Source organism: Rhinoderma darwinii, chromosome 2, assembly GCF_050947455.1.
Source record: "Rhinoderma darwinii isolate aRhiDar2 chromosome 2, aRhiDar2.hap1, whole genome shotgun sequence".
Classification (NCBI taxonomy): Eukaryota; Metazoa; Chordata; class Amphibia; order Anura; family Rhinodermatidae; genus Rhinoderma; species Rhinoderma darwinii.
This window is the reverse complement of record NC_134688.1, coordinates 357,364,326-357,508,504: the sequence shown is the minus strand read 5'-3', so window position 1 is coordinate 357,508,504 and position 144,179 is coordinate 357,364,326. Positions and strand designations below refer to the sequence as shown.

The window sequence follows — 144,179 nt, the reverse complement described above, 5'->3', positions numbered from 1 at the left end:
ATATTTTCTAAATGATGGAAATCTTTTCCATACGTTGCAATGGGCCTGATGTAGATAGTGTGATCCCATTGTATCAGCAAGGGATTTAACGTAGGGCTAAATCAGATAGACCCCAGGTATTTCCCCCTTTAAGGCCTCATGCACACGGCCGTGCCCATAATCACGGCCCGCAATTGCGGTCACAACTGGCCGCCGACAGCCACGGGCCGCATTTCCAGGCCTTGCTCCCACAAAGTAAGGAAGCACAGCCAATAAAACGCAAAAGATAGAACAAGTTCTATCTTTTGCAGTACAGGTCTACGGCACTGACACCTATCCGTAGCGATAGGACACGTGTCCGTGGCCAATAGAACCGGGTGGGTCCGTAATTGCGCACCATATTACGGTCCCGCAATTACGGAGATTTTTTACGGTCGTGTGCATGGGGCCTAACCCCTATAAAGAGATCTGGACTTCACTGTTGGGGAGCCCCAAGTTTCTACTCACAGAGTAGTCTCCCTTGGCCAACATAAACAGGTGTAGTATTAAATCAGACAGTATAAAAGGGTCAGGTATAGCAAAGATCAGGGCAGGTGGAAAACAGCCAATCATGGTTGGTCAAACCCTTTATACCAAGGAAAAGCTGGATGGATAACTTTGCACCAATCAGTATCATACACTTCCCTTCATTCATGATTAGCTGTACTCACAGCACAGCATGATCTAGCAAAAGCACACAGGGCATCTTGCTGGGGGAGAGCTCAATCAGGTTGTGTTACACTCAAACTCTGCAGGGGGAGGGGGAGGAGAAAGAGAAGAGGGGGAGGAGAAGAAGAGAAGAGGGGGAGGAAATCACACACTCATCATCAATGTATGTCAATACAAGGGAAATTAACACCTTCCCGACATTTGCCGTACATGTACGTGATGGAAAGCATTGACTTCCCGCAAAATGCCGTACATGTACGTCAAATGTTTGGCACCGGCTCAGAAGCTGAGTCGGTGCCATCATCACCGGATCTCAGCTGTATCTTACAGCTGACATCCGACTGTAACGGCGGGGACCGAAATTACCTTAGATCCCCGCCATTAACCCCTTAAGTGCAGCGCTCAAACGCGATCGCTGCACTTAAGGTGTTTGCAGCTCATCGGAGCCCCAGCAATGAAATTGACGGGGTTCCGGTGGCTGCAATGGCAACCGGAGGCCTAATACTGGCCTCCCGGTCTGCCTAGCACCGAAGCCGGTCAAGATCCGCCCGGCGGCGGAGCCTGATCGGCTTCCGTAGCTGCCGGCAAGATGGCGCCGGGTCAGGAGCTGATCCGGCGTCATCAGCGGTGGAAGTCAGCTGTACTGTACAGCTGACATCCACCTGTAACGGCAGGAACCGGAGCTAGCTCCGATCCCTGCCATTAACCCCTTCGATGCAGCAATCGAAAGCGATTGCTGCATCGTAGCGGTTACTAGCAGATCGCCAGCCCTGACAGGCAATTGGGACTGGCGACTGCTGTTATGGCAACAGGAGACACAATGGTCTCCTGCTCTGCCATTACGGAAGCCGATTTAGGCCCCCGCCGGGAGGCGAAGCCTAATCGGCTTGCTGTCAGTGAATGACTGACAGATCTAATACATTGCACTACATAGGTAGTGCAATGTATTAGAAAAAAATAAATCTGACCGTTGGACCTTCAAGTCCCCTAGTGGGACTTGAAGAAAAGTGTAAAAAAAGTGTAAAAAAGTGTAAAAAAAAGTGCAAAAAATAAAAGTTTGAAAACAATAAAAGTTTCAAGTAATCAAATAAAACACAATCCCCCTTTTACTCTTATCAAGTCCTTTATTATTGAAAAATAATAATAAACCATATGTATTTGGTATCGCCACGACCGTAAAGACCTGAGGTATCAAAATATTGTATTATTTATTGCACGCGGTGAACAGCGTAAAAAGAAACGTCAAAAACGTTACCAGAGTTTCTGTTTTTTAGTCACTTTGCCCTACAAATATTAGAATAAAAAGTGATCAAAAAGTTGCACGTATCCAAAAATGGTACCTATAAAAACTATAGCTCGTCCCGCAAAAAACAAGCCCTCATACACCTCCGTCGACAAAAAAATTAAAACGTTATGGTTCTCACAACTTGGCGACAGAAAAAAAATACATTCTTTTTACAAAAGTAATTTTATTGTGCAAAAAGTTGTAAAACATAAAAAAGTGCTATAAATTAGGTATCGCCGGAATCATACTGACCCACAGAATAAAGTTAACATGTAATTTATAACGCATGGTGAACACTGTATAAAAAAAAAACGAAAAAAGCTGTGCCAGAATTGCATTTTTTTGTTTACCTGGCATCCCAAAAAATAGGGTAAAAGGTGATCAAAAAGTCACATGTACCCCAAAATGGTACCAATAATAACTACAGCTCATCCCGCAACAAACCAGCCCTCATACCGCTACGTCTATGAAAAATAAAATTAGTTATGGCTCCAATAAGTCAGGAAATAAAAAAATATGCAGTTGTGCCCGAGGGGAACATTTCTTCAGTTTGAAGAGGCGATTTATCAAGGACCTAAAATTAGGGAACCAGGAAAGGGAGGGCCCAAACATATCCGCTGGAAGCGACGGTGCCCGTATTATACCAGGACAACACTTCCTAGCAAAATTCCCCAAACTACAAAAGGTGCGGAGTGTGGACCAAAAGGGGGATAAGAAATTACACCATTTATCAGTGCGACACTGGCCTGTGCGGAAAGGATTGCTTTACAGCGTAACTCGCATCAATGGATTATTTTTTTTTTTTCATACCACCTGACTATGCCCCTTATATACTCCGCCCCGCTTACATGTACCCCCACATTATAAAACACCAGCAATACTCAAACAAATTTAGTACCAAGCAAAATCCGCTCTCCAAAAGCCAAATGGTGCTCCCTCGGCTCTGAACCCTACAGCGTGCCCAAACAGCAGTTTCCTTCAACATATATGGCATCGTCATACCCGGGAGAACCCTTTTAACAATTTTGTGTGTGTCTCCAGTGTCATAAGCTTGGCATGACACATTTGCCACTGAATGGCATATCTAGGGAAAAATATAAATTTTTAATTTGCACCATCCGCAGCGCATTCATTTATGGAAAAGACCTGTGGGGTGAAAATGCTCACTACACCTCTTAATAAATGCCTTGAGGGGAGCAGTTTCCATAATGGGGTCACTTCTCAGGGTTTTTTTTATTATTTCACATCTGAGCCTCTGCAGTTGTGAACCAATACTTTGTAAATCGCCAAATTAGGCCTCCACTCCGCATGGTACTCTTCACTCCTGAGCCCTGTCATATGTCCAGGCAAAAGATTAGGGCCACATGTAGGGTGTTTCTAAAACCGGGAAACACCGCATAATAATTAGAGGGCTGTCTTGTTATGGTGGCACAAGCCGGGCACCACATATTGGCATATCTATGGAAGAAAATCCCATTTTCACTCTGCAACATCGAGTGAACACTAATTTCTACAAAACACCTGCAGGGTTAAAATGCTTACTACACCCCTTGGTAAATGCATTGAGGGGTGTAGTTTCCAAAATGGGGTCACTTCTGGGGGGTTTCCACTGTTTTGGGCCCACAGGCGCCCAGAAACCAATCCAGCAACATCTGCACTCCAAATGGCGGTCCTTTCCTTCTGAGCCCTGCCGTTTGCCCAAACAGCAGTTTATGACCACATATGGGGTATTGCCGTACTCGGGAGAAATTGCTTTACAAATTTTGGGTTCTTTTTTTCCTTTATTTGTTGAGAAAATGAAAAAATTTGCGCTAAAGCTACGTCTTATTGAAGAAAAAGGACTGTTTTTATTTTCACTGCCTAATTCTAATAAATTCTATGAAACATCTGTGGGGTCAAAATGCTTACTACACCCCTAGATGAATTCCTCAAGAGGTGTAGTTTCCTAAATGGAGTCCCTTTTGGGCGTTTTCATTGTTTTGTCCCCTCAGGGGCTTTGCAAATGTGACCTGGCCTCCGCAAACCATTCCTGCTAAATGTGGACTCCAAAAGCAAAATGGCGCTCTTTCCCTTCTAAGCCCTGCCGTGTGTCCAAACAGCCGTTTATTACCACATGTGGGGTATTGTTTTCCTCGGGAGAAATTGCTTTACAAATTTTACGGTGCTTTTTCTCCTTCAGTCCTTGTGGAAATGAGAATAAATTAGCTAAACCTACATTTTCTTTGAAAAAATTTAGATTATCATTTTCACAGCCTACTTCCAATAATTTATGCAAAAAACCTGTGGGGTCAAAACGCTCACTATACCCCTAGATAATTTCCTCAATGGGTGTAGTTTCTGAAATGGGGTCACTTGTGGGGGGTTTCCACTGTTTTGTCCCCTCAGGGGCTTTGTAAATGTGACATGGCCTCTCAAACCATTCCTGCTAAATTTGAGCTCCAAAAGCCAAACGGCGCTCTTTCCCTTCTAAGCCCTGCCGTGTGTCCAAATATCCATTTATTACCACATGTGGGGTAGTGTTTTACTCGGGAGAAATTGCTTTACAAATTTTGCGGTGCTTTTTCTCCTTTAGTCCTTGTGGAAATGAGAAAAAAAATCGCTAAACCTACATTTTCTTTGAAGAAATGTTGATTTTAATTTTCACGGCCTACTTCCAATAATTTCTGTAAAAAACCTGTGCGGTCAAAATGCTCACTACACCCCTAGATAATTTCCTTGAGGTGTCTAGTTTCCCAGATGGGGTCACTTTTGGGGGATTTTCCCTGTTTTGGCACCGCAAGAGCCCTTCAAACCTGACATGGTGCCTAAAATATATTCTAACAAAAATAAGGCCCCAAAATCCACTAGGTGTTCCTTTGCTTCTGAGGCCGGTGCTTCAGTCCAGTAGCACGCTACGGCCACATGTGGGATATTTCCTAAAACTGCAGAAACTGGGCAACAAATATTGAGTTGCATTTCTCTTGTAAAACCTTCTGTGTTATAAAAAAAATTGTATTCAAAATTTATTTCTGCAAAAAAATATGACATTTGTAAATTTCACCTCTACTTTGCTTTAATTCCTGTGAAATGTGTAAAGGGTTAAGACATTTTCTAAATGCTGTTTTGAATACTTTGAGGGGTGAAGTTTTTAAAATGGGGTAATTTTTTGGGGGTTTCTAATATATAAGGCCCTCAAAACCACTTCACAACTGAACTGGCCCCTGCAAAAATAGCCTTTTGAAATTTTCTTGAAAATGTGAGAAATTGCTGCTAAAGTTCTAAGCCTTGTGAGGTCATAGAAAAATAAAAGGACGTTCAAAAAACGATGCCAATCTAAAGTAGACATATGGGTGATGTTAATTAGCAACAATTTTGTGTGGTATAACTGCCTGTCTTACAAGCAGATACATTTAAATTGAGAAAAATTATAATTTTTGCAATTTTTCACTATATTTTCGTGTTTTTCACAATTAAATACTGAATGTATCGACCAAATTTTACCACTATCTTAAAGTCCAATGTGTCACGAGAAAACAATCTCAGAATCGCCCGGATAGGTGAAAGCATTTCGACGTTATTACCACATAAAGTGAAACATGTCAGATTTGAAAAATGAGGCTCTGTCAGGAAGGTCAAAAGTGGCTAAAGAGGGAAGGGGTTAAAGAGATCTCTCATAGGCTGTATTTGAAGGCGCAAACAGTACAGAAAAGGAGCTGTGCTAGCACATGAGAGCTAGTGAAGGCAGAGCTAGTTTTTTTTTTTTTTGCTTTACTTTAACTCTAGGTGGCCACTATCATGTGTAAAAATATTTTTTTTTTACAATGTCAAGGTGTCCCCATCCTTTCATTTTCCAAAATAATGTGCTATGATTTTATTTTAATCTACTAATTTTTTTAACACTTTAATTTTGCACGGTGTTTCGCAAATGTTTTACCACTAGGGGAGCTGTAACGACTCCATGAGTCTAAGGCTGGATTCACACGACCATGTTACGTCCGTAATGTACGGAACGTATTTCGGCCGGAAGACCCGGACCGAAGTAAACTGCAGGAAGCCGGGCTCCTAGCATCATAGTTATGTACGATGCCAGGAGTCCCTGCCTCGCTGCAGGACAACTGTCCCGTACTGAAAACATGATTACAGTACGGGACAGTTGTCCTGCAGCTTGGCAGGGACTCCTAGCATCGTACAAAACTATGATGCTAGGAGTCCGGCTCCCTGCAGTGTGTTCGGTCCGGGTTTTCCGGCCGAAATATGTTCCGTCCATTACGGACGTAACATGGTCGTGTGAACCCAGCCTAAAGCTTGACCACTTTAGACTTAAAAGTGATGCCCCACCATAAAATATCATATTCATTGTATAGATCATAAAGAATGAAGAATGTTTGCCATTTACATGCGGTTAAAAAAAAAAAAATGGTCCAGTGAAGAGCTGGGACATTTACTTATGGCTCCACCTGCCATTTAAAGCTTATAGCATTGTTCACATCCACCTAATAACTGGAGCACTAATGGAAACACATGCTCAGTCACTCTACCCACAGTCTGTTTGCTGCATGTCAGCCAATAGAAATAGCCTTTTTCCTGCTCGTCAGGAAAGGAGCCTCTGCAGCAGAGAATACTCCTATTAAGCGACTAGATCATCTGCTGCCACAGGGGGAAGGAGACGGATTCTGCTGAGCCCCTCCCCCAGCAGCAACACATGGAAGCAAAAGATGAAAAAGGTAAAACCGCTGCAAATTACTTTAAAATACCTATTAACTGCATTTCAGAACTTTTAGTATCAAAATAATTAATAGGATCTCTTCAACATTGGGGCCACAATTAACAAACCAACTGACCATCAACATAAACAGACTGAACTAGAAGATTATGAACAGAATTGGAAAAATATCTTAAACCCCCCCCCCCCCCACAAAAAACATCCAAAGTGCTTGTGCAAAGTGCCGAGAAATCAGCCAGAGTTGGTTAAACATATCACAAACACTTTTTCCGTAGACAGCGGTCAGTTGTCCTCTACTGAATAAAACAATTTCAGCTTTTATTTTAGGCAAATGGCAAACTTTAGACCTTCTGCACGCAGCTGTATTACCGATGGGAGCCATAATTTGGCATCCATAGTATTGCATGGGGCTTCTACTATGTCCTTCCACTATGTCCTTCCAATACCTCCAATTTCATAAAGAAACATACAAAGTTTCTCATTCTGAAAAAAAAAAACAAAAAACAAAAAAAACTTGTAATGCTTCATTGCAAACTTATGTACAGAGATATTTAACTAGAAGCATTGCGTCAGGTGGAGAATAGTTTCCTACATACCGCACCTTATGGAACCCTGTATGAGGTGTGCAAATGTATTGCGTTTTTTTTTTTTTTATTAAACACATAACTGGACCATAATTTACTGTTATTTTTTTAATATGATTATGGAGCAGCCGTTTTACCTAAGTTAGCAACAGAAACCGCAGATATTTACTTAACAGCAGACACTTGGACATAAGAAAACAACCCATCGAAGTGTTGTGGGCATGCTCTGTGACATGTGCAGTAGTCATTGCGCGAGAGGTGTGACAAGTGTGATTCTGTATCATCTTCCTCCAGATAGACGTAATTTCACTAACTCTGTCTTCTAAGGGTATGTTCACACGATAGCAGGCATTTACGGCTGAAATGACAGCCTGTTTTCAGAAGAAAACAGCTGCCTCGTTTCAGCCGTAAATGCTCCTCCTCGTAATATACGAGGCGTCTGTGACGCTCGTATGTCTTGAGCTGCTCTTCATTGAGTTCAATGAAGAACAGCTCAAATTACGTGGCAAAGAAGTGTCCTGCACTTCTTTGCCGAGGCAATCCATTTACGCGTCGTCGTTTGACAGCTGTCAAACGACGACGAGTAAATTACAGGTCGTCTGCACAATACGTCGGCAAACCCATTCAAATGAATGGGCAGATGTTTGCCGACGTATTGGAGCCCTATTTTCAGACGTAAAACGAGGCATAATACGCCTCGTTTACGTCTGAAAATAGGTCGTGTGAACCCAGCCTAAATGACAATGCTGACTCTACTGCCAGTGTGCACAGCAAAAGCTGAAAAGTGATCTCTACAAAAAAAATAAAAATAATTGTGGGGGCTCAGAGGCCAGAGAAAATAAACGTAATACTTAGATTTTTTGCATATTACTAAGCATTAAAATACTAAAGAACCGCGTAAAACTGCTATCGTTAAGGAAATCACAGTAGGATCTTTTTTTCTCTGTGTGTGGTGATTGGGCGTGGTGCTCGACACCTTATCGCATTTGCAGTCAGCCAGGTTTCTGTGACTCAGATTGTAGTTAGCCTGTTTAATGCCAGGATTTAACAATTATGTGCTAGGAGGTGAAGGTGTTAAGGAAAAATAAATTGAAGGCTTTGTTCACATTGGAGATGGAAGACTCCAGCATATGCCACTGTATATTGATACGTCACCCATGGGACCCCACACTCTACTGCACTATTCCATACAGCAAAACATAAAAATAATGAGACCCATACCAGCCCAGCATATTCAAAAGGATACTGCTGTGGCACATGCCGGATTAACACCTTGCTGCATTTTCACGTACATGCACACATTCGGCCATGCACGTACGTGATGGTGATCGCGTGGGCACAGACACTGTGCCTGCATGGTCATCGTGGGAGCCCCGCTGAGGTTAGAGAAACCCTTAATCTTAGCCATTTAACCCCTTAAATGCCGTGATCAATAGCGACCGCAGCATTTCAATGTTTTGACAGTAGGGGGCTCCCTCTGTCATCCATCAGCTGCTTGCGAACGCCGGCCACCGACGGGTTGCCATGGCAGCCGGTGGCCCAACAAAGGCCCCCAAGCCTGCCCTGGCTATATGCCTAGGCATATATTAGTATACCAAAGTATTATTGCCTGTCAGTGTAAAACTAAGTATGCCAAAGCATTATATCTGCGATCAGAAGATCGCATAGTGAAGTCTTCTAGTTGGACATAAAAATTTTTTAAAAAAAGTACACAAAAATAAAACCAAACCATTTTTCCCATAAAAAGTGAATTTCATTAAAGTGTTTAAAAAAAAAAAAAAAAAAAAAAAAACAACTTGAAAAATACACACGGTATTGCCAAAATTGTAACGACATAAAAAGTTAGAGGCGCGGTCACCAGTTACATACTTCCCTATCGCCTACCTAATCGAATAGGTGCTGTGTTTTAGATAACTACGGTGTTTGTTTGTTTTGTTTTTTTAAATACATTTGTGACAATGTTATGAGCATTTTAACATTTATGCTGTCCAGCTTTAGTCACAGCACAGCGTGATCAAGCTGTGCCGTAACTTCATCCCGCGGGTTCTTCACCGGAGTGACGGGAGAATGACCAGACATAGCCTCCAGCTGCCGCTTTCTTTACAACACCCATTTGGATTTGCATAAATGTTAAAATGCTCATAACTGTCACTAATAAAGTTTTTTTTTTTAAAAAACACTGTAGTTCTCTACAACTCAGCGCCTATTAGATTAGGTAGGCGATCGGGAAGTATGAAACTGGTGACAGAGCCTCTAACATTTCAATTTAACCGCATGGTGAATGCCGTTCAAAAATAAAATTAAAATTCCCAAATTCTCCACCAACCCCCCCCCCCCCCCAAAAAATATAATAAGTTAATCAATAAGCCCCATGTAACCCAAATGAGTAGTGATGAAAACTACACCTTGTCCCACAAAAAACAAGCCCTCATGGCTACATCAACAAAAAAATAAAACTTACGGCTCCTGGAGTGAGGTGATGCAAAAATATATTTTTGTTTAAAAGGTATTTTTTGTGCAAACTTCGTAAAAAGAAATGTAAAAAAAAACCTATACATATGTAATATCTTAATCGTACCATAACCATAGAATAAAGGTAACGTATTATGCCGCATAGTGAACGCCATAAATTTAAACTGCGAAAAACAATGCTGGAATTGCAGTTTTTTCAATTCCCTCCCCCAAAAACAGTTAATAAATGTAATATATGCACCAAAAATGGTGCCATTGAAAAATACGACTCATCCCGCAAGAAAAAAGCCCTCAAACAGCTACGTCGACAAAAAAAAAAAAAAAGTTCTAACTCTTTGAATGCGAAGATGAAAAAACAATGCTTAGTCATTAAAGCCAAAATAGGTATATTTGTTGCATATGCCAAAACATGGAGTTAAAATATAATGTGAATACACTAAGAATACATACATAGGTCTATTGCCATAATACCAGACGCTCTTGTGAGAATAAAAAGTTGTAATATCTTTCTAAACCACAAATCCTTTTTTTTTGTAAGGAGTTCTATAACTTAATGGCGACCATATTACATAAAGCAAAATAATTTTATTCAAATTACATAAAAAACAATCATATACACGATGACACTATTGCGGCACGTCAAAGCTGAACCACATAGCACATATTTGCATCACAACTGCAAATGGAGATTTTCAGAAGTTTCTAAAGGTGACATCAGGCTATCACTAGAAACACGAGGCAAGAATAGGTGGACTTCCAACTTGCCCGGAGCCATAGCATAGATAGAAGCACACGGAGACGCAAAGTCATTAGTCTACGGTGGGGTTAAATCTTTTGGGTGAACAGATGGACTGGAGGAATAAAAAGTGGAAAAGCTGCATCACTTATCCATACACCTAATAGTTCTCAATATTTTCTTTGTTCTCTCCGTCCCTTTGTTTCAGCTGATTGATTTCATTCTCCAGCTGCACAATTGCACGTTCAATCTCATAGTTCTTACTCACAAGGGACACCCACCTAAATGGAGGAAAACAAGAGAAGTAAAACATTGCAACCTGGATTTCCACCAGCAGAGGACTCGTATACCCGTAGCTCCAGCGGCCTTTTATCAGAATGCTCCCGCTTAAGGCCTCGTGCACACTTCCTTCACCGTTTTAGCGGCCGTTTTTGACGGATCCGTACGCCCATTTTGTTGGCCGTGTGGTTTCCGTTTCTGAGCGCCGAGCATGGTACTATCCAGGGTGCCGAAATAGAAGGGTTGTTCAGCGCTAGTCACTGTACAGGGTGCTGAGAGTTAATGGGCTGCACTGATCGGCGGTAACTTTCAGCACCCTGGTCAGTGACTAGCGCGGAAGAATGACCATGCTCTGCACTCGCAAAATACAATTGTAATGACAAAAAAAAAAAAAAAAAAAAACTGTTCATACTTACCCAGAACTCCCTGCATTTTCCTCCTGTCCAGCCTCTTGGGATGACGTTTCATCCCATGTCACCGCTGCAACCAATCACAGGCTGTAGTGGCGGTCACACCGGACTGGATGACGTCAGAAGGCCGGCCTCCAGGGATGACGCTTCATCCCACGTGACCGCCACTGCAGCCAATCACAGGCTGCAGCGGCCACATGGATTGCCGCATCATACAGAAAGGTCAGACTGGAGGAAGAAGAGGGACTCGTCACCAAGACAACGACCGGGGTACGTATGAACTGCTTTTTATTTTATTTTTATCAGCAGCCTCTTCTCTCTATAAGTGCTGGATAGAGATAAGTGGCTGCCGATTAGTCTAATATCTCTAATGTACTACTGCCCGCCTGGCCGTTGCTAGACAGTTTTTTTGACGGCCCCATTGACTTGCATGGGCCTCACGGTCACGGAATCTCGGACCAAAGTAGGACATGCTCTACTTTTGTCGGAACGGAATAGTCAAAAAAAACTGAAGTGTGCATGGCCCCATTGAAATGAATGGGTCAGGGCGCTAGCCGTCAGAAAAACGGCTAGCACCCTGAAGAAAGAGACTGAAGTGGGTATGAAGCCTTAGGGAAAGTCAGATATTTGGGTTGACATGGCAAGGAGCGTTTGGCTGAAAGGAGCAGTGCGTACACATCTATCCGCAGCTCCACCTACAGTACTGCACGCTACTGCTCTGCTAGCCGCCATTTCAGACAGAAAAAAGGCCAACTATATAACGATAATCAATGGTATTATTGATTGGAAGTTGAGAAACATCTGCTCCCACAACCGCATGTGTGTTATATTAGTGGCTTGTCTTATAGGCTGCCAACTACTGGTTTAATAACCCTTTAAAGGTCAAGGTTCATTTTCATTACCTTAGGAATAGGCCATCGATGTGTGACCAGGAAGGAGATGTTTCAACCCTTGATCAGCACAATGAAGTGGCGCTTGTAATGTTTATCCAGGCACAGTGGCTCGGCTGCACGTGCCTGGGACTGTAGCGGACACCTATTTACTTGAGTGGGGCTAAGATACAGTAGCAGGCACAGCTACTTTATGCTATGTTCACAGGGCAGAATTTTCATGTAGCTAGAGGTGTCATTTGATGCGCAAGCCGCGGCAGGTAGCCACACGAGGATTAGCTTCATTGAATGGGTCTAATCTGCATGCATATCAAACTGCAAATTCATGGCAGAAATCAGAGCGTCAGCCTCAGATTTTCTTGCAAAACCACTTGAGTGAACATAGCCTTACATGCCAGCCACGTTGAGTCCACCAGAGCAGGAGCTCTCAGTTCTGGCACATAGAGGGAGGGCCTAATAGGGACAGGGGTTTTTATCATGTACGATCCCTTTAATACTAGAACCCTGTTCAGACTCAATCCTTATATACTGGAGACATTCCACACGGTTGTCTACATCATGTTTAATTACTGTATCTATTAAGATACGGAATACATCCATTTCTTCCATTTTGTGAGCCACATAAAATGCAGATTTAGTGAAATAATGTAGTTGGGATATATGGGAACAGTAAAGCCATTACGTGATATATTTTATTTTCACAGTAACATAGCTCTCATGACAATACATGCACAGTAATAACTTACGTTGACTCCATTTCTCTCAGCTTGGCACCAGATGTAAGTTGCGAGTTTTTCCTCTGCCAATTCAAGTCCTGAATACGTTTCCTGAACGAGACAAGACAATATGGAAATTAATGATGTAAGGGGGCTGTAGAAAGAAGACGCACAGAATAAAAACAAAAATTCCTTTATGGAGAATGATTAATTTAATTTTTTTTTCTAGAAGGCAAGTACCTCAGAAGCAATTGCCATGGGAAAAAAAGACAACTGGCATCTTATAGGTTGGTATAGGTGAAAAACCAACTGTCAGTACTAGCGGTGCTTCCCAGCACATGTGTATGTTACCAAACAGAATTGACAGATGATCCTGTAGCAGGATCCTTCCTTGTTCGGAGGACGGATCAGGGTCTTATCTCGCCTTATACACAGCAGTAAGAGGTTTTCTGGTATTCAAAAGGAGAATATTAAGTTCTCTACTCAATGGGTCAGATATACTCAGAGGTCACTATGATTTTTACTCTGCTTGAAAATATGAACAGCTCGCATTCTTGAAGTATTTTTAGTCAAGGAGGACGTCATTTGTGGTAATTCTAATTAATAAAACGTAGGTATACGTGGTGTTTAAAGCTCAATATTTATGCAGGGAAACATCACAATGACTTACACCAAGGCTTTCATACATAAATAGCGAGTTTAGGTAATTCTAAACCTATTTTATATTACACACTGAACATAAGAGTTGCGGGACACTACCTGCCTTGAAGCACGAAAGCTGTCACTCATGGACAATGCAGAAGACCACGCGATTAGACTAAGTCAAAGCAAAAATAGTGGAACTTGTCAAATAAGGCGTGCGTCCCGTCAGTCGCCTCCAGACATTTCTTTGGGACTGCGCAAATCTGTGGTTCAGGGGGCGTGGTATATAACTGCTTATAATAAACAGTAGTATACTGCGACTCTTCAAAACATAGTGCGCAGTCTAAATAAAATGGATTTCTTATACGCACACATTTTTGTTAATCTCCATTAGAAACTAATGTGCAGCAGAGTCAGGTGGGATTTGCACAGATCCCATTCCAGTCAAGCCGAGTTTACACATCACGGTGAAAATGCCAATTTTTGGCTTGAACGGTGGTAAAACCACATGTTCACTGCAACATGTGGACCCAGATAAGAACATATGAGCAAATGGGTGAGATAGAGAAAGAGACCTCCTGTATGGAGGTGATTGTGTCAGCAGCAGACGAGGAGTTGCAAATGACCCTGGGGGGGGGGGGGGGGGATGGAGAATCACCCTCTTGGACAATACACAGGGGCACAAACACAGGGGATAGGAGGGGGGGGGGGGGGAAGCAATAGAGGATAGGGAATGATGGTGCAGAAATAGGACCCTGGTCACATGGGAGCAGACAGCAGAGGCTTGTCTCCCTCCTCATCCACCATGCCTATAGAGGATTAGCCCTCTGTCCTTAGCAGCACTTCTAAGTTCCAGGTGGTTCCAGCATGGGACCACCGGGCGGCTCCTAATGGTGCTAAGCAAGCGCACAAAGAGCCTTAATGACTCAATGTGCTAGCGCCTGACTTACGTCATTAAGAGCCTCCCAGGAGTGCCGCACTAGGGGCACAGTACGAGAATTTAAAGTAGATAAAGAAAGGTTCTGAGAACCTCTTCTTCTGTACTTCTATTACCTGTAGTACTGTGCCGCCAGTGCCATCCACCCACTTAAAACGAACTCCGTCCCATGCATAATACGCATGAGAAGGATTTCAAAACATTCAGGAGCCTTTACAGGTGTCAATGACGCCTGTAGAGGCAGCATTGCGAACCTCTGGATATACTAATATGATTGTGCCTAGACCTTGCAAAAATTTGCCAAAATTGTGTATTTCTGGAGCATAATGTTGCATAAAGATTTAGACCTAAGTATGAAGCAAAAGCTCCAAAAAAAAAAAACAGATGTTTGTACCGCTCTAGACACTTTTTAAAAGGGTCTCGAAAAAGGGTGTGGCATAAAACTATTATATATATATATATATATATATATATATACACACACACACACACACACACACACACACACATATACAGTATCCCCATCTATAATACAAGTCCTCAGCTCTTCCAAGTCTGTTATTAGGAGTTGGACAGGATAATGTAATATACACTCACCTTAACTTCTGAAGATCTTTCTGTGCAGACTCAATCATACGAACTAGATTTCTAAAACAGAAGAGAGGAATTTATTGAGCTTCAATCTTAAACCCTCACACTTTACGGGTCACAGTGAAGCGATTTCCTTTACCAGCGCCACTCACTCATTATAGACTCTCCAGGCATTGCAGCCATGCTGGGACATGATTTCCAGATTCTCTATACGAATAGCCTGATGCTCCAGCTGAGCCATCGAGTTGTTGACACACTCCTGCCATGCAGTAATATCGTTCCGCTGACCAGATGTAGGAGCAGGTAATTCATATCTGAAAAAGAAAAAAAAAATGATTCAATGAAATTATTTATACATAAGTGTACGACTGCACTACGAGAGGCCATTTATTCAGAATCAACAAAATGTAAGTTTCCACCCAAAATACAATAAAAAAGGGCCTATTTTAGAAAGGATCCAAATAACTTGCCAATAGGTCCACGGACAGTAGTAAAAAGCAAAACTGCACAATGGGAAAATGAAGCATGGACTTACTAATTACAAGTATTAGATCTTTATGGGTTTTCAGAATCTGGATGTAAACAAGAATGGTTAATCTTGAAAACTGGGTGGTAGGAAGAGTTAGCCATGGCTAAATGATTAGTCTGTGAATTGGGTTTTGTAAAACCATTTGCTTGCCACGTGGGCAAATAAAGCCCACTGATGTATTCATACAAAGACACCGACCACAGCATCAACGTATCCTTTAAAGTTAAAAAATATTTAATGGTAGAAAAGCGTAGCTGTGCTTACACAAGCTTCAAGTTTGAAAGGAAATGTTAATAAAAAAAATTAAAAAGTCTGAAAGAAAAAACACATAGGACTCACCTCTTCATGCTGAGAAGCTCCAGTGGTTGGCGAGCAGATAGTCTCTCAAACTCATTCTTCATTATTTCTGTCTAAAAAGACAAAAATAATAATAATTTAAAACCAGATATTGCACCGAACACCCAGATATAAACACCCACGGGGCTTTACCTAGAAACACAGCGGCTTTATTTTAGTATTGAAAGCAACAAGCGACAGACCTGTAACCTCTCCTAGATAACCGTCTGCCTGAGATGTAAACAAAAAAAGTACAGGTAGGTGTACGGGTCAGTTCACACAGATTTTTGGCACCGATTTTGGTGCGGGAACTGCGTCGGAGTTTTCTTTCCAAGCGCCTTTTGGCTGCTCACGGGAGAAAAAAAAAAAAAAAAAAAAAAAAGACATGCCGCAGTTTACACCTCTGACTACCTATTGAATAAACAAAAAAAAAAAGTGTAGGCAGTTAAAAATCGGCCTCAAAACTCCTGAAGGAATTCCAAGACAGATTTTTTTTCTGCCTGCAAAAAAACCTCAGTGTGAACAGAGCCTTAGAATAACAATAGAACGGACACCCCATATAGTTGTAATGATTTCTATTAAAAACAAGCAGATGCTGCCAAAAAGTGCCCCTCTGCCCTGCGAGATGTTACCCATGAACTACTTCTCTCATACTCCCTGTCAGCACAACTCCTTCGGAGGGACATAATACACATTTCTATCAGGATGGAACGGATATATCTATTGCAGTCATAGGGGTGACACATTTTACCAATAGAGAACAAAGTCGCATGTATAAAGTCTGTTTAATACAGAGGTACTTTTTGAAGCCATCGGTTGCAGTGTGACTGGAGATTTACATCACTGGGCTAGCGTGTTCCTTTCTGGTTAAACTCTGTCTGACTTGGACTTGGTTACCATTTGTACAAAGGCGCGCCCTACTAGCGCAGTCCAATCCCCTTATATGGGGAGCACAAACTCCGTTACTTACGAGAAATATTAATGTGTGGATAATTAATCAAAAAACAAAAAGGAGATAAAATTTATCTATTTCAACACTCCCAAACCATCTAAAAACACAGTCCCCTACACAAGGTTTGCCTCCTGACGCAGGTACAACCTATCACCCGGGGCCAAGTATGCAAAAAAAATACATATATAAATATCAAGAAAAACAGTGAGTCTGGTGATGTTTTGCCCATTGACATGATGACTGGTTACAGGCCACTTTACTTGTTGGAGATAATGATGTGATTAGAAATAATATCCTGAGTGCGGTGTCACGTACAGCGTTCCGGCACTGCCGGGCGTCAGTATGTTTTTAGGAGCCGCAGCATGCTGGGGGCGCATGAGGAAAGTAGTGGTGTGCATACATAGTTATTTTTTAATTGTCTGATGGGTGAGAGTAGTCTGAATGGAGTTGAGCATTTCAGCGATGGCGAGGGTCTCTCTATCCGGACCTCCGCAGATCAAAACTACTGATATATCTTTGACATATCAAATGTTTTAAAGAGTTAATGTCTTGCACGTTCAGATTGTTTTCTTAAAGGAATCGCCAGGCATTAAAAAATGTTTTTCATGCGGTATTGATGCGTTTTCTGGGTGCATTTTTTTCCTCCCCGCATCATTTCTGCTCCCTCTCCTTCATTTACTAGACCCATAATTACCACATTATAATTGATCACTGGTTTTAATTGCAGTTTCGCCATAGAAGACTATAGGAGGAAAAACGCTAAGGTTGACGGATGCCACTATATGGCATTTGTCACCAGCAACCAATAAACGTATATATCATGAGCTTTTCATTAAGTATCCGTTAAACGATTGCCATTATAGCCTATGGGGACTGATGCGTTAAACCGATGCCCAACAGCGGCATCCGTCAACCATATAATGGTATCCATTCATCGGATAGGTCATGAAAAGGGGCATTCATGACATATCCATTAACAGGATACCATCAGTCTATAGCTAAAGCCTGCTACTCTATGGCATTCGTCACAGCCTACCCTTAACGTATAAGTCGAGAGCTAATCCGGCAAACACGTCAATTTTGGGGAAAAAAATGTGAAGCAAACATATCTTGTGGACAACTGCGGTCTTTGGTTGCCCTTTTTTTCCCCCATACGACTGCCACAATTTGCTGCAGTAGTGGAAAGGATTTTACAGCCAACTCCATATAGATATGATGTTCACATCGCAAACAGACAGAGCCACTGAAAATACATAGAGCGGATGGTGATCCATACCTCAAACACAGTGTAGTCTGGAGTAGGTAAGTAACTCAGGTAATTTTTGGTTGGGCGGTATCTTCTGGTTTCCTCTTCCACCAGTGCGGCTGCCTAAATACGGAAGGAAATAAGATCAGATTGTAGGACTACAATAAATAAAATGTTTGCACCTCATTAGACACTTTTCAAAATAGTCTAGAAAAAGGGGCACGGTTTAGAAGAAAGGGGCGAATTTAAAATTCTCTGATGCGCGGCAAAATTGCAACAAAACACGGGCACAAAAACTGGTGTAAACTAAGCCAACCAAGAGGTGGTATAAGGAAACGTGTCTAACATGTCTAGCAAGAGATGACAAATTTAAGATGACGATTGCCTGGTCTAAGCTAGACAGCATTAGTAAATCTGCCCCTATTGTATTTCAATTCCTCACCATTTGTAAGATCTCTGATTGCGGTCAGTGAACAGAAATCTTCTTCTTTACATTCTGAAACCTATACAGAGCTACTACTGAGAATTTGCTACAATTGTAGCCAGTTCAGGCAGCGCTGCGTTTGCTACAATGTATCAGCGTAGGTAACATGTAGTCCAGCCCCATAAAATGTTTTCAAATCAGCTGAATATGGTATAAAATAATAAAAATAGCATGTGTTTTTCACACACTCGCAAAGCACTTTTTCAATGGAATTGATGCGCAAATCACACGGATGCGCACCCATTGACTTTAATGGTAGGGGCACGAAAACGCACCAATATAGGACACGTAGTGAGTGTCACGCAACTGACTCTCGCTGCGTGAAAACTCCTGCATGTGTGAATGGCCCCATTGAAATCAATGGGTCCGTGTGCCGTGAGTGATTTCCATGCACAGCACACGCACGAGTTTTCAGCTCGTCTGAATAAGGCCTTAGGGTATGTATAGGTTTTCAGCATTTGGATCATGCAAACAAGAATGTTCCTATTCACAGAGATCATGCAAACGGGGAGGAACTGAAACAAAGTATATTAGACACTGTTCACATCTGCGTCAGGTCATTTCATTCTACTCGGTCAGAGCAGCAGAACAAGGAAAAGCCGGACACCACCGGCGGTCGACGGAACAGATTGACTTTAATGGGTTCTGTCAGGGTGTCCGTGGTTTTGTCGGAAACATTAGAGCATGCTGAGCTATGGTTTCCGGTAATTTCTGCGACGGGGGTCCCTAATGGAGCCTCCAATGCAGATGTGAACAGGCCCTTAGAAAGTTGCAAAAATGTTTTTCATGCAACGTGCAGGACTGACAAATCAAATTGTAATGCCCCCAGAGCTGCGCTCGCAAGTGTCCCTGATGTTCAAGTACTCCAGGCTCTCCTCACTGAACGCTGCCCTTGGAAGTAGTACAATCCGATAATGGGGCCCTCACAAAAAAAATAAAATAAAAAGCTTGTGCACCCCTTCTATAGATGGAATATACAGGTCATAATAAGAGACATGGGTTGAGTAATAAGAGTATTAGAATGTCATAGTCAAGTTATTATATCTTTTCCACAGGTCCCCACAAGTCCCGTCATTATTACAGTATTACTAGACCACGTGTAGGAACACAGTTGTAGGACTGCCAGGACACAGAATATTAATTTATTTATACACGAAGTTCCAATCGCTATACAGGGAGAGTAGCTGTGATGGGACAGATCCACGTGTAACTGATATTACAACAGCGTTTACCACACGACTGCACATAGCGACTTCTACAGATGTGACCCGCACTTACCGCCTCTCGCACTCCCGCCGCATCGTATCCCTGATCAAAATAAGGTAATGCATCTACAACCACATCTCCTGCCACTAGACTGGTCCCCGCCATCTTGAAGCCTGGCAAAATAGCTAGTAGCGCATGCGCGATCCTGATGACGCAGCCACTTGTACTGAGTGTCGTTTACCATACCTCTCGCAGTATAGAACGCTGTTGTTGTAGTTGTTTTCTGATTGGTCAGCGGCGTGCTATTAAATCACGTGACCGACTGTGCACAGAGACTGCATCTGCGCATGAGAAGCATGTGCCTTATTTCCCATAGCAACCAAAAATAATTTACATGTAATTCTCTTGTTAAGTCTAGTTATATTTTAATAATAGTAAAAAAAAAAAAAAAACAATAACGTTTACTGGAGATTTAAATGGCTATTACCATCCCCGTCATTTATGCATACCTCCCAACTCTTCAGTTTCTTGAAGGGGGACAACTGAAGCTGGGCATGTAGCAAATTTTTCCCCTGTTAAGCCACGCCTCTACTTCTTCCTCTTGACAATACCCTATAGATTGTCTATGGGGTTTAGGTTAGGCGAGTTTGCTGGCCAATCAAGCGTAGTGATACTGTGGTTAATAAACCAGGTATTGGTACTTTTGGCAGTGTGGGCAGGTGCCAAGTCCTGCTGGAAAATGAAATCAGCATCTCCATAAAGCTTGTCAGCAGAGTGAAGCATGAAGTGTTCTAAAATTACCTGGTAGACTGCTGCGTTGACTCTGTACTTGATATAACACAGTGGACCAACACTAGCAGAAGACATGCATACTTGTCAACAGTCCCAAATTTGCCGGGACTGTCTTGAATTTACAGAGACATTCCGGGCAACAGCTACATTCAATTGTATCTGCGTCCTCAGTACACAGATACAATTGAATACTATGGCAGAGCAGGAAACTATTCGCTTCCTGCCCTGCCATTCACTCATCCTGGAGCACCGGAATCCTCGGCCAAAGCGCTGCCGATGCCCTGACCCGGGATTCCGCTCATAGACGGAGCCCCTGACTTCACTGTCCATATAAGGGCAGTCAGGGCTGGGCACCTCCTGCAGCGGAATCCCTGACCAGAGCATTGCCGATGCTCTGCCTAGGATTTCGATCATAGACGGAACCCATGACTTCACTGTCCATATATGGACAGTGATGTCAGGGGCTTCCCCCCTTCCCCAGAGAAGGAGTCCCAGCGCAAATACTATACTAGTGCTCTGCTCCGAGACTCCTACTCTGGAGAAGGCCCTGACATCACTGTCCATATATGGACAGTATGTCAGAAGCAGAGCAGGAGTCCCAGGCAGAGTGCTAATAGCGCTCTGTCCGGGACTCCTGCACTGGGGTTGCCCCTGACATTACATTCCAGTCCAGGAGGATCCCCTGACGTCACTGTCTATGGACAGTGACGTCAAGGGCTCCTCCAGCAGAGGAATCCCCGGCCAAATCGTGGCATCTACAGGGTGGCTGTGTGGCATCATCTACAGGATGGCTGTGTGGCATCGAGTACAGAGGGACTGCGTGGCATCAAGTACAAGGGGACTGTGTGGCATCTACAGGGAGGCTTTGTAGCATCATCTACGGGGTGCTGTGTGACATCATCTACAAGGAGGGCTGTGTGGTTCTATCTACAGGGGGCTGTGTGGCTCTATCTACAGGTGGGACGTATGGCTCTATCTGCAGGGGGCTGTGTGGCTCTATATACAGGGGGCGGTGTGGCACTATCTACAGGGGGGCTGTGTGGCGCTATCTACAGGGGGGCTGTCTGACATCATCTACAGGGGGGACTGTGTGGCTCTATCTACAGGGTGGCTGTGTGGCTCTATCTACAGGGTGGCTGTGTGGCTCTATCTACAGGGTGGCTGTGTGCACTATCTGCAGGGGGCTGCGTGGCACTATCTACAAGGGGGCTGCGTGGCACTATCTACAAGGGGGCTGCGTGGCACTATCTACAAGGGGGCTGTGTGGCACTATCTACAAGGGGGCTGTGTGGCACTATCTACAAGGGGGCTGTGTGGCACTATCTACAAGGTGGGCTGTGTGGCACTATCTACAGGGGGCTGTGTCGCATTATCTACAGGGGACTGTGTGGCACTATCTACAGGGGGCTGTGTGGCCCTATCTACAGGAGGGCCATGTGGCACTATCTACAGGGGGCACTGTGGAATTATCTACAGGAAGCAGTGCATGGCAATAACTACAAGGAGCAGTGTGTGGCAATATCTACAGGGAACAGTCTGTGGAATTATCTACAGGGAGCAGTGTGTGGCACTATCTACTGGGGGCAGTGCGGAGCACCATCTATAAGGGGCACTGAGTGTGGCACTATCTACGCTGGTTTTTACACTACCAGTAGTTGTCAGCACATATCGCCTATCCCTAGTGATAAAGTGAGAAATCACCTGCCTGTATACAAACGGAAAACCAGAGTGCGATACTGGCCACCAAAATAGTTGTTAGCCAAATTAGTGCAGACATTTTTGTTTGTTTATTTGTATGCAGAAATTCTGGAAAGCCACGCCCCATCAGGTAAGCCACGCCCCCATAAGACCCACCCACCAAAGACGCCAAACCCTAAGTGTCCCTGGAAAAAAAATTCAAATGTTGCCAACTATGGACATGGCTCCCCAAACCATCACTGATTGTGGAAACTTCACACTGGACCGCAAGCAACTTGGATTGAGTACCTCTCCACTCTTCCTCCAGACTCTGGAACCTTGATTTCCAATTTAAATGCAAAATTTACTTTCATCTGTGTGAAAGCGATTAGAATATGTTTAAAACATGACATGATGTTTACTATAAGGGAGGGAGTCAGTCCGACTCTTAGCCTTGGAGAAGATCTTTGCATACTATAAGGGAGGGGGTAGTCTGACTCCTAGCATCTATGACGTGGTATATTTTGGGAACCTATGGTTTACATTCGAAACGCCTCCTGAGCCTATGATTGGTTCAGGACGAAACATATTGTTATTATATGCTATTGGTTAACCCCTTCAGGACTGAGCCTGTTTTGGCCTTGGGGAGGAAGACGATTTTTTCAAATCTGACATGTGTTACCTTATGTAGTAATAACTTGGGAGTGCTTTTACCTATCCAAGTGATTCTGGGTTTGTTTTCTCGTGACATATTGTACTTTATGTTAGTAAAAAAATTTGGACGATAAATTCAATATTTATGTATGAAAAACACCAATTTTTTTTGAAAATGTGCAAAAATTAGCATTTTTCTAAAATTAAATGTATCTGCTTGTAAGACAGACAGTAATACCACACAAAATAGTTACTAATTCATATATCTCATATGTGTACTTTATGTTGGCATCGTTTTTTGAACATTCTTTTATATTTCCAGGACATTACAAGGTTTTTTTTAGGGACCAGTTCAGTTCTGAAGTGGCTTTGAGGGACTTATATATTAGAAAGTCCCTATAAATCACCCCATTTTAAAAACTGCACTCCTCAAAGTATCCAAAACAGCATTCAAAAATGTTTTAACCCAATAGGCGTTTCTCAGGAATTAAAGATGAAAATCTACTTTTTTTTCTGAAAAAAACATAGAAATTTTTAATTTTTACAAGGAATAAAGAAGAAATAACACCCCAGCATTTGTAAAGAAATTTCTCCCGATTACGACAATACCCCATATGTGGTAATAAACGGCTGTTTGGACCCACAGCAGGGCTCAGAAGAGAAGGAGCGTCATTTGGATTTTGGAGCGCTGATTTAACTGGATTAGTTTTTAATGCAATGTCGCATTTGCAATGAACTGGAGGGACCAAAACCGTGGAAACCCCCCAAATATGACCCCATTTTAGAAACTACACCCCTCACGGAATTTATCTAGGGGTATAGTTAGCATTTTGACCCCACAGTTTTTTTACTAAATGTATTTGAATTCGTCTGTGAAGATGAAAATCTACTTTTTTTCTGAAAAAAAACATAGAAATTTTAAATTTTTACAAGGAATAAAGGAAAAAAATCACCCCAGCATTTGTAAAACAATTTCTCCTGATTACGGAAATACGCCATTTGTGGTAATAAACGGCTGTTTGGACCCACAGCAGGGCTTAGAAGGGAAGGAGCGCTATTTGGCTTTTGGAGCTCAAATTTAGCTGAAATGGTTTTCGGGTGCCATGTCGTATTTGCAAAGCCCCTGAGGTACCCAAACAGTGGAAACACCCCAAAAGTGACCCCACTACACCACTTAAGGAATCTATCTAGGGGTATAGTGAGCATTTTTGACCCCACAGGTCTTTTGCAGAATTTATTAGAATTAGGCCGTGAAAATGAATATCAACATTATTTCCACTAAAATGTTGAATTTTTTAATTTTCACAAAAAATAAAGGAGGAAAAAGCACCCCAAAATTTGTAAGTAGTACGGCTATCCCCCACTTGTGGTCATAAATGTTTTTTTTATTAGTAATTAATTAACCCTTTCTTGACTGATCAATAATTTTTTCACTCCCCTTCTTCCATTAGCCATAACGTTTTATTTTTCCGTCAATAGAGTCGTGTGAGGGCTTATTTCTTGCGGGAGGAGTTGTATTTTCTATTGACACCATTTAATGTACTGGGAAACTGAAATAAAAGTCTTTGCAGGCTGAAACTGGAAAAAACTGTGTTTCCTCCATTGTTTTTCGGGCTTTGTTTTTACGGCTTTCACCTTAAAGTAAAAACGACAACTTAATTTTTTTCGGAGACTTAATACGATTAAGGTGATACCAAATCTATACAGTTTTTTTTATATTTTACTACTTTTACAAAGTAAAAACTATTTGTTAAAAAAAAAACAACGTTTTGTGTCACCATATTTTTTGGTCGATTGAGCGGTGTGAGGGCTTATTTTTTGCGGGATGAGCTGTAGTTTTTATTGGTAGCAATTTTTTGGTAAATACAACTTTTTTGTATTAACATTTGTTTTAAAGCTGAGGTGACCAAAAAACAGCGATTTTGTAATTTTAATTTCTTTATTATTTACGGCGTTCAACGTGCGAGTTAAATAATGGTATATTGTAATAGTTCTGACTTTTACGGACGCAGCGATACCAATTTTGTGTATTTTTAAAAAATGTTTACATTGCTTTAGCGCAAAAAATGGGAAAAGGGTTTTCTTTTGGACTTTAAATATTTATTTAATTGTTTTCACTGCTAACTTTTTTTTTTAACACATTTTATTAGTCCCCCTAGGGGACTTGAACCAGCGATCATTAGATCGCTTGTACAATACACTGCAATACTAATGTATTGCAGTATATTGTCATTTTTACAGGCTCCTGTAGCAGCGCTATCGCTGTTTCTGTCTGTTAGTCCCGGGTGTCAGCTGTAATACACAGCTGACACCCGCAACGTATGGCACGGGCTCAGTGTGTGAGCTCGCTCCATACATCCCGCCACACACCACGACATGCTATTAAGTTGTGGTGCATTAAGGGGTTAATGGGCAACGGGTGGTGCGGAGTGAAGATTACAATTTTCCACACATATGCCATATTAATGCACAATATGTTGTGCCCAGTTTGTGCCACTGAAGACAAATACCTCATAAAATATTAATCGCGTTCTCCAGGGTATGTCGATGCCAGATCTGTGGACGTAAACTGCTGTTTGGGCACGCTGTAGGGCTCATAAAATAGGGAGCGCCATTTGGCTTTTGGAGCGCAGATATTGCTTGGTGGTTATTCTGTTTGGGGTTTTGGTGGTATTTCAGTTTATAATGTGGGGGCATATGTAAGCTGTGCAGAGTACATCAGGGCATAATAAGAGGGTACAATAATGGGGTAAATAAATAATAATTCATAGATATGTGGCCGGTGTCGTACTGATAAATCGTGTCCAATCTTATCCGGTTTTAGAACATTCTGAGAGCCAGAATTTTTTGTATTTTTTTCTCCATCGGAGCTGTGTGAGGGCTTATTTGTTGCGGCACAATCTGTCGTTTTCATTGGTACCATTTTGGTGTACATGCGTTTTTTTTAATTACTTTTTATTCCATTTTTTGGCAAGGAAGGTGACACAGAACCAACAATTCTGACAATGTTTTTTATTCATTTTTTTACGGTGTTCACCCTGGGCTATAAATGAAAATTTAACTTTATGCTGCAGGTCGATACAATTACAGCGATACCATATGTATGTAGTTGTTTTTTACGTTTTGCAGCGTTTGCGCAATAAAATCACTTTTTTTATAAAATAATTAATTTTTTGTTTCCCCATATTCTGAGAGTCATAACTTTTTTATTTTTCAGTCAAATAAGCGGTGTAAGAGCTTGTTTTTTGCGGGACGGGTTGTAGTTTTTATTGGTACTATTTTGGGGTACATGCGAGTTTTTTAGGAGTGGGGTTGACCAAAAAATAGTAATTCTGGCATTGTTTCTTATTTATGTTTTTTGCGGTGTTCACCGTGCGGGAAAAATAACATTATAGTTTCATAGATTGGGTCGTTAAGAACGCGGTGATACCAAATATGTGTACTTTTTTAACGTGTTTATTTTTTACCTATAACAAAATACTTATTATAGGAAAAAGAGCATTTTTATGTAACTTATAACTTTTATTTTTAAACTTTTATAAAACATTTTTCTTATATTTTTTTACTTGTCCCACTAGGGGACATTTAGACTTGCAGCTCTGATTGCTGCTAGAATACATTACACTACTTTCGTAGTGTAATGTGTTCTTACTGTCATCGTGACGTGACAGTCACTCTGATAGGAAGCCTATGAGGACCAGCCTGTGGCTGGTCCTCATAGGCTTCTGTACGTGACAGCCCGGAAGCCATTGTCTGGCGTCTGGCTGCCATGGGTACCATCTCCAGCCCCCGTGATTTTATGTGGGTCTGGCGATCTGCGATGGGCTTCAGATCGGCAACAGGGAATGCAGGGCAGACGCCCTGCACAGTTAACCGCCACTGCGGTGTAGCGCCGCGCGGCGGTTAACTGTCAAAGTACAGACGTAACTGCACGTCACGGTGCGCGAAGTTACTGCTCACCTTGACGTGCAGTTACGTCAAGGTGCGGGAAGGGGTTAAATCAAACCCAAATTAACATCATATTGTAAACATTGTGAATGATTGGCTGGAATCAAGCTGCTCCTACTTCAAAAGATATTATTGTAATGGTTTGATGAATAAACGCCAGAGAAGGATTTTGAACATACAAAGCATGGTCTCGTGTCATCTTTTTTCTCAGATATATATATATATATATATATATATATATATATATATAGATATATATAGATATATATATATATATCTCGATATGATTTGAAACTGGATAAATCACTGAAGGGCGGGTATCGGTTGAAATACCCAATACAAATTTCAGTCTAATATATTTTGGCCCATGATTGTGTCAACAATCTGAAAACAGGACTTTGGACCACTGAGCAACAGACCAGTCCTTTTTCTTCTTAGCCCAGGTAAGACATTTCTGACGTTGTCTCAAGGAATGCGACAGTTGTAGCCCATGTCCTGGATATGTCTGTGTTTTGTGGCTCTTGAAGCACTGACTCCAGCCACAGTCCACTCCTTGTGAATTTCCCCCAGATTCTTGAATGGCCTTTTCTTGACAATCCTTTCAAGGCTGCGATTATCCCTGTTGCTTGTGCACCTTTTTCTACCACACATTTTTCCTTCCTCTCAACTTTCCATTAATATGCTAGGATACAGCACTCTGTGAACAGTCAGCTTCTTTAGAAATGTCCTTTAGTGGCTTACCCTCCTTGTGGAGGGTGTCAATGACTGTCTTCTGGACAACTGTCAAGTCAGCAGTCTTCCCCATGATTGTGTAGCCTACTGAACCAGACTGTTGGACCATTTAAAGGCTTAGGAAGCTTTTGCAGGTGTTTTGTGTTGATTAGCTGATTAGAGTGACACCACGAGTCTACAATCTTCAACTTTTACCAAATATTCTAATTTACTGAGAGACAAAATTTTGGGTTTTCATTAACTATTGGCCATAATCTTCAACATTAAAAGAAAAAAATGCTGGAAATAGATCACTCTGTGTGCAATGAATCTATACAATATATGAGTTTCACTTTTTGAATTAAATTACTGAAATAAATTAACTTTTTGATGATATTCTAATTCATTGAGAAAGACTGATGTGTGTGGGTCCCAAAGGTGGGACCTACATCCATCCTGTGGATATGCCATAAATGCGTGAATTGGGAATACCCCTTTAATGTTCTAAAGTGCACTGGAAAAATGAAAAGTGAATTCTAACTGGTTGCTGTGAGCAACAAAGCCACTTTTTTACTGAGACAGAGGGCCACTTTTCTTAAAAAAATTATGCAAAACTTTACCAAATGAGTCTCGCTCTTGCTGTATCAGATAAACTTGGGGTAGGGCCTTTATAAATTATGGAGCATGAGCGTTCGGCTGTAACCAGCTGAACGTGTGTCAAATTGGCCGTGAAAAACGGCAGTTTTTCACGACCGATTTGGGCCCGTGCGGGACCCGTTTTCATAGATTCCCTCATAGACTTGAGTCTATTGAGGGATCCGTAAAAACAGACAAAAATAGGACATGTCCTATTTTTACGGGCCTTTCACGCAGACCATTAAAACAACAGCCGCATGAACAGCCCCATAGAAATACATGCAGCCGTGTGACAGCCGTTAAAGAAACGTCCGTCACACAGGCGATTTCAATGTTCATCTGAATAAGGCCTCAAGAATATGGCCAAATATTTCAATGCATGTATGCCAGAAAACTTGATAAATATTGATAAATCTTTCATGTTTTCCCAGTATTCATCCACTACAGACACTGGCCCACATTTACTAAGACTCGCATTTTTTTAAGTAAAATAAATAGTCGGAATGATACAGGCCAAGTTTATAAAAAGGCACACTCCTTTAATAATAACATTTGGCAATTTTTTAACTGTCTGACAGTAAGGAAATTAAATCCATGTCTGCTATATTTGTGCCATTTCCTCCTGTGTCACATAATAAAAGTGGCCTAATCTACATTCCCTTGCAAATTTTACTGCTAACATGTCGCACGTCATCACTAGCGACATCTTAGCAGTGCAGTGTATGCTAAAACCTGGCGTACATTGCTTAACAATCGTGGGCCATCGAGTTTTATAAAAGTCGTGCAACTCATGCAAAAACACATCAAGCAGTGAAAAAAGTTTAGTGCCACTAGATGGCGATAGCTGACAAGTTACCACTGCCGAGCAGTACCATGTGGTCATATCGACTACAGTTTTATGAAACTTTTGATATGTTATAGAGAATTACCAAAAGTTTAGATCGGTGGGGGTCTGGGTGCTGAAGGGGTAGAAGCGCTCAGCTGAGCGTTTAGCTCCTTCGGCTGTGATCAGCGCTCATCATCAGGCTGAAAACGACTTCCATCAGTGGCGTAACTACCGCCGTAGCAGCCGTAGCGACTGCTACGGGGCCCGCGGCATGAGGGGGCCCGTGTCGCCCGCCGGCACGGGCCTCCACCATGGCCGGAGGTTCCGCTAGCAGCAGCTATGGCTGCTACAGCGGAACGCCACTGAACACTACGGCAGAGCAGGGAGGTATCTCCCCGCTCTGCCATTAAACAAAAGACATGTATCCCCTATCCACAGGATAGGGGATACATGTGTGATCGCTGGCATTGATAGGGAGAACGGGGGACTGAAAGTCCCCTGAAGTTCTCCATCACAAACCTCGGACTTCCGGGGTCTGTGTCGGCAGCTCCGTAGAAATGAATGGAGCGCCGGTCGCGCTTGTGCGCATGCGTGACCAGCGCTCCTTTCACTTTTATTGAGCTGCCGACACAGACGCCGGAAGTCAGAGGTTAGTCATGGAGAACTTCAGGGGACTTTCAGTCCCCCGTTCTCCCTATCGCTGCCAGGGATCACACATATATCCCCTATCCTGTGGATAGGGGATGCATGTTATTTGTAGGACACACTATAGGTCGCATTTTTTTTTGGGGGGGGGCGCTGTATGGCGTTCCCTGCAAGGGGGGGGGCGCTGTATGGCATTTCCTGCAGGGGGGGCGCTGTATGGCGTTCCCTGCAAGGGGGGGCGCTGTATGGCTTTCCCTGCAGGGTGGGGCGCTGTATGGCGTTCCCTGCTGGGGGGGGGCGCTGTATGGCGTTCCCTGCAGGGGGGGCGCTGTATGGCGTTCCCTACAGGGGGGGCTGTATGGTGTTCCCTACAGGGGGGGCTGTATGGCGTTCTCTACAGGGGGGGCTGTATGGTGTTCCCTACAGGGGGGCTGTATGGCGTTCTCTACAGGGGGGGCTGTATGGCGTTCTCTACAGGGGGGGCTGTATGGCGTTCTCTACAGTGGGGGCTGTATGGCGTTAGCGCCATACAGCCCCCTCTGTAGATAACGCCATACAGTCCCCCTGTAGATAACGCCACACAGTCCCCCCTGTAGATAACGCCACACAGTCCCCCCTGTAGATAACGCCACACAGTCCCCCCTGTAGATAACGCCACACAGTCCCCCCTGTAGATAACGCCACACAGTCCCCCCTGTAGATAACGCCATACAGTCCCCCTCTGTAGATAACGCCATACAGTCCCCCTGTAGATAACGCCATACAGTCTACAGGGGGGGCTGTATGGCGTTATCTACCGGGGGGCCGCTGTATGGCGTTATCTACAGGGGGGACTGTATGGCGTTATCTACAGGGGGGGCTGTAAAAAAGGCACTATCTACAAGGGGATTGTGTGACACCCAGGGGAGGGGGGGCCCCAGTCAAAAGTTTGCTATGGGGCCCAGTCTTTCCTAGTTACGCCCCTGGCTTACATAGAAGTTTATGTAAGCCGTCTTCAGCTTGACAGGGAGCGCCGATCACAGCCGAAGCTATATATTTTTTTGCTCTAGTCTGTGGTCTGTATTTTATTTAGGGGTCTGGTGTAAGGTCTCCATTTATTTAGGGGTCTTGTCTGGGGTCTAAATTTAATTTTGGGGTTTGTATTTATTTAGGGGTTTGGTCTCGGGTCTTATTTATTTAGGGGTCTGAGTTCTGTATTAGTTTTGGGGTCTGATCTGGGGTTTGAGGCCTCTCCTGCATCCCCATCTTACATTTTATATTTATGTGGATGAGGGGGAGCCAGTCAGCAGAGCCTAAAGAGGAGAAGAGCACACCAGCATGGACCACGGTACAGAGAAAGCCTGACAAGAGTGAGTGCGGCCGGCTTTGTCGCTGTACACCGGTGTAGTTTCTCCTTAGCCTCCAAAATATATTAGATAAGAGGAGGAGGACAGACCGTGACTACCAGCGAATCTGCTGGTTGGCGGAGGAGGGTGGCTGGGTTAGGCAACTCTGAGAAACCCCCCATCCTCTCCTCAAGTAAAATTTTTGGGTCCACCCCTGGGTGTAAATACAACACTTCTCAGAATCCAAATCCCTAAAAGAAGTTCTCTGCATATACTAAATCAACAAGGAATTGTGGGAGATTTGTGCTCTGAAAGCTGCAAAAATGTGAATGCAATTCTAGACTATAAGGCCCCATGCACACGGCCGTGCCCGTAATCACAGCCCGCAATGGCAAAGCAATGTATTTACCATGTTTAAAGCAGATCTGTCAAGTATTAGGGTATGTTCACACGGCGGGGGTCCGTAACGGCTGAAATTACGGGGATGTTTCAGCCTGAAAACATCCCCGTAATTTCAGCCGTACCGGCATGTGCAGGCGCTTGAACGCCGCGTCAATTACGGCCGTAATTAGCGCTGCTATTCATTGGAGTCAATGAATAGCGGCTCCAATTACGGCCAAAGAAGTGACAGGTCACTTCTTTGACGCGGGCGTCTAGTTACGCGCCGTCATTTGACAGCGGCGCGTAAATATACGCCTCGTGTGAACAGACAAACGTCTGCCCATTGCTTTCAATGGGCAGATGTTTGTCAGCGCTATTGAGGCGCTATTTTCAGACGTAATTCGGGGCCAAAACGCCCGAATTACGTCCGTAAATAGGCCGTGTGAACATACCCTTAGAAAGCAACATTATAGCTTTGGGTCTGCTGTGCTGTGTGGTGAAGTTTTTATTTTAAGGCCGGGTTCACACGGGGCGGATACGCTGCGTAAAGGTACTCAGCATATCCGCCCTGGTGGCCACGGGAAATTCCACACCAAATTGTGGTAGAATTTTTCACCCGGAATGTCTGCTGCGGAAAACTGCAGAATTAGCCGACGATTCATCCCAGAAGAGCGCTGCAGCGGCGATCACATGGGATAAAATGTCATCCCAGGAGGCCGGCCCTCTGACGTCATTCCAGGCAGGCCTCCTGCGATGACGTTTCATCCCATGTGACCGCCGCTACAGCATGTGATTGGCTTCAGCGGTCACATGGGATGAAACATCATCCCTGGAGGTCGGCCTGAGGAACGTCAGAGGTAAGTATAAGGTGTTTTTTCTAAGTTGCGATTTTTGTGGTGTAATCGCTGTGGTTCCACCGCAAAAGTCGCAACACTTGACTGCTTGTTGCAGGTTTTAGATTCCCATTGAATTTAATGGGGAATACCCGCAAAAAATTACCGGCGATTCCGCAACCACGATTGACATGCTGTGGCTTAAAAAAAAACACACCGCAGGTCAATTTGTGTGCGGAATCTCCGCATATCACGCACGCAGCGTGTGGATGAGATTTCTTGAAATTCCATCCACTACACTGCTAGGCTGAGCTCCCACAGGGCACATACGCTGTAAAAGCACGCAGCTTATCCGCCCTGTGTGCAGTTTTTCACTCGGAATGTCCACTGCGGAAAACTGCAGCATTTAGGCAGCCTGCTATCAGGCAAGCTTCCTGGGATGATGTTTCAGCCTGTGACTGGCTGCAGCTGCGGTCACATGGGATGAAACGCCATCCCAGGAGGCCGGTCCTCTGAGGTCATCCAGGCCGGCCTCCTGGGATGATGTTTCATCCCTTGTGACCGCCGCTACAGCCTGCGATTGGCTGCAGCGGTCACATGGAATGAAACGTCATCCCAGGAGGCCGGCCTGGAGGAAGAAACATGTACATACTGTAGAGGCAGGCCACCTGATTGCTAACGGGCCCACCCAGGGCATGCATTAAAAATAAGCAAGTGATAAGTGCTCTTTAATAGCAATTTGTTAACCCAAAACAACTGAATCATGGCTCTAGTGGGCAGTATGGGGCTCATTGTTAGAGATGAGCGAACCGGGACAGCGGAACCCGGTTTCGGTCCGAACATCGTGAAAAGTTCGGTTCGCAGCGAATCCGAACTTCACCGGGTTCGGCCGAACCCGTTTTGACCGAATCCGGCTACATTTTGGCGCCTGCCACATGTTAGATGTAAAATGGAGGATTTCAAAATATCACCTGACATCAGGCTACCCCATAATGCCTTGCAAACGGCTCTCCCAGCCAATCGGGAGGCAGCATAGGGGCGGGCTCAAGCCTGCAATAAAAGTCTATGCACGCAGCTCAGCGGCCATTTTAGAGACAGGAGCTGTAGGGATAGCATCTCTGTGCAGTTAGGGAAAGCTTTAGGAATCTAAAAGCCAGCAATCCAGCAATCGAAGGGGCTCATCCACTACAGCGGGAGTCTACTCTACTCTCAACAATCAACATCCAAATTGCAATACAAATTCTCCATTTGCAAAGCCAGTGTGTGAATAAGCTTTTATAAGGGGCTCATCCCCGTTGCATGGGTTAACATAACAATCCAACTTGCAATACAGGCAGCCTTTGTAGTACTACAACGCCCAGCATTCCCTGAGTGCACAGTGGCTGATAGAAATTCTCATTCATTGCCATTTGCCAAGCCAGTGTGTGAATAAGCTTTTAGAAGGGGCTCATCCCCGTTGCATGGGTTAACATAACAATCCAACTTGCAATACAGGCAGCCTTTGTAGTACTACAATGCCCAGCATTCCCTGAGTGCACCGCGGCGTGGCTGATAGAAATTCTCATTCATTGCCATTTGCCAAGCCAGTGTGTGAATAAGCTTTTAGAAGGGGCTCATCCCCATTGCATGGGTTAACATAACAATCCAACTTGCAATACAGGCAGCCTTTGTAGTACTACAACGCCCAGCATTCCCTGAGTGCACCGTGGCTGATAGAAATTCTCATTCATTGCTATTTGCCAAGCCAGTGTGTGAATAAGCTTTTAGAAGGGGCTCATCCCCATTGCATGGGTTAACATAACAATCCAACTTGCAATACAGGCAGCCCTTGTAGTACTACAACGCCCAGCATTCCCTGAGTGCACCGCGGTGTGGCTGATAGAAATTCTCATTCATTTCCATTTGCCAAGCCAGTGTGTGAATAAGCTTTTAGAAGGGGCTCATCCCCGTTGCATCGGTTAACATAACAATCCAACTTGCAATACAGGCAGCCTTTGTAGTACTACAACGCCCAGCATTCCCTGAGTGCACCGTGGCTGATAGAAATTCTCATTCATTGCCATTTGCCAAGACAGTGTGTGAATAAGCTTTTAGAAGGGGCTCATCCCCGTTGCATGGGTTAACATAACAATCCAACTTGCAATACAGGCAGCCTTTGTAGTACTACAACGCCCAGCATTCCCTGAGTGCACCGTGGCTGATAGAAATTCTCATTCATTACCATTTGCCAAGCCAGTGTGTGAATAAGCTTTTAGAAGGGGCTCATCCCCGTTGCATGGGTTAACATAACAATCCAACTTGCAATACAGGCAGCCTTTGTAGTACTACAATGCCCAGCATTCCCTGAGTGCACCGCGGCATGGCTGATAGAAATTCTCATTCATTGACATTTGCCAAGCCAGTGTGTGAATAAGCTTTTAGAAGGGGCTCATCCCCATTGCATGGGTTAACACAACAATCCAACTTGCAAAACAGGCAGCCTTTGTAGTACTACAACGCCCAGCATTCCCTGAGTGCACCGTGGCTGATAGAAATTCTCATTCATTGCCATTTGCCAAGCCAGTGTGTGAATAAGCTTTTAGGAGGGGCTCATCCCCGTTGCATGGGTTAACATAACAATCTAACTTGCAATACAGGCAGCCTTTGTAGTACTACAACGCCCAGCATTCCCTGAGTGCACCGCGGCCTGGCTGTTAGAAATTCTCATTCATTGCCATTTGCCAAGCCAGTGTGTGAATAAGCTTTTAGAAGGGGCTCATCCCCGTTGCATGGGTTAACATAACAATCCAACTTGCAATACAGGCACCCTTTGTAGTACTACAACGCCCAGCATTCCCTGAGTGCACCGTGGCTGATAGAAATTCTCATTCATTGCCATTTGCCAAGCCAGTGTGTGAATAAGCTTTTAGAAGGGGCTCATCCCCGTTGCATGGGTTAACATAACAATCCAACTTGCAATACAGGCAGCCTTTGTAGTACTACAATGCCCAGCATTCCCTGAGTGCAACGCGGTGTGGCTGATAGAAATTCTCATTCATTGCCATTTGCCAAGCCAGTGTGTGAATAAGCTTTTAGAAGGGGCTCATCCCCGTTGCATGGGTTAACATAACAATCCAACTTGCAATACAGGCAGCCTTTTTAGTACAACAACGTCCAGCATTCCCTGAGTGCACCGTGGCTGATAGAAATTCTCATTCATTGCCATTTGCCAAGCCAGTGTGTGAATAAGCTTTTAGGAGGGGCTCATCCCCGTTGCATGGGTTAACATAACAATCTAACTTGCAATACAGGCAGCCTTTGTAGTACTACAACGCCCAGCATTCCCTGAGTGCACCGCGGCCTGGCTGTTAGAAATTCTCATTCATTGCCATTTGCCAAGCCAGTGTGTGAATAAGCTTTTAGAAGGGGCTCATCCCCGTTGCATGGGTTAACATAACAATCCAACTTGCAATACAGGCACCCTTTGTAGTACTACAACGCCCAGCATTCCCTGAGTGCACTGCGGCGTGGCTGATAGAAATTCTCATTCATTGCCATTTGCCAAGCCAGTGTGTGAATAAGCTTTTAGAAGGGGCTCATCCCCGTTGCATGGGTTAACATAACAATCCAACTTGCAATACAGGCAGCCTTTGTAGTACTACAACGCCCAGCATTCCCTGAGTGCACTGCGGCGTGGCTGATAGAAATTCTCATTCATTGCCATTTGCCAAGCCAGTGTGAATAAGCTTTTAGAAGGGGCTCATCCCCGTTGCATGGGTTAACATAACAATCCAACTTGCAATACAGGCAGCCTTTTTAGTACAACAACGTCCAGCATTCCCTGAGTGCACCGTGGCTGATAGAAATTCTCATTCATTGCCATTTGCCAAGCCAGTGTGTGAATAAGCTTTTAGAAGGGGCTCATCCCCATTGCATGGGTTAACATAACAATCCAACTTGCAAAACAGGCAGCCTTTGTAGTACTACAACGCCCAGCATTCCCTGAGTGCACCGTGGCTGATAGAAATTCTCATTCATTGCCATTTGCCAAGCCAGTGTGTGAATAAGCTTTTAGGAGGGGCTCATCCCCGTTGCATGGGTTAACATAACAATCTAACTTGCAATACAGGCAGCCTTTGTAGTACTAGAACGCCCAGCATTCCCTGAGTGCACCGCGGCCTGGCTGTTAGAAATTCTCATTCATTGCCATTTGCCAAGCCAGTGTGTGAATAAGCTTTTAGAAGGGGCTCATCCCCGTTGCATGGGTTAACATAACAATCCAACTTGCAATACAGGCACCCTTTGTAGTACTACAACGCCCAGCATTCCCTGAGTGCACCGTGGCTGATAGAAATTCTCATTCATTGCCATTTGCCAAGCCAGTGTGTGAATAAGCTTTTAGAAGGGGCTCATCCCCGTTGCATGGGTTAACATAACAATCCAACTTGCAATACAGGCAGCCTTTGTAGTACTACAACGCCCAGCATTCCCTGAGTGCAACGCGGTGTGGCTGATAGAAATTCTCATTCATTGCCATTTGCCAAGCCAGTGTGTGAATAAGCTTTTAGAAGGGGCTCATCCCCGTTGCATGGGTTAACATAACAATCCAACTTGCAATACAGGCAGCCTTTGTAGTACTACAACGCCCAGCATTCCCTGAGTTCACCGTGGCTGATAGAAATTCTCATTCATTGCCATTTGCCAAGCCAGTGTGTGAATAAGCTTTTAGAAGGGGCTCATCCCCGTTGCATGGGTTAACATAACAATCCAACTTGCAATACAGGCAGCCTTTGTAGTACTACAACGCCCAGCATTCCCTGAGTGCACCGTGGCTGATAGAAATTCTCATTCATTGCCATTTGCCAAGCCAGTGTGTGAATAAGCTTTTAGAAGGGGATCATCCCAGTTGCATGGGTTAACATAACAATCCAACTTGCAATACAGGCAGCCTTTGTAGTACTACAACACCCAGCATTCCCTGAGTGCACCGCGGTGTGGCTGATAGAAATTCTCATTCATTGCCATTTGCCAAGCCAGTGTGTGAATAAGCTTTTAGAAGGGGCTCATCCCCGTTGCATGGGTTAACATAACAATCCAACTTGCAATACAGGCAGCCTTTGTAGTACTACAACGCCCAGCATTCCCTGAGTGCACCGTGGCTGATAGAAATTCTCATTCATTGCCATTTGCCAAGCCAGTGTGTGAATAAGCTTTTAGAAGGGGCTCATCCCCGTTGCATGGGTTAACATAACAATCCAACTTGCAATACAGGCAGCCTTTGTAGTACTACAACGCCCAGCATTCCCTGAGTGCACTGCGGCGTGGCTGATAGAAATTCTCATTCATTGCCATTTGCCAAGCCAGTGTGAATAAGCTTTTAGAAGGGGCTCATCCCCGTTGCATGGGTTAACATAACAATCCAACTTGCAATACAGGCAGCCTTTTTAGTACAACAACGTCCAGCATTCCCTGAGTGCACCGCGGCGTGGCTGATAGAAATTCTCATTCATTGCCATTTGCCAAGCCAGTGTGTGAATAAGCTTTTAGAAGGGGCTCATCCCCGTTGCATGGGTTAACATAACAATCCAACTTGCAATACAGGCAGCCTTTGTAGTACTACAACGCCCAGCATTCCCTGAGTGCACAGTGGCTGATAGAAATTCTCATTCATTGCCATTTGCCAAGCCAGTGTGTGAATAAGCTTTTAGAAGGGGCTCATCCCCGTTGCATGGGTTAACATAACAGTCCAACTTGCAATACAGGCAGCCTTTGTATTACTACAACGCCCAGCATTCCCTGAGTGCACCGTGGCTGATAGAAATTCTCATTCATTGCCGTTTGCCAAGCCAGTGTGTGAGTAAGCTTTTAGAAGGGGCTCATCCCCGTTGCATCCAACTTGCAATACAGGCAGCTGAGGCAGCCTTTGTAGTACTACAACGCCCAGGGACAGCATTCCCTGAGTCAGTGCACAGTGGCTGATAGAAATTATCATTGCCATTTGCCAAGCCAGTGTGTGAATACGCTTTTAGAAGGGGCTCATCCCAGGGGTTTTGATTCAACTTGCTGCACTCCGGCACAGCAGTGAAATGTCTGGTAAAAAAAAGGTTGTGAAAGGACGGGGTAGAGGAAAAAACACCCATGCCATGTCCTCTTCCAGTCCAAATGTTGGATCTGTTGGTGCCAGACCCAGTACCAGCATTTGTGGCACAAGACATGTGCCCAGTTCCACTAGTAGCAGCAGCCATGTGCCTGCTGGTAGTAGTAGCAGTATCAGCAAGCCAGACTTGTCCATCTCCTCCGGTGGGCGGGTTACTTTAGACAATACGGCCATTGTGAACTGGTTGGCTGGCTCGCAGTCATCTCAGCAGGAAGACTCTGACGATCTGGCTTCAAGCCAGGTTTCGTTGGATTCCAGAACCTCTACAGTTCCTTGGCACAGTGACAGTAGTAATATGGGTATTTCTAGCGTTTCCATTCCATCATCTATGTCTTCACTCCCCCTTCCTAGCGGGAAGCCATCTTTCCTGAAAGTCCTAAGAGACATCTCCTCGGGTGCGAAGGAAGATACTGAACAACATAGTGATGATGATTTGTTTTCCGCGAGTCAGCCAACGGAGTGTGGTACGGAGGTGGTGGAGGTGGAAGCGGTGTCCGAGACGCATAGCTGTGGTATTGGGGGTGTTGGTGGTAGCCGTGGTGGCAGACGCAGTAATGAGGGGGGGCATGGAGCCCGCCATGATGTCACATCACATTCACAACACAGCGACAGAAGTGGCGGGGATGATGAGGAGGGCTATGATGATGTTGTTTTAGACAGGACGTGGGAACCAGGTGACGAGGTGATGACGGCGTCAGAGGAGGAGGGTAGTAGTGGCGGCACTGGCAGTGATAAACAGCCAAGCCGAGGTAGGGGCAGAAGTCAATCTGCAAAACGTTGCAACTGTAGGGTCAGCTCAGGAACCGGTGACGGCGACACTGCTGCTACTGGTGTAGGCTCCCGAAAAAAGCCCGCCAGACAAGGGGCAAGCTCGGGTGGTGGTGGTGGTGGTGGTGGTGGTGGACGACGTGGTACTACCTCTTTACGGTACTCTGCCGTGTGGCAATTTTTCTGTACCTTCCCGGAGGACGAAAACATGGCACAGTGCCGTATCTGCAAGCAGAAAGTAAGGCGTGGGCAGGGCAGCAATGTAGGAACTACCGCTCTACGTAAACACATGGAGCGGCATCACAAGGCCATGTGGGACAATCGACATGCCCCACCATCATGTACATCTAATGAAGACCCCTCTGCCGCTGCTGCTGCTCCGAGTCCCTGTCATCTAAGTAGTAGCCAGGCCTTATCCACCATGTCGTTGTCATTATCATCATCACTGTCATCTAGTGCTCCTCCTACGTCCCGTCAGTTATCCATTATGGAATCGTTGTCCAATAAGCAACAATATATACCCAGTCATCCACTTGTCGTGCGGCTTAATTCACACCTGGCTAAGTTGTTGGTGGTGCAGTCGCTGCCGTACCACCTGGTCGACTCCGCCGGCTTCAAGCAATTGATGGCGTGCGCTCAGCCTAGGTGGCGAATACCTAGCCGCCATTACTTCTCCAAAACAGCTGTCCCTGCCTTGCACAAGCACGTGGAGGAAAAGGTGGGCCAGTCCTTGCAATTATCCGTGTGCAGCAGGGTACATGCCACCGTCGACATGTGGAGCAGAAACTATGGGCAGGGACAGTACATGTCTTTCACGGCCCACTGGGTCAATATTTTGCAGTCCGATGCACCACCGCAGCAATGCCAGGCATTACCACCTCCACGCTTGTATCTTTCTGGTTCAACTCCGGACACCAGGCGCCTACCATCCTCCTCCTCCTACTCCCCCTCCTCCTCCTTGCCCTCCTCAATGGAGGTCTTCCCATCCCCGACAGGACACAGCGTATCTTCCACTCCTCCTCCCTCCTCTTTTCATAGGTGCAAGGTGAAGCGCCACAACGCTGTCTTACACCTGCTGAGCCTGGGCGAGAAAAACCACAAAGAGCAGGAGCTGCTGCTGTGCATCAAGGAGGAAATCGCACGCTGGCTGTCTCCTCTGAAACTCACACTGGGCAATGTTGTCTCTGATAACGGGAAGAACGTTGTGGCTGCACTGCATCTAGGTCACCTGACACACGCTCCTTGCATGGCACATGTGATCAATCTGGTCATAACATGCTTCTTAAAGTCATATGTTGGTTTGAAGGGTGTGCTGGCCATGTCCAGGAGGGTTTGCGTTCGCTTTAGACGTTCGTATGCATTTAAGCACGCCCTCCTGGACTTGCAGCGTCAAAACAATCTCCCAGAACACAGCCTGAATTGCGACGTTCCAACACGCTGGAATTCCACCCTGCACATGTTGGACCGTCTGTACGAACAGCGGAAAGCCGTGAATGATTTCCTGATGCAGCAGACGGGCAGCGTTTGGAGCCAGTGTAATTTCGAGCTCAGGCACTGGCAGCTGGTTAGAGACGCATGTCGCGTTTTGAGGCCCTTTGAAGAGGCCACACGATTTGTGAGCCGTGACGCTAGCGGAATGAACAATGTTATGCCGCTGATATTCATTATGGAGCAGACGCTCACAGCGATGATTCAGCAAAGGATGATGGAAGGATCACATCTGGCTATGGATGTTGAGGAGGAGGAGGATGAGGATGAGGAAACAGGACCTGAAGAGGAGCTGGATTTGGAGATGGAATCACAGGAAGGGATAGGGGACGAGGCAGCCGCACAACATGACAGTGATGGTGATGACGAGTCTGATGACGACCTTGATGATGGACAACCATGGCAGTATGGGGCGGAGATGGAACCAACCGGGCCCTCTGAAACGCTGGCCAGGATGGCGAGCAGTATGCTTAGTTACTTGCGCGCTGACTGTCGTATTGTTAGCATGAAGCAAAGAGATGAGTACTGGATAGCCACACTTTTAGACCCTCGGTATAAAGCCAGAATGGGGGAGTTTTTTGCACCTTCCGAGAGGGAGGCAAAATTGGCTTATTATCGAGAGAAGCTATGCAGCCAGCTTGTCACGGCTTTCAAACGGCAAACACCTGCTGCAAGCATGTCTGACCGGGGGGCCACTCTCAGCTCCCCACTGTCTCATCATTCCACTGCCTCTGGCAGAGCTACCTCTGCAATAGGCGGCAGCAGCGGCAGCAGCAGCAGCAGCAACCAATTCAGTTTGGAAAATATGATGACAACATTTTTACATCCAATACCCCGACCTGACACACATCGTAGTCACCAAAGGGATGTTCACCATCACCAGGTCCAGCACCTAAACAACCAGGTTCACTCGTACCTGGACTGTGCCCTTTCTCCGTCAGAAATCCTGATCCCAGACCCCATGGACTTCTGGGTCAGCAGATTGGATCATTGGCAAGAACTGGCCCAGTTTGCCATGGGTGTACTGTCTTGTCCACCCTCCAGTGTAGCGTCAGAGAGGGTATTGAGCGCGGCAGGGGGCTTCGTCACCCCTAAGCGAACAAGATTGTCCGCCAACAGCTTGGAAAATCTCACGTTTCTGAAAATGAATCAAGCGTGGATCTGTGAGGATTTTAAAACCCCTGTACCTGATGCCACTGATTAGATCTGATATTGCTGCTGCTGCCGCTGCCGCCTGCTACTACGGGATTCTGTCCTGTCCACTCTTTTTTTAATGTGCCGTTGTTTGTGCTGCTACTACTTCTACCACCAATCCACCCCCAGTGCCGTCTGCTACAAGCAGGCCTGCCCCACCACAGGGCTTTGTCCTGTGACTGTCCAGTCTCTTTTAATGTGCTGCTACTACTACTACTACTACCACCACCCTTGCTGTCCGTTGGCTACCTCTACTACCACCAATACACCTCCACTGCCGTCTGCTACAAGCAGGCCTGGAGGGCTTGTGAAAAGCCATTGCTTGTTGCTTTTACATCCATGTATGGATGAACCCCGGCAGGCATCTGCCAATAAAAAGGGTACATTTTTTGAGGGCTTGTCAAAAGCCATTGCTTGTTGCTTTTACATCCATGTATGGATGAACCCCGGCAGGCATCTGCCACCATAAAGGGTAAACTTTTTGAGGGCTTGTCAAAAGCCATTGCTTGTTGCTTTTACATCCATGTATGCATGAACCCCGGCAGGCATCTGCCAATAAAAAGGGTACATTTTTGGAGGGCTTGTCAAAAGCCATTGCTTGTTGCTTTTACATTACATCCATGTATGGATGAACCCCGGCAGGCATCTGCCAATAAAAAGGGTACATTTTTGGAGGGCTTGTCAAAAGCCATTGCTTGTTGCTTTTACATCCATGTATGGATGAACCCCGGCAGGCATCTGCCAATAAAAAGGGTACATTTTTGGAGGGCTTGTCAAAAGCTATTGCTTGCTGCTTTTACATTACATCCATGTATGGATGAACCCCGGCAGGCATCTGCTAATAAAAAGGGTACATTTTTGGAGGGCTTGTGAAAAGCCATTGCTTGTTGCTTTTACATCCATGTATGGATGAACCCTGGCAGGCATCTGCCAATAAAAAGGGTACATTTTTGGAGGGCTTGTGAAAAGCCATTGCTTGTTGCTTTTACATCCATGTATGGATGAACCCCGGCAGGCATCTGCCAATAAAAAGGGTACATTTTTGGAGAGCTTGTGAAAAGCCATTGCTTGTTGCTTTTACATCCATGTATGGATTAACCCCGGCAGGCATCTGCCAATAAAAAGGGTACATTTTTGGAGGGCTTGTCAAAAGCCATTGCTTGTTGCTTTTACATCCATGTATGGATGAACCCCGGCAGGCATCTGCCAATAAAAAGGGTACATTTTTGGAGGGCTTGTCAAAAGCCATTGCTTGTTGCTTTTACATCCATGTATGGATGAACCCTGGCAGGCATCTGCCAATAAAAAGGGTACATTTTTGGAGGGCTTGTGAAAAGCCATTGCTTGTTGCTTTTACATCCATGTATGGATGAACCCCGGCAGGCATCTGCCAATAAAAAGGGTAAATTTTTGGAGGGCTTGTGAAAAGTCATTGCTTGTTGCTTTTACATCCATGTATGGATGAACCCCGGCTGCCAATAAAAAGGGTAACTTTTTGGAGGGCTTGTCAAAAGCCATTGCTTGTTGCTTTTACATCCATGTATGGATGAACCCCGGCAGGCATCTGACACCATAAAGGGTACATTTTTTGAGGGCTTGTCAAAAGCCATTGCTTCTTCTTTTACCACCTTATATGTATGAACCCTGTCAGGCATCTGCCGCCAAAAATGGTTAATTTTTGTACCTTTTTTAACAATGCATTAAGCATACAACATGCACAAGTGCAGTGGTTTCTGTTAGTTATCACCGTGTCCCATCCGTTTTCTTATAGCCATACATGTTGGCGTAACTTTGACACTAACTTTGCCTTAAAGACACCTCAAAAGTACTTGGATACACTCATGGGTGACCTAAGAGTGTTATACAGGGCTTCTAGGGCTTTTAAACAGTGTTATACACGATTTTTAGGGGCTTTCTTGTATTACAGGTTCGGTCAGAACTAGTTCGGTCCGAATCTAACTTTTTCATAAAATTCGGCGAACCAGCCTAACCGAACTTTTCATAAGTTCGCTCATCTCTACTCATTGTCTTTAATGCCACTCTCAGTCTATCACTAGGCCAGCACTGAATTGCTCCCAATGCTTGCTGTGACATGGTCATAGCAGCTACCTGCAGCCGCCACTAGGGGCACTCACTGCATGCACACCTATGCAGTTCCCTTTAAGTTTAAGTGTAGTTGCATAAATCCATATGCAGTTAACACAGTGGCGGATTAAGTAAACCATAGGCCCTGGGCTGTTACCCAAACTTGGGCCCCCCTTCCGCACCGCCGCCCTGCCGCGCCGTAACTATTTTTAACACTACCTTTTTGGGCAAGCATTAACAAATGGGTGTTACGATTCCCCTTGTCACAGGGCTGTGTCCCTACATACTGACAGTATCACACTGCGTAGGGACACATCCTCCTGACAAGGGGAATTGTCTATCAGTCCTGGACTGCAGAAAGACTTTTTGTGCAATACAAGGTTTTCCTATAATAAACATGTCAGGAGAGGTGACAGATTCTCTATAAATCTAGTGACTCACAGGTGACGACGTCTCAGATTCTAGTCATTTTTTTCCTCTTTTCTTCTCCATCTGGTCCAGAGCTCATGACGACTTTTCCCGGCCATGACCCATTTCTGCAGAATTTGCCACTCCGATGTCTTCGGCTCCTCACTTTTCCAACATTTCCACACCTATAAACAAAAATACAGTTATCATGGTGCCACATACTGTGCCCCTAAATATAATAGCACCAAACACTGCGCACCTGAATATAATAATACCATACACTGTAAAACACAACATACACACAGCCCCCTGTACATAGCGCCACACACAGCCCCTGTAGATATTACACACCTCCATTGATAGCACCACACACAGCCCCCTGTAGATATCACACCCCCCCTGTGGAAAGCGTTACACACAGCCCCCTATAGATAGCGCCACACAGCCCTCCCCCTCTTGTAAATAGCGCCACAGAGCCGCCCCCTGTAAAGAGCGCAACACACATACCGCTGTGGATATCGCTACACAGCCCCCCCTTGTATATAGTGCTACACAGCCCTCGCCCTTTGTACATAGTGTCACATAGTGCTCCCCCCTTGTATATAGTGTCACACAGCGCTCCCCCCTTTGTATATAGTGTCACACAGTGCTCCCCCTTTGTATATAGGGCCACACAGTGCTCCCCCATTGCATATAGGGCCACATATCGCTCCCCCCTTGTATATAGTGCACACAGAGCTCCCCCCTTTGTATATAGAGCCACACAGCGCTCCCTTCCCCCTTTGTATATAGGGTCACACAGCACTCCCCCCTTGTATATAGTGTCACAGAGCACTCCCCCCTTTGTATATAGTGTCACACAGTGCTCCCCCTTTGTATATAGGGCCACACAGTGCTCCCCCATTGCATATAGGGCCACATATCGCTCCCCCCTTGTATATAGTGCACACAGAGCTCCCCCCTTTGTATATAGAGCCACACAGCACGCCCTTCCCCCTTTGTATATAGGGTCACACAGCACTCCCCCCTTGTATATAGTGTCACAGAGCAGTCCCCTCTTTGTATATAGTGTCACACAGTGCTCCCCCTTTGTATATAGGGCCACACAGTGCTCCCCCATTGCATATAGGGCCACATATCGCTCCCCCCTTGTATATAGTGCACACAGAGCTCCCCCCTTTGTATATAGAGCCACACAGCGCTCCCTTCCCCCTTTGTATATAGGGTCACACAGCACTCCCCCCTTGTATATAGTGTCACAGAGCACTCCCCCCTTGTATATAGTGTCACAGAGCACTCCCCCATTTGTATATAGTGTCACACAGCGTTCCCCTCCCCCTTGTATATTGGCCCACACAGCGCTACCCTCCCCCTTAGTATATAGGGCCACCCAGCACTCTCCCCTTGTATATAGTGTAACGTAGAACCCCCCCCCCCTTGTATATAGTGTAACGGAGCACTCCCCCCATCCTTGAATATATACACAGCGCTTACCCACCTAAAAAAAGAAATATATTTTACTTACCTTGCCCCATTCCCGTGGCGGCCGCTCCAGCTGGACGCATGTGAATCCTCCGGACTAGACGCATGCGCAGACTGGCGTGATGAGGTACTGGAGGAGTCTTCCCAGCGCCTTATAGGCTGCAGACCTAACGTGGTCTGCAGCCTATAATATTCATTTGTATCTGAGTCATGTGGACGCAGATACAAATGAATGTGGCTGCCGCTAACATCGGGGCCCCCTCCACAGGACACAGATACAGTTGAATTCAATGCTGGAGCATGGAGCCGGCGCAGACAGGCACAATGTAGTGACGTCTTCACGTCTGTCTGCACAGAGCCACAGACTACTGTGTGGTGGCAGCTAAGGGGGTTTTATACTGGGTATGGGGGGCCACATTAGGGAATTTGACTCTATTTGGGCATCTTTAGAGGCATTATACTGTATGGGTGAGCTATGGGGGCATTATACTGTATGAGGGCAGCTATGGGGGCATTATGCTGTATGTTGGCAGCTATGGGGCAGTATACTGTGTGGGGGCAGCTATGAGGCATTATGCTGTGTGGAGGCAACTATGGGGCATTATACTGTGCGAGAGGCACTATATGGGCATTATTCTGTGTGGGGAAGCTATAAGGACATTATACTGTGTGGGAGCCACTAAGGGTTCATTATACTATGTGTCGGCAGCTATGAGAGCATTATTCTGTGTGGGACAACCATAGGGGCATTATCCTGTGTGGGGGCAGCTATAGGGGCATTACACAATGCGGGGGCCACTAAAGGGTCATTATACTTTGTGTGTGCCACTAAACGGTCATTATACTATGTAGGGGGCACTAAGGGGTCATTATACTATGTGGGGGTAGCTATGGGAGAATTATTCTGTGTGGATCAAACCATAGGGGCATTATCCTGTGTGAGGGCAGCTATAGGGACATTAAACTATGTGGTGTAGACTAAGGAGTCATTATACTGTGTGGGGGGCCCACTGGGTTGAGACCCACTCAGATGTGTTTCGCCGTGCCCCCCCCCCCTCCCGTGCTAAGCCCCTAGCTACGCCTCTGTGAAGAATGTAAAAACAATGCCATAATTGATGTTATTGTTTCTAAGCCCCCCCCCCATGTAATTTTTTGCTTATATAATGCAGCATAGGCTTCTTTTAAAGAAAGATGCAGTATGACTTTTGTTCATTGCTAAGGCTTCGGACTTATCTAAATTAATTTGTCTAGGAGAGCTGGAATTTCAGTTATTGGATAAGACATGATTTTAAGCAGGTCGTCCGCAAAAGCTGTCGACCTATGCTCCACTTCCCGCATTGTAATGTCCTTAAAGGGGTATTCCAAGTTAATCAGTGGTCAAGGGAAAGGAATGAAACAAAACGAAAAACAAAGCATTACCCACCTGACAGTTCCAGCGTAGCTGCTTCAGTCAACCCCGCCGCTTTTGCTGAAAGTTCCGCAGCAATGATGTGCCCATATGATGTGCCCAATCACTGGCTTCAGCGGTCATGTGCCGTATACCCACTGATGCCAGTAATTGGCTGCAGAGATCATGTAGGTGTACAGGCACTTCATCGCGACAGTCATGTCAACAAACAGTGGCAACGAGGACCAGAGCAGCTTCGCTGGAACGCTGGGGAATCTGACTGGTGAATTCCCCACCCTTGGCCGCTTTTTTAATTTATTCTGGAAACGCTATAAGGCCTAGTTAACACTGAGTTTTTTGGCGCTGTTTTTGACACGGAAACTGCATCGGAAAGCGCGCCAAAAAAACCCTTCTATTGAGTTCAAGGGGAGGTGGAGGCTTTTTTTATCCACGAGTGTAAAAAAACACTAGCGTGGAAAAAAAGCGACAAGGAAAGTGCAGGCAGGTCAAAATCTGCCTCAAAATTCCATCAGGAATTTTGAGGCAGATTTTTCTGCCTGCAAAAAACTCTGTGTGAACTAGGCCTAATGTGGTTTTGTACTGTTTAGAATTTGAAAGGGTAGAGAGAGGGTGTTATTTAGACAGATTTTTGCTGTGGCATGTGAAAACATCTGCATTATGGCAGAGATAAAGGGTTTTGGGGATATTGAAATGCTTCAAGGTTTCTAACATGAATGTTGGCTTTACTCCCTCGGCCTGGCAACTTTACTCCTTCTCCCTATTGAGAACGCATACTTAGGGCTTATTCAGATGAACGTATAATACGTCCGTGCTACGTGCGTGATTTTCACGCGCGTCGCACGGACCTATGTTAATGAATGGGGCCGTTCAGACTGTCAGTGAATTTCACGCAGCGTATGTACGCTGCGTGAAACTCATGACATGTCCTATATTTGGCCGTGTTTCGCTCTGCACGCATCCATTGAAGTCAATGAGTGCGTGCAAATCTCGCTCGGCACACGGAAGCACTTCCGGGTGCCGCGCGTGATTCGCGCAACAGAAGTAAAATGAATGAATGAAAATAATGATGTCGGGTGCGCGAAAATCACGCAGCCGCACACCATATGCTGATGAGACACGGAGCTTTTGCGGAACTTTTGCGTGCGCAAAACACACACGCTCGTGTGAATCCGGCCCTAGGCCGTGTCCAGCGTGCATGTGTATGAGGGGGTCAGGAGGAATAGCTGTCAGCCAAACAAGCATTTGGCCGACAGTTATCTGAAATGTATGGCCAACTTAACTCAAACTACTAGCATAGCTTTTATTTGAGGTGCGCTGCACTGCAGAATGAGACCTGTGCTGCTGACAGTAATGTTGAGTGACTCTTGCATCAGAATAAATTACTGTGACCTGGCTTCACAGAGTCAGAGACTGTGCCAAGGTACCGCTTTTACTTAATAGGTGTTGCTCTGTAAATAGAAAGATCTGCAGTCCCAAAATAAGAAATAACAATGTTGCTAGATGGATCCCAGTCAGTGGATTGAATCTGATACTGGATCACAAAAAGCAGTACTCCTGTAAAACTGCCTGCAGCGCAGACACACCGCTCTGCTGCTCACTGGACTGGCATGTGCAAGTGCATCCCACTACATCTGCAGAACAAAGCTATGTGGCAGGTGTCATTGCTATTCGCCTGAGTTCACACAGGGCGGATACGCTGCGAAAAAGCACGCAGCATATAAGCCCTGTGCGCCGCAGGGAATTCCGGATGAAAAACCGCTCCAAAATGTGGTGCATTTTTTCGCCCCAATGTCCGCTGCGGAAGACTGCAGCACTTGCCGGCCTGCTAGCAGGCCAGCCTCCTGCGATGACGTTTCATCCCAGGAGACCGCTGCAGCCAATCGCAGTCACATGGGATGAAGCGTCATTCCAGATGGCCAGCCCTCTGACGTCATCCAGGCCGGCCTCTTGGGATGACGTTTCATCCCATATGACCACCGCTACAGCCTGTGATTGGCTGCAGCGGACACATGGGATGAAACGTCATCCCAGGAGGCCGTCCTGGAGCAAGAAACACAGACTCCTGGGTAAGTATAAGATGTTTTTTTCTTTTCTGAGTTGCGTTTTTTGCGGCGGAATCTCTGCGAACTGCAACTGCTATTTGTTGCGGGTTTTACCTCCCCTTTGAACTCCATGGTAAAAACACGCAAAAAATAAGCAGCGTTTACGCAAATACAATTGACATGCTGCGGAATAAAATTCTGCACCGCAGGTCGGTTTCGGATTGTTTTTTCCACAGTATTTACACAGCGTGTGGATGAGATTTGTTTTATCTCAGCCACTCGTCTGCTACTGTATTTGCTGCGGATTTTCCGCAACTAATTCCATTGCGGAAAATCTGCAGTATTTGCGCAACGTGTGAACAATCATTAAAAACACCACTTGTCATTGGCCAGCTTGTGATTAAAAGGTTAGGTAACTCGAGCATAAAAGCAATTCTACATTTTACATGCGATATAGTTATATAAGGGAGTTAACATAAAAATAAATTAGAAGAAAATAAAAATTAAACAGGCCACACACAACCCCCTGTAGATAGCGCCACACACAGTCCCCCTTTGTAGATAGGGTCACACAGCCCCCCCTTGTAGATAGAACCACACACAGCCCCCCCTTGTAGATAGCGCCACACACAGCCCTCCTTGTAGATAGTGCCACACACAAGCCCCTTGTAAATAGCGGCACACAGCCCCCCTTGTAAATAGCGGCACACACAGCCCCCCTTGTAGATAGTGCCACACACAGCCCCCCTTGTAGATAGTGCCACACACAGCCCGCTTCCTCCCCTGTAGATAGCGGCACACTCCACCCCTTGTAAATAGCGGCACACTCCCCACTTATAGATAGTGCCACACACAACCTGCTGCCCCTTGTAAATAGCACCACACACCCCCCCCCCCTTGTAAATACAGCCACATTCCCCCATTTTAAATAGCGCCACACTGTAAACAGAGCGGTAGCCTACCGATACCACTGTCCGCTCTGCCTGACGTGACTTACCAGAGGAGCCGAGGAGGTCATGCGGCGGCAGAGTTCCTTCTGACTAGGGTTGGTGACAGCCCGGGAGTGGACCAGTCCAGTCACCTGACCTGAGTCATCTGACCTCATGTCGCTGACTCAGGTCACATGCCCCGCCTGGGAACGAGGAGGGTAAATAAACTGTTACTATATTAACAGGGGCCCGTGTAGTTTATTACATAGACCCTTGTTACTATTGTAACTTTTCATGGATGTGATGCAGAGGGCAATTGTGACCACTATAGCTACGCCACTGGAGAAATCCATTCAAGTGCTTTTACTATGTGCTATGTGCTCAGTTTTGTTTTGAGTTTAATAAGCTTTTTATTTTGCCTCCATGTTCTGATAAGAGGTGGTTTCTTAGATAGAGAGGTTTGTTGGATTACTAGTGAGTGGTCTGAGTATACAGATGGGAAAAATCATAGTATCAGCTATACCAGATGGGGAGAGAGAGAGAAAGATGTAATCCAGTCTCTAATAAGAATTATGTGGCGACGAATAATGTGTATAATCAGCAGTGGCGGATCCTCATAAGGGCGACAGTGCTGCCAGGCGGCAGGGAGCCCACTCATGTCCGGTGGCGTCTCTAGTACCGGAGGGGGCCCCCGGTGCTAGCGACAGCCACAACCACTTGTATCTCCATCCTCAGGACGCAGATACATATGAATACTATAGGCTGAAATCCACGTACGACTCCCTGCGCAGGCTGGCGTGATGACGTCACTGCATCACGCTGGTCTGCGCAAGCGTCCTGCCTGGAGGATGTGCAGCGTTCCGTCCGTCGCGGGACGGTGAAAGGTAAGTACAATTTTATTTTGTCAAGGGGGCTATATTTCAATATACAGGGCGGATTGCTGTATAGCACTATATACAAGAGAGCGGGAGCTGTATGGCACTATAAACAAGGGAGGAGCTGTGTGGCACTATGAAAAGGGCGCTGCATGGCACTATATACAAGGGGGGAGCTGTGTGGCACTGAATACAAGGAAGGGGCTGTGTCACTATATACAAGGGGGCTGCGTGGCACTATATGCAAGGGAAGAGGCTGTGTGGCACTATATATAAGGGGGCTGTGTGGCACTTCATACAAGGGGGGCTATGTGGCACTATATACAAGGTGGGGCTGTGTGGCACTGTATACAAGCGAGGGGGCTGTGTAGCACTATATACAAGGAGAGCTGTGTGGCACTATATACAAGGGGGGCTGTGTGGCACTATCTACAAGGGGGAGAGCTGTGTGGCACTGTATATAAGAGAGGGGGCTGTGTGGCACTATATACAAGGGGGCTTCGTGGCGCTATATACAAGGGAGGGGGACTGTGTGGCACTATATACAGGGGGCTGTGTAGTACTATATATAAGGGGGACTGTGGGACACTATGTCAGGGGAAGGCTGTGTGGCACTATATGCAAGGGGAGGGCTGTGTGGCACTGTATACAACGGAGGGGGCTGTGTGGCACTAAATAAAAGGGAAGGGGCTTTACGGAACTATATACAAGGGGGGTGCTGTGTGGCACTGTATTCAAGGGAGGGGGCTGTGTGGCTCTATATACAAGGGAGGGGGCTGTGTGGCACTATATACAGGGCGATGTGTGGCACTATATACAAGGGGGGCTGTGTGGCACTATAGGCAGGGGGAGGGCTGTGTGGCACTATCTTCAAGGGGGGCTGTGTGGCACCATATACAAGGGAGGAGGCTGTGTGGCACTATATACAGGGGGGCTCTGTGGCACTTCATACAAGGGGGATGTGTGGTACTAGATACAAGGGGGCTGTGTGACACTGTATATAAGATGGGGCAGTGTGGCACTATATACAAGGGGGCTGCGTGGCACTATATGCAAGGGAAGGGGCTGTGTGGCACTTCATACAAGGGGGGCTGTGTGGCACTATATACAAGGTGGGGCTGTGTGGCACTGTATACAAGCGAGGGGGCTGTGTAGCACTATATACAAGGAGGGCTGTGTGGCACTATATACAAGGGGGGCTGTGTGGCACTATTTATAAGGGGGGCTGTGTATGCAAGGGGAGGGCTGTGTGGCACTGTATACAACGGAGGGGGCTGTGTGGCACTAAATAAAAGGGAAGGGGCTTTATGGAACTATTTACAAGGGGGTGCTGTGTGGCACTGTATTCAAGGGAGGGGGCTGTGTGGCTCTATATACAAGGGAGGGGGCTGTGTGGCACTATATACAGGGCGATGTGTGGCACTATATACAAGGGGGGCTGTGTGGCACTATAGGCAGGGGGAGGGCTGTGTGGCACTATCTTCAAGGGGGGCTGTGTGGCACCATATACAAGGGAGGAGGCTGTGTGGCACTATATACAGGGGGGCTCTGTGGCACTTCATACAAGGGGGATGTGTGGTACTATATACAAGGGGGCTGTGTGACACTGTATATAAGATGGGGCAGTGTGGCACTATATATAAGGGGGCTGTGTGGCACTTCATACAAGGGGGGCTGTGTGGCACTGTATACAAGCGAGGGGGCTGTGTAGCACTATATACAAGGAGAGCTGTGTGGCACTATATACAAGGGGGGCTGTGTGGCACTATTTATAAGGGGGGCTGTGTGGTACTATATGCAGGGGGAGGGCTGTGTGGCACTATCTACAAGGGGGAGAGCTGTGTGGCACTATATATAAGAGAGGGGGCTGTGTGGCGCTATATACAAGGGGGCTGCGTGGCACTATATACAAGGGGGGCTGTGTGGCACTATTTATAAGGGGGGCTGTGTGGCACTATATGCAAGGGGAGGGCTGTGTGGCACTATCTACAAGGGGGAGAGCTGTGTGGCACTGTATATAAGAGAGGGGGCTGTGTGGCACTATATACAAGGGGGCTTCGTGGCGCTATATACAAGGGAGGGGGACTGTGTGGCACTATATACAGGGGGCTGTGTAGTACTATATATAAGGGGGACTGTGGGACACTATGTCAGGGGAAGGCTGTGTGGCACTATATGCAAGGGGAGGGCTGTGTGGCACTGTATACAATGGAGGGGGCTGTGTGGCACTAAATAAAAGGGAAGGGGCTTTATGGAACTATTTACAAGGGGGTGCTGTGTGGCACTGTATTCAAGGGAGGGGGCTGTGTGGCTCTATATACAAGGGAGGGGGCTGTGTGGCACTATATACAGGGCGATGTGTGGCACTATATACAAGGGGGCTGTGTGGCACTATAGGCAGGGGGAGGGCTGTGTGGCACTATCTTCAAGGGGGGCTGTGTGGCACCATATACAAGGGAGGAGGCTGTGTGGCACTATATGCAGGGGGGCTCTGTGGCACTTCATACAAGGGGGATGTGTGGTACTATATACAAGGGGGCTGTGTGACACTGTATATAAGATGGGGCAGTGTGGCACTATATACAGGGGAGGTGGCTGTGTGGCACTATATACAGGGGGGCTGTGTGGTACTATATATAAGGGGGGCTGTGTGGCACTGTATACAATGGAGGGGGGCTGTATGGCACTAAATAAAAGGGGGAGCTGTGTGACACTATATAAAAGGGAGGGGGCTGTATGGAACTATATACAAGAGGGGTGCTGTGTGGCACTGTATTCAAGGGAGGGGCTGTGTGGCTCTATATACAAGGGGGTTGTGTGGCACTATATACAGGGGGACTGTGTGGCACTATATACAAGGGGGGCTGTGTGGCACTCTAGGCAAGGGGAGGGCTGTGTGGCACTATCTACAAGGGGGCTGTGTGGCACCATATACAAGGGAGGAGGCTGTGTGGCACTATATACAGGGGGGCTGTGTGGCACTTCATACAAGGGGGATGTGCAGTACTATATTCATGGGGGGGCTGTGTGGCACTATATACAAGGGGGGCTGTGTGGCATTATATATAAGATGGGGCTGTGTGGCACTATATACAAGGGAGGTGGCTGTGTGGCACTATATGCAATGGGGGCTGTGTGGAACTATATACAAGGGGGGTTGTGTGGCACTATATACAAGGGGGAGCTGTGTTGGACTGTATTCAAGGGAGGGGGCTGTGTGGCACTATATACAAGGGGGTCGTCTGTGAGGCACTATATACAAGAGGGGATGTGTGGCACTATATACAAGGAGGGATGTGTGGCACTATATACAAGGGGGGCTGTGTGGCACTATATATAAAGGGGCTGTCAGGCATATATGCAATTGGAGGGCTGTGTGGCACTATCTACAATGGAAAGAGCTGTGTGGCACTGTATACAAGGGAGGGGGTGTGGCACTATATACAAGAGAGAGCTGTATGGCACTGTATACAACGGAGGGGGCCGTGTGGCACTATATACAAGGGGGAGCTGTGTGACTATATAAAAGGGAGAGGACTGTATGGAACTATATACAAGGGGGATGTGTGGCACTATATACAAGGATGGCTGTGTGGCACTATATTAAAGGGAAGGGGCTGTATGGAACTATATACAAGGGGGAGCTGTGTAAGACTGTATTCAAGGCTGTGTGGCACTATATACAAGGGGGGCTGTGAGGAACTATATACAAGGGGGGATGTGTGGCACTATATACAAGGAGGGCTGTGTGACACTGTATACAGTGGATTGGGGCTGTGTGGCACTAAATACAAGGGGGAGCTGTGTGAAACTGTATTCAAGGGAGGGGGCTGTGTGGCACTATATACAGGGGGCTGTGCGGCACTATATACAAGGGGGAAGTGTGGCACTATATACAAGGGAGGTGGCTGTGTGGCACTATATGCAATGGGGGCTGTGGGGCACTATATACAAAGGTGGTTGTGTGGCACTATATACAAGGGAGGGGGGCTGTATGGAACTATATACAAGGGGGAGCTGTGTTGGACTGTATTCAAGGGAGGGGGCTGTGTGGCACTATATACAAGGGGGGCTGTGAGGCACTATATACATGGGGGGATGTGTGGCACTATATACAAGGAGGGCTGTGTGGCACTATATACAAGGGGGGGCTGTGTGGCACTATATATATAAAAGGGCTGTCAGGCATATATGCAAGGGGAGGGCTGTATGGCACTATCTACAAGGGGAAGAGCTGTGTGGCACTGTATACAAGGGAGGGGGCATGTGGCACTATATACAAGGGGGAGCTGTGTGACTATATAAAAGGGATGGGGGCTGTATGGAACTATATACAAGGGGGAGCTGTGTTTGACTGTATTCAAGGGAGGGTGCAGTGTGACACTATATACAAGGGGGCGGGCTGTGTGGCACTATATACAAGGGAGGCTGTGTGGCACTATATATAAGGGGGGTTGTGTGGCACTATATGCCAGGGGAGGGCTGTGTGGCACTATCTACAAGAGGGGGCTGTGTGGCACTATATACAAGGGAGGGGGGTTGTCTGACACTATATACAAGGGGGACTGTGTGGCACTATATGCTAGTGGAGGGCTGTGTGGCACTATATACAAGGGAGGGGGGCTGTGTGGCACTATATACAAGGGAGGGGGCTGTATGGAACTATATACAAGGGGGGAGCTGTGTTGGACTGTATTCAAGGGATGGGGCTCTGAGGCACCATATACAAGCTGGGGCTGTGAGGCACTATATAAAAGGGGGGCTGTGTGGCACTATATATAAGGGGGGCTGTGTGGCACTATATGCCAGTGGAGGCCTGGTTGGCACTATAAGCAAGGAGAGGCCTGTGTGGCACTATTTACAAGGGGGGATGTGTGGCACTGTGGACAAGGGAGGGGGGCTGTGTGGTACTATATACAGGGGGGACTGTGTGGAACTATATACAAGTGGGGTTGTGTGGCACTATATATTACAGGGGGCTGTGTGGCACTAGTTACAAGAGGGGGAGGGCTGTGTGGCACTATCTACAGGGGGTGTGCACTATCTACAGGGGGCTGTGTCTGATGCTATATTCAGGGGTCTGTCTGATGCTATCTACAGGGGGCTGTGTCTGATGCTATCTACAGGGGGCTTTGTGTGGTGCTATCTACAGGGGGGCTGTGTGTGACACTTTCCACAGGGGCAGTGTGTGTGGCGCTATCTACAGGGAGGGCTGTGTGTGATGAAATCCAGGGCCGGCGCCAGCACCCGGTGAACCCAAGCAAGTGCCGGGACCCACTACCCTTGGGGAGCCCACTCGGCCGCCGGGTGCTGGCGCTGCCATTGTTACGGCTTCACTGTCCATATATGGACAGTGATGTCAGGAAGACAGAATGAGTCCGAGGCAGCGCGCTATCGGCTCTGCTCCAGGACTCAGTCTCTGGGAAAGCCCCTGACATCACTGTCCGTATATGGGCAGTAATGTCAGGAGGATAGTCGTCGTTCCAGGCAGAGCGTTAGAGGCGGCACTGCTCCGGGATTCCGTCCCTGGGGAATCCCCTGACTGTCAGGGGCTTCCCTAGAGACGGAGTGCCGGAAAAGAGCTGCTTCTAGCGCTCTGCCTGGGGCTCTTGGTCTCCTCCTGACATCACTGTCCATATAGGAAGCAGCTCTGCTCCGGGACTCCATCTCTGGGAAAGCACCTGACATCACTGTCCATATATGGACAGTGTTGTCAGGAGCAGAGCAGTGTCCCAGGCAGAGTGCAAGTAGCGCTCTTCCCCGGGACTTTTGCTCTGGGATTGCCTCTGACATCACTAGCCATATATCGACAGTGGTGTCAGGGTCTTCCCCAGAGCCGGAGTACCGGAGCAGAGAATTTACTAGCACTCTGCACGGGACTTCAGCTCTGCTCCGGACGTCACTATCCATTTATGGACAGTGATGTCAGGATCAGAGCAGGAGTCCCAGGAAGAGTGCTAGTACTGCTCTGCCCGGGACTATGGCTCTAGGGTTGCCCCTGACAACACTGTCCATATAGTGACAGTGAGTCAGTGATGTCAGGGGCTTCTCCTGAAGTGGAATCCCCAGCCAGAGCGTTGGCAATGCTCTGGCTAGAGGGAACCCCAAAGGCGTGGCACTACCAGGGAGGGTGCCTGTGTGGCACTACCAGTTATGGTGGCTGTCTGGCACTACCTGGGAGGAGGGGGCTGTCTGGCACTACTTGGGATGAGGGGGCTGTGTGGCACTACCTGGAAGGAGGGGGCTGTGTGGCACTACCTGGGAAGGGGCTACTTGGGAGGGGGCTGTGCGGCCCTAACGCTATCTACAGGGGCTGTTTGTGTGTGTCACTATCTACAGGTGGTGTGTGTGATGCTAGCTACAGAGGCTGTGTGTGGCACTATGTACAGGGGGCACTGTGTATGTGGTGCTTTACTTTACAGTGTTGGACCCAATTTTATTCAGGGGCGCAGTGTATGGTGATATTATATTTAAGGGCACAGTGTGTGGCACCATGATAATTTTATCTTCATTTATAGGTGGGGAAATGTTGGAGAAGTGAGGAGCTGAAGACATCTGAGTGGCAAATTCTGCAGAAATGGGTCATGGCCGGATACAGTTGTCATGAAGTCTGGACCGAGTGGAGAAAAGAGAAAAAAAATACTAGAATCTGAGACATCGTCACCTGTGAGTCACTGGATTTATAGAGAATCTGTCACCTCTCCGGACATGTTTATTATAGGAAATCATGGTATTTCACAAAAAGTCTTTGTGCAGTCCAGGACTGATAGACAAATGTGTGTTACTATTCCCCTTGTCAGGAGGATGTGTCACTACACAGTGTGATACTGTCAGTATGTAGGGACACAGCCCTTTGACAAGGTGAAACGTAACACCCATTTGTTAATACTTGCACAAAAAGGTAGTATTAACAATAGTTACAGCATGGTGGAGAAGGGGGGCCCAAGTTTGGGTAACAGCCCAGGGCCTATGGTCTATTTAATCCGCCACTGATAATCAGTATCACCAGGCTGTGTATGTCTCCATGTGTCTACGAGTGTGAGAGAATGTATGGATTTTTGAATATGCTTTAGTGCTCTACCTGACAAAGCTGATTTTTTTTTTAGTTGAAGAATCCAGCAGAGGATCAAGTGTTACGTTCAAGTCTCCTCCTAATATTAAGGGGCCGTCTATGAAGGTATGTTAATTATATTGTTAATAAATTTTGTCTGGAACAAAGCATTGGCTTTAAATTACTTTTCCTCCCACACAACAAGCTTCTTTAAAGGTAGGAGTAGCAGTTTGGGCAGAACAGTCATGTGGGTGTGCTCTGTCAATGTGAGGTCAGGCTAGTCAGTTGTCATTATGAAGAGGCAGCTGTTAAAACTATGTATTCTAAGAGGATATGGGCGGAAACCCAAATGAATATTCAGTAGTAGCTAAATAGTTCAAAATATATTTGCTAGGGTTTCTGCACATGGGAGTGCACACAACCATAATTTTGATCCGCAATTATGGATCCGTAAAAATTGATCCACTCATTTCTGTGGCCCACGGATACCTTCCCATATATTTAAAGTCCGCAAAAAAAAGGACATGTCCTATTTTTTTAATTTACGGACCGTGCTCCTATACTTTATAATGGGAGCTCAGCCCGCAGATGCGGGCAACTGTCCACAGCCATCCGTGATAGTCATCACAGACTGTGATTACGGCTACGTACGTGTGCAAGGGGGCCTCTAACAGGACAACAGAGGGACGTGTTGGAGAAGTCAGTCTAGGAATATACTATAGATACTTAAAGTGTAACAATTTAAATTTTTTCCCCCATAAATCAATAGTACAATCGAATATAAGAAACCTTAAAATATCAGCTGGACTATCATTTTGTGTGGCACTCTACAGTAGATATTGTGTGTGGCACTGTCTAAAAGTGGACAGTGTGTGGCACTATCTACAGGGAGGCACTGTATTTGGCACGCTCTACAGGAATAGTGTGTGGCAGGGTTTAAAAAGGGGCACTGTGGAAGGCACGTTTTACAAGGGCACTGTGGGTGGCACTAGCTACAGGGGGCACTTTGGGTGGCACTATAAGGGCTCTGTGTGTGGCACTTCTTTTTACAGGGGGCCAAGTGTGTGGCACTATTTTTAGAGGGCACAGTGTGTGTGTGTGTGTGTGTGTGTGTGTGTGTGTGTGTGGCTTTATTTTCATGCGTCACAGTCTGTAGCACTATTTTCGGAGGGCCCAACATGTGACAGTATTTTTTCATTGAGAACTTTGTGAGTGCTGCTTTATTTTCAGGGGCACATTGGTTGAGCCAAATGTATTTCAGGTTCACGAAATGTCCCAATTATATTCAGGGGCACAGTCTATAGTGCTATTATTTTCAGGGGCGCAGTGATTCACACATTATGCTAGACAGATTAAAGGGGTTGTCCCAACTCCCAACTGGATAACCCTTTTGCAGACTGTAGCCACTTCAGTGATCAGCTGATTGACCCGGTCAGACTGGTCCTGCCAATCAGCTGTTATCACCAGGGAAGCTGCATGTGACCACTGATTTCCCCTGCAGCAAACCATGCAGGACAAATTTATTATTACGTGACAACCCATTGAGTTGGTCGTGCCTAGCCTGCCAGAGCAGGAGCCACTGTTTGCAGCGGCTGTCGGCTCTGGCTGATAGGGGAAGTCCGGAGCGGAGGCTTCCTTCTATGATGTCTATATGCCCTAATAGGGCATATGAACCTGGGTTGTGAAGTTGGGAAACAAAAACTTTTAACTGAGACAAGACAAAAATCAAAGTTTCATGTAAACACTTTATTTATATTTCCGTACCCGTATAAAAACATGAGTTAATTATACGGGTGCTAGAAAAGTTGAACAGTATGCAATAATAATAATAGACATATACATATAAGCTCAATATGAGCCACGTTTTCAACATATGTGAAACCTACTATTACTGTATTACTGTGTACAAAGTAAATGTTTTCAAGCTTATGCACTATACTTTCAAGACATGAAAAGGGTTAAATAGTCGTAGTCTAACAGATAGCAGGTTAGTTTAACAGAGGACTGGCAGAAAAGGAGCCCAGTCTATAAACTGCATAAACAGATAAAGATATTTTAGGTAGAATACAACCTGATCTGTAAATCTATATCTCCTTTGGTAGGTTATAGTATGCAGTATATAGTAAAACCTTGCAGTCATATAACATTGTTTACATAATCCATTTTATGTGAAAGATATTTAATAATATAAAAGGTATATGGCCCTTCTTGAGAGTTCATTTTAATCCTGTCTGTAAAAAGACAACAGTATTTTATAAACGTACTGCTTTTGGGGGAAAAATAATAACTATTTGCCATTCAGGAGCCTCAATTATGGAAGCACCCTCAGCTACAGATTTTTCCGATTTGTGATTCTTCCTAACCTTGCCCCTATCATCTACCCTACACCTCCTAAACCATCCCGTGTTAGAAGCTAAAAACAATACAATGGGGAAAATATATAAGACTGGCGTTTCAAATGCTAGTCTTAAAATAATTTGCGCTGGAGGAAAATGCATCAAATTTATAAAGAAAAAAATGTCCTTAGCCCTTGTTCACACAAGGCAGGGCAAGTGCCTGAGGACAAAAGTGGTTGAGGAAATTTGCTCAAATCACAGCTAAACCACCACACAATCCACATGCGGATTGTGTGGCATTTCAGGTGCAATTTGAGCTATTAAAATTGTGAGAGTATTTTTTAATTTACTAAGCAGCTCTAGGAAATGTTTCTAGAACTCTGTATATTTAAACCTGTGTGTGTGTATGTATGTATACATATATATATACATACATACATACATACATACACACATACATATATATATATATGGCACCATTGATACTAAGGAAAAAGCCCAAGAAGAAAGTATATAACACCATACTTGTGGATCATGCAAGACTCATCCTAAGGCCTTATTCACACGAACGTGTGCATTTTGCGCGCGTTGCAGTTCCGTGTGTCGTCAGTGAATGGTGCGTGGCTGCGTGATTTTCACGCATATGCTATCCTTATGACACGCGGTTTTGATGTTTAGAAAAAGAAATGAAGGAAGTGCCATTATTTTTTCCTTCATTTCTTTATCTACAGTTGCGCGAATCACGCGCAACATACGGAAGTGCTTCCGTGTGTTGCGCGTGATTTTCACTTACCCATTGACTTCAATGGGTGCGTGATGCGCGAAAAACGGCCAAGTATAGGTCATGTCGTGAGTTTTATGCAGCGGACACACACTGCGTGAAAATCACGGAATGTCTGAACGGCCCCATTGACTAACATAGGTCCGTGCGACGTGCGTGATTTTCACGCGCGTATCACGGACGTTAAACACGTTCGTGTGAATAAGGCCAAAGAGTCCACATGTATGGATCGTATAGAGGTCACCCTCTGTGCATTTCCAAGGTCAGGGTCAATTAAAAAATTAAAAAGGACAGTAGTTATATTTTTGTATTATGTCAATATATTTATACTGTAGTTGAATTTGTTGTATGAACCCATATAAACTATCGTGATCTAAACAGAAGTATTAAGAAAAGCTAAATTTCTCAAACTTAAAAGAACAACGTAAATGTAAAACTAGCACTTGAAAAAGGCACTAAAATAAGGCCACACCTTTAAACATCAGATGTCTTTTGGTGGGGTCCATGAGTCGAGATGATGTCATGGCACAGGGGCAACATGGTGCAGCCGCAAGAATCCCCACCAGTGTAATCTCCTGACATGTCTAAACCTTCATTTTGAGGCCCCTGCACACGTAGCGGATGTATTGCGGATTTTCCGCAGGGACCCGCATGCGGAAAACCCGCATCGGAAGACTGTTGCGGGCAAGTGGATGAGTTTAAAAAAAAATGTCATCCACATGCTGCTGAACATTTTTAAATCCGCAGCAGTCTGTTCTGGATGTTTACTGCGGATTTTACCCTCTTCAAAGTAGAAGTGGTGAAATTTGCAGGCAAATCCAATCATAACATGCAACTACGTGTGCAGGAAGCCTAAAAGGGTTATCCGGGATGTACAGATGAGCCTTCATAAACAATGTAGATACTGTGGATATTCTAGCGGGTGCGCGGTCTCGCTCTGCTGACTGGCGGTGGTCCCAAGATCAAGCATTGGTTGTCTATTGTACAGATAGACCATCAAGGTTTTATTTAGTCCCAAACTATACCTACAAATCATATAACAATTTGTAATATGCTAAATAAAGTGCATTTCTATATTTTATTCATATATTCCACATACACGCCCAATGGCAGATGTGGCATCAGTAATGAGAACAGCACTGTCCTTCACGTTATACAGTAATACTACTTACAGAGCAGTGTCCATTATGGGACATTTCACAGTTATAAGTGACAACTAATTGTAGGAGCTTTACATATCTGCCACACGGAATATTGCATTTGGCAGTCCAGTGTATTACAGTATTCGTATATACAGAAGTGCGCAAAGATTTATGTACAGCGTCATTTATTCGTAGGAAAGAAAAAGTTCTGTTTCGTCCACTATTTACATATAAATTATAGGAAGTGCTTTTACAACATTTCACTGTCTTTTTCTCCTTTTTACATCTTCTGAGTCCATTCTTTATTAGTAATCTCCTCCGTAAATGTTCATGGTCATTCACTAAGCATTCTAAATTGCAAGTCGGTCCTCATGGCACATAAGTTTATCAGAGTATTCATCCATTTTGTTTGACGACAATATTTAAACTACCGTCCAACTCGATCCAATAAGAGTCTTGGTAAAATAAATTCCAGTCTCTTCATATCTTCGTTCAGGGTGTACATTTTGGTCATCCTAAATGTAATACTCCCAAAGAATGATTAGTTCATGTAAATGCTTTTTCAAACAGCCTGGAGACATCCAGCAAATTCTAAAATTTCCCTTCTTGTCTTATATGAAATAGGTCTTCAAGGAATCCAGCTATTTCTCGTGGTAATTAATGAGGATATTGTTCACATCACAGTTTTCTTTTTTTTCAAATGTTTCCTCATTCTAGTACAGGCCAAGGAATTAGAATAATCCTGATGGAAGCTGTCAAAAACCATATGGGAGAGCCAAGAAGTGACAACTCCATAGCACAGAGCAGCAATGTTTTAGGTTCCTTTATTTCTTTTGAAGAAACTTCATTTTATTACCTGCAAAAAAGAAACATTTGGTGTTATACAAAATTACATAATGTAACACAATGTTGATATTTCCCCTAATTTTTTAAACTTTCCCCTTTTCCAATGCCCTTTATAGATTGTCACAAATTGAAAAAAAGATTATAGAGCTTGAGTGATATTTTTGTGCAACGTCCAGTTTTAGAACTTTATTTGGAGATATAGAAAAACAATCACCTGGAAACTGCCACCATGCTGCTGTTGACTAATCTAAAATTCTTATGTGTCTCTATTTAGTACAGCGAGTACATAATGTTATTCTACTATGAATCGGCTCTACATGTGAATAGCTCACTAACCCCGTAATACCACCTGCAATGTGCACTAATGTCTAATAATAAGCTTAGCTAATGAGTACATAAAAACATGTAATTCAACCGTTTGCAGACTAAGGTTGATCTGGCCCCAAGGCATTAAAGCTCATGGGCCCTTAGAAACCATTATAACCATGATACACTTGGTTGGGGTTAATACATTACATTTAGGGAGTACTTATTACTTCACCTAAAGTTCAAGGAGTGTTGTAACTGATTAAAGGGGCTGTAGGTGCCCTCTTGCCATGGGCCCCCAGGCCAATGCCCAAATGGTCACTCCACCCCTTAAAGGGAACCTGTCACCAGTATTTCACATATTATACTATTACGTAACCTATAGTTATCTTCTAAGTAGGCTTTGTACCTTTAATATTCAATTTTTTAGTGTTCCCACTCTGTATGCTAATGAGCATGAAAGAGTCATATCTTCGTTCGAAAAGAGTCATATCTTCATTCCTGAAGCCTTTCCGAGTTAACCTCACCTCCTTACTTTTGATTGACAGCTCCACGCCTCCCCCATCACAACAAAATCTCGCACTCGCGCATCAACGTCCTGTTCTGGTGCATACGCACAACAGGACACCATAGCGGTACATGCACAGTAAATAGATTTAAGCCCCGGACGAAGCAGGGAAGGGTGTTGGACCATACATGACAGGTGCATGCGTGCTCTCTCAGACAAGATTTTGGCATTCAGGACGGGCCAGTTTTCGTCGGTGGGCAGGCATAAGAAGAGGAATGAACGAGACTGCCGAATTATTACCATAAAAGATGCAAAATGTTTGCAGACCATTATTTACGGTTGGAGGAAGAGTTTAGGAGAGGGGATAACGCCGATGAACTTTTGGCAGCAGCGGCCAGCGAGGGGTGAGTAGAGTTCTATAAGTGAAATGCTGGTGACAGGTTCCCTTTAAATTAACCTCCCACTTTATGACCAGTATGGATAATAGGTGCTTACCCTCCAAATTAGCACCAGGTCATCTGGCATAAATGGTTATGATGTAAGAAAGCATGACACATCTGCATGGTAGAATTCAGAAGCAAGCTTATTGCAGTTATCCTAGAAACTAGCTATAGTACTATAAAAGGATTATTTTCATGCCCAATCATTTAAAAAGACCTTATAAGGTCTCTTAATTTGAGCACAATTGACAAGAATTTACCCAAAATAAACTTTTATCAGTTACCACGAAGGTACGGTAATCACATTTCTGAATACAATAAAAGTGGCATATGTGTCTTAAAACAGACTTGTCCCTTTATTATCTTAACTAAGGAAATGCAAAAAGAGAAAAAAAAACATGGGATGGAATCAGACATACTTAGGCCTTTCAAAAACTTGTTGACTCCGCTGGGTTCTGTTTCAGGGAGAGTCTTCATATACTCACAGGCCCGCACCTCAAAAAGTCCTGAATCAGATAAAGAGAAAAATTTCCATGTAAATATTTCTGTCATAGTTACTTTACAGTATAGGAGAAAAACACTACCATCACTAATACATGTAATTGCATTTGATACATTAGTCCATAATTTAGTACTAGTGGGAAAAAAAACGTATCTAAAAAGTACTTTTGCATTTGTGTGCATATGGGAACATACAGAAATGTTTCTGGTAATGTCCCTATTAATTTCAGTGGGAGTTTTGAGCCTGCGGTGACATTCTACTCAGTAAAAAAAAGGGAAAGACCTGTTGGATCCTGTTCTATGGATGTATGTAAAGACTTTTCAGTATGTTAATATCTATGTCATTTATACATTATAATAGGTGCTGTAATTTGTGACTCCCTATGAATAGGAGTGACAATAGCATTGAAAAAATAATAATTTGTGCAACTTTTTTAAGGATCCAATTTTGGTAGATTATGACATACAGGGGAGCAGATCTACCAAAAGCGAATAATTGCTTGATTAATGAAAAAAAAAAAATATTTACCGTAGTTATTAAAAGATTAAAATTTATCCCAGATAACTTAATATTTAGCTTTTCTGAAAAATCCACAATGGATTTGCCAAAGACAAATCTGTGATGTGTGAACATAGCCTTAGTACGAAGTTAAAAAGAAACATTAATGGAGAAAGCCTTGGCTTCCATGTCAGTACCTCTTCAATGATATCAACTGCCTGTACTGCTACTAGGCCAATGAAAGACCCATCATCGCATTGAATTGCCAAGCACTGATGGAATCAATATGGGTTGTTTTCTCAATGGCCTACAACAGTATAAAGTGTTAATTTTGGTACAGTAAAAATTGTTACACTTTCCACACCTTTCACCACACTTTTCCTCAGTTCTCTGTCCTGTGTAAAACCTGCAAACATCTGAGTCTCCATGAAGAGGTCAAGGAACTGCCGTACACTCCTGGAAGTATGTGACTTGCGGAACAGTTCTCTTTGAAAAATGCGCTCTCCCTTCTCATTCACATACATGTGCAGGGAATAATGCCCAACTATCTCCACGAAGAACCATACAAAAGCTTCTGATACCAAAGAATTCAGACTAACATCTTCTGAAAAGGAAAAAAATAATTACAATTATTAAAAAGGGGTTGTCTAGTTTGGAAAAGCTTATTTTCATCTACCCTAGGGAATTCTGAGTTAATAAAGGGGGATCTTCTGTTTAAGTTCCCTATATTGGCCAGAGTTAAAAGTGATTACAAAGAGTGTCTCCCACTTTGGAGGACCTGTCTTGTCCTTCATTACACATAAAACCTATTGATATGAATGTAATTGGGCATTGTGTAATGCTTAATTTCCCCTGTGGTGGCACTGCTGCAGAACTGAACACTTATTGCCAGGTTTCTTCACAGATAACAGTTGATCGCTGGGAGTTCTAGCAGGTCGACACTTTCCGATCAGCTCATTTTTAAGAGACCCTTCCAACAAGTAGGGATTGTCCAAAGCGGGCAACCTTTTTTAAATGTAACAATAGTAATAGAAGTAGGCTTAAATGAATTGATTTTATTACATGAAGGTTTGGGAGATATAACAGCAGCTTCAATAATTATACTTAATGGTTAGTCTATATAACTTTGTAAAGAAGATCTGCATATTTGCCACTTCAGATATTTGTAGTAGCTGCAGGCTCCATAGAGACAAATAGCTCTATGACTGAAATTGAGTATATGTGCTAATGAATGTATATTAGGAAAGGACTATAAAAGGATAAAAGTTGGACCTCCAAAGTGGAGCTACACTTTCAAATTGTAAAGTAGATCCTCAATATGTCCCCTATGTCATTTATGTATAGAAACACAAGCATACAAAAATGTTAGAGGTTGTATGGTAAGAAAAGTATGGCTGCTATTATCCAAAAACAACATCACTTATCCATTGACTGTTTCTGGTATTGCAGCTCATGTTATTCTAGTCCCAAATTAATATTAATGAGGGACTTTTGTAAATGAATAGACAGAGATCAAACTCTGAAGGATCACAATTTCAGTTTTTGATCACATAAAATCTCACATGGTGCAAAAACACCACTCGCTCACCTTCTGTGAAATGTTGTTCATGATACATGATGTCATTTCTTTGCTCCAAGATCTGGACCAGAGCCGCCTGGAGCTTGTGAGGTAAAATGTCATCTTCATCCGATACCTGTGAAGAATGAATATTAATAATATTATACGTCTTATGTATTACCAAACAGAGCTTGTATAATATCTAGGATCTTAACCAATGGTACATACACACACTGTCCTTCTAGATTTCTTTTTATTCCGTTGCTCATAAATAAATGTCAATAATGCAAAAACTTGTGTCTTGTACAGTAGGATTTTATTCCCAGATTAATCATTTGTATGTATACACAAATGTATCATAGTAAGGTGGCAACTTCAAACCAAGTGTCCAAATTATAATCATCAAATGGGCAAGATGAAGCCAGACAAGTAAAACGTGCATTGTGCACTCAGCACTGTACTAAAGGGCGGAAGAGTTGGAAATAAGCCAGATGGTACATCTAGTAAACTCCCTAACTTTGGAAGAATGCCCCAGGACTAGATTGGAGCTGTCATTTTGCAACCACTCTACAAAGGCCTTGTATGTAATCACAGGGCAGGGACCTACATCCTCCTGAGCCCAAGTGAAAGAAGATGACCTAAATGCACATAATGGTTTGGTGTACAAAAGGATACACCTAAAGTGAATATCACCACCCATAACCAACAAACATACTGATGGTTTGATTTGCATGAAGTCAAATATCACGGTTGTGATCAAATATCCTCTCTACACAATTGGCTTTGTTCAAATAAATCCCATCAATTTCGTATTTCTTAGGCCTCATGCACACGACCGTAAAAACACCCGTTATTACGGGTCTAATTACGACCCGAAATAACGGGCCCATAGACTTCTGTTGGCCACGGGTACCTTCCCGTTTTCTCACGGGAAGTGCCCGTGCCGTTAAAAAGATAGAACATGTTCTATTTTTTTATTTTACGGGCCGTGCTACTATACTTTATAATGTTAGCACGGCTCGAAAAAACGGCCGGCTGCCCGTGGCCGGCCGCGCTCGTAATTATGAGTCGTAATTACGAGCACGGTCGTGTGCATGAGGCCTTAGATCCCCCATAAAAATAAACAATTACCTATAAATTGCATCTTTACGGAGTCGGAATATCTTGTATCCCACAGTTTATAAATTTATGTATGAATATAAATTAGTAAAGAGTAAAACGCAGTAATTGGCATAGACATCTAAGAGTTTTTACCTGTTTAAGAAACTTGTTTGCACACAGATCTACAATTAATACCTAAAAAATATAAAAATATACAAATAAATATCCAAATACTATATAGTAGTCAATGAATATTATGCATGTTATGAGAAACTGCTTAATAATGTCGAGGAATATATTTTTAATATACAAAAAAACTTTTCCTATTTAACCCCTTGGCGACAACTGCCAAACATTTACGGCACAGGCACTATGTATTTATCGCAAAGCACCATAAATGTATAGTGCGGGGATGATGTGTATATTACAACTGACAATCTGCTGCAACAATCGCAGATGGTTCTGATCATGGCCTTTTAAACCCCGAGATGGTTAAAAATATATATTTTTAAAACCTCAAAGAAAAAAAGGAAAAAAAACGCAGGAAAAAATGAATATTTAAAAAAGTACACATGATTGCTATTGCCGTACCCCATACTATAAAATGTTATTTATCCTGCACGTAGAGCACCATAAAGAAAATAAAAACTACCCAAATAGCTCAAACAACGGTAAAAAAAAAAAAAGCAGCGACACAAAAACAAATTATTTCTTTCAGTTTTTTATTGCGCGAAAGTAGTAAAACATAAAAAAAAAAAAAACAATATGAATTTGTTATCGCTGTAATGGTAATGATCCAAATAATAAAGTTGACATGTCATTTATGTCTTAGAAAAACTAAAAATGTATTGGCTCTTGGAACACAGTAATGAAAAAATCGTTGTGTCCTCAAGGCTCAATGGGTTTTTTCTGTACAGTTAGAAAATAAATTCCATATAGGAAATATACACATTTGCCAGGCTACATTACTACCTCCCAGAACTATAGTAGGTCTCCCAGTACCTAAGTATCAGAAGCATCTACATAATTGTATTTGACATGATGATTGCATCTACATAGTTTGTGATGACATCACATATGATTGTCCCCTAGTCGTTTACTTTTGTAGTTTGCCCTCACGATGGCATTCCACTGCCCAAAATCTCTATTAATGGACAATGATATGAAAGAGTGATCAATCGATATTATGAACTTAATGTGCCAGCCAACCACAGAGGTTTTTCTGGCCCTTGTATATCAGTAAGCCATTAATAATAGTCATTACAATGCTAAAATAGCGGTTTTGCATTAAAAATAAAAACGTTATCTGTGGCTGGTAACACAAATACAAGCTTTAGACTCACCTCTTCAATAGGAAGATCACTGAGCAGAGGTAATGAACAAGACAGGATTCCAATAAGGAATGGAGTAGGAGAGCAGACAATGTCAATCATGGAAGCTGGAAGGACAGGGATGTAGGTGTGCTGCCACGTGAAAGGATAAAGCAAGGCAACAACTGCATGAGCACACTTGGACAATGTACTAGAGAGAAACGAAGGTAAATGATTATCAGATTCGAAGCCAAACTAAATATGTAATACTCTTTTTTTTAAAAGGTTGTTCCTTAAGGAACTTGCAGCTAAAATATTTCATTATTTCTGAATTTTAACCAAAACTAATCATAGACAAAGTGACCTAAGGTAACAATAATTTGTCCCAAAATTATTGTGTAAAGGACGGATCTGAAATTTACACCAAAGGGATACTAATTCTAAAATAAGAAAACTTTAAAAAAAACTTTGCCAAGGTCAAATCACTGAGAATGACATTAGTACCAATAAATAAAGTGCCACCGTAACTTTGCACTCGATCTTAAAATGGGCTTACAATACTGGCATACAGGGCAGTACATTTGGCGTGGCAACTCTTCGACGCCTGCGTAATCTCGTGCACGCGCCTTATTAATTATATTAATGGTGCTCAGTATGCTATTATCGTCTTTATGCTCCTCATGTAAGATCGAATGGAAGAGCGAAGTTATATTGTCACGTTAAGTCTTTGTTGATCCTAAAATACTATCCTAACATCCAACAGGATTTACCTAAGTTTGTCAGCTACAAAGATAACCCGTCTCTCCAGCAGAAGCGAAGCAAAAACCTTGATGAGGTGGTGGACACTGAGGCAGCTGAATAAGCAGTCAAAGTCCACATGCTCAAGTCGAGAATCCATGGGCCTGCATAGCTCAATCACCTAGAAAAGATAAGAGAATATATTAATAATTTCAGAAGAAGTAAAACGATAAATTGGTTTTATTATACTTTGACTAAAATGATGGATGATTCGGCTAGAAAGTGTGGTCAGAACTATATTTAATAATGGAGTAACCCTCCCTGAAACATGGCATCTGATATTCAATTCATCCATATCCCACGTAAACTGATAAATATACCTCATTTCCTGACCCTGGTAGGAAACTCTTCACAGTTATGGTTTTTCCGGGTGCAGGAAATGGAGCATCCATAACACTGCGCATAAATGGAGATACTAATGCAGTAGACATCTCCCTCCTTTTCTCTACTTCATCTAGAATCTAAAAAAAAAAATACAAAATAATTTCAATAAAATTATTTATTTATAAAACTTTTCGTTTTGAGTAGGATTTGAGCTGACCATACACATTAGAGAACTGCCATGTCCTCTGGAGGATTGGTGAGTGGCTACCAAAAATCTCCATTGCCCATTATAAGTGGGGAGAAAAAAGAAAGGATCAATTTAAAACAAATCAAACATGCTCAATCCTTTTTTGTGGAGATAGATATCAGTTGGGATGTAATAAAATAAATTCAGATTAGGTTGTTAGCACATCCTACTAAAAATGACACGATATGATGACAAATCTCTAATGTGTATGTGGCAGCTATAGTTGGCAGCAGTACTGCAGATTTGTTTTCAATTACTACCTTGGAAAAGAGGTTGAAGCAACCCAGTCGGCTGACCATACAGTATACTTCAGGAAGACGTTTTCCTTTGCCTTGTGGCTACAATAGAAAAATAAAAGTTTATTGCATTAGTCCATGTTGTGCTTAATCTACTACATTTTTTTTAAATTTTATATAACACCTTTTACCTTAATGGAATTATCTTAGAAGGATTTATTTTAACATAGTATAAAACAAGTACAGGAGGTGTCACCCGCAATAACCAATCAAATTACAGGAGGAGATGAAGGAACACCGGCTGCCGCAATGCACATGTGGTGGCTTAAAAAGCCCCCAACAATGACTGACTATAATTAAATACATGCAAGGGAGGCTTCAGAAGCATTGGCATTGGGTGCATTGACCGGAATATGCAGCTACATTAAATATTATTAGTTTACCAGTACAGCTGCAAGGTCAGCTGAAAGCATGACATAGCCGACGGAGGACTCGTCTCACACACCTGCAAACTATGAAGGAGGCAGGGCATAGTGCCCTTTTCTCCGCACTGAACCACCAATGAGATCATGCCATCAGAAGAGGTGGATGTCATGACGAATTAAAGGCAAGCCAATATCTATGTCTATATTTCCAACATAACAGGTATATATATATATATATATATATATATGCAGCACTGTACTTACCAGAAGTTTTTTACAATAACCAAACCATCTACTTCCATCTTCTCCAGTTAGTACAAAAGAAAAAGTCTCACTGGAAGAGAATAAAAAAAGATTCCCAGTTACAGGGTTCTACTAAATCTGACATAAATAAAAGGTGTATTGATGCGCCTATTTGACTACTATCAGGTTTTAATATTACCTTTTGAGATTTGAAGTGGGAACCCAGTCATTTGAATCAGGGAAGCAAAACTGTGGGATGACTTTGAGCCTCTCTTCTGTATCTTTAGACTGTTTCAGTGGCTGGTCATTCTATTAAAAAGATACAAATAGACAAAATTAATACTTATATACATTATCTATGGTTCATGACAAAACAAGTCATACTGTCCATTTTAGCACAGACGATTAATGGTGTAGGTGTATAGACTTGTGCAGTGGCCATCTGTTCATGATGGCTCAAGCACAATAAATACAGATAAGGCAATTAATATTCACAATTCTTTGAAATTATGGTCCACAAATACAGGAGCAGCTGTCGACAAAATACAGAGCTACTTTTTTTTTCTCTATATTATCTTGTCATTCCTCTTTTCTATATTATTAGCTATATATGATGATTTACATACAGCATATGACATGATCAACCGCTTTATTCTGGATAAAATATATGGTCTCTGTGGAGAGCCAACTGGTTATAAACAAACACATGATACGGAGCATGTTGCATGCTCTTAATTTACAACTATTGGTGCAATACTCTTAACTAGGACTGAACAGAAAGTGAGATTTCCCAAAAAACACATGGTTAAGATGGGTTTACCTTATTGGGATATTGTTGAGTAATATAAGGGATATAGACTTCTCCAGATGGCTTCTTCTTCAAAGAAACTACAACGAATAACTCAAAAAGCTGCTGCTCCTGGAGTTCAATGAGGTCTCTCTCCAAAGTCTGGTAGTGAGGGTTCCGTTTTAATGAGCTCTGGACCTGAGTCAAACGCTTATTGTGCTCTATTGAAAGAAGTAACAATTTTAGAAAAGGTATTTTTTATTCTAGTTCTATTTATTTTAGTTCTAGTATAGATTCCAAACCATGGGGATTTATTATTATATTCTGATCATGTGTCTCACAACCTGAGGGTGCTAAAAATGTATTCTGCTCCTCACGGTTTCTTTTAAATTAAGTATTGAGAAACATTGTTATGGGCGTCATGAGATTAAGGAAGACAATCTAGGAGTCCTGCCCAAATTTCAAGTAAACACTTGCTCCTACTCATCCATGATAAATTAGCTGGTTCATCCAGCATGACCAGGTATTCTAGATTTGCAAACCATTGTCTACTTATTGTTTGAACTTTTATATGGAAAAAAAAAAAGAAGATTGGCAATTTCATCTATTACTAGTATTAAGAGTTAACTGATGGGGAGTTTGGTTGAAAGTCATCTTGTCTGGCTTTAATGGGATAGGGAGTGGTGGCAACTTCTCACAATATGTGCAGAAGGAAGATAGTTAGTTTCCTTACATGGTCCACACAACTATTCAGGTAATTCACTATGGGTCACACAAATTGAATTAAGGAGATAGATAGATAGATAGATAGATAGATAGATAGATAGATAGATAGATAGATAGATAGATAGATAGATAGATAGATACACACACAGCAGTAATGTTACCATTATCTGTTTTTTAACATGTAGTAATGAATCTAACAGTTTGAATGGCCTAACGTTTAACATAGGAAATAATTTAAATAGAATAATCTTCTTGCTCCCCCACAATACACAATAAACACAAAATTATATTGGACAGAATCCATTTGCTTACTTTTATGACGATCCTCTGCTTCACTTTCAGATTCACTTGCCTCCCCTAAAAAATATAGATAATTCAATAAAATTAGTTAACGTTGCAATACTGCACTCCTAAATAGTTTAAAATATAAAATTTATTAAATCCATTAAAAATGGATAATAAAAAACAGATCAATGTTAAACCAGTGCACATACAAGCTGTGTAACATACAGCAATAAAAATAGGTATGGAGCTGAATGTATATAGCCCAATATATTGTTAAAGGTGACTGTGTAGCTACCACTCTAAAGGGAGGTATACTTATGGGTGGCTTACTGGAAACACACTAGACCCCATAAAGAAAGTGAAGGAATGAACATTTCTCTAATGCCGGGAAAGGCAATACACTAGGGGGGAGCAAGATAACGAAAGTTCAGCCAAAACGATGATACAGCATTGAAGAACGTTACAGCGCTGTAACCACTGAAGTTACCAGTGGTTTCAGCGCTGTAAGGTTCTTCAGTGCTGTATGTTACACAGCTTGTATGTGCACTGGTTTAATGTTGATCTATTTCTTATTATATAGGCATGTGAATTTTTAATGGATTTAATGAAATATATATTTCAACCTATTTAGGTATTTATTATTATTTGTGTGTGCATGACTCCTACTAGGTCTATTATCGGTTCAATATATTTATGTGGAGTTCTAACCACATTCTAACATTTTTAGGATCATATATAAGATTATTAATGTTGCAATAATGCAGTTTCCCGACATTAACTCCCTAGGAAACTCCAAGCACAATTGGTAAAGTAGGCTTGGAAATTATTAGGAAAGAGTTGCATTAGCTGATTCCTATATACTAGACAGCCCCCCCCCCCCCCCCCCAAAAAATAAATAAATAAATAAATCATACCTTTAGATGTAGTATCATGGCCAGTAAAGGTCTGAATTTTAACCCTCTTCTTTCCACGTTTAGCATCAAAAATATCCTGTATCTTCATAACAAGCTGGAAGATAAAAGTAGAGTTGGATTTAACATGGAGTATGTACCATATTAAATCTACCAATGTACAGTAAAAAAATAATTTAAATAACATGAACAGCAAAAACCTAAATCACCAAGTACATTGAGAGAGGCAAGAAGAGACATGGGACTTGCTCCTACTCAAAGTATACATAGAAAGAACACTAGTATTGTAACAATGAGATTAGGCTGCCACGGAATTCAGACAGGAAGGATTTTGTGTGTGTGTTTCCTTGTTTGGCCCAATCATATCCTGTATAGGGACTTTTTATTTTGCTTTTGAAATAAACACAGGATGAACAATGTGTCTTATTTAAAACAGAGCAATGTGAATATATAGTCTACGTTTGATAGTATATACGTATGAACTTTGTGCTCACTAAAATTGTATGGGAGAGATACCACCAAATTGTATGGGAGAGACACATTGTGCCCACTAAAATTGTATGGGAGAGAAACACACCTATCAAATTCTAGATTCAACTTTTTTCAAAAATAAAACTTTAGGGCTTAGGGCCTGTTCACATCATCGTTGCCCTTCCGTTGAGGAGTTCCGTCTGAGGTTTCCGTCGGGTTAACCCCTCAACGGAAAGGCAAACGGAAATCTAAGCTTCTGTTTTCCTCCCCACAATGGTGACGGAAATGTTGCTAAAGGTTTCCGTTTGTCGACTGCTCTATTGAGTCCGACAAAAACAACAGAACCCTGTCCCAACGGTGACAAACGGAAACCTTTAGCAACGTTTCCGTCAACATTGATATCAATGGTGAGGAAAATGGAAGCTTAGGTTTCCGTTTGCCTTTCCGTTGAGGGGTTAACCCGACGAAAACCTCAGACGGAACCCCTCAACGGAAGGGCCACGGTCACGTGAACACAGCCTTATTCACACAGATGTTGTATACGTCTATGTGACCGCAGTTAAAACATGAACGCATATATTTCAATGGGGCCGTCCACATGGCCGTTGTTTTAACGGACCATGTAAAGGGTCCGTTGAAAAACAGAACATGTCCTATTTTCTTCCGTTTTCACGGATCCCTCGATACTCAAGTCTATGAGGAATCTGTGAAAGGGGGTCCCGCACGGGTGCAACTCGGACGTGAAAAATGGCAGTTTTTCACATCCGAGTTTCCACTCGTTCTTGTGAATAAGCCTTTACTCTCAAAGTGGTCAACATCAGCCATAAACCACCCTTCTTCTTAAGTCTTAATGATAACACTATATCACTTGTAAGTGTACCCCCAGTTACACACCCTTTTAGCTAGTCATGTACTACTAACTGACTCATGTTGCCATCACACATGTATAGGTACAACTTGAAAATGTGTAATACTTGATGTTGTGTAATGCTCAATTTTGATAATCACAACCAAAGTTAAGAGGTTAATTACTATTCGATAATACCAGAATGAATGCAACTTCTATACCATTTAAAAAATTCTAATGTGTTAACATAAAGAAACTTACCCGAGGGAACTTCTTTCTCTTTTTTGTGGTTTCTCCACTATTCCGGAACACTTTCCATTCCATTAGTGTCACTGGTAGGGTGGAGTCCTTGGGGGCCTTCTTGTGAATATATAGCTTGGTGCTTTTTAGCTCCAGTGTTTGTCTTTTTAGAAAATTTGGCTTTGAAGGAATCTGAATAAAGAGATTGACTACATTATCATACAATGTAACAATAACAATTCTTAGTAGGCATCTTAAGGTTTAGATGTAATAAAATATCACTGGACAAAACAGTTGAATGAAAAAGAAATCCGAGGCATAACCTAAGGCCCCGTTCACATCTGCGTTGGAGGCTCTGTTAGGGGCCTCCATCGCAGATTCCACCGAAAATACCGGACACAATAGCGCAGCATGCTGGGTTATTGTTTCCGGTAAAAACAAGGACACCCTGTCGGAAAGCCAACGGTACCCATTAAAGTCAATTTGTTCCGCTGACCACCAGTGGTGTCCGTGTTGCAAAGGATCCAGTACTTCTAGTGATTCCCTTGTTCTGCTTCTTTTACGGAGCAGAACAACGGATTACCCAACGCAGATGTAAACAGGGCCTATCATGTTTTAATGTAATTTAAAGTTAATTTAATGCGGTATTGTATTTGATTACCATTATCAAAACGGTCATTGACTACTGGCATTATTCCTTGCAGATGACACAGTGTGCTCCCTTGCAAGGCGTCGTTCACATCTGCGCCGGGCTTCCGTTCATGGGTTCTGTTAGACCTTTCCATCAGGGTAACCCACGAATGGAAAGCCAAACGGAAACCATAGCTTCCGTTTGCATTACCATTGATTTCAATGGTAATGCTTCCGTTGCAAATGGTTTTAGTTTTTTAGTGGAAACAATAGAGTAGTCGACTGTGCTTATGTTTCTGCCAAAAAAATGGAAACATTTGGCTTTCCATTCATGGCTTCCCCTGACGGAAAGGTCTAACGTAACCACGACACAGATGTAAACGAGGCCTTAGGCTTAGCTCTGCACTCACTGCAATGTAATATTTCTTAACCCTAGTTTCCAGTAGGATGATGTAAAAATATTATGGCAAGGTAATGTAACTCACTTGAGAAATTGGTTGACCTGTGGGCACCATGGGTTACCTAGGTATAGACCAATTCTGCAGGAGCTAGTCTTGTCCCCCCCAACTTTTGCTGCAGTTATATTTTGAGATGCATCCCATGTTAATATGTACAATGTATGCAATGGTTTTTACACTTTGAGTTCCCCTTCAAAGTAATTTATAAGGTGGTAATATATTCACTTGTCACTTAGATATTTATCTCATTTATGTGCCAAACTTTTGGCCTAATGGTTGTTTTTTTCGCTTACTGTATTATTTGCTAAAAGAATGTTTTTCTTACTTCAAATATATTCAAATAATTTTATTGTAATAGCAGTCAAATTACACCTTCGTAAAATCTTTAATAAAAGAGATTTGGTAAAGAAAAAAATATCATGGCAAGCTGATCCTATTGTATAGCCTACTTGTATAATTTGTGGAATATAAGAATAATCAACCTTAGGTGCTTTGATTGTACATCTTGGAGGAGGAATCTTCCATGACGATGGTACTCTCCAGACAGGTAAAGGAGATATTTTGATATCTTCATAAGGGTTTTCTTTCTGGGGAACTAAAGAAAATAATAGGCTTAATGCAAAAACTGGCCAAATACTAAACAAAACGTAATAAAGACTAAAGTAATTGGAAACCTACATGCAACCTCCTCATAGATATTGTCCTCTGATACTGTGTGATAGAGTGCTGATCGTGAGGGCTCACTGGGTTCTTCTGAGATCTGAGGGTGGTTTGTTTGTTGTATGAAGCGTCTAAATGTTTGAACATCTTCAAATTCAAAGGATTTCCTAAAAACAAATAGATGCCAAGAGATCAGTCACAGCATTCCATGAACGTCATGCTCGAAGGACAATAACGACAAGGATAAAAGGCCGTTTTACACAACAGTCCATATGTTTTGTCATTAACAGGTATGTTTTACCATTTTAAAGTTACAATGAAGGGCCACTGGACACCCCCTACTGCAACTAAAAACTTCACTACATATACACAGTACACAACTTCATGCTGAAGCTCCTTCTTTGTAGTTTCAATTGGCAGTATTGTATTGAAATTACATAAATCTCTAGTAAAATTTCCATATGGCTTATATTTATGCTACACCGTTTTTATGCAAGGACAATATCATTTACCATTACATTCCTGTAAAAAAAAAGTTCATTGATGGTCATAAAGTAATGCATTTTTTTCTTTACAGTTGTGTAATTGGCTATTAGATTGTACCTACAAATGCTGCATAATTCTTTGCATACTGCAAATAGTCACAGCTATGCGTGCACAGAGTAGATTACCTCTGTCTTTATTTTATGACCGACCTGAGCATTCATGTTTATAGGGAAGTTGAAGGAGACCTTTCCGTTAACAGCTATCTTGTATGTGTGCCAGCTTAAAGGGATTGTCTGGTTTGGGCAATGCATTTTTGTTAGAAGTATGCCCAAAAAATTAGATGACCAAAGGTTATCCCTTTGACTTCTAGCGATCAGCTGTGATTCATGGGGGGATTTTGATTTTTTAGTTTTTTTCTAAATTAATGTTTTTTTGTGTCCATAAACAAGTTTTAAATGTACTTTTATTTAAAAAATATTTTTAATTTTTAAGATACAGCTTCTCTTTATCCTGTATACATCGGTCTGTCAAAACCGATTCCGTCAGTTCAGCTGAACTGATGGTTTGGCTGAAAACTGGTCCTGCATGTCTGACACACAGGAACCAGCTAATAAAGATAACATTTTGGCTTTCTCTGAACCATTGCAAAATGCTCACCTTTTTTTAATGGACGTGTGTAAATATCCAATATGAGATATCGCATTCTTTTATGGAAATTTTATTATGGATCTATAGACATTCTCTTTAGTATGTCAACCTGAAGATTATTTTTATTTATAAATGGAAAAACTTGTATGGATCTAGGCGCCCTGGCTACCTGGATCTTGTACTGCTCGTTAAACTTCAATTTTAAATAGTATTAAAGAGGCTCTGTCACCAGATTTTGCAACCCCTATCTGCTATTGCAGCAGATAGGCGCTGCAATGTAGATTACAGTAACGTTTTTATTTTTAAAAAACGAGCATTTTTGGCCAAGTTATGACCATTTTTGTATTTTTGTAATCTACATTGCAGCGCTTATCTGCTGCAATAGCAGATAGGGGTTGCAAAATCTGGTGACAGAGCCTCTTTAAGATGGGCAGCATGGTGACATAGATACCACTGTTGCCCTGCAACACTAGGGTCCTGGTTTCTAAATCCGACCAAGAACAATATCTGCATTGATTTTCTCCCTATATTTGCATTGGTTTCCTCTGGAACCTTCAGTTTTCGCCCACACTCAAAATAAGATCTAAACAAGAGCCTTGCAGTGTGGAGACAGTTAGAAAAAATACATTTCTACCAAACAGGACATTAAAAAAAATGTCTTAAAACTGAATAGAAGTTTGCATTTTACCTTTTGGATCTGGGTCTGAGTTTTCTATTTCCAGATTTCCTTGGCTCAGGTGGTGGGACAGAAGGATCAGAAGATTCTGTATCACTGTCATCGACAGACTTTCTCCTCCTGTGATTGTGATAATTGTCCATACGTTCATCATGGTGGTTACAGTTAGCATAGCGAAATGTCCTTCTTGGCTTGGGCACAGGATTTATAGATGGACTGTGATCGAATGGTTCAGTATCATAATAAATGTTTTCCATACTCTGTATTGCAATTGTTTGATCCATCAGGCTTCCCAAATCTGGCTCCTTGTCTGTTGAAATGCTTTTACCCCTTCTTCTTTTAAATTCTAAAACCATCTCTGTTAAATTTTCCTGTGAAATCATACTGCTTTTCTTGAACATTCCAGCAGAGGTGTAAAAGTTCCCAGGAGGAAGTTCTATATTATGTTCTAAAAATGTCCTTGCTTTTGTGTTAAAATTTGTTGGGCTTTCAACTTGGTCCTCATAAATATTCGGTTGACTAGGAATGACCCTGTTATTTTCACGATCTAGTAAGTTGCCTCTACTGCCTTCCCTGAAATCCAGACCCAAATTCTTACCACGACTTACACCTAACTTCCTGTCGTCCAATCCATCCTCTGTAGATTTTGTTAGTCCATTTTGATCACAAAAAGGTGTTTTGGGTTTCAAGTCAAGCAGATCTCCACATGAACCACTATTGACCCTAACTTCCCACTGGGAGATTTTCTGCCTGATGTTTTTGCAGTGACTTCTTGAAAGAGTTTGCTGGGCAGACCGGGTTAAGCCACATTCTGGGCTCCCCATGGTATGCATCCCAGGCATCGCTATAGTCATAAAATCCTCATAGTTGCTTGGAAAAAATGTGGAGACCTCTATTGGATCCACTTAATGAATTTTCCTGGAGAATTGCCTAAAAGGTTTTTGTGGAAAACTTGCTTCTTAAGAAAAAACAAAGAATGAAATCTGATGTGCCTAGCAAATAAATGAAGATGAAGCAGTAATTTTGCGCTTCTATTTTTATTTCTCAAATCCTCCTCCAGCAAGGTTAGAACTTTAACTCGTTCACAGAGTTATGAAGTCATACGTAGGAACTACGCAGCAGCTTGTATATTGAGGTCTGTCGTCCGGGGCTCCAGCTAAAAAACAAATGAATCTTGTTATAATGTGTCCTATAGATAAGGACTGGAGCAGAAACAACAATAACTGCAGTGTTCCAGAGCAAGGGAAAAATGTCAAGTTTAACAGATTGTGAAGGACAAAAGTTATAAAAGAAACAAAGACATACAGAAGCCAAAAGACTGACTACAGTAAGACCGATTACTAGATCTATTCACGCTCTTCCCAATACCTTCATTGCATGAGTAATAAATAGGGATACAATCAAAGTATACAGAGCTGATAAATAAATCTATGTTTATGTATACTGTTAACACAACACACTAACATCTGTAAAGTTTATTTTAGGAAATAAAGGGATGGGTTGTGAAAGATTGGAAATGAATCAGTAAAGACCAAGGATAGACAGAAGGACGGGAAAACCCTAGATTTACTAGTCACACGTGTGGGAGATGAAGGAACAGGATAAATAATAATCATGGAAGAAATTATAGAGAAAAGTCAAAGGGCAGATTAAGTAATGAGGATACCAAGAGAATGACAAAGACATCAGAGGAAAGACTGACACACAGCCAATTGCATAGAAATAGTAACAGATATTTTTGGGCAGAATAGGGAGCAGTGTACATGAAATAGTTTGTCTCATCTTGTCAACCCCCAGAAACAGATGGTGTAAGTTCAGATTTTCTAACCTCCAGCAATCGGTAGTTATTGCTGGAGAAAGCTCTATGTGGCAGCTGCTGGAAAAATGTAGTACTACATGGCATCCATTCAAATGAATGGGCAACCAAGTGATACATGGTCGTGCGGAGTTCACTAGAACTAAAGCCATTTTGGCTCATAGAGGGGGGTCCTCGGGAGGGGCTATCAAAAGGGGTTGAAAAGGTTGTATTGAAATGTTTCTGGGGGTTTCGAAGCCTGGAGATAGGTGAAATAAAGTAGTGATCATGGGTGCAGACAGTTTTCTGGACTTCCTAATATTATTCTGATCACTACAACCACCAGTCTAAATGCTTGCTTACTACAACATAGTGCATTAAACTACACCACCAAATGAAGCAGAAATAGACTTGCGATTTAACATCCCTTGATGTGGGACAGTTATTACTGGGCCCTTAATCCTTATGGGGCTCTGCCACTTGTCCAAAATTCATCATCGCTATATCAATGATTCATTCCTTATACAGGGACCCAGACGAGTCATACAACCACTTCCCAGAACTCGAGTGTACAGGCCGCCTGTGTGTAAGGTGTGGCCTGCTACTAAACAGCAATGGATCCCCCGACTGGCAGGGACCACATAGGTGAGAATTTGGAGGTGAGCGCCTGAACTCTAAGGGTATGTTCACACGCTAGCTGTCATTTACGGCTGAAATGACAGCCTGTTTTCAGAAGAAACCAGCTGCGTCGTTTCAGCCGTAAATGCTCCTCCTCGTAATATACGAGGCGTCTGTGACGCTCGTATATCTTGAGCTGCTCTTCATTGACTTCAATGAAGAACGGCTCAAATTACGTGGCAAAGAAGTGCCTTGCACTTCTTTGCCGAGGCAGTCAATTTACGCGTCGTCGTTTGACAGCTGTCAAACGACGACGCGTAAATTACAGGTCGTCTGCACAGTACGTCGGCAAACCCATTCAAATGAATGGGCAGATGTTTGCCGACGTATTGTAGCCCTATTTTCAGGCGTAAAACGAGGCATAATACGCCTCGTTTACGTCTGAAAATAGGTAGTGTGAACCCAGCCTAAGCAAAAACTTTGTGTCACTTTAAAACTTTAAACGCAGAATATTATACAAATTAAAATGATGACAAAAGAAGTTGTTGTTTTTTTTACAAACATTTACGTCTGTATACATTTAACCTATTGTAGCCACATCCTAAATTGAAATTTGAAACTTGTATTCCAGATAAGATGATAATGTAAAGTAAGTACAAGTCAACCATTGGTTTTATAATGGTAATGATAGGACAGGGACCGATGTGAATGATTACAATAGATGTACAGATCTTCTACATAAGTTGGTGCTATATAAACAATGATATAACTGAATACATGAGATCTCACTTTACCTACAAATATACGCTATTTTATTGTATATCATAAATCTATATTATGCTTTTTGCATAGTATAGAAAGTTCTATTCCGTTTTTACCAAAAAAGGCATTTCCTATCATGTGACTTGTTACATTAAACATAATCATTACCTTTTTTTTTTTTTTATATATAACTTCATTTTATGGAAGTCCGACTGCCAGAATCTGACAGATGCTAGCAATTATCATTTTTCATTACGCAGCCACACACAGACTTTAAACCAATGTCTACGAGTAATAACAGGGTTTGTTCCCACCGGGGATGTGAGAGGCAGGAAGAAAGGTTTGAATGTGAAGAAAAGATATGTTTTTCCAGCTTCCTGCAATGTTAGCTGTGCCCACACCCAAAAATAGTTTCATAAACTGCTTTCCTGGCATTACGAGACAAAAAGGCCTGGACATGTCAGCTCAGCTTTTCTTTCCTGAAAAGCTTCTGAAAGCCAGAGAATTTCTCTGTTGCATTAGAATGTGTTAGTTAGTTGTGAATCCAAATGAGAGAGGTTAAAGAGTTGTTGTCATGAAAACTAGGCCCGAAACTGGTCGGTTGTCACAGATCGCAACTGCAAATTGTAAAGATCTCCAGACGTTATTCATAATTTATTTGTAGGTGTTTGGGAGAATTTACTAATGCAACCCTCTTTACAATGTCCCCAAACACGCAAACAAAATACTCTACCCACCGTATGTCAACTCTGTTGTCTGCCTAGTAGTCATTTAAAATGCAGTATAAAGCTCGGGGAGATGGAAGATGAAATACACCCCTTCCCGCTTCCATGCGACTAGTCCTTTCAAAAGCCAGAAATGGAACATTGCCTCCAGCTTTAGTAAACCTTGGAGTATATTTTGGGGAATTGCATTTTACAGCTATTGCCTAATATAAACCTAACACCTGAATCATTCCCTCTTGCAGGCATTTTGCAGAATTTTCACCCTCTGAAAGGAGAGGCATTACTAGAATGTGTCCTGGAGCCCATCATGACAGTCCCTCTTCTCTGTCCATTAACATAATACCATCTCTGTATACCGCGTCTTTATTCTGTTGGTTTTGCCAGGGAGAGCACTTGCTGGACATTTGTTCTCCACTGTTGGGCGAACAGCTCTGTGCGAAGAGTGATTGGTGTGCAAAATCGTATTCATTACTTGTACAGGTAAATTATTATAATATACCATATATAACATGGTGTATATCAGCAAATTGCTGTAAGTGCAGATCCCTAAGATGTAAGCAAATGTTCGCTTACACCGGTCATGTTAGCATGCTGCTCTATCTGTGGGCAGCATATTATAGAGCAGTGGGAGCGGAGTAGATGCAGTAAAAAAGATTTTGTATAACTTATTATTGTATATCCCTGCTCACTGTGGCTTATGATTCTAGTTGGCAGCTGTAGCTAGCGCTGAAACCTGTATCCATCAGGTCAGCGGCACTGACATGGGTTCAGCGACAGCGGGTCCTGCAGGATCGTGCTGTTATCAATCACATCTAACTTCATAACTTAGATGTGATCGATAACATGTGTATCCTGCGTGACCCACTGACACTGAAGCCGTCAGTGCCGATGACCTAACGGATTCAGGTCTCAGCGCAAGATACAGCTGCACTGTATACAGGATACAAAGCAGCTGTGTCTCAAAAAGCAAAAATTGTTTTTAATAAAAATTATTTTGCACCAATCACTCTGATTTACATTTAAAAAAAAAAAAAAAAAAACAATTTCAAAGATATACATAGCCTTTAAGCCCCAATTTTTTTTTTTTATTTAGTACATTTTTGTAACCAGTGGCATCAAAGTAACAGTTCCTGCAAAATAGTTTTGAACTGTTATGTAAGGGATATCTATACAATTGAATGATGATGTGAGGTGACAACCTGCAGGCTGTTTCCTGTTATGTGATGTGCATGTGTTTTCAGCAGAAAGTAATAAATCGACTACAAGTATAAACATGATCTAAACCTGCAGTTAATTCCAGAGTACAATAGACAGGTGTGGCGGCAGCTGTCTATGGATGATGTGAGTCAGGATAAGGATGGTTTTAATCATTTTTTCTACAGAAAAAAATACAAACTGCTTGAATTGTTATTTCCTTGCATTTCAAGCTTTGCACGAATTACACATAAACCGATCTACACTGCACATCAAATAGAATATGTTCATATGTATTTGTTTATACACAGAGATCGTCGGAGCAGTTTAAAGGGCTTTTACATCTTAATAAAAATAGCACAGAAAAGAAAAAAATCATGAAAAGTGGTAAAAATCAGCCCCAAGAAATAATCCAAGGGAGCACAAGGTCACTGAGGGAATCAATTATTTATAGACTGCTTGTTCATATAGGAGGCTCTATGTATAGGATACAACCATAGCTCTCCACAACACTCTATGGTCATATACCACATCTCGCCTATAGATACTGCCTGTGCAAATGAGTTGCATGTAAAATAATAATAATAATAATAATAATAGCCCCTTCCCCATACAAAAGTGGGGACCCTAAGGGCCTGTTCACATCAGCGTTGCCCTTCTGTTGAGGGGTTCCGTTGAAGGTTTCCGTCAGGTTAACCCCTCAATGGAAAGGCAAACGGGAACTTTAGTCGAAACAACGGAACCCTGTCACAACGGTGGCCAACAGAAACCATTAACAAAGTTTCTGTCACCATTGAGATCAATGGTGAGGGAAACAGAAGCTAAGGTTTCCGTTTGCCTTGAGGGGTTAACCTGACTAAAACCTCAGACGGAACCCTTCAACGGAAGGGCAACGCTGACGTGAACAGGCCCTAAAGTGTAACTGAAGCCATAAATACGCATTGCATGTGGACCAGAAATTCATAGCCTAAAGAACATTTACAGTTAAGTGACACATTCCATTACTAGCTGAATACAATTGACATGAATGACCATTTAGCAATGCTATCTGAACTTTTCAGGCTTTACGGCTACATTCACACGAGCGTGTCAGATTTGCGTGCGCAAAAAATGGGCCCTATTTCCTGCATTTCATGTCCGTCTGACATCAGCGTGCTTTGCGTGTGGCATCCATTTTTTATGTCTGTGATTATCCTCTGCAAGCACTTCTTATTTTTTTTTTTAAATTTCTCTGCATTTTTTGTAACAATTAATGCGTGAAACACGGACAACACGCGGACGTCGTCCGTGCGCTGTCCGTGTTTTTCACGCACCCACAGACTTCAATGGGCGGCAACAGCTGCAAAAACGGACCAATATAGGATATGCAGTGAGTTCCACGCAACGGACACTCGCTGCGTGAAAAATCATGCATGTCTGAATAACCCTATTGACTTGCATGGGTCCGTGTGCTGTCAGTTATTTCAACGTACAGCACATGGATAAGGAACACGCTCGCCTGAATGAGCCCCTAATCTGTGTACTAGAATCCCAAGAAAAATACTGATGTAATGAAATGTTTTTGTATCAGTTTAATCATCCCATCACACCAAATGATAAAAGGTAGAGAATAGTAGGTCTTAAAATACAAAAAAAAACACTTATGTATCAGTCACATCCTATTCATTTCTATGGGACCAAACTCGTGATCAGTTCTTTACTAGATCCGTTTGTTATCTGGAGTACACAAAAGGTACCCAAGGGAACAGTGGACCCAAGCCGGCCATACATATGAAAGCAGCAGGCCCACAACTATTTCTCTCCACCATAAACAAACAAGCTCGGCCAATTGTGCATGCTCTTGCAATGGGACGAGGGAAATAAGACACTTTCAGACACTTCTGGCGGTTTCTCTCTTAGACATCTAGTGTAGGGGCACAGTTGGGAGGCCCCCCATACACAATAGTTCGATAACCAATCCTGCCGGAATCCGTGGGTTTGCCTGACTTTTATCTCATGTGTATGGTCAGCTACAGACATCCTATTCAGACAACCCCATTTATTTCAATGGGCGATGGCTTAAAATTTTGATGCAAATGGAGCCAATCTCGCAAATGATGGTGGTTAGATTTGAGTTTTTTTAAACATGCAGTTGGGTTGACAGTGTCCATATTTATGTGAACACAGTTCTTACTGCAGACACCAAGTTTTCTCTGGCTATTGAAACAATACGGATTGATCAAGAAAATACAACTCCGCCATCACTATTTCCTCCATTAGGTCAGTCAACTGGTGTCTGATGGCACACGCAAATCACTTGATTCTAGCGAAATCATCTGCAGTGGGCATTAGGCATGTCTATCGGTCGTCCACTAGTCACATCGATCGGTGTTCGAAGAATAGTTGTGAATTTAAACAGCCCAGAGCCAAAAAGTCATGTTAAGTAAATCAGTTGATGCCCAACAGAGCAAACTTTCACTAGCAATAAAAAAAAAGTCATAATGTCATGTTATAAGCTTATAATGTAAACCTGATGACATACTTGACTTCCTTGGATCTTACAGTTGTCATGTAATCTTACAGCACCCCACTGAGTCCCTTTTGTTTCAAGTGGCAGCTATGGCGTTCGTAAAACAATTACGTGCCGGCCTCTAGGACATTGAGTAAGCTTTGAAGCTGATGACAAGAAGGAGTCAGTAACACAAGACAATTAGATGGTTTCACCGTCATGTGAAGACGTCAGAAGATTGAAATACAACATCTGCAACATTCAGTCAGTCCATTAGAGTCTCTGTACTAAAATAGCATATGGTCCTTCAGTCTTGTAAATTCTGTGAGGTCTGGATGCTACATAGTTCCATCATATTCCCTCCATATGAAGGGGAAACCTATTAGAAAAAAATAACATTATGCATGAGAAGCCGCAACAGTGGAGCCACACAACAGTCTTACTGAATGAATATCTGGATTGTAGGGCTACTATTGAAGCTTTTAGGTACTAAAAATAGTTAAAGCGACCCTCCGGTCTCAGGACAATATTATAAATGTGATGGGGTATATGGAGTAATTTTACCTGGTGCCCTCTAGTTGTTCCCCTCTACCATGGATCCGCCATTTTAGGGTCCCCTCTGTGTTGTGTCAAAATGGCCACAGCGCTTCTCAGACTAAATCTAAGACACCCCCTCTGTCCACAGATTGGACAGAACTGCTCATGTGAGCAGCTCTGGACAATCAGAGAACAGTGGGAGTGTCTCAGACTCAGTTTAACAAGCACTTCAACCATTTTCGGACAGCGCAGTGGGGACACTAAAATAGCGGATCCTTGGCAATGGGGCACAACTGGAGGGCACCAGGTAATATTACATCATATACCCCATCATATTTAAAATGTTGTCCCGGGACCGGAGACAATGTAACTTAACTTTAATGTAACTTCACAAAAATTAAATATTAGTGGCTAAATATGTACGATGAAAGAATCTTTAAAGGATCACTCTGGGTAAAACTGGAGCACTGTGTAATGCCTAGTGCACGACCTGAGGGTGCGGAGTATGACACAGGAATTCCTATGTTACATGCCGCACCTCGACTTTCCTCTTTTCTCTAACATTGCAGATACATGTGAGCGCAGATCACATATCAGAGCAGGGAAGAGAGACTGGAGCTGCCATCTAATAACAGCTATTGTTGGGGGGGCCATAAAGAATGGCAATGTGTGCTGCAGGTTGTGTACCCCTGGTCTAGATTAATTCTACACTATGAGTGAGCATAGTTTGGTCAACACCTATACCGAAGGAATCCTTTTTTAATGTCCGGATTAAATGCAGCCTTCTAAATCTAAGTCGATAATATCACGCATTCTGAGGAAAAAATAAAATTCTATGCAAATTGATAGATTTTATGCAACTGCAAAATAGCTTTCCCGTCTGTGTTTTTAAGTGAATAAGGCCTTGTCAACTCTATTCTGTTTTTGAACGCGGTCAGAGAGAATCACATACACAAGTCCATGAATAGAATACCATATTCACAGTAGTCCTGACATACAGAAAGAGCTGAGGGAGATTAAACAGAGTTAAGGACTGTACTTCTGTATAACAATGCAGATTTATATGCTATTCCGTGTCTATATAAAACCTGGATAACAACTTTAATAGATACTCTAATTTTCAGTCATAAGAGGTTGTCACCTAGAAAGGCCCATATATTTCCGGCTATTTTTTTATGTTAGGGAATAATCCTCTATGCGAGTCTGATATAAATATAAATTATATATACATGAACGTTAGTTCCTTTATACCTAAAAATAGCTGTGATGAATTCTACTATAAGGCCGGATTCACACGAGCGTGTGCGTTTTGCACGCGCAAAAAATGCTGCGTTTTGCGCGCGCAAAAGGCACTTGACAGCTTTTCGCGCAGCCGCCATCATTATGACACTCCGTTTGGATGTTTGTAAACGGAAAAGCACGTGGTGCTTTTCTGTTTTCATTCATCCTTTTCACAGCTGTTGCGCGAATCACGCTAGTCCCACGAAAGTGCTTCTGTGTGGCATGCGTGATTTTCACGCACCCATTGACTTCAATGGGTGCGTGATGCGCGAAAAATGCCCAAAGAACGGACATGTCGTGACTTTTTCGCTGCGGACTCCCAAAATCACACACTTGTCTGCACGGCCCCATAGACTAATATAGGTCCGCGCGATGCGAGTGAAAATCACGCGCGTCGCACGGACATATATCCTGTTCGTCTGAATAAGCCCTAAGGGTCAAAAGTGATCCAAAATTGCATCAAGACACAACCCTCTTCTGTCACTTCCCCAATAACTTTTTCTATTTTTGACTATTGCAAAAGTTCCTTACATAAAGTTTTCAATGAGCAAATTGTTTGCGTTCGAAAAACCGGAGACAAAAAGTAAAGCAGATGCTCATACAAACCAATCAGATTGCTCCTGTCATTTCATAACTAGAATAAGAGCAATGAAATATGGAATCTGATTGGTTACTATGAGCAACTGCTCCCCCTTCCTTGTTTTTATATATGTGGCCCAATGGCTATGATCACAATACTAAATGTGTTCGAAAACGTGAGCACTAACTTCATGAATGACTCACTTAGTAGGTTATCACTCTCTAATATAACAGGTCTGGCAGATGTAGAAGAACCCATTGTAGAACCTGTATCACACCCACTCATAATTATGGGCCAGACCCATCAAAATTGCTTCCGTGAATGGAGCAAGTGCGAAAACGTGCCATTAGTACAATTTCAAGTCAAAAGCTTTTGTGTGTGTCAAATGGGTATTCAATGAAATTAAGATGTTATTGCAGGTGGTTATCTGCCCCAAGATTTTTCCATTATCATCCAATACCATGAAGATTTATAACCTATCATTTACTCATGCTACAGAAAATTAGAATCCACCCTCAAATCTGTCATGGAGCTTGGATCAGGGAAATCAAGTTTGTGGCCCCTATAGACTGTCATGAAATGTCTGTATCTCCCAAACATTTGCAGCAAACACCACTGAAGCACAATCCATTAAAAAAAGCTTCACAGAGTATGTGGTCGGATGAGGCCTGTATTCTTATAGTTTATTACAAGTGATTGAAGGGGTTGTAGAAGATTAGAAAAACAAAGCTGCTTTCTTCCAGAAACAGCGCCACTCTTGTCCATGGACTGTGTCTAGTATTGCAACTTATCTCTATGAACTTGAATGTGGGTAAGCTGCAATACCAGACACAACACATGGATAGGAGTGGCACTGTTTCTGGAAGAATGCAGCCATGTTTTTCCGGACTCCTAAAATCTCGAATATTTTGTTTATCCCTGGTACAATTACTCTTGCTCTTTGCAGGCCTAAATGTTTCAATTCTAAGGTGTTTATGCTATGATCATAGTTGATATCAGAGAAAAAATGGCTTTGTCGTCAATAGCAATTGAGTTCAGCTTTGATTTTTTAAACTCCATTAAATTACTGAAAGATGGAGTCTCATAGGTTGCAACAAGGCAAACTCCTTTTCTTAGGCTTTGAGTTCATCACATTTTGGCCTTATCTTTACTTGTATGTCGGGAAATCTCTATGCTAAACGTGTTCATAGGGCTCCATTAGTCCGACTGAGGCCAAAAGTGTGTCCCTTTGGCCTCCGTTGGGCAGGTTTACGTGGGTTTTTGGGGGATGGAAAAGCATAGCAGACTACACTTTTCCATCTCGAGGGATCGTGTGGTATACTTTTTTTTTTTTTAACATGGGAGCCTATTGGTAACTGTATGTCATATGTCACAGGTTTTTCGTTTAAGGTATAGGTCATGGGCTTTTCAATAGCCTTAAATTACATTTAGGCTATCTGGTTGACAGATCATTTAAGAAATAATGAAACCTAGGATTAAGTCTATGACTAATCTGAGCAACCATCTACAGAGAGGTGAATATATATATATTTTCAGTTAATTCTGCATAACAAAAGACATCCATACCACGGGCCATAGTCACGAATGGGACTTTGTTCTCTCCAAAATCCCTTTGTGAACAAAAGGTGCCTGCAGACTTTACCCTGCAGATCACAACCATTAGTGCAAAGCCTTGTACAGAGATAAATGCTGAACACACACCTACTATAATAAACGCAGAACATGTATTTAGGGACGATTAAAGAAAATAAATATGCCTAATAATACATAATTGTCAAAGAATAGGGAAGCTGTTGAAAGGCAAAATGATTATCCACCTTTTGTGAACCTACTTTTCTTTATTTGTAAATTACATATACAGCAATTTTCTAATATTTTGCTGGAAATGTTCAATTTATAGCCAACTGTGATTCAATAACAGAGCAAGGTGGTTTCCATCCTTGTGAGATAGTCAGCAGTTTATGGTAGCCTGTGTACTCTATGTTTCTGCAGATACAGACTGTCAAAAAACAGCAGTTATGCTCTTCACAAGCAGCAAGTATAGTGAGTCAATTTATCAATACCCGAGGGGCAACATCCTAAGGTGGTGCGCTTTCATCACTGTATTCTATCTCTAACCGATCAGTAATAGAGTCTGATAGATTCACATGTCACTTTCTGACTTCAAAATTACTGAGACTGGAACTTCGGGAATTTTATTTAATTATCGTAATGCTAGAAGGCCTTGTTCACATTTGCTGCAGATTTTGCATGTATTTTGTAAGCCAAAACCAGGAACGGAATCTCAAGAAAAGAAATAGATGAAGGAAGGCCTTAGGGCATGCCCAGACGTGGCAGAATTCTTCCGCAACTGTCCGCATCAATGCCGCACAGAATCTGCGTTGCAGATTCTGTTGCGGATCTGCCCAAAATGGGCAATAAATTGATGCGGACTAGCCGCTGCGTATTGAGGTGAAAGTACTGCCCTTCTCTCTATCAGTGCAGGATAGAGAGAAGGGACAGCACTTTCCCTAGTGAAAGTAAAAGAAATTCATACTTACCGGCCGTTGTCTTGGTGACGCGTCCCTCTTTCGGCATCCAGCCCGAGCTCCCTGGATGACGCGGCAGTCCATGTGACCGCTGCAGCCTGTGATTGGCTGCAGCCGTCACTTAGACTGAAACGTCATCCTGGGAAGCCGGACTGGAGAAAGAAGCAGGGAGTTCTCGGTAAGTATGAACTTCTATTTTTTTTACAGGTTGATGTATATTGTGATCGGTAGTCACTGTCCAGGGTGCAGAAACAGTTACTGCCGATCGCTTAACTCTTTCAGCACCCTGGACAGTGACTATTTACTGACGTCGCCTAGCAACGCTCCCGTAATTACGGGTGCACACACGTAGTCACCCGTAATTACGGGAGCCCCATTGACTTCCTCAGTCTGGCTGTAGACCTAGAAATACAAATAGGTCCAGCCAGAATGAAGAAATGTCATGTTAAAAAAACAATACGCTCCGCAGCACACATAACATGTACATGACATCTGCGGACTTCATTGCGGAATTTTGAATCTCCATTGAAGTCAATGGAGAAATTCCGCAATGAGTCCGCCACACGTCCGCAACAACCATTGTATGCTGCAGACACCAAATTCCGCACCGCAGCCTATGCTCCGCAGCGGAATTGTCCGCAACGTGCAAACTAACCCAACCACCAAGCTATGGAAGGCAATGGAGAAACGGGTCCGCTGTGGATTTCCAGAGCAAATCCGCTACGTCTGGCCATGCCCTTATAGGTCTGCTCTCCTGGATCTAATTCTGGATTGGCATGCAATATCTGCAAGCAAATCTGCACTGTGTGAACAAAGCCTAAAGCCCCTACTACACCAGCCGATAATCGGCCGATACAGCGAGCGCCGATCAACGAGACATCGTTGATCAGCGCTCGTTTGCTCCTGTCACATAATATACCAGGAAAGATTCATAGATCTGAAACCACTTGTCATAGCAATACAGCAAACAAATAACCATTTTATACAAATGAGACCTCTGTTACATGCCCATAATTCAGTGACATATTAATATGTTATTAATTTGATAACTCATAACCCATAAGTGCTATTAAATAGAAAAATATTAACTATATAGAAGCTTGGGTAGAAATGTCACAAATGAATGTAGTCAGCATGTTGAGTTTTTCCATCCCCCAATGAAGATTATGCTCCAAGGTTTTTTCACAGATCACAAGCAGCCAGTTGCTGTTTACACGGCCAAAGGCAACAGTTTCAACGCTATCTTGTCAAATAACACAGTGACGTTTAGTGTTTCAAGGTATATTCAATGACCACACTCAAAGCATAACGCAACACTGAATACAATGGACACCTTGGTAAACAAAGTAGTCACCCGTAGAATTAAAATTGGGAATTGGTCCAATGGACAAAGTATGAACATCATTCTGCTACAATTTTCTATGGGTAATTGCCAATGAAAAAATATGAGAGGATTGGTGTCTTCTACCAGCAGAAGACTGTGTGAGACACATACGCACTTTTGGTCTTTAAAGGCAGGAGGTAAAGATAGAACAAATCAGATCTAAAACTTATGCAAATCTCTTTGTTTATAACGTTTTAAACATACAATGAATGCAAACCATGAGGTGAGGACAGATACTGGGTGCCCGCTATTCACAAGATAAGAGAAAATTAGCAGTAGAATAATAGGATGATTACGGTATATATTTTCCGTGCATAGCTCTCATGCTCTAAACCAACTGGCTTTGCATATATAAAAAGACGGATGTAGACAGAATCCAAAAACAGTGATCTTTTCTTTTTACCCATATCCTGGGCCACTTCTCATTTATTCAATAAAGGAATCTTATATGGTTCGATCATCCAATTGAGGAGTCCCATTTGAAGATAAATACCTTAAAAACATCGTTATCTATGCCACCACCTCTTACCCACTATAGACTAGAGCTCTACTGCAACTTTTTGTAGTGCGATTTTCTAGGTTTAACTATTAGGGACCTATTCAAACAACAGGTATAATCGGCCATTTGTTTTTTTTAACGGCCGTCACATGGCTGCATTAAAATGAATGTATGTCTATGGGGCTATTCACACGGCCGTTTTTTTAACGGACCGTGTGAACGGCCCAGGAAAAAATAGGACATGTCCTATTTTTGCCTGTTTTCCCGGATCCCTCAATAGACACAAGTCTATGAGGGATCCGTGAAACCGTGTCCCGCACGGGTGCAAATCGGCCGTGACACCGGGTCGTTTGATTAAAGCCTTAAGTGACAGCTGCAGTCCACTGGAGTGCACTCCGTTGCATGCAACTCAAAGTATTCCACTGGACTGCAGCTGTAGTTCAATAGTTAGGATTGCAAAGTCGAACTACAAAAAGTTGCATTGGAGCTCTAGTCTCATAACTGGTTCTGCAGCATTATAACATTTCCTGATTATTATATAGTGGCACTGTGACTAGTGACCACTATATCAAAGTCCAGGGAACACAGTGGAGTACAAAAAAAACACAGACGAATGCATGGCTGACCGTGTGTACAATCCGCTATATAAAGTGATTTAGTAATCATCACAAAATAATGCAGAATATAATCTGCAGCTATGTATCCAAATAACAGTTCTCTAGACTGACGCAAATCCATACTGCAACTATCGCTCATTATGTGTGCCCGGCTTGCTTTGCCTGTGCGTTTCTGCACCTGGCCTACATTCCGCAGTCAGAGACCATGACCTGCTGCATTGTACGCTTATCTATATTAGTATTCATGCAAAAACAAAGGCAAAAGTTTACAAATCGACTTTTATGCCACATGCTGGTATTTCCTCAATTTCTATACAGGGCTGAGGTACAGTGCATTTTCGACAAAATAAAAATTAAATGAGCAGTAAATATAGCCTTATATGTACTCAAATGTCAAATTCTATTCCGCGGTTTCTTTGCCATATGTGTATATAGTGAAGGTAACTGACAACCTACATGGCTGTAGTTGCCACTGAGCTCTCCCAGACTCCTGAATAGCAAAGCTGCCTAGTGAGATAAGGGATCAGAAGGAAGGATGTATAACTATACATATATATCCAAATCCTTGGTGGGACCTCCAGTGGTAGCCATGTCAGCCATCCAGCTGACTGATAGAATGAATGAATTTTAAACAGCAGGAGAATGAGAACAATTTACTGTTAATTTTTAGTGCAATTTATCCCATAAAATTATGCAGTCAAAATTGGGGAGAATCTCTGATGTTTGTGATAACCATTCCTTCAAGTCTGCACACACCAAGCTATAGGTCTGTCACTGTAAAGATCATGCTATAGATAGGAGGGATCAGTGATCCCTATGCCAGCGGTCATATTAGTGGGTAAAATGACTGATCTTTCTGATAACCATTCTTTTAGTCTATACAAAGCATGCATGAGCTACAGCTATAGGAGTTATTAAGAGTATGACATACGGTAGATAGGAGGGATCAGTGATCCCTATGTCAATCTTTAATAGTTTGCCTGTGGTAGACAATACACAAATCATCCTTCTGGGGGAAAACAAAGTGTAATAATCTGGTGAGTAACCAACCGGAAATTCAATCATTTATTATTTGTATCCTTTTACTACCAGGTGACTCAGACTATAAAATCATTTCTGTAAATGGATTCATCACTAGGTAGCATGAACCGCAGTCCAGGATCCCATGTGGGTCCCTCTCACTTTCCAAACTAGTCATTTGGTCCGGAGCCTGAATGACCAAAATAAACACAATTTTGGCCTGACGTGTGTACACTGAATATTCACATGGTCAGGTTTTACTTCTGCTGTAGCGTTAGATTCCTAATGTAATGTGTATATACAATCTCATACTGTATGCCCCATTTGTTGTATGAATACAAGGAACAACTTATAATGTCAAATAAGTATGGCTTCTAGTGGAGAACATGAAGCTGTACAGGGGCCCACGGTTTCATAATGCATAACAATAGGGACTCAGTGTGCCACCATACAGGCTCATTAATACAAAACAGTAGGGACTCCGTGTGCCACCATACAGGCTCATTAATACAAAACAGTAGGGACTCCGTGTGCCACCATACAGGCTCATTAATACAAAACAGTAGGGACTCCGTGTGCCACCATACAGGCTCATTAATACAAAACAGTAGGGACTCCGTGTGCCACCATACAGGCTCATTAATACAAAACAGTAGGGACTCCGTGTGCCACCATACAGGCTCATTAACATAAAACAGTAGGGACTCCGTGTGCCACCATACATGCTCAGTAATACAAAACAGTAGGGACTCCAGAAAGCAATAACCCATATAAGTCAAATAAAATTAGTCAAATTCACCTTTGTAGTTGACACATTGTTATTATTATGCCTGATTATCAACTATGCAAATATCATTGCTACCAATTCCCCAAATTAGGATTATGCCTTAAAAAAAAAGGATTTGGTATATAATAAGTATACAAATATTTACGCGTATGCTAATAAATTGGGCAATGCATAATCTCGGGAAAATCACTCCAACTGTAGCAAAAAATCTATTCATCAGCTGCTCTTAGTAATCTTTTCTGTGCAGAACTGTCATTTAACCCCTGCAGCACCAACTAATGTTTTGATGCACAGCAACTATTCAAATATTACAGCAGTGGAGGCAGCTGGAAATCGAAGCTTCACAACAAACGGGGAGTCACATATATACGTATTGTAAAGCTACATTTACATGAAGCAAATTGGTACAATTTGTTTGTTTGCCCAGTCTAAATGCGCAAAACAATCAATGATAAAGTTATAATTTATTGCAGATTTATAGATTGTGCAAACATAAAAAACAAAGTTATCAATAGCAGTATCAGTGAATGTCGCACATATACGGCTCCGGTCATTTGGCATTGGCATAAATACCGGTACATGTACGATGATTTTAACAGATGGAAATTCCTCGTTCATAAATGATAAAACATAAAAAGCGCATACATAGTAATTCCCTAAAATATGCTATCATCTAAAAACCCCATTGACTCTTGAAGAAATCCGATAACCCTCAGGACTACATGGAGTTTCAAATTCCCCACGTGTACTTTATAGGATGCAGAATGCAGGCTGCTGTTTTCAAGTATGCACCGCTGCTTATACATGTAACATACACAATAATAATGTTATATGTGTGTAGTTTCCGAATACAATCTATAAAGTGGCTCCAAACCAGAGCTTTTCTTTGAAAAACGAGTGTTTATAGGAAATTTCGGAACTACAGATGCCCAATTGGCACAATGAAAAGAACCAGATAGTAGAAAGAGTTGTAGGACTGATAAAGGCTGTACTACTGCCAGATAGTAGACCATGTGTGCGAATAGACCCAGCTGGGCACATTCCGCAACATACAGGCAGCAGGGCATTACTTACCAGTGCAGGGTCCAGTAGACAGGGCAGCTTCAGTATAAAATCCACATTACTGGAGGATATAATAATCCACTCTACTGCGTCGTCTCAATACTGTGATGTGATGAGTGCAGTGTGAATGTCCTGTATGTGATACACTGTAGCAGAGCACAATCCCTGTAGCTGTGGATGTGCAGGGGCATGTTAGTGAAATGTGCTGGGTGGAGACTACTGACATAGCAGTGACTGTGGGGAGGAAGCTTGTAACACTCCAAGTGTTGTCATCTAATCCTCCCCCCACGTGGAAACCAACTCAAACATGAGGTCACCATCCATGTGCTGGCCCCTTCTTCCCTTTTCTTCATCACGTTACTTATTATAAAATATTGGTCAGAATTTCATCCTCATAAAAGACTTTTGAATTATCCTAAGAATTTTTTGTTGATGAGCGCACAATAATCACCTGCAAAATGATTAATCCTAAAGGGTTGTCTCATCTCACAAACCCATTTCCATATGCCGTATTAAGGCATATAGATATTATAGGCGGTCCGCCGCTCAAGACCCCCCTCTATGATCCATAGTGGACAACCACTAACAAGGATGGCTTTTTTATTAATTTGTTTGCATGTAACACTATTTTTAATTTTAGTGGACGCGGCGAGGAAATTAAGCAAAAACAAAGTTTCCAGCAGTTTTTCTTTAGGGCATGACCACACGTGGCGGATTTCCTCCGCAACTGTCCGCATCAATGCCGCACCTAATCCGGGTTGCGGATTACGGCTGCGGATCTGCACAAAATGTGCAGAAAATTGATGCGGACTAGCTGCTGCGGACTGCGGGAAAAGTGCTTCCCTTCTCCCTATCAGTGCAGGATAGAGAGAAGGGACAGCACTTTCCCTAGTGAAAGTAAACGAATTTCATACTTACCGGCCGTTGTCTTGGTGACGCGTCCCTCTTTCGGCATCCAGCCCGACCTCCCTGGATGACGCGCCAGTCCATGTGACCGCTGCAGCCTGTGCTTGGCCTGTGATTGGCTGCAGCCGTCACTTAGACTGAAACGTCATCCTGGGAGGCCGGACTGGAGACAGAAGCAGGGAGTTCTTGGTAAGTATGAACTTATATTTTTTTACAGGTTGCTGTATATTGGGATCGGTAGTCACTGTCCAGGGTGCAGAAACAGTTACTGCCGATCGCTTAACTCTTTCAGCACCCTGGACAGTGACTATTTACAGACGTCTCCTAGCAACGCTCCCGTCATTACGGGAGCCCCATTGACTTCCTCAGTCTGGCTGTAGACCTAGAAATACATAGGTCCAGCCAGAATGAAGAAATGTCATGGCAAAAAAGCAAGACGCATCCGCAGCACACATAACATGTGCATGACAGCTGCGGACTTCATTGCGGAACTTAGAATCTCCATTGAAGTCAATGGAGAAATTCCGCCATGAGTCCGCCACTGCTCCGCAACAGACAGAGCATGCTGCGGACACCAAATTCCGCTCCACAGCCTATGCTCCGCAGCGGAATGTTACGCATCGTCTAAACGAACACTTCTAAATAGAAGTGGAAGTCAATGCAGAAACGGCTCCGCTGCGGATTAACACTGCGGAGTGTCCGCAGCGGAATTTAAGTGAAATTCCGCCACGTGTGAACCCAGCCTTACGGTCATTCACCTATCATCATTACCCACGCACTTTTTATTCAACGTGAAATTATGGACATGGGGATACCAAATAAAAAAAAATAATAATATATATATATATATATATATATATATATTTATTTATTTTAATTTTTTTTTAAAAATTTATTTATTTAGTTTGTGAAGAGCATACATTTATTTCTTTCATCATTTTTACACATTGTTACCTTTTATTTGATACATTTTATTGGAGCCCGATTGAAGTGGAAACAAGCAGCATGGAGAAAGAAAACAAGAAGACATGGACAGCGGAGCTAAGGGAAAGGGGTGATGAAGAGGGTAGGATTAAAATACTGTTTTCACCACAGTTTGTACCATGGTTTCTTATCACAATTTTACCATTTACCATGATTTTTGCAGCAATGTTTATTTTTTGCCCAAAACAAATGGCAAAAAACCTTAGTTTATAGGATGCAGTCACACGTGGCGTCATTTTCCGTGGCGGTAAAAATCAGCTGAAATTTACAACATGTATTATTATGGGTAAAAACGAAATCTACAACACATACATAAATTTCCGTGCAGAATATTGCAGCTACTTTACGCAGCGTTTTCTGTCTATATTGCAGATTTTGGTCACGGAATTTCATTATAGACTTCAATTCTATGTGAAATTCTGCACTGAAATCTGCAAAACAAATATACAGCAAATTTGGAACGAAATCCGCAAAAAGTAACTCTGCTGCGGAATTTGCTGCATAATTACTTTTGCGGAATTTGTGACGTATTTTTCCACCATGGTTGACTGCACCTTTGCTGTGCGGAGAGGATCTACTGCTGATTATGGATAAGACAGGAGGGTTAAAGGTGTTGTCTGTGATTAGAATCCCCTTTATACCGGTGAATGCCTCTGTTGAGGTGGTTTTATATGGGCAGATATCGCTCGTGCTTTACCACCTATAACGAGCGCCAGCCGACAATACAGCTCGTCGATCGTCGCTCGTTTGCTTCATGCACATGGAGCAACGATTGTAAAGTATGGGAACGAACGATCATTGCTACAATTGTTCGTCCCCATGCATTTGAATCATGTTGGCAGAATAGCGGCCATTTTTTTGGTTGCATAAAAGTCGCGATCGCTCGTTCATCAGCTGATCTTTGCCTTGTTTACTCAGGACAATGAAAGGGAACAAGCGTTCGTATGAACACATGTTCACAGGATCATTGGCCCGTGTAAAAGGTCTTTACATATATAAAAAGTAGTTTTGTTCGGCAGTTCATCCATCCAGCTTTAAGCTGCTCATACAAACTGTATTAATGTAGATTGTCGGGATCTGCTGCTAATCTAATATGTAATTTTTTTCCTCTACTGGGATATAAGTCGCTGCCAAAGGTGTTTTAACATGGCATTTCCCCCCCCCCCCCCCCTACCCTGTTAAACAGACATGCATGCTTGGCAGAATGGGTGAGATTTCTATTGTCGAAAACTGTCTTGTGCACTTCATACTTTATGTAATGAGTCTGAGGAGGTCATGTGAGCAATTTGTATGATTTGGATAAGCTGAGAGGGTTCAGTGAGGTTTGTGGTGTGACATTTTCATATAAAGTACACCTGATTTCAATTCCCGATACGCATTTCATGAGAGATTTCACTCGCTAGCTTCGCTTTAGGCCGCTTTCAGATGAGGGCAAAAAAAAATCACCCGTAGTATGTCGCCTGAAAGTGGCCTAAGGGGGAATTTGCATTAGTTGCTTTTCTTTTGACAGATTCTTTTGCTACAAACAAGTCATTTAAATACACTTTATTGTTCATTCCTGAGAACAGATCCCTCTAAAACTAACTTTCTCTTCCAATACTGTGTCACAATATATTGTATCTCAATGGAATGTAATGCATAAGTGCTCCCTTTCCTGTTACCTCAATGCCAATATTTGAATTTATATTTAGCTTGCCTGGAAACAACGAGCAGTCTGGGAGATTTCTATTGTCTTACTGTCACCCTTTGAAGTGTTCTGTTTACAATATGAATAACATGGTCCCTCCATTCAGGGCTATATGCATAGCAGCACTCCATTTTAAACCTAATTTACTGAAGTCAATTTTATTTAGGGATTAACATGTTCATTTGGGTAAACCATGTACTTTGCACCATATTTCTTAAATGTAAAATAAATTTGAGAGACATCTAGACATCTTTGTCATTGCTTTCCTGGATGAAGATGCAGTAACATGCATAAAAAAAAGATAAATACGTCCAATTTATTTGCCCCCTGAGAGAGTAAACTTGTGTATGGCAGACCCTATTGCATTTTCCACCAACAGGAATCCATATCCAGGGTATTGGCGGCCTTACTCTTTCTTTTACTTACTTGGTCCAACTCATAATTTCAAGTTATCAGGTGGTTTTGAATTTGTGGGTCTTCATGGTGGTATAAATGTGTTTCTTACCTGTATCAGATTAGCCTATAAGTGTATTCTATGTGTTGTGAGTAAACGTGTGTATGAATTCATGGCATCACTTGAGAAAAACGTGAATGAGAGGATTTGATCTTGTGAGAAAAACGTGAATGAGAGGATTCGCAACGAAACCTTCTGTACCTGTATAGTGTCCTCGTGTTCACAATGTGACAATTACTGAAATGCATTGTGCCGCAGGTCACTGCTGTACGGGACATAACTGTGTGTTCTAGGACAGAGGTGTTGATATATACACAAAAGCAAATACTGTATTAATAGGAGCACATGGTCTCCCAAGTTTACAGGGAATTCTACATACTGTAAATACACTCTGCAAAAGATTTCAATTCCATTCTTAAAAAGCACAACCAGCAAGGTTAGAACACATGCTTTTAGGGATCAGTCACATGCGGCAGATTTTGTTGCAGAAATTTCTGGGACTGAAAATCAGTTCTATTTATCTGAGGGTTTTTCTGTATAAGCTGCCTGGATTTCTGCAAGTTCCATTCAGTTGATTGGAACTGATATCCTGCGATAAAATGTGCCTCATGTGACTGCACCCTATGAGTACTATGGATTGTAAATTTAGTCTCCAAATGAAATAAACATAGTAACTCCCTAAAACATAGAACTGTTTCTTTAGAAAACTATACATTTTCACAATTACCACAAGAACACATTGCTAATGTAATTTAATGCTTTAACCCAGCCCAACCTCTGAAAAAGATTGAATGGTACTGCCCTATACTTAGGCCAATAGAAGTTGTGCCATTTCCACCAGCGTGGGTTATTTATGTGCTGGAGGCTTGTTGTCCTGTCCAGTGTAAATTCAGGATGTCCGATGCGGGTCTGCTCCATACTTTGCAACAGGGGCGTAACTAGGAAAGACTGGGCCCCATAGCAAATTTTGACTGGGGCCCCCCCTCCCCTGGGTGTCACACAACCCCCCCCCCCCCTTGTAGATAGTGCCTTTTTTACAAACCCCCCCTTTTAATAACGCCATACAGCCCTCCTGTAGATAACGCCATACAGCCACCTTTGTAGACATCTACAGAGGGGGCTGTATGGCGCTATCTACAGAGGGGGCTGTATGGCGCTATCTACAGGGGGAACTGTATGGCGCTATCTACAGGGGGGCTGTATGGCGCTATCTATAGAGGGGGCTGTATGGCGTTATCTAGAGGGGGGACTGTATGGCGTTATCTAGAGGGGGGCTGTATGGCGTTCCCTACAGAGGGGGCTGTCTGGCGTTATCGACAGGGGGGACTGTATGGCGTTACCTACAGGGAGTCTGTATGGCGTTCCCTACAGGGGGGGTCTGTAGGGAATGCCATTCAGCCCCCCCTGTAGGGAACGCCATACAGCCCCCCTGTAGGGAACGCCATACAGCGTCCCCCTCCCTGTAGGGAACGCCATACAGCGTCCCCCCCCTGTAGGGAACGCCATACAGCGTCCCCCCCCCGTAGGGAACACCATACAGCGTCGTCCACCCTGTAGGGAACGCCATACAGCGTCCCCCCCGTAGGGAACACCATACAGCGTCCCCCCCGTAGGGAACGCCATACAGCGTGTCCCCCCCCTGTAGGGAACGCCATACAGCGTCCCCCCCTGTAGGGAATGCCATACAGCCCCCCCCCTGTAGGGAACGCCATACAGCCCCCCCCCCTGTAGATAACGCCATATAGCGTCCCCCCTCCCAAAAAAATGCGACCTACACTGTGCTAATAAAATACATGTATCCCCTATCCACAGGACAGGGGATACATGTGTGATCGCTGGCAGCGATAGGGAGAACGGGGGACTGAAAGTCCCCCCAAGTTCTCCATGACTAACCTCTGACTTCCGGCGTCTGCGCAGCTCTGTGGAAATGAATGGAGCGCTGGTCACGCATGCGCACAAGCGGGACCGGCGCTCCATTCATTTCTACGGAGCTGCCGACACAGACCCCGGAATCTCGCGAGATTACGGAGCTAAACCAGATTTGGTTTCACCTGCCGGAATCTCACAAAAAAAGAGTCAGAAGTGTCAGGATTCTGAGTACACATGACGTCCAGGCTGGATGGTCATGCGTATTCATTATCAGGACACTGTAGTAATGTTAGGGCTTGTGTATGAGGCTGCACAAAGTGATATAACTATATCGCTAGTGCATTGTAAATGAATGGAGAGGAGTGCATGATGCCGATTGGTCAGCGTCATGTACTCCTCTGTACAACGCCCACTTGGTCGAAAGTAAAAGTACGCCCACTTGGGCATTAAGAAAGCTCATTAGCATAAACCCAAATCGCTCCTAACGTTGTGAAAATAGATAGTTTTTTTTAAATAAAAAGCATTACTGTCACCTACATTACAGCGCCCATCTCCTTATGTAGGAGACAGGGCACTTATAATGTGGTGACAGAGCCTCTTTAAGTCAGAGTCCCCCTGCTCCTCATGGGAAGTGCGGCCTTGGCTGCTTGCTATTCTCCAGCCACCCCTCTGTCTGGTGTGGCTGGGTAGTTTAGCTACTCCCCCTCTCCCAGCATCCTTAATGCCTTTTTCGGTGGGGTTAGCCTTCTGAGTGATCATCTAGATGAGGGCACCTAGTCCAAGATTTGGAGTAATGCATATGTAGACATTTGGTCATTGATTTCTGTTGACCAGCACAAGGTTGACACGGAGAGCCGGGTATCTGATAAGCCGTATGACAGGAAGCTACAGGTTGCTCGAGAAGTGCTATTGGAAGGTCATCTTTGCCCACCAATCCTTTGGGACCTGGTGGAGCTCAGCTGATGTCACTCCTGCTATAAAGCAGCAGCATAATAAGGCACGGACCGGGGGAGTGGTTGTGTCAGGTGGGTGGTCGTGACGTTGCATTGCATGAGCTGGCTCACTTACAAGTGACTGAAGTATTTGTTATTTGTGTGGAATATTTGCGTTTCTGAGCTGATCGCACAGTCTCACCTGTGTTGCTTTTCGATTCATTTCTTGGGCTGGAGGATTGTACAAAGTGGTTTGTGGTCTGAAACGGATGGAAGATGGAACATGTGCATACAGAATGTACATGTCCTGTCTCTTATAAGATGTTGTGCAGCCTTTTTGCTTGTCGTGTCACATGTGTCTCCCCTTTTGAGTCTACATTGTTTTCTGTGAGCTTTAGTTTGGCCTTTTTTTGGTGTGTTGTGGATCAGCAAGCACAGCGTCCCCCTCCAGTTCCATTCCTGGCGGTGTGATGTGTGACAACGTTGTTTTGAATGCCGTTTCCTATATAGCATTCTAGGACAGACATCTTTGGACGCGGTGCTTAGATTCCTCTAAAAGAAGTGCATCCTCCTGCTGTCTGAGGACGGTTCCCTACTAACCAAATCCAAATTCAGCCCTGTTTGACTTTCGCAGGGGCAGTCCTTTCTGAGCTTGGAACGCATTCCTTCAATATAAGAGCTGCTACTGAGTCTACGTAGGATTGCCGGAAGCTGACGTCTTTGAACGTGGGCCATCCTTATATCTTTTGGGCTTCCCTGAGGGCAGAGTGCTGGTCAGGTGGCAGAAACCTTGGATTTCGTGAGGTGAATATGTTCTGGAAGGACATTTGAGTTTTGGATGGTTACAAATTCTCTGAGAGGCTGTTAATATTATAATGGTTGTCAGTGGTCCCATCATCCTGGTTATTCACACAGGGGGCAATGATCTCTGTTTCTTGCACATATCTGAGTTACAAACTCTCATGCATTCTGATTTAGAGAGGCTGCCTAGTTTCTTTCCAGAATTGATCGTTGTTTGGTCTGAGATGATTCCTTGTCTTGTTTGTCAGGGTGCATGGAATGCAGTGGCAGTTGAGAAGGTAAAGTAAACCATCAATGCTCGTCTGTCATATTTTATACGATCCAGGTTCAGGTTCTGTCATTTGGCACCGTCAGTTCGCGGGGGATAGCACTGTCGTCTGATGAGAACTGAATGATATCGGGTTTGATATTTTCCTTGAAAGTGTTCAGCAGCCCTATTTTTGTTGGGTGGCAGTTGGAGTCCCATGTAGGGGTACACTGACTAGCTGGCGATGTTTGATAAGTTCATACTTTGGAGGAGAAGCTTTTTAGGTGGACCGGTGAGTCCTGACTGAAGGGATCACCATTTTTTGGCCAACACTGGCAGAGCAGCTGAGGCTGCTTTAAGCCAGCCCACCCCATCTAAAGGAATTTAATGGTGCTGCCCAATACTTAGGCCAATAGAAGTTGTGTCCCACTCACCAACGTGGGCTATTTAGGTCTCCCTAACCTCCAGGTCTTCCTCTTCAACCTCTGTAGAGGTCCTGGAGGCTTGTTGTCCCATCTGTCCTCCCTCCCCTGCTATTAGCTGGGTTTAGACAGTATATGGTATTGGAGAGATGTCTTGTAAGTAATCAGTTAGTTGTTGTGAACAGTTACACTTTTCTTGCTCTAGTTCTCTGTTTCCTATGGTCCTTTCTTGGGACCAGTTCAAGGTTGGTGAATGGATACTCAGAAGGAGGAGCTGTGAAGGTGGACTTGCCCACTGAGAGCCCAGCGTCTGGCATACTGCTTCAAAGCATAGTGGTGTCAGAATTATTAAGTGCCTTACAATTTTATTATTAAGATTTGATAAATAAAGCTGTGACCGATCTCCATTGAACAAAGAAGTACTGTTGACTGTGTTTTATTTGTTGTCCAGGTGGGCAGGGGACTTAACAAGTGGTATGGTATGAGGGCTACTATCAGTCTCTGCTATTCATTATGGAAATGTATGAATCTACCGACGGTGTAACTGTCCAATCTGTACTGTCAATGTCAGACTATGTAGGGCCACCTTAATGACAAGGGGAATGGTAACGCCCAGTTGTCAATGTATTTATACATTTCCAGGAGGAAATGGCACATTGGAATGGCACAAAGGAATGGCACATTGCAGAGATCTAAGAAAAGTTGATACAGCATTGTTAATTCAAGGGAATACAAGTATTTACTAAAACATTCAAGTCAGAAGAGCTGACAGGTTCTTGCAATTCAACTATAATTATTCCCTATGGAGAAAAAGTTGAAACAATCCTCCAACTATTGTAAAAATTTTAGTACGGATGTGAGTTTCGATATAATTTCAAGGTCACTTGCAACTGTTTACCCTTATGGAATAACTCGTGAACACAATTTTATGGCAACTTTTAGCCACCGTGTAACCAGAGATTGATATGACGTGTTCCGGATCCAGTGTCTGATTTCTGAGGACTGGTTTGCAATAGCCTCCCTCCTGAATTTTTCTTGTCACATGCGTAATTCTAGTAATCAATTCTTTCCTAAAACAAAATCTATTCAGCTGAATTCCCCCATTTACAAATAATTTATACAAGACACCAAATTATTGTTAAGTGAATAACGCAAGCACACAAGAAGCCACCCATACATAGTCAAATATTAGTGCAAAACAACAGAAGTGAGCAAACAAATGTCTCTCACAAAGCCAGTCATTCTACCATGTCACAGATGGGATATAAGAGAAGACAAGTACACCAGCCTTCTTCCTCGAAAAAACACAACATGTGTCACCATATGCACAGAAGAGCAAAATATCTAATGACCTAAGAAAACACAGTATTTGTTGTGACATGAACTCAAGATGGTTGTCTTCGAGTCTAACAAAAAAGACTTAAATCCGTGGACTCAACATAGACTGTAACCTTTTATTTTTCTGATGCACAGCCCGATTCATACAGATCTATGGGATGGTTTATAAAAGTAGGCCATGTATGGCCTGCAGTGCACTTCCTAAGGCCTTATCCACATGTATTACGGCTCCATACAACCTCTGAGTTTTACAGATAATAATGTAATAGGGTAATCGTAAACTCTTTGGGGTACTACAGAACCTCTGCATGCCTCCGATTTCATATGGAGGTAAACAATGGTCAAAAATTGTGGCATTCTCCATCATATAGTGTTTTTTATCGGTATACTCCTCTAGAAGCACTGCTTCTACGGGAGAATTGCCCCGCAACACAGTGTTGCATTGAGCACCATACGGCAGTGCATATAGTCCCTGTGGCTCCCTAGTACAGTGCCTCAGGGGAATCAGCCGTGATGGAGTTTTTATGGAGTTTTTATGTCGTTGTTCTGTTGTTGGGTGCAGTAGTTGGCATACTTGGAAAATAATTTATGACAAACCATAGATGTGCACCAGGAAGCATGATCTATTTTATTGTGTTATGAGTGTGAAACTTCTATACATGGTGTTTTCCAGCAAGTAAATACTGCACTATAATGAAAGAGGTAATATGTCTGCGTGTAACTGGCTACAATATGGTTAATTTCTTGAGTAAGGACAATAAACTCTTGGAATTAACCAGAGTGACCAGGAATGTTTATTGTCGTTCTGGATTAGTGCTTACGGGCTTGTCAGTTGGAGAAGACATAGTGCCACCTTTAACACCTAAGCCTGGCCTCTGCAAACTTCAAAAGATGGGCAAATGGACATCCCCTCATCCCAGACTAAGGAATCATAGTAAGGTTAATAAAAGGACAATCACCTATGTGGTATTTATGGTCCTTCCCCCTTATTACCTCACTGTCTATTCCAAACATCTCATTTACCTAATAAACTGGTGGGCAACTCTGGAATCCGGAGTCAATGATTTTTTTTTTTATCAATCGGAGGCGGATTTTACAGGGATTTAATGTGGATTTCATCACAGAATCCATGTGCCAATCAGCCTGAAGTCCAGAACGTCAAGATCCTTCCTTAACCCTTTGACTGCCTGAGATCAGTGTGATTGTGTGTGTGGGGAGGGGTTCCTATCGGCCCAGAGCTCTGTAGGTGTTGGCATTTAGTTGTGTATCTGGGGTATGTGGACTGTGTTGGAGAGTGATTTATTCTTAATTTGCTATCTAAATGGAAGGGGAGTGCAAGATTTAGTGAGTAGAAATAGATTAACCCCTTACAGTGGCACCCATGTCACCTGCTGTGAAGGTGCATACTTGACATGCACTAACTAATATTTCTACCGTAACATTCACTGCTAAACAATTTTCATAGCAGTGAAGATTTTTTCATTAGAATCTAAAAGGTGTATGTAGGTGTATGTAGTTAGACAAACCAAACAACCTTTCCTAGAAATTTAGCAAAATAAAGTCCCCTCTTTCACATAAGAATAAGTGATGGCATATCACTAGGATATGCTATTGCTTACTGATCAGTGGGGGACTGACTGCCGGTACAACCATGAGAGTGAAGGGGCCGCAGCGAGATTTAAACAATGCAGTTCATTTATTGGTTTTCCCTACTCAACAATGCTTCTGGCCTGCAGGTAGCTGCAACAGAGCCCCATTTACTTGAATAGAGCTGCGTTACAGTTGAATAGCGCTGTGTCGCAGTCCCCTGCATAGCACATGGACGGGAGCATTGCTGTACAGAAGATAAACCAAAGGAACCTCGGCCTTTTCGCTCTCGAGATTGGTGGAGGTCCAAGAAGTTAGACCCCAATAAATCACAATATTATGGCATAACTTAGCAATATGTCATAACATTCTAAGATGGAAATACCCCGTTAATATTGTCTTGTAATTTTGTTAAAGTAGGTTTGTAACTGGTATAATGGAATACAGGATAATTTCTGCTAAATAAAGTTTAGAAAACACAATAATAACTTAAATTAGTTCTGATCAGATGCTTGGAGGAAGAAATGCTTCATACACATCTGTGGCTGGAAGGCAGCTGATGACATGGCTCATAAAGCAACTGTAATGCAGTTCGAGGTAGTTAACACAAAGTTGCTGAGAGACTAATGACGCAGACAGCTGCCAGGAAAGAATGGCCAGTGAAATATTTATGATGCCGTTTTCCTGTTTTAGTTAAAATGCTTATCTGACAATTGTATTTGTTGTGCAAAATAATCCCGAATAGTGTAAAAAATACTAATTAAGATGACTTAGGCTACATCCACACGACAGTGAAAAATGTCTGTGTGAAGGCCGATTTTTGAACGGCCATTTTCAGAACAATTATGTTCTATGGGTATATTCACACTGACGTTTTTTTAACAGCTCGTGAATATTGGCCATCAAAAAATAGGACATGTCCTATCTTTGGCCGTTTTCACAGTCAGACGGCCCCCGTAGAAGTCAATGGATCAGGTTTTAACGGCTGTCAATACATGTAACAACCCTTAAAAACTGATCTGTGACATGGGTATTTAAGAGGCAAGGAAACTATTGGTTCCCTTGCTGGCTACCGGCGGCGCGATGAGAAATACTCACTGATGCAACTCCGTCCTCTTCAGGTGTGGTCTCTAGTCTCACAGGTTCTGCGAAGGCAACGAGATGACGTCATTACGCCACCTTCGCAGAACCCGTGAGACTAGAGATCACACGTGAAGTAGACGGCACTGCATCGGTGAGTGTGTAGGGCATTCAGGCGGAATTAAATGTCGGGTATTGCTGCGCTCACTACATGGGTAGTGTGGCGTTAGTACAGGGGGCATTGATGTCAACTATAGCGAATTTTTCAGGACTGTCCTGAATTTACAGAGACAGTCCCAGAAGATTACTACAAGTGTAAGGGGTGTACTTATCCCTCGCCGGGGGGACAACGCAGGGACACGGCCGGTCGGTGGTTCGGTAGTTCGGCTCCCAAACAGAGGAGCGTCCTGGTGAGCATGGCAACGGCCGCCCTGCCGACAGCGACGATGCAGGCGCTCCGTCGACGGAGAAAGCAGGCCAAGTCTCGCGATGCGAGATTGAAGAGCGGAAGGGAGGAGATGCCGTCACGTGGCAGGAAAGGGCGGACCGGAAGGGAAGGGATGAGAGAGTGAGCGGGAAAGAGTGGAGGGGAGACGCAGTAAGGTCAGAGGGGGAGGAAGAAGAACGGGCAGTGAGCACAGAGTTGTGTGCCGGGAGTGAGCACACAGGAGTATGCCGAGGAGTGACAGGGAAGAGAGGCCAGCAGAGCCGGTGTCCGGACAGAGTGGTTGAGGTCCGCAGGAAGGGCTGGCTGGCAGAGAGAAGCAGGAGCCTGCCAGCACGTGTGTGTCCACTGCAGCCCTCCAGAGGAACAGAGGAGGACAGCAGCGGTGTGTGTTCACCGCAGGCATCCAGAAGGACAGAGGATCGTCCGGAGCACCAACGGAGTGTGCCAACAGCCACAGGTACCGGTCATAGACAGAAGGAACGGTTGGGTTGACGGGACTTATTGGACTATTATATGGACTTGTGCAACCGTTAATATCAACCTCACCTGTTCAGTTGCGTCATAGGTGTGTCCGACTTTCGGACCTCCGACTGAGGAGAGAGAGGGTTTGTCGCCAAAGGTAGCGGATAGCTCCGCAAGGACCCGTGATGGTGCCAGTAGGTACGGGTAGTTCACTGATTCCCACGACGCGACCCATGGGCCGAGAGTGTGACTCTTACCCTAGGGTAGGCTGCCAGTAGTGGGTAGCTCCCACCGTGACTGACAGCGGTGTGACTGTAGCCAAGCCTGGCAACGTGGGTTCAGGCACAACCTCTCTCCGGGGGACTTCCAGCGGGATCGAAGTCCCCAACCTCAGGATTCCTGTCTGCTCCACAGAAGAGGAATTCCTGTACGTGTTTATCACAGAAGAGAAATTCCTGCACGTGTTATTTACTGAAGAGAAATTCCTGTACGTGTTTATAACAGTAAAGAAGTTGAACCAAAGAGTTGTGTCTCTTGCATTGCGTTACCAACAGCGGTAAAAACCCTCTTACACAGGGAGGGGGGGGGGGTTTGGTGCTTTTTCGGAGAGGTGTGTGTGGCATCATCTACACGGGTGTGCCATCATCTACAGGGGTCTGTGTGCCATCATTAGGGGGTCTGTGTGGCATATACAGGGGGTCTGTGTGGCATCATCTACAGGGGGTCTGTGTGGCATCGTATACAGGGGTTCTGTGTGGCATCATATACAGGGGGTCTGTGTGCCATCATCTACACCGCGTTCCAAATTATTATGCAAATGTTATTTTTCGCTGATTTTCCTAAATAGTCGATGCAAATGACAGTCAGTATAATCTTCAAGCCATCAACCGTTGGAGTATAATGCGAATTTTATTGAACAAATCTCCTGATGATAACAGATTTTTTTTTAGAAGTAAAAAACTCAAGATGCACTGTTTCAAATTATTATGCACAACAGAGATCAAAACATTTTAAAGGTTGTAAAGAGAACTAAAATGGTAATTTGTTGAATTTGCAGCATCAGGTCATATTTACAGAAATCAAAAGCTCTTTCAATCAAAATAAACTTAACAGGCCAAGTTACATGTTAACATAGGACCCCTTCTTTTATATCACCTTCACAATTCTTGCATCCATTGAATTTGTGAGTATTTGGACAGTTTCTGCTTGAATATCTTTGCAGGATGTCAAAATAGCCTCCCAGAGCTTCTGTTTTGATGTGAACTGGCTCCCACCCTCATAGATATTTTGCTTGAGAATGCTCCAAAGGTTCTCAATAGGGTTGAGGTCAGGGGAACATGGGGGCCACACCATGAGGTTCTCTCCTTTTATGCCCATAGCAGACAATGACACAGAGGTATTCTTTGCAGCATGAGATGGTGCATTCTCATGCATGAAGATAATTTTTCTACGGAAGGCACGGTTCTTCTTTTTGTACCACGGAAGAAAGTGGTCAGTCATAAACTCTACGTACATTGCAGAGGTCATTTTCACACCGTCAGGGACCCTAAAGGGGCCTACCAGCTCTCTCCCCGTGATTCCAGCCCAAAACATGACTCCGCCACCTCCTTGCTGACGTCGCAGCCTTGTTGGGACATGGTGGCCATTCACCAACCATCCACTACTCCATCTATCTGGACCATCCAGGGTTGCACGGCACTCATCAGTAAACACGGTTTGAAAATTAGTCTTCATGTATTTCTGAGCCCACTGCAACCGTTTCTGCTTGTGAGCATTGTTTAGGGGTGGCCAAATAATAGCTTTATGCACACTTGCAAACCTCTGGAGGATCCTACACCTTGAGGTTCGCGGGACTCCAGAGGCACCAGCAGCTTCAAATACCAGTTTGCTGCTTTGCAATGGCATTTTAGCAGCTGCTCTCCTAATCCTATTAATTTGTCTGGCAGAAACCTTCCTCATTATGCCTTTATCTGAACGAACCCGTCTGTGCTCCTAATCAGCCACAAATCTTTTCACAGTACGATGATCACGCTTACGTTTTCTTGAAATATCCAATGTTTTCATACCTTGTCCAAGGTATTGCACTATTTCACGCTTTTCGGCAGCAGAGAGATCCTTTTTCTTTCCCATATTGCTTGAAACCTGTGGCCTGCTTAATAATGTGGAACGTCCTTCTTAAGTTGTTTTCCTTTGATTGGCCACACCTGGAAAACTAATTATCACAGGTGTCTGAGATTGATTACAATGATCCAAAGAGCCCTAAGACACAATACCATCCATGAGTTTAATTGAAAAACTAATAATTAAATGTTTATGACACTTAAATCCAATGTGCATAATAATTTGGAACACGGTGTACAGGGGGGCTGTGAAACAATCATGACAATGACCTTCCTTTGGGTGGTTTCAGGGGGTTGGGAGAAAAAAGCCTGACAAATGAAATTCATCAGTTTTTTTAACGGCCATGAAAACAGATACAAAACGGATGTCAAACGGCCATTAAAAATGGACAGACGGACTGGAAATGGATGAAAATTTGGAGACACTGATGCAAAACGGCCATGAAAAACTGACAGTTGATCAGTTTTTAATGGCCATTTTAGTTCACAGCCATGTGAATATAACCTATTCAGGGATTCCCGGCCATGTGACAGCCGTTTCTTAAATGGCCGTCACACGGCCGCAGTAGGTACAATAGACCCCAAATGGCGCTATTCACATGGCCGATTTTGGGTGCATGCCCTATTTTCGGCCGTTCTCCCGGCCGCATGGCTCCCATAGAAGTGTATGGGGCAATGTAAAGCACGGCTGTCACTCGGATGTGATCCGATTGACGACCAAACTTTTTGCCGCTCGTTCGCTCTCTTCTCCTCCTCACAGTGCGAAGTGCATGTGAGGAGGAGGAGGGTATTTTTTTGCTCCCTGTAGGAGCAGAATCCCCGGCCACAGCTTCGGCAACGCTCCAGGAGAAGTCGCTAACTTCACTGTCAATATATATACAGTCACATCAGGAACCTCTCCTGGCGCGGTCCCCTACTCCTGAAACGGAATCCTCGGCGCTGTAGCCGGTGTTTCCGCTCCTGGAGAAGACCCTTACTTCAATGTCCATATATGGACACAGTGACATCAGGGACTTCTGAAGCCGAATCCCCCGCACTGTTGCCAGTGTTTCCGCTCCAGGAGAAGTCCCTGACATCACTGTCCATATATGGACACAGTGATATCAGGGACTTCTAAAGCGGAATCCCCGGCGCTGTGGCCGGTGTTTTCTCTCGAGGAGAAGTCCCTGACTTCACTCTTCATATATGGACATTGAAGTCAGGGACTTCTCCTGGAAGGGTCCCCTACAGTGGCGCTATCTACATAAAGGTAGGGGGTGCTATGTAAAAGGGTTCTGTGTATAACTACAGGGGGCTTTGTGGCATTACCTACAGGGGGCAGTGTGGCATTACCTACAGGGGGGCTGTGTGGCACTGCCTACAGGGGGGGCGGTGTGGCACTACCTACAGGGGGGCTGTGGCAGTATCTACAGAGGACAGTGTGTGGCATTATCTACAGAGGGAAGAGTGTGGCAAAAAAGTTACAAATTTAATTCTTCCGTTTTTAAAACGGACAGGGAAAAAAACGGATGCAAAATGGGTCAAAATCGGCTGTTAAAAAACGGAAACACGCCCTGGATCGGAAAAGGAACGGATGCAAAACGGCCGAGGAAAACGGACGTTTTTATCAGCCTACACTCGGACCCTGTCGTGTGAATAGAGCCTGAGGCTATGTTCACAACAGCATTCACATTTCTGTTATAGGAACATTATATAATGGCAGTGCTGGATCTGTCACATGACAGACACAAATGGAGCCTGATGGACCCCATTGACTTTAACAGTGTCCCTCGGGTTTCCTTCATCTGGTCTGTCACTTCACCATAATATTTAGCCTAGCATAATTGCGCTATTTTTTTGGGCATGTTTGACAGAATCTGCCTCTAAAGCAGCGGTGAATAGAGTCTTAAAATTGCTAGAAACCATGATATATTAAGCCTATGCCATGGCTTATTCTTATTATGGCATATGGTCTCTATAGATGGGAGAAACTCACTTGAGATCCCCCTTTATGAGCCAGAGCAGAGAGCTGCTCACAAAGAGAAGCTCTCCATCTCTCTCTCTCTCTCTCTCTCTCTCTTTTTCTAAAAGACCCGGCATGTCATGTATAAGATGGTCAGCAATTCATTTGTATTCTCCATGAAATAAAAATTCTGGGGCATCTTTTCTTACAACTCTGTGCTATGTATTGTTGTTAGGAAACGGCCGTCCCTTTAAGATTACAATGACTACTAATCTAGCTTCAGAGCGGTTCTGGTTTTAGTTGTTGAGCCTATTCCACTTCTCTGTCTTTCTTCCTATCAGATTGAAGGTTGAAGGATTTAAATCCTGGGTTGGTTCTGTTTTCTTTGCTTGTGAATTTCCTTGTATCCATGTGTTTGATCAAGCTACTGACTATAACCTGTACGTTGACTTGTCTCTGGATTACCCTTTGCCTACTGATTTGGACTTTCTCCCCCTGGCTGGTTTTGACCTCTGCAATCCCTGATATCCACTAGCTTTGTGATTTGGACTTTCTGTTTACCCCTGGGCTGTCTTGTTATCTGCTCCGGTATAGCCTGCTTTGCTCCTCTTATCCAACACTGAACTCTGTTAAAACAACCTGGGTTCTATGCTGCAAAGTCCAACCTGCCTTGCGGCGGGATCTGGCAAACACCATAGAGTAGCCTTAGGGTATGTTCACACGGCAGCCTCCGTTACGGCTGAAATTACGGAGCTTTTTTCAGCAGAAAACAGCTCCGGCATTTCAGACGTAATGGCAAGTTCAGGCGCTTTTCGCTGCGTCCATTACAGACGTAATTGGAGCTGTTTTTCCATGGTGTCAATGGAAAACGGCTCCAATTGCGTCTCAAGAAGTGACAGGCACTTCTTTGATGCGGGCGTCTTTTTTACGCGCCGTCTCTTGACAGTGGCGCGTAAAAAAAATGACCGTTGGCACAGAACATCGTAAAGCCCATTCAAATGAATGGGCAGATGTTTGCCGACGCTTTGGTGCCGTATTTTCGGACGTAATTCGAGGTTAAAATGCCCGAATTACGTCCGTAAATAGGGTGTGTGAACCCAGCCTAAGATTCTGTTGATCAGACATGTGACGGATTTGGGGTTGCAGATTTATTTGCAGGCTCATTCCTGATTAACAGAAGAATATTTATGGCATATCCTCTCGCCTCTGGAGAGGGATCCCACCTTTCACTTATCAGGAGAGCAGGGATCCCTTGACCCTTGTCTGGTAAGCTGAGGTGGCTGCTGCTCGCTGTATATAGCCCATAGACGATGGCAAGTGATGTCTCCATTGAAGTCTAAGCTTTCCATGTGCGCTGCCACCTCTCCATTTGGTCTCCTGCTATATGCGGATACCGCTGTCTCAGTCACCAATAATATTGTAATAATAATATGATAATAATAACTACAAATAATAGTGTGTGAACAATTTGTTAATAGCATCTCTGATGTTTTCTATTCTTGAAATCTTTACATTGGGATGGTCCTGGAATCAAAGGGTTACCATAGTGAGTACCATGATGTCTTTGCGTAGTCATGTATTAGTTGTATAAATCTAGGGTAGGAGATGTGTATATGTTATGCACAGATTATCAGTGTTTCTATACCAATTTATTACATGGATTATAAACACAGGTTATGATTTTCGGCTAGTATCACAAAACATATGCAATTTCATCAGCTAGAATGGAAGCCAGGGGCATAACTATAAAGGGTGCAGAGGTTGCAGTTGCATCCAGGCCCTGGAGCCTTCGAGGACCAAAAAGCCCTTCTGCCCCATATAAGGAGACCAGTAGAATGAATGACATGTGATAGTTGGGGAGCCCTGTTGCAGACTTACAGATTTTGCATTGAGACCCAGGAGCTAAAAGGGGTATTCGTTTCTACAAGCTATCACCTATCTACTGGAAAGGTGATAACAAACAGATTGGTGGGGATCCGATCACTGGGACTCCATTGACCGCCAGAATGGGGCATCCATGTCTCTTGTACACCCCACCCCATTCGCAAGCCCTCAGCCAGGAGAAGTTGAATGACCACCGCTTTACAGTATATCTATTATGCAGTACAGTAAACCATAACTTCAGTAAAGTGACTCCTAATATATTTTTCTAGTTTATTAGGATAAAGCTTTGTATGTGCCTATTAAATCCACGACATGTAACCAGCATAGATGTGATTCATATTGCTGTAAGTAACAATGGTCACACCAACAATGAGACAGCATGCTAACCTTTAAACAAACTACTGAGGCTTATGTCTAGACAATATGGCTTGTTGAGATTTTTTATGTTTGTTCTCACTTTTGATGTTTCACAAGATGAGCCAATGTTCATGTAAACCCATAATGAGTAAACTATCAAGCCCATACATACATCCAGGTCAATTATATGAATACAATTGTTTACTACTGAAGTTAATAAAGTGGATTGTTCGTTCAACTTGTAGAAGCTGACTACAACAAAATAAATTCAACCATGTAAGTCCTGGGAGAAAAGTTATTTATAGCAGGCTGTTTTGATGACATAGATTTTTACTATTGTTTTATGCTAATCAAACGTATAGATGAGAGACGCCCAATATTGGCACACAGATAACCACACAACAACAACAAAAGCAACCAATAGAGCAAGAAATTGAAAGCACTTTAAATAGTGAAATTTCTTTAGTAGCAGCCATAATTTGCCACCTCGGGGGCCGGCCTACCCAATTATTCAAATGCCTGAGGCATCATGGGACACTTTGGCATTCAAATAAGAGAAACATTGAGCTTGCACACGAATCGCAGTGATACTAATTTTTATGACAACTTACAGCTGACCCCATTGAGCCATAGTCTTACTTCTGCTATGGAATCGTTAACATTAAATCATCAGAGATCAGGCATCGTTTTTACGAATGGACTACCAAGAATATTTTTACCATTAGATGACTGGGAAATGGAAAAGGGTAGTGCTTTTATCAATTGTTCTCCAAAATCAGCCATTACTTTCTGCACTGGTCTACCAATAATAAGGCATGGTCTTTGCATATTTGTGGTCACCAAGGATGGCCCATTAAAAATAAGGGCAGAGTTTTCACACTTGGATGTCCAAGATTCTGGTATTGATTTCTCCACAGTACCAACAAGATCAGCCATTGTTTTTACATAGTTTTTTCCCCATTGGTATCACAATGGTTAAGCATAGCGTTTTTACCACGTAATCACTGAGGACCAGATGTTACTTTTATTACAGGGCCACTAAGAATCAGGATTTTTGTGTACAGTTAAACTACCAGGGATAAGGCAGTGTTTTCATTACATGACCAAAATGATTAGATATTATATGACAATGAATATATCGGTAGTCATTAAGTACAATAGATTGAATATACCACTGATTTCCAGGAACTGGACATTAAATGTTCAGCTGATCATCAGAGACCAGATCCTGAACATACCACTGACCAATACAGGATAGGTGGCTTATACATAGATTAATAAAACCAGAATACATATAAGGTTTAATTCACATCCGCGTTAGGGTCTCGTTCCGACGTTCTGTCAGAGCTTTCCATCAGAACAGCACCCTGACTGAAACATTGATTTCAATGGTGACGGATCCGGTGCCAATGGTTTCCGTTTGTCTCAGTTGTGCAAGGGTTCCGTCGTTGTGACAGTATTAATAGCGTAGTCTACTACAACTGAGACAAACAGAAACCATTGGCACCGGATCCGTCAACATTGAAATCAATGGTGATGCAACCATAGGTTTCTGTTTGATTTCAATGGTGACAGATCCGGTGCCAATGGTTTTCGTTTGTCTCAGTTGTGCAAGCGTTCCATCGTTTTGATGGAATCAATACCGTAGTCAACTACGCTATTGATTCCGTCGAAAACGACGGAACACTTCCACAACTGAGCCACATGGAAACCATTGGCACCGGATCCGTAACCATTGAAATCAATGGTGATGCAATGGTTTCCGTTTGTTTCAGTCAGGGACCCGTTCTCACAGGAATCTCAGACGGAACACCAGAATGGAGCCCTGACGCAGATGTGAACGAAGCCTAACATGAGTCTTTGCAGTTCTGAAATTCTTCATCATACATTCTTATTTTCTTCATCATACATATATGACCAGTGATGTAAGGTGGAGATGGGGTCCGGGTCTAATATTTGCACTGGGACTCTATATTTTCTATTGTATTGATTACTGAATGCATTATCAAACTTTAATCAATAACTATAGAAAAGTAAACACTGACATTTATACATAATACTTGAATTCCCAGATGGAAATAAACTTTTCATGACTATAGTGGAAAAAAATTGTTTCAGGATGTTACGCAGTCTCTATGAACTGCTTATTATCAAGGGAAACAATGTGTAAACTTAATATACCATACATCCAGGAGTAGTGACATGGTGTATTGTATGCTAAAGGATATGTAAACATGTATACTATAGATATATAAAGTATTTTTCATAGAACTAGGCTTTTCCATTGGGTCAATGAACAGTGTTTATTAGTTATTTCATTTATTTTAATTATATCATGGGAAATATCACCTACCACATGGACATTTACTTATTGAAAGACACAAAGTCAGGACAAAAAGTAAAAATCATATCTATCCGGGAAGCCTACAAATGTGATATTATACTTCAAGGCTGTCATGAGGGTCTTAGTATGTCACATTTCCTTGAGAGTAGAATCCCAAATGTAGATTTTTGTTTTAGTTTTGAAAAAAGAACACTTTATGAGATGGGAAAACTCCTTTAAGGGGATACCAAATATGTATATATTTTTGTCATGTTTATGACTTTTATTTAATAAAAAAAAATATTTTTTTATGATATTGTTTTTTTAAACTTTTACTTAATTTTATGATCCCTTGGAATGCCTATATATTCCAATGCATTATAGCATGTGCATACATATGGTATGCTGCCCTAACATGGTTTATTTTAGGACAGCCATGGGGCCTTTATTAGGATCAAGGCTGTCCCTTAAAACTGTCTGCCATGGCAATTGTTATTATTAGTGCTGACCATGTAAAAAACAATGGCAAAAAGAGCCTTCTCCCTTTGTTGATTCCACAATCACTACTGGTTGCAACATCACAGGGGTATAACAGCTAGGATCCGAATTTTATGCAATCCGGTACATTTCCACGGGGTGGTGGCTGTCAATCAAATTGCCATATATGCAGTTCAAGATCTCTGCTTGCTGTGATTTAATGTGAGCCTTCACTGTTTACATACAGTACAAACCCCCATTTTCCCACTAAAGCATTGTAAAAAAAAAAGAATTATAATAAACATAATTGGTATCACCGCATCCATAAAAGTCTGAACTATTACAATATAACATTATTTAAGGGCCTGTTCACATCAGCGTTGGCTTTCCGTTCCGGGGTTCCGTCTGAGGTTTCCGTCGGGTGAACCCCGCAACGGAAAGTCAAACTGAAACCACAGCTTCTGTTTCCGTTACCATTGATATCAATGGTGACGGAAACATTGCTAATGGCTTCCGTTCGTCACCATTCCGGCAGGTTTCCGTTTTAACGATGGAATCAATAACGCAGTCGACTGCGCTATTGATTCTGTCGGAATCAATGGTGACGGAAACGGAAGCTGTGGTTTCAGTTTGACTTTCCGTTGCGGGGTTCACCCAACGGAAACTCCTGACGGAACCCCGGAACGGAAAGCCAACGCTGATGTGACCAGGCCCTTACACGTATGGTAAACACCGTAAAAAAAAAAAATTTAATGCCAGAATCGCTGTTTTTTGGAAACCTCATCTCCCATAATTAATGGAATAAAAAGTGATCAAGAACTTCGCCCAAAGTTATACCATTAAAAATTAAAGCTCATCCCGCAAAAAATAAGCCCTCATACCGCTCCTTAATTAAAGAAGTTATGGCTCTCAGAATTTGGCGATACAAAATAAATTTTATTTTTTATACGTTTTTTTCCTTGTAAAAGTAATATAAAAAAAACTAGATGAATTTGGTATCGCCGTAATTGTATTTTTGGTATCGCCGTAATCCTATTGACCCACAGAATAAAAAGTTCTGTTTTAATTGCCCGATGAGCACCGTAAAAATGAAGTGAGAAAAACAATGGCAGAATCCCTGTTTATTTTTTCATTTTCCACCCCACACAGATTTTTTTCCTGTATCCTAGTACATTATGTAGTACAATAAATTGTGCCATGAAAAACGACAACGCGTCCTGCAAAAACCAAGCAGTCAAACTACTATATCGATGGAAGATATAAAAGTTACCATATCGTATTTGGAAGTGGGGAGGAAAAAATGAAAATGAAAATACGAAAAAATTTTACATGCCCAAATTAAAAAATTTCTGATTAAATACCATTGGTCTGAAGATGTCTAGACCTTGAATTGTTTGTTTTGTTTTTTTGCTTGAATGCAATTGTGTTTTTTGTAATATATCTTTAAAAAATAATGATGATGTTTATTTACAATGCACCATGCTTTGATAGATTACGTACAATTAGCTACATTGATGTGCAGAAAAATGCTAAGTATAGGAAATATGCTGTAAATATAAAGAAATGCTCCAATCCCCACCTATAATTTTGCCAGTTAAAAAGGAACTGTCACTATGTCATATAAGTTGATCTAGTTAACTGACCTGAATAGCACTGCCTCCCAGATTCCAGTTCCATTTTTTTTCCTGAAATACCCCCCCTTGTTCCAGAGATATGACCCTCCGTTATGTTGGGCCCTATATGCTAACTTGCTGTAGTTAGCCAAGTTAGGTAGCACGAGGCGGTTTCAGAGCGGCCCGGCACAGAGTGATCTCGCAAGATATGGTTGTTCTGTTAACACCTGTGGAAGCTGTGTCTGGCCATACATTGTGGCTGCTGCAGGGAAATGCATTACATACCTGGCATTCAAATGAATGTACACCAAAGAAGGAGCCACTCTGGCTAATAGAAAATGGTCATGAGCATGGGAACCCTCCTCTATGACCACCTTATGCCCTATTAGGGCTTATGAAGAGCAGGGGCGTAGCTAGGGGGGGCAGGCGTGTCGTGCCCTGGGCGCAACTAAGAGAGAAGGTAGGGGGCACCGGGCCAAACGCAGATACAATTGAATACTCCTCCTGGAGCAGAATTCCCCTGACGTCCCTATCCATATATGGGCAGTGATGTCAGGGACTCCTCCTCCAGGAGAGGAATTATACCTCCCGCTGTCCCTCAGGACACAGACACTGTTGAACTTACTGCTGAAGCAAGCCACCGTCAGCTCCCTGTTTCAGCATTAGTTCAGAGCGAAGGAGCAGAGGGAGCTCTTCCGCTTGCCGAGGACTCCCCGGGCACAACACTACTTTAAGCGCTGTGCGCAGAGAATCCCTTGACGTCACTGTCCATATATGTACAGTACCTTCAGTGGCTCCTCTGAAGTGGAATCCCCGTTGCCGATGCTCTGGCAGGGGATTCTGCACTAGGAGTAGCCCCTGACGTGACTGTCCATATATGGACAGTGATATCAGTGACGTCACTGTCCATAAATGAACAGTAGCAACTAGGAGCGGAATTCCCGGCCTTTGCTCTGGCTAGGCATTCCGCTCCTAGAGAGAGTCCCAATGGCGCTATCGACATGGGGGGAATGGGGTAGCGCTATCTACAGGGACGGTGGTACAATCTTCAAGGGGGTATTGCACTATCTACATGGGCACTGTTGCACTATGTAGGGGTACTATCTACAGGGAAAACTAGTGCTATCTACATGGATACTGTGGGCACTATCTACATGGGTACTGCGGCACTATCTACATGGGAACTGGCACTAGGGGCATCAAAGGGGGCATTATACTGTATGGGGGCATCTAAGGTGGCATTATACTGTATGGGGCAGCCATGGGGCATTATACTGTATGGGAGAAGCTATAGGGGCATAATACTATATGGGGCAGCTGTGGGGGCATTATACTGTATGGTGGCAGCTAAGGGGGTATTATACTGTATGGGGCAGCTATGGGGGCATTATACTGTATGGGGGCAGCTATAGGGGCATTGTACTGTATGGGTCAGCTGTGGGGGCATTCTACTTTATGGAGGCAGATATGGGGCATTATACTGTATGGGGACAGCTATGGGGTCATTATACTGTATGGGGGCAACCTTGGGCGTAATAAGCTGTATGGGGGCAGCTATGAGGCATTATACTGTATGGGGCAGCTATGGGGGCATTATACTGTATGGGGGCATTATGCTGTATGGGAACAGCTAAAAGGGCATTATGCTGTATGGGAGAATTTGATTGGGTATTATACTGCATGGGGGCATCTGTGTGGGAATTATACTGCATGGGAGAATTTGTGTGGCCATTATACTGTATGGGGGCATCTGTGTGGGCTTTATACTGTATGAGTGCATCTATGGGGGCATTATACTGTATGGTGACAGCTATGAGGGCATGATACTGTATGGTGACTGCTATGGGGGCAATATACTGTGTGGGGGCAGCTAGAGGGCATTATACTGTGTTATACGTGTGCCGCATCAGTTTTCCCTCTTTGTGATACTTAAAAGTTGGGAGGTATGGAGGAATATATGGACAGTGACGTAAGGGGCTCCTCTAGGAAGGCCCATTGGCGCTATGTACAGTGAGAGTGTGTGTGGTACAATCTACATGGGGGGGGGGGGAGAGTGGCAATATCTACAAGGGGGGCTGTGTGGCACTATCTACAGGGTGGCTGGTGTACCTACAAGGGGGCTTGTGTGGCACTATCTCCTGGGGGGGCTGTGTGGCACTATCTCCTGGGGGGTGTATGGCACTATCTACAAGGGGAGGTGTGTGGCACTATCTACAGGGGGTTATGTGGCACTATCTATAAGGGGGGCGGTGTGTTGTACTATCTACAAGAGGAAGCTGTTCATTATTTCACCATATATTCTCATTAGCCTCAGTAATACAATCTGTTTTAGTCAGGCACTGAGCTCTTTATTTATTTTCTTTTCATTTATTGTTACGTCAACTACTTTATATAGCTGTATTGCTTGTATAATCTACAAATGGTTTTATACTCGGGTTACATAAAAAAAAAAGTGAAAACAAAATTACATCTCATTGATTGGTAGAGAAAGCAAACATGGCAAAGGGGGAAGGAAATGTCGGGAATGAGGTTCAGTTGGGCGCCAAACTGAATATTTGCCCTGGGTGCTGGAGAACCCAGCTACGCCTGTGATGAAGTGGGTTTGTCCGGGCAGGAATCCACTTATGAATCCTTTTTTATCTGTCTTTTCTTGGAAAGTTTAAAAGCATTTTTCTTTATTTAACCTTCCTCCATGAACCTTTTCAGAAAAAAGTAGACCAGAACTGGACAAGAAATGCAGATTTCTGTGCTTTTTGAGTCATTAAAATAGAAGGAAATAATTCTTGTTGGATACAGTTTGTAAGGCCAAGTACAAAACCCACTGAGATACATTTGCTTCACCATCTGTACCTTTTTCTATTACAATTCTTTCTCTAGAGCAGGATTTGAAATTGACAATATAAAAGCCTTGTGTAAGATAATTGTAATATATCAGCAATGCAAATATAGCTTGTTTGAAAGATGAAACATTCCATTTCTAGTTAGCTGAATCAGAATAATTTCCTAGTAATAAAAAAGCTCAAACTTCCCGAACAAATTGTTATGCAATAAGTCTTTACCTCTCTATGTTCATTTTGTCCTAAACAAGCCTCAAATTCTTGGAAAAGACACATTTTTGATTATGAATTAAAGTCAAAAGTCATCCAAAAACTGTGCTGACCTTGAGATAGTCATTTCCTCTAATATAAAATACTCATAATAATGTCATGTGTCTTTTTTTATAAATATATAAAAAAACAAAGCATTATATTACAGTGTTTAATCCATACAATCTTATAAATATATGTGAAGGCTCCTTTACATAGCATGACTTTTCAAATCAATGATGAAGACTTTCATACCACTGATGAATGATTGGTGGTTTATCTGATGTTCATTTCCATCGAGCTGATCATCATGGCACGGAACGTGATTGTTGCCTAGATAGCTGTGCGCTAGTGGCGTTTATATTTACTGTTTGTGCCACCAATAACAATAATTTTTGTGGCACAATGATGATATAAGTTTAATGAGCTAATCATAACGATAATTGACCAGTGTAAATGCATGTAAAGGCATGTACATAACTCTTGTCTATATACCCAATTAGGTGATGTATGTGGTTTTTTTATGTCCGTATGTGTGCGGCTCAGGGCCGCCATTAGGGCAGTACAACTGGTACTGTAGTTAGGGCCTTTTAACTACAGGGGGACCCCACACAATTACACTTGTATTATAATAATGGGCTCCATTTAATAGGCAACAATGTGCAAATATGAGATCCCTTAGTTTGGCATGGACCTGAAAGGGTACATAGAGATCATATTATTCCCCTTTGTATTTCTGAGAGGTGCCCACAGATTTTGTAATATGTGTTGTTGGCTATTGTTCCTGGGAAGAGGAATAGATCATTATACTGCATTATGATCATGTTACCCTGCACTCAAATGCCCAATAAATGTATATTATGGGATACAAGATGGAGTATATGATATGGGGGAATGAGCTTAGGAAACCCTGACCGTTTGAATCTGTTTGATTGGTGGAGGTCCGACTCTTAGAACACCCAGCGATCAGCAGAATGGCACAGCTGGCCATACAGCTGAGCATGCTGTGCCTGTGTATACAATAATCTGCTCGTTGGCATGAGCCCCAAGGTTGGATCCCACCGATCAAATATTGATGGCCCATAGGAAGGCCATCAGTATTTAACTCACCAAATACCCCTTTTATATGTTGGTGCATAAGCCACTGGTGCAGTTCATCCTCACCATTCTCCCCACAAAAAGTAGCAATAAGCCTGCATGGTGTTCACAAATTCCAAAGCCATTAAATTTTTAAAATGGGCAAATTATGTAAATGCCATCTTCAACCTTTAATAAATATACTAACATTTTTTGCCATTGCTGTCAACGTTTTGTTATAAGATTTCACAATACTGTCATATGTACGGGTGGGAGGCACAGCACTGACGTTTTCTTATTTTAAAATGTTCTAGTACCATCTGTGCCAGCCTGCAGCCATCTGACAAATCACATTTAATTCACGTGAGCCGTTGGCAGCACCGTTCCATTCTTTCTCAATTGATTCACAGCAAGTCTTCTGACAAAACCAAAGTAGAGAACTAAGTGTTTCACACCTTCCCCTTTGGCAATGGAAGAACCAGATCTGATGTATTAATGCGTGTTCACCGCTGACTTGTATACATGGTATTCTGAAAGCAGAAGTAGCTACTCGAATAGAAAATCTTTATACAAAATCTCATTAGAAGTAAAACTTTGCATCTTTATTCATTCATTATAATTCACCAAGCTGGTTGCAAAAAAAAGTGTCATAGAGCCAACATTATAGGGAAATTTCTAAAGGTATTTTGCAGCTGGGAAGTTACAGAACTGATATTGCCTGGTACATGAAAGGATCTTTCTTGCGACAAAAATATCAAACTGTACTCCAACAATAGCAGTTATCTCTAGGGCAGTCCTAGCATAAAGTTTTTACCCCCCAGCCGCAATAATGTCCCATCAGTAGGTTGTATGATGTTAGTCTTCTGACTTCTTAAACCTAGATATACCAGTAATTCAACACAACCCTATGTAGACAGATATTAAATCCGTCTAAATCAATAATAAAGTGTCTGTCTGGAATATAACATGCCCGATCCTTTTTCCTTTGGAGATAAGCGGTGTCTGGCAGCAGCTATTCTCCTTCTGCCTGCTGAAAATGTTCATGTTTATACGGAAGTTGTGGGAGAAAGCTTGTTCGTCCACCAGTTATCACATGTGTAAAGCTACAAGCACACGATGCGCATTAAATGCGGATTTGCCGTACGGATTTTCCTGTGGCAAAATCCACAGCGAAATACAGTACCAGCACAGTACATGAGATGTCAAGAAATCTCATCTACACGTTGTCAAAAATTTTCTGTGCGGAAAATCCGTAAAGCATATTTTAAAATCTGCGGCAAGTCAATTTATCTTGGTTTCGGTTAAAGAATTGCATCTGACAAATTTAAAAAAAAATGTAAAAAGTAAATGGACCAAAATCTGCAGCAGGTGATCCGCACCTGCTTCCTCATCAAAATGTAAAATCTCATCTAAAAACGCACCAAGAACAATATTAAGTGCGGATTTTGCCTGCGGAATCACATAAATTTATCTGCGGTTTTCATGTAAATTTTCTGCATCAAATTTCGCAACATGTGCATGTAACCTAAGACAGACTATAAAGGGTTTGAATCAAACAAAAGCCACATCGTCATGGTGTACGTACTCCCCGACTTCCTGTAGGATTTTCCTTTTGATTGTATGATATAGGAGAGTCAATTTTTTAAGGGACAGAGCCTTATGTCAGTGAATACAGATTGATGAATACATGGCCGCTACACAATTAATCCCTTGAGGACCAGGCCAATTTTGTCATTCAGGACCAGAACAGTTTTTATTTTTACTATTTGCATTTTGGCGGTCATAACTTTTATTTTTTATTTGATATAGCTGTATGAGGCTTTTTTTTTAGCGGGACGAGTTGCACTTGATGTAGGCACCATTTTTTGGTACATGTACATTAATGTATCATTTATAATACATTTTATTTTGCCAAAAAAGCTGAAAAAAGTTCTGTGACATATACCGATAATTATAAATGATGCTACGAATTTATAGTATGGGTTGTTACGGTCATGTCGATATCAAATATGTGTATATTATTTTATGTTTTGGAACATATTTAATAATCTTTATATATTCTAATAAATGCACACCTGTGGGGGGGTACCGATTTTTGTATTTTTAACATATATTTTTTTAACGTATATCTATATACCAGTACTGTACATTATCCTGTGTATTAATAGTAACAACAGGGAATATGGTCAGACAGCCCGGGAGTCCTTCAATAGACCATGCGCTGTCTATCCATACTAGGTGGGCCTCGTTTGCATTACACGGATACCTTGTGACGCGTTTAAAGGGGGCCTCCCACTTAGTCTCTCCCTTTAAATGCCGCGATCCACGTTGATCAAAGGGTTAAACGGCAGAGGTTACTCTGATCTACACCGTTAAAGTGGGGCTGCGGCAGTGTATTACAGCTGCCGCCCTGCTCCTGATCGCACAGGCACTATAACTGTGCCCACGCGATCAGCAGAACAACTATGCTCGTCCTGATGCGACAATTGCTCACCGCTCAGGGCAAGCATACCCAGCTTGCGTTGCCAACCAGTTAGTTGATAAAAAAAACCGTGCTGAAAGGTAGGTAATATATTAACTGCCAGACATGCCTTCCATCCATCTGATGGCTCTATTGGAATGGGTAATTTAATTGCAATTATTGTTACATAATCACTCTGAATCAGCTGTATTGGTTGAATTATTCATAGACATCAATGTATAGATAATTCCTTATGCACACTGGCACGGAGCCTGTACTGCAGTGCACCAGGGATGTTCGGCACCTCCATGCACTGCTGTAAAGGTTCAGTCGAATTTCATGCTTTTAGAGTAGAGTAGAATACTTCTGTACACACAGGGTCCAATGGAGCAAGTCACAATTTATTTTCTGGCAGATTCATACGAAATTCGACATAAAAAAGCTCCGTATAAAACAATTGGAGGTATATGGAGGTGCAATAGAGGCCTCATGCACCTCTATCATTAAGATTTCTATGGCCAGCTTTAGTCCTGAAATTTCATAGATAATTTTTACCATAGACCTATAATAATAGAGCATTAAATGGTGATGATGAGTTATTTATAACCTCATAAATGTGCTCTAAAACTGAAGGATTATCCCATACATAAAGTTACTGTTTACATTAAGACAACATTACAACTCTGGATCAAGTAGACAATCGTATAATGCAGTAGTTCTATATGAATCCCTTAAGACTGGAATACTTTTAAAGTTCGTAGTGGGAGTGAGACTGTTTTGACAGCTTGGTTTTAATTGGGAATTATTACAGCCTGCTTATTAGGAGAATGGATTTTCTCTGAAACAGTTTGTAAGCGCCAACATGTTGTTTACTGCTTGGAAAAAAAATACTTTTGCTACAAAAGAAATTTCCTAAAACTAGCATATTCCCTCAAATCAAGTTAAACAGTTTAGAACGAAAACCCCTTTGCGCTTGCCCCACGTAAATTAACAGGCTAAGGCCCTGTACTATTATCTCGTTACTCAGAGGCGTAGCTAGGTTCCTCAGCACTCGGGGCAAATGTTCAGTTTGGCGCCCCCCCCCCCCCCAACCTCTTTCCCGACATCTCCTTCCCCCTCGCCATGTTTGTTTTCTCTGCCAATCGACGTGTCATTTATTTTCCACATTTCTTTTTATGTAAAAACATAAAAACATTTGTACATTTTACAAGCAATATAGTTCTATACACAACCAGAACCAAGTTCAGTACATATATACAGCACCAGCGCAAATACAGCTCAATTTAGTGCAACCCCTGCCGTATAGGTATGCACGGCGTAAAACTACAGCTCCCAGCATGGCCCGAACAATGGTAAGGATATGCTGGGAGTTGCTGTTTCACAAAAAAGAAATCCTATCAATCACACCACCCATCATCTCACTGCAGATCATACAGTGACTACAGTGCTGATTAGAGGCAGAATAAACATTTCCATTAAGTGACTCACCGGTGACGTCTCAGATTCTAGTTATTTCTCTCCATCCGGTCCAGACCTCTATGATGACTTCTCCCGCTCACAGACCATTTCTGCAGTTTGCCACTCAGATGTCTTCAGCTTCTCACTTTTCCAACATTTCTGCACCTATAAATAAAGATAAAGTTATCATTATACCACACACTACTCCCCTAAATATAATAGCGCCATACACTGCACCTCTAATTATAATAGCACCATACACCGTGTCCCACACACACACTGTGCCCCCTGTAGATAGTGCCTGCCATAAAGCCCCCTGTAGATAGTGCCTGCCATAGAGCCCCCTGTAGATAGTGCCCCCATATAGCCCACCCCTGTATATAGTGTCCCACAAATAACTCCCCCTATAGTGCTCTACAGATAACCCACCCCTGTATATAGCCCCCTGTAGATAGTGCTCCACGTATAGCCCAACCCTGTATATAGCCCCCTGTAGATATAGCCCACCCCTGTATATAGTGCTCTACAGATAGCCCACCCCTGTATATAGCCCCCTGTAGATATAGCCCAGCCCTGTATATAGTGCTCCACGTATAGCCCAACCCTGTATATAGCCCACTGTAGATATAGCCCACCCCTGTATATAGTGCTCTACAGATAGCCCACCCCTGTATATAGCCCCCTGTAGATATAGCCCAGCCCTGTATATAGTTCTCCACGTATAGCCCAACCCTGTATATAGCCCCCTGTAGATATAGCCCACCCCTGTATATAGTCCTTCACAGATAGCCCACCCCTGTATATAGCCCCCCTGTAGATCTAGCCCACCCCTGTATATAGCCCCCCTGTAGATATAGCCTACCCCTGTATATAGTGCTCCACAGATAGCCCAACCCTGTATGTAGCCCCCCTGTACATATAGTCCACCCCTGTATATAGTGCTCCACATATAGTCCAACCCTGTATATAGTGTTTCACAGATAGCCCACCCCTGTATATAGCCCCCATGTACATATAGTCCACCCCTGTATATAGTGCTCCACTAGATAGTCCACCCCTGTATATACTATATACAGGGGTGGGCTATCTGTGGAGCACTATATACAGGGGTGGACTATATGTACAGGGGGGCTATATACAGGGGTGGGCTTTCTGTGGAGCACTATAGGGGGAGCTTTTTGTAGGATACTATATACAGGGGTGGGCTATATCTACAGGGGGACTATATACAGGGGTGGGCTATATCTACAGGGGGACTATATCTACAGGGGGTCTATATCTACAGGGGGACTATATACAGAGGGGGACTATATCTACAGGGGGACTATATACAGGGAGGCTATATACAGGGGGGCTATATACAGGGGTGGGCTATATACAGGGGTGGGCTATATACAGGGGTGGGCTATATACAGGGGTGGGCTATATCTACAGGGTGACTATATCTACAGGTGTGGGCTATATCTACAGGGGTGGGCTATATCTACAGGGGGACTATATCTACAGGGGTGGGCTATATCTACAGGGGTGGGCCATATCTACAGGGGTGGGCTATATCTACAGGGGGACTATATCTACAGGGGTGGTCTATATCTACAGGGGTGGGCTATATCTACAGGGGGACTATATCTACAGGGGTGGGCTATATCTACAGGGGTGGGCTATATCTACAGGGGTGGGCTATATCTACAGGGGGACTATATACAGGGGTGGGCTATATCTACAGGGGGCTATATCTACAGGGGTGGGCTATATCTACAGGTGTGGGCTATATCTACAGGGGGCTATATACTATATAGCCCCCCTGTAGCTATAGCCCACCCCTGTATATGGTGCTCCATAGATAGCCCACCCAAGCATACAGCCCCCCCCTGTAGATATACACCCCCCCGTAGATAAAGCTCCCCCCGTAGATAAAGCCCCCCCATGTAGACAAAGGTCCCCCCCCCCCGTAGATACAGCCACACACTTTTATTACAATTAAAAAATAAAAATAAATATTCAAACTCACCCGCTCCCACGCCGTCCGGCAGCCATGGAGACCTGCTCTCTTCTGCGCAGGTCTCCTGGGGGTTGAACGCAGCGTCTATGAAAGGCGCTGATTGGCTGGGCAGGATGACTTTCCCAGTCAGTCAGCGCCTTTCATCGACGGAAGCTTCATTGGTACAAAAGGTACCAGTCGCTTCACTCGTGGAAAGGCACTGAATGGCCATGCACGGATTGTGCCCGGTCATTCATTTCTTCTAATTGTACCTGTGTCCTATAGACACAGGTACAATTATAGTGCAGGAGGAGGTGGTGCTGGCGCCCCCCTCTAAGTTGCGCCCGGGGCACATGCCCCGCCTGCCCCCCCCTAGCTACGCCCCTGCGTTATTTACATGTTGCCTGGGATGGCACTAGCACTACCACACTCCGAAAACTGAAATAGTCAGTACCCTGTCACTAAAACCTCTGTACACAGCCTTTATATTGAGTGCCGTCCTCCCCAATGCAGAAGCTAGGGATCTGATCACATCTTTTATGCCACCCAAAAAAATAGCTGCTAGTCGGCAGCACATCTACCTCTGTAATCAGGGGGATGTGTTACCGACATAATGCAAATGCATAGGGACGAACGATTGTAGTAACTATCATTCGTCCCTATACACACCGACGATTGATCATTGTGAATGGAGCTACGAGTATACAGATCACTGACGACAGTGATCTAATGGACTGTTACCATTACATCGCTGTTATCAGTGATCTGTATATGAAGTCAACAGGGAACACAAAGATCATTAGCTGTTAATGTCCTCTTACATGGCCCAATATGGGCTGTGAAAACGAGCGCCAATCAACTAGATTCGTTTACACAGGGCAATGATCAGGAACGAGTGTTCATATAAACGCTCGTTTGCCAGATTATTGGTCCGTGGGGCCCTTAAAGAGGCTCTGTCACCAGATTTTGCAACCCCTATCTGCTATTGCAGCAGATAAGCGCTGCAATGTAGATTACAGTAACGTTTTTATTTTTAAAAAACGAGCATTTTTGGCCAAGTTATGACCAGTTTTGTATTTATGCAAATGAGGCTTGCAAAAGTACAACTGGGTGTGTTGAAAAGTAAAAGTACAACTGGGCGTGTATTATGTGCGTACATCGGGGCGTTTTTACTACTTTTACTAGCTGGGCGTTGTGTATAGAAGTATCATCCACTTCTCTTCACAACGCCCAGCTTCTGGCAGTGTAGATCTGTGACGTCACTCACAGGTCCTGCATCGTGTCGGACACATCGGCACCAGAGGCTACAGTTGATTCTGCAGCAGCATCCACGTTTGCAGGTAAGTCGATGTAGCTACTTACCTGCAAACGCTGATGCTGCTGCAGAATCAACTGTAGCCTCTGGTGCCGATGTGGCCGACACGATGCAGGACCTGTGAGTGACGCCACAGATCTGCACTGCCAGAAGCTGGGCGTTGTGAAGAGAAGTGGATGATACTTCTATACACAACGCCCAGCTAGTAAAAGTAGTAAAAACGCCCCGATGTACGCACATAATACACGCCCAGTTGTACTTTTACTTTTCAACACGCCCAGTTGTACTTTTGCAAGCCTCATTTGCATAAATACAAAAATGGCCAAACTTGGCCAAAAATGCTCGTTTTTAAAAAATAAAAACGTTACTGTAATCTACATTGCAGCGCCTATCTGCTGCAATAGCAGATAGGGGTTGCAAAATCTGGTGACAGAGCCTCTTTAAGTCATATTTCAGACAACATAATGATGCTTAACCTGTCTGCTTCCTAGGCCGACCAACAGGATTTTGAATACAGGCGTATGTGAAAGCAAAATGAAATTACTTCAAATTAATACAGAAACAATGAAAAAAAAGTATACAGTGCAGCAGAAAGGGTTATTAGAAAACTGTTTTTCTTTTTTTAAGAAACAGGATCACGCCTGTACATGGACTGTGTCTGGTATTCAAGTAAATGGTTCTTACAGGAACATGTACAAGAGTGCCACTTAGAAACTACAAAAATACCAGAGAAGGAAAGCCTCTATGACCCAAGTACAGAGGTATTATTTTGACATCAAACATAATGTCATTTCACGTTGGTGGATTCATTTATTTATGTGATAAATACCTGGAACGGAAGCAATGAGATCCAAAAATAAAACCGCTTTGTAATATTTGGGGTAGGATATAGTGTGTCAGTCCCATCCAGTTCTTATTTCCTGACAGAAAAAGCCCTTTATTATGTAATGTTCTTAGTATTGTGACTACTACTACTACTACTACTACTAGTATGATATTTAAATATCATCTATCATTGTGTTTTAAGTTACAATCAATGTTAGTTTTCAATAATATTCTCTTGAAAGTTCCACCTTTAACCCCTTCCCGACATTTGTCGTATGGATACGTCATGAAAAACTAGTGCTTCCCGCATTTTGCCGTATCTATTAGACAAATGGTGGACACCGGCTTAGAAGCTGAGTCGGTGCCACCATCCCTGGGTGTCAGCTGTATGTTACAGATGACACCCTGGGGTAATGGCGGGGACCAAAGTTTGCTCCGATCGCCACCATTAACCCCTTAAATGCAGTGGTCAAAAGAGAAAAATCAGCGGTGGATGTCTACTGTATGTTACAGCGGACATCCACCTCTAACGGCACTTACAAGAGCTAGCTCCAATTCCTGCCATTAACCCCTTAGATTCAGCGATCGAATTCGATCACTGCATTTAAGCGGTTTGCAGCTCATCGGCACCCCAGCAATGAAATTGCCAGGGTGCCGGTGGCTGCAAAGGCAACCGGAGGCTTAACACTAGCCTCCCGGTATACCTAAGATGGAAGCATTTCAGGCCCCTCCTAAAAGGCTTCCGTAGCCGAGGACAAGATGGCGCCAGCTCAGGAGCTGAGCCGGCGTCCTCAGCGGTGGATGTCCGTTGTATGTTACAGCTGACATCAACCTGTAATGGCAAGAACTGGAACTAGCTCAGATTCCTGCCATTAACCCCTTAGATGCAGCGATCGAAAGCTGTGAAATAGCCGTGGTGCCGGTGGCTGCAAAGGCAACCGGAGACCTAACACTAGCCTCCCGGTATGCCTAGTATGAAAGCCTTTCAGGCCCCGTCCGGAGGCGGGGCCTAAAAGGCTTCCGTACCTGCCGACAAGATGGTGCCGGCTCAGGAGCTGAGCTGGCGTCATCAGAGTTGGATATCAGCTGTATGTTAACAGGAGGCCTCCTGCTCTGCCATTACGGAAGCCGATTAGGCCCAGCCCGGAGGCGAAGCCTAATCAACTTGCTGACAGTGAATGACTGACAGATCTAATACATTGTACTACATAGGTAGTAAAATGTATTAGAAAAAAATCTGACAGTTGGACCTTCAAGTCCCCTAGTAGGACAAAAGAAAAGTGTAAAAAAAACTTGTAAAATAAAGTTTCAAGTAATAAAATAAAACACAATTTCCCTTTTTCGCTTATCAAAATCAAACAAACCATACATATTTGGTATTGCCGTGTCCACACGGTAAACGGCATAAAAAAACATAAAAAACAATGTCCGAATTTCTGTTTTTAGTCACTTTGTCCTACAAAACTTGGAATAAAAAGTGATCAAAAAGTCACATGTATCCGAAAATGCTAACTATAAAAACTATAGCTTGTCTTGCAAAAATCAAGCCCTCATACAGCTCCGTCAACAAAAAAATAAAAAAGTAATGGTTCTCACAACATGGCGACAGAAAAAAGACATTCGTTATCGCCGGAATCGTACTGACCCGCAGAATAAAGTTAACATGTAGTTTATAACGCATGGTGAACGCAGTATAAAACAAAACGATGCCAGAATTGCTGTTTTTTGGGTCACCTAGCCTCCCAAAAAATAGGATAAAAAGTGATCAAAAAGTCTCATGTACCCGAAAATGGTACCAATAATAACTATAGCTCATCCCGCAAAAAAACAGCCCTCATGCTATTACGTCTATTAAAAAATCAAATTAGTTAGGGCTTTAATAAGTCAGGAAATAAAAAATATGCAGTTGTGCAGGCTCGAGGGGATCATTTCTTGTGTTTCAAGAAGCAAATTTATCAGGGCCCTAAAATAAGGGAACCAGGAAGGGTAGGGCCCAAACCTATCTGCTGGAAGCGAGGGTGCCTGTATTATGCCAGGACAACACTTTCCCAGTAAAATTCCCCAAAACGCGAAGGTGCGAAAGGAGGATAAGTAAGGATGCCATATATCAGTGCGACACTGGCCTGTGCATAAAGGATTACTTCACAGCGTAACACACATCTAGGGATTATTTTATTTTTATTTTTTTCCCAATTACTATACCACCTGACTATGCCCATGATATACTCTGCCTGGCTTACATGTACCCGCACATTAAAAACTGAAATACCAGTAAAAGTCCAAACAAAACTACTACCAAGAAAAATCCACGCTCCAAAAGCCAAATGACGCTCCCTCCCTTCTGAGCCCTATAGTGTGCCCAAACAGCTGTTTACTTCCACATATATGGCATCGCCATACTCGGGAGAACTCTTTTAACAGTTTTTGGGGGGTGTGTCTCCAGTGGTAAAAGCTGGGCACAATATATTTGCCACTTAAATAGCATATCTAGGGAAATTTTTTAATGTTTACTTTACCATCCGCAGCGCAATCATTTATGGAAAAGGCCGGTGGGGTAAAAATGCTCACTACACCCCTTAATAAATGCCTTGAGTGGTGTGGTTTCCAAATGGGGTCACTTCTCAGGTCTCTTTTATTATTTTACATCAGAGCCCTGCAATTGTGAACAAATACTTTGTAAATCGCCAAATTAGGCCTCAACTTTGCATGTTACTCTTTCACTTCTGAGCCTGGTCGAATGTCCAGGCAAAAGATTAGGGCCACATGTACAGTCATTCTAAAACCGGGAAACACAGCATAATAATTAAACAGCTGTCTTATTATGGTAGCACAAGCTGGGCACCAAATATTGGCATACCTACGGAAAAAATCCCATTTTGCACACTAATTTATGCAAAACACCTGCGGGGTTAACATGCTCACTACCCCCCTAGGTGAATACTTTGAGAGGTGTAGTTTCCAAAATGGGGTCACTTCTGGGGGTTTCCACTGTATTGGTCCCACAGGGGCTTTGCAAATTTGACATAGCGCTCAGAAACCAATCCAGCAAAATCTGCACTCCAAAAGCCGAATGGAGCTCCTTCCCTTCTGAGCCCTACTGTGTGCCCAAACAGAAGTTCATGACCACATATGGAATATTGCCGTACTCGTGAGATTTTGCTTCACTAATTTTGTGGTTCTGTTTTTCCTTTATTGGTTACGAAAATGAAAAATTTTGAGCTAAAGCCATGTCTTATTGAAGAAAAAGGATTTTTTTTATTTTCACTGCTCAATTCTAATAAAATCGATGAAACACCTGTAGGGGTCTAAATACTCACTAACACCCCTAGATAAATTCTTCAAGGGGTGCAGTTTTGTGAATGGAGTCCCTTTTGGGGAGTTTCCACTGTACTGGTACCTTAGGGGCTTTGTAAAAGCAACATGGTGTCAAGAAACCAATCCAGCAAAATCTGCACTCCAAAAGCCAAATGGCTCTCCTTCTCTTCTGATCCTTGCCGTGTGCCCAAACAGCAGTTTATGACCACACAAGGGGTATTTCAGTACTCTAGGGAAGGTGAATTACAAATGTTGGGGTTCTTTTTTTCCTTTATTTGTAGAGAAAATTAAATTTGTAAATTTCACCTACACTTTGTTTTAATACCTGTGAAACGTCTAAAGGGTTAAGGAACTTTCGAAATGCTGTTTTGAATACTTTGAGGAGTGAAGTTTTTAAAATGGGGTGACTTATTGGGGGTTTCTAATATATAAGGCCCTGAAAGCAACTTCACAACTAAACTGGCCCCTGTAAAAATAGCCTTTTGACATTTTCTTGAAAATGTGAGAAATTGCTGCTAAAGTTTTAAGCCTTGTAACGGCCTAGAAAAACAAAAGGATGTTCAAAAAACAATGCCAATCTAAAGTAGACATATGGGGGATGTTAATTAGCAACAATTTTGTGTGCTATAACTGCCTGTCTTACAAGCAGATACATTTAAATGAAGAAAAATGCTAATTTTTGAAATTTTTCGCTACATTTTGGTGTTTTTCACAATTACTAAATGTATCGAGCAAATTTTTCTAGTAACATAAAGTCCATTGTGTCATAAGAAAACAATCTCAGTATTGCTTGGATAGGTAAAAGCATTCCGAAGTTATTCCCACATAAATTGAAACATGTCAGACTTGAAAAATCAGGCTCTGTCAGGAAGGTCAAAAGTGGCCAAAGCGGGAAGGGGTTAAAGGCTATGGACAGCTTTGTACTGTTTTTAATTTATTATTCATTTGCTTCCTAAATACAAACATTAAATGAAGCCACTTAATAAAAATATTTGCTAAGAGCCCCTAAACTTTTGCTTTGGCACAATAAACTGTAAGGCTATATTGACACGACAGTGAAAAAAAATGGCCATTAAAAACTCATCAACTCATGGCCGTTTTGCATCAGTGTGTCTCCAAATTTTCATCCATTTCCAGTCCATCTGTCCGTTTTTAATGGCCGTTTAACATCTATTTTGCATCCGTTTTTCATGGCCGTTAAAAAAACTGATGAATTTCATTTGTCAGCCTTTTTTTGTCCCAACCCCCTGAAAATAAGCAACGGAAGGTCATTGTCATAATTGTTTTACAGCCCCCCCGTAGATGATGGCACACAGACCCCCCTGTAGACGATGCCACACAGACCCCCTAGATGATGCCTGTCACGTTGGGTACGTGGACCCACTGGGACGTACCGCCTTGACGGTATGGCAGCTGGCCAACAGTACGCAGGTCACAGTCTATAGTTCATATAGTGTACCTGTGGCAGCTCAGACAGTAGCAAGACAGGCTCGGCTGGAACTAGGCAGCAGGCAGACGTCAGGCGTGGTGTAGCAGGACAGGCGTGGTATACAGCACAGCACGACTTCAGCTCAGCGCGGCACTTGACCAGGATAGCACGGGATACAGGTATAGGTAGCAGGAACGGGGAACACTGGAAACTGGGAAACACTAGGAGACCATTTGCTTAGACAAACTTTGAGTGCGATAACAATGCTCAGGCATGGGAGGAAGGGGCTGAGCCCTTCTTATAGTCCAGGGTGCTCATGGGCTAATTTTGAAATTAACTCAGGTGCGCGCGCTGGCCCTTTAAGAGCGGGCACGAGCGCACGCGCACCCTACGGGACCCAACCAAGGTAAGCGGAAGTGACTGCTGGCATCTTCTGAGGAGGACACTGGGGCCAGCGCTCGCAGACCCATGGCTGCGGCCATCAGGAGGTGAGTGAGCCTGACGGCCCGTGGACATTGACATGACAGTATCCCCCCTCTTACACCCTCTTGGGGCCAGAGCGAGAGAGAATCTTCTTCAGAAGGGTAGGAGCATTGAAGTTCTTCTCTGGCTCCCAGGACCTCTCTTCAGGACCAAACCCCCTTCAATCCACCAAATAGAAAGTTATTCCTCTTAGTCTCTTGCTATCCAAGATCTCCTTAACCTCGAAGGTGTCTGAAGGACCACTGGAGGCAACTGCAGGGCTAGGAGTCATGGTTTAGCGGTTCAGAACTACCGGCTTAAGGAGGGATACATGGAAGGAGTTGGGGATCTTGAGGATAGGAGACAGCCGAAGCTCGTAGGCAACAGGGTTGATCTGCTGTAGGATCTCGAAGGGTCTGAGGAACCTGGGAGAAAATTTGTATGATGGCACCCTCAGTCTTATATTCCTGTAGGACAGTCAGACTCGCAGGAAGTCTCTAAAAGCGGAATCAGCTGCTGGTACCTCGGACATAACGGGCACCGGGAGAGGAATTAATGGGTGTTGGCCGTAGACAATGAAGAACGGTGTGGTTTTTGTGGACTCGCTAGTGTGATTGTTATATTATTATTGTCATCATGCTGCTTGGAGATAAAGTGGCGTAGGTAGTTCTCCAAGATCTGATTGATCCTATCGACTTGACCATTGGACTGAGGATGGTTGGCAGAGGAAAAGTCCAATCTCACGTTGAGGAGTCTACAGTGGGCTCTCCAGAACCTAGAGGTGAACTGGACCCCCCGATCAGACACAATATGCTGCGGCAAGCCGTGCAGGCAGAAGATGTGTTGGATGAAAAGGTTTGCCAGTTGAGAAGCAGAAGGAAGCCCGTTCAGTGGAACAAAGTGGGCCATTTTCGAAAATCAGTCCACCACCACCCAGACAGTACTGCATCCCGCAGAGGGAGGCAGGTCAGTAATAAAGTCGATAGCTTTATGCTGCCAGGGAGCATCGGGCACCGGCAGCGGATGGAGCAGACCAGCAGGTCTGGAGTGAGCGACCTTGTTATCTGCACACACTGAGCAGGAAGAAACAAAGTCCATAATATTCTTGGGCAGCATGGGCCACCAGAAATGACGGTCAATCAGGTCTCGGTTCTTACGGGTACCCGCGTGACCTGCCAGTTTAGAGCAGTGTCCCCAGCAGCGGATTCTCCCTCTGTTAGCCAGGCGCACAAGGGTCCTCCCCGGAGGGATGTCCCTAACTTGCAAGGGGTTGACAGAGACAATGCAAGACGGATCAATAATATTCTGTGGAATCTCCATGGTGTCCTCTGTCTTGAATGACCTGGACAAGGCATCGAACCCCATCTTGGAACTAGAGGGTCTGGAATCCTCTGATTTGCCACTATTTCTAGAGACTATCTGTACAGTGTTCGAAGAACCGGGCAGAACATCTTCTGCCGCTGCCTCACTGCTGACTCTCAACCAAGGGGAATCAAATGTAGGGGAGTACGCCATCCAATTCCATATGTTCGCAGCAGAGCTGGCTTGGAATATCGAGGCCTTAGTGGCAACTTTTTTGCAGGGATTTGCCTCTCATATAAAAGATGAGCTGGCAGCTCGAGAGCTTCCATCTACCTTGGATGACTTAATACTCCTGGCAACCAGGATCGATATGTGGATCCAAGAGCGCACTCTGGAAGTTCACCAGGAGAAGAGGTCTTGTCGACTGGCACCCAAATTTCAAAGGCCTCTACTGCCCTGTCCTGTTGTACCAATGCAAGAAGACAGACTCAGACTGCCCAGCCAGGAGAGGCAGCGCAGACGTTCGACTGGATTGTGTCTGTACTGTGGTCACAAGGGACATTTCGTACATCAATGCCCTCAGAAACTGGGAAACTACAGCACCTATGCTTTATTGAAGAGACAATCCTAGATGAGTCGATGCTGACTACTAAATTCTCTCCCAGACATTATATTCCTGTGTTTATCTTCACCAGTGACGGATTGCACTCTGTTCCTGCTTATTTGGATTCTGAAGCAGCCACAAATTTTATCCAGCAGGACTTAGTAGACTGTCTGCACTTGGCCATAATTCCTCTGGAGAAACCTCTGGCAGCCGCTTCTACAGTTGGACAACCTCTGCCGGACCCTATCCTGTCTATCACAAAACCTTTGATAGATAGGAGTCCTCCATTCTGAATTAATAGCTTTTTATGTCCTATCCAAAGCTATTAACCCCATCCTGCTGGGAATGCCATGGCTTCACCAGCATGCTCCAATCCTTGATTGCAATTCCGGAGAGGTCCTCCAATGGGGGCCCCAATGTTTTCACCGCTGCCTGCCTTAGGTTCGTACTGCTATTTCTCCACTGCCTCAGTCACTCTCTGGAATGCCTCCGCAGTAAGCTGGGTGTTAACGAACAGAAGTGGATGATGCTGATTCGTCATCATCATACACTCCCATTCCTAACGCCCAGCTAGTAAAAGAAGTAAAAACGCCCAGATGTAACACACATATTACACGCCCAGTTGGACTTTTACTTTAAACACGCCCAGTTGGACTTTAGCAAGCCTCATTTGCATAAATACAAAAATGGTCATAACTTGGCCAAAAATGCTTGTTTTTTAAAAATAAAAACGTTACTGTAATCTACATTGCAGCGCCGATCTGCTGCAATAGCAGATAGGGGTTGAAAAATCTGGTGACAGAGCCTCTTTAAGTTGTTAAATTGGTTTTGGAAGAGTGCAGACATCTGCTGGAGGGGGCTGCTCATCCCATCATCATCTTCACAGATCACAAAAATCTTAAATATGTGCAGTCTGCACAGCGACTGAATCCTCGTCAAGCCATATGGTCACTGTTCTTCACCAGATTCAGATTCCTTCTACCTTTCTGCCCTGCGGACAAAAACATTAAGGCCAATGCCCTGTCCCGGTCATTCGGGACTGACAACTCTGAAGAAAGTCCTCAACACATTATTGATCCTTCTAGGATTGTTGCTGTAATCCCTCTACAGATCAAGGACATCCCTCCAGGAAAGATTTTTGTCCGTCCTGCTGAGAGGAAAAAGATTCTTCGCTGGGGGCATAATTCCAAACTGGCTGGATGTAATGTCCATGGCTGCGGGGCGTCAGCTCCAACCTCCCCCTGAAAGCTGCAGCCACGAGTCGGCAAGCGCTGGCCCCAGCCTCCTCCTCAGGAGACACCAGCGCTCGTGTCCACTCACCTCAGCCGGATCCCGCTCTTAAAGGGGCAGCGCGCACACCGGAACTTATGATGAACTTTGAGTCGTGAGTACCCTGGACTATAAGAGGGGTCAAGCCCCCTGCTTCTATGCCTGAGTGTTGTTGTTTCCCTTAGTCTGTCTTGCGAAAGGTCTCTTAAGTGTCTTCCAGCTTCCCAGTGTATCCTGTTTCCCGTGCTATCTGTACCATCCTGGTCTACTGCCATGCTGAGCTGTTGTTGTGTTGTGCTTTATCTCCACGCCTGTTCCGCTGCTCCACGCCTGATGTCTACCTGCCGCATGGTCCCAGCCGAGCCTGCCTTGCTGCTATCTACATTGCCTCAGGTACCCTTTTCTGGACTATAGACTTTGTACCATTCCTGTTAGGCCAGATGCCATCCCGCTATGCAGTATGGCCCAGTGGGTCCACACCCCGCCCCGTGACACTGGACACTCTGGTGTCCATAAGACTTGGGACTTTATTGCTCATCATTATTGGTGGCCCTCACTACCTGAAGATGTCTTGGACTATGTTTCCTGCTGTGCTAACTGTGCCCTAAACAAATCTTCTCATTCCAAACCTGTTGGTTTGCTCCAACTTCTGCCGGTGCCTGATGCTCCCTGGCAACACATCGCCATGGACTTTATCACTGATCTTCCCCCTTCTGCTGGATGTACTACTGTCTACGTTGTGGTGAACCGTTTTTCTAAGATGGCACATTTCATTCCCTTAACTGGCCTTCCCTCAGCTCCTCATCTGGCAAGTTTGCTCATTCAGCACATCTTTCATCTCCACGGACTACCCCTCCATATTGTGTCTGACCGGGGTGTACATTTCACGTCCAAGTTCTGGAGAGCCTGATGTAGATTTTTCGATGTGAAGCTGGACTTTTCTTCTGATTGTCACTCGCAGTCTAACGGCCAAGTGGAAAGGATCAACCAAATACTAGAAAATTATTTTCGGCATTTTGTTTCAGTTTAACACGACAATTGGGTACAGCTTCTGCCTTGGGCCAAATTCTCATACAATAACCATACAAGTGAGTCTACTGCTTCTTCATTGTATACAGTCAGCATCCGCAAGTTCCTCTTCCTGAGCCAGACATGTCTCAAGTGCCTGCAGCCAATTCTTCCTTCGGGAGTTTTCTTCACATCTGGCAACAAACCAAGTCCACGATTCTTCAGGCAGCTGATCGCATTAAAAGATATACCGATAGGAAAAGAAAAGTACCTCCTCAGTTTTCCCCCTGGAGTCAAGGACTGGTTGTTTTCAAAAAACATTCGTCTAAAGTACCCTTCCCACAAATTCGCTCCCAGGTTCCTCGGTCCCTTCGAGGTTTTACAACAAATTAACCCTGTGTCCTTTGGCTGCATCCTACCCTCAAAATTCCCAACTCATTCCATGTGTCCCTCCTAAAGCCTGTGGTCCTGGACCAATTCAGCAAATCTTCTGGTTCTGCAATTGTTCCTAGCGGTTCTTGTGACGTCTTTGAGGTAACGGTGATCCTGGACTGCAAGAGCGTAGGAGGGAAGGCTTTCTTTCTGGTGGACTCTAAAGAGTTTGGTCCTGAGGAGAGGTCTTTGGAGCATGAAGAGAATGTAAATGCCCCAACTGTCTTCAAGAAGTTCCCCCTATGCTCTGGACCTAAGAAGAGGGAGCGTAAGGGGGGTACTGTTACGCCTACGGTCGCTGACTGCCGTCATGTCCTACTCACCGGAAGCCACGACTGTAGGACACTCAGAGCCTGCTGGCGTCTCCCTCCCAGGAAACGCTGGCACACGTGGCTGCAGCTCTCCACTGCCTACCCTAGGGTGCGCAGGCGCACTCGTTCCCGGCCTTAAAGGCCAGCGCACGCACCTGTAAAATTGTCCCTACCCAATCCCAACGCATTTCCAGTGCGAAGTCCAGTGTCGGAGTTGAGTTCACCATCTGTGCCCAGTGCACGTGCCGGCCTGTGGGCCCAGAGAACTACGCTACTTCTGTGTCAAGTGTCAGCCAAGCCAAGTGTCAGTCAAGTAAAGCATCTGCCTAGTCAAGCATCTGTCATGTCAAGTGTCTGCCAAGTCTTCTATCCAGGTATTCTTGTCCTAAAGACTAGCTTTGACTCTTGTTTGGCCAGTTGCTACGCCGCTACGTTGGAGCGGCCCTTTTGGTCCACATACCCCACAGTCGTGACAAGGGGGCCCATGTCAATGGTGTCTCTAGCATTTAACTAACATTGGCTTTTCATTATTATTCAACAGTTTCTTTACATGCTGCCAGGTGATTGTCTGCCATGTGACAGTTATATTTGCAGCTGAACAACAGGAAATGTGACTGGTCAAAGTTCTCT

General features: G+C 43.4%; 2 protein-coding genes across 3 annotated transcripts; both read right to left on the bottom strand.

Annotated features, from left to right (window-relative positions):
* Positions 1-10,295: 10,295 nt before the first annotated feature.
* Positions 10,296-19,889, bottom strand: BCAS2 (BCAS2 pre-mRNA processing factor). The gene is made up of 7 exons (XM_075850725.1): positions 19,757-19,889; positions 18,025-18,117; positions 15,800-15,870; positions 15,084-15,245; positions 14,938-14,988; positions 12,792-12,872; positions 10,296-10,747 (listed from the first exon to the last, which is right to left on the bottom strand). Exons 1-7 carry the CDS (start codon positions 19,847-19,849, stop codon positions 10,627-10,629), a joined length of 672 nt encoding a protein of 223 aa, XP_075706840.1. The 5' UTR covers positions 19,850-19,889; the 3' UTR covers positions 10,296-10,626.
* A 39,814-nt stretch (positions 19,890-59,703) lies between these two features.
* On the bottom strand, positions 59,704-97,460 carry DENND2C (DENN domain containing 2C). 2 transcript variants are annotated; one of them, XM_075853817.1, is made up of 19 exons: positions 97,294-97,460; positions 79,417-80,560; positions 77,613-77,761; positions 77,417-77,529; positions 75,868-76,038; positions 74,292-74,385; positions 73,405-73,449; positions 72,400-72,587; positions 71,779-71,888; positions 71,601-71,670; positions 70,936-71,013; positions 70,425-70,565; positions 70,077-70,225; positions 69,340-69,517; positions 68,150-68,191; positions 66,926-67,031; positions 65,702-65,941; positions 64,757-64,843; positions 59,704-63,093 (listed from the first exon to the last, which is right to left on the bottom strand). In XM_075853817.1, exons 2-19 carry the CDS (start codon positions 80,256-80,258, stop codon positions 63,062-63,064), a joined length of 2,835 nt encoding a protein of 944 aa, XP_075709932.1. In that variant the 5' UTR covers positions 80,259-80,560; positions 97,294-97,460; the 3' UTR covers positions 59,704-63,061. The 2 variants fall into 2 exon arrangements, with proteins under 2 accessions (XP_075709932.1, XP_075709933.1); XM_075853818.1 differs by having other exon boundaries at positions 65,702-65,938.
* Positions 97,461-144,179: the final 46,719 nt, after the last annotated feature.

What these genes read in the sequence shown, in the direction of transcription:
- BCAS2 (XM_075850725.1), bottom strand. Translation starts at nt 19,849, where the DNA reads ATGGCGGGGACCAGTCTAGTGGCAGGAGATGTGGTTGTAGATGCATTA. An exon ending in CGGCGGGAGTGCGAGAGGCG is followed by an intron (nt 18,118 to 19,756) that starts GTAAGTGCGGGT and finishes TTCCGTATTTAG; the next exon opens with GCAGCCGCACTGGTGGAAGA. An exon ending in GAGCTTCTCAGCATGAAGAG is followed by an intron (nt 15,246 to 15,799) that starts GTGAGTCCTATG and finishes TTTCTTTTTCAG; the next exon opens with ATATGAATTACCTGCTCCTA.
- DENND2C (XM_075853817.1), bottom strand. Translation starts at nt 80,258, where the DNA reads ATGACTATAGCGATGCCTGGGATGCATACCATGGGGAGCCCAGAATGT. An exon ending in CTCAGACCCAGATCCAAAAG is followed by an intron (nt 77,762 to 79,416) that starts GTAAAATGCAAA and finishes ATTTGTTTTTAG; the next exon opens with GAAATCCTTTGAATTTGAAG. An exon ending in AGCAGAGGATCGTCATAAAA is followed by an intron (nt 72,588 to 73,404) that starts GTAAGCAAATGG and finishes TTCTTTCAATAG; the next exon opens with AGCACAATAAGCGTTTGACT.